Source organism: Engystomops pustulosus, chromosome 3, assembly GCF_040894005.1.
Source record: "Engystomops pustulosus chromosome 3, aEngPut4.maternal, whole genome shotgun sequence".
NCBI classification, from domain to species: domain Eukaryota; kingdom Metazoa; phylum Chordata; class Amphibia; order Anura; family Leptodactylidae; genus Engystomops; species Engystomops pustulosus.
In genome coordinates, this window is record NC_092413.1 from 29245397 (window position 1) to 29349348 (window position 103952).

Consider the following 103952-nt stretch of genomic DNA (forward strand, 5'->3'; position numbering starts at 1 on the left):
ATCCCCCCAAAAAAACGGACAGCACACGGATGACATCTGTATGTGGTTCGTTTTTTTTTCTCATATGTTGCTAGGCAATCAACTCAGCAGAGCAAAAAGTAGATTAGAAACCCATCCGTTTGTGGATGTGAAAAAGACGGATTACAGACGTGAAATAAAAACGGACACAGACATCACATGTCTGCATTTTTTTGCGGATGTGCAGCGCCCACACCAGTTGCACTAATTTTGTACACCATGATGGAAGCCCAACTAACCCTGTTATAGTCAGTGTATACCATCGGTCTCCATCATGACTTATCTGGCACTTCTGTAAGTGTGAATGTTTGCTATTTTTTAACCCATTATTATTTTTATTTTCTGTGGATCCTTGTGTTACTACATCTCCGTAAGACACTGAACATCACACAGATCACTGCAGTACGAGTCAATTTGTCTTGTCTATTTTCTTTGCTCCGTTTCCTGTTTCTGATCAACTATGTCTAAAAATAGATCTACTTTTTCACTCTTCTTGAAGGTCATGTAATAAGTATTTCCTTGTGTAGGCAAGAATTTGTTCCATAAGACAAAAGGGCAAACATTTGTAAAAGTGCAAAGCAAATCAGTCAGCGTTTAGCAGCCGGTTTGCACGAAGTGAAATGTGTTGTGTGGACTTCATAGGTCTCTTCTTCTGCAGATACATGGCTGCTCGCCCAGGTCCCATGTGTACTGTTACACCATCTTCCTGCGCACCGCCCAGCCTATTTGGGAGGAGAGTCCTAGATCCTAACAATAAGCTCAGTTTATAAAGTGGCAACACAATTTAAATACCTAGTGAAATGAATATTTGCTGAATTATGCAATCTTTTACATTAAAGGTGTTGGCCACTTCTTCGGTAAGTATAGGAACCTTATGGTGTCATCCATATTAGACTTATACAGATAAAGTTTCATGTTCAACACTGGGAGCAGCAGGTCACATGAGCCTCTGACACCAGGACTCGGGATTTACGGTTGTATCATGCTGTCTGTACACCCCTCCCACATCTGGTATATTCAGGGCTGGCGCCAGCACTCGTCGAGCCTGGGCAAGTGTCGGGGCCCAGACTGTACATAAGGAATCCATGGGGGTTAGTGGGGCTGTATCTAATGATCCATAGTGGGTGAGGGGGGATTAAATAAAAGAAACATGAGGGGGCTGTTTGGTATTGTAAACTAGGAAATATTTTAGGGAACAGGAGGCTGTTTCCGTTTCTGAATTTTTAATGCCACCACATGAGTTCACTGCAAAGGGGCTCTGTCGCCAAGGGGCCTACTGAAACCTTGGAGCCAACCCACCCTGAGTACATTGTACAGATTATTACATTTAGCCATTAAAAAATTGAATTTGTCCATCAGAAAAAAACAACCTCCTTGTGGATTTAAAATAATAAAAAAAAGTTATTTGGATATGAGGGGAGTAAAAGGACCTCACAATTATCCCGAAGACATTCTGCCTTATGAATGAGCAGGTGATTTATTCCCGGAGAGAGCGGCCACATTTTGCTTTCCTCGGTCTGTGCCCTACATATCTCCAGCCATTTGTTCCCAGCGCTGAGCACCAGTCACAATGTTCCCAGCAGCTGCTATGACATGGAGCTGCGATATGTCAGTGCCGGCTGTAGCTGGTTGTGAATTCTGAAACCCAAACCACTGTCCGATCAGTAAGGAATATACCAGACAAGTCAAGGCTGAATGTACTGTATACTGCACTGATGGACCCTATAGTTCACTTATACAGAAATGCACAGACTTGTTATTGCATGTGAGGATATTCATTCAGAAATCAGGAAATCAAAGATGTAGGTCAAGGCCATTTAGGAGACGTGTATTTGTGAGAGAATATATGTCTATATTGAACTATCAGAGCATGACATTTTTGCAATTTTTATCTAATGAAGAAGGCTGCATTTAAAGGGCATCTACCACCAGAAAGAAGTGCTGTATGCAAATGAGCCTGAGGGGCTCCAGGAGGCCCCTCAGGCTCCTTTGCATACAGTCCTTCATTCTGGTGGTAGATGCCATTGCTTATGAAGTGGCAATTCTAGAGCACCCATAAAAGCCCAAAATGTGTTGTTCTACCTGTAAAAGATGAAAGAATAAATTAATCTTTTATTCTTTACCTTCATACCCTCGTCAATAGGGGTGTATCTACATAGGACACCATCAGCAGTGAATAGTGATGAGTGGACCCGAACCGCAATATTCAGGTTCATACCAAACATTAATATTAATAATAATAATAATCTTTACTTATATAGCGCCATCATTTTCTGTAGTGCTTTACAGATTCTGGGGGACATATGCCAGCACCAATTGTGGGTGTTACCAGTTGGCAAGTAGACACATTTTAAATTGGTGCAAGCACAAATTGCAGTTGTTTGGATTCGGGTCTGTGTCCAGGAACCTATCTACCTATTGGAGCAGTGATAGTGTATAGAAAGAGGGATGTTATGTACTCCCCTATGGACGATGTACTATTACATCATGCTGTATGGTGATGGTGATCAGTTGCTGAGCGCTCTCCATACAGAGCAGGTGTAGACTGCATTATACAATGAACATGAGCCTCTCACAGCCGCAACTACATGGGGACTGATAACCCCTTAGATGTGGTGGTCAGTTATTATTTCAGCATCCAAGTGAATGAATAGCTACCTGCACCACTCTCCAGGATATTATAAGGGAATACAATTGGTTGTTATGGCTTCCAGGTTTACCATTACAGGATGTCCCCGGGTTACGTACAAGATAGGTTCTGTAGGTTTGTTCTTAAGTTGAATTTGTATGTAAGTCAGAACTGTATACTTTAGCATTGTAAGCCTCAGCCAAATTTTTTTTGGTTTCTGTGACAATTGGATTAGAAAAATGTTGGATTGTCATAAGAACCAGGATTAACAATAAAGCTTCACTGCAGACACCGGTGATAACTGTTATAGCTGTTTATTGTAGCCTAAGGCTAAAGTACAGTAAATTGCCAACATCCAGAGGTCCGTTTGTAACTAGGGGTCGTATGTAAGTCAGGTGTTCTTAAGTAGGGGACTGCCTGTATACATTCTATTAAAATATGTTAACATTTATGCCATAATAATAAGGCAGTAGTGGAAAAAAATGTATTTGCTTCAATCACATTTTTTTTAGGGGGTCGGAAAGTTCTCCTTATGGAGATGCTCCACATCGGAATTCTGGGAAAATATGCAAATATGTTTTCCATGGTGGGATATTGAAAACCACGCCTTTTTTTAACTACCTTGTGAGGCAACGCCCTTGACATCAAGCATGACCTTCAGGAAGCCTTATGACATGAAGCTAAAAGAGGTGTGGTTTTCCTCATCATATCATCAGTTTTGTGGAGCGATTTATTTAAAAGTGATGTATTTTTTGTTTTAAACATCGCGTAACCTTGACTTTTTAATCCTTGTTGCCCATGCCATGTACCACTCCCTCTAGGTCAGTGGTGTCGAACCTATGGCACGGGTGCCAGAGGTGGCACTCGGAGCCCTTTCTGCTGGCACTAAGGCCATCGTCCAAGGACAGAGTTCACCAAACACTGAATCTTCCTGCAGTCCCAGGTAACTTAAAGGAAACCTACCACTTTACAATTAGCCATATAACCCACAAATACCTTGCAACAACTCAGGATGAGCTGATGCCGGACCATATCTTGACTAGTAGCAGAAACCGCTGTATTTCTGGAAAAAGTGTTTGTAGCGGTATATTCTAATCCCCTTTCGGTGCACCGCGATATTGCTGTGCGCTCCATGCGTGTGACCTAAGCCGCGGTCGTTCACGCAGCCGCACTGGAAGCCGGCCACGATAAAAAGTTGTTTGTGCACATGCGCTAAAGGCTCTCTGGCATGACATAATAATGCGCTTGAACGGTTGCGCGCATGAAGTGCACAGCAATATCCTGGTGCGCCGAAGTGGGATTTGAATATACCGCTAAAAACACGGTTTCTGCTACTAGTCAAGATATTGTCCGGCATCAGCTCATCCTGAGTTGTTGCAAGGTATTTGTGGGTTATAAGGCTAATTTTAAAGTGGTAGGTTTCCTTTAAGAGATATTTTAAAGCAGCACTTTATTGGCTGTTTGGAACTGCGGGGAAAGTAAGAAGGGTTTGACAGAACTGCATTATCTTTGGAGGTCTTCCTGCAGGACCCACCGTTCCTCCTGTACACAGAGGCCCTGGAGAGAAGCTACAATGATAGTTTGAATTTGCCTTCCTTATGCCAACTGTATTGGTGGCTTCAGGTAGCCGATACAATTGAAAGATGTGGAAGAACAGGTAGCAAAAAGTTACTGTATAAAAATTCATGTTGGCACTTCACGGTAAATAAGTGGATTTTGGTTGTAGTTTGGGCACTCGGTCTGTAAAAGGTTCGCCATCACCACTGTTTAATACAATGTTAATACAAAACTCCCTAGAGAAGGGCAGTATGACTGTCACTTACATGTCACGCTGTTGCAAAAAAAACCCAAAAACAATAGCTCCATGGTATCCAACTAAAAATAATTCTATTCACTCGCAGGGTTTTTCGTCCTTGTCTTTGGCATAGAAAACCCCACAATCTTCCCAATTAGAAAGGTAACACAACAGACGCCAAGGTTTCTTTTAAATGTTTATTGTATAATATAAAACTACAAAAAGACTGCTCATTTCCATGTACATTTGCCCAATTGTTTTGCATTACAGCCCATACCTACAAGTGAATACAGTAATTTGATATCAGACGTGTCTGTCGTATTGCATAGAAAAGGCACAGCTGTAAGGTCTGTAGGAGGAAAATGCGGCCTTCATTTAGACAGTGAAAGTTTCATGCATTGCCCGATTCTTAAAAAAAAAATACATTTTCTGCAACGACACAAATTGAAAAAAAAATTTGCATAAAATGAAAGATTTGGTGCCCCAGTATCCAAAATAAACTTAATTTATCGAGATTTTTTTGTGAATCCAATCTTATAAATTTGATTGTGTATATATAATGGAATGAAGAGGGCCACACAGAATTAGAAGTAAGTGTTCCCTCGTCGTTGCGAGAAACAGTGCCACTCTTATCTATGGACTGTGTTTGGTATTGCAGCTTGAATGTTTTACTTGAAAGGAGCACAGTAAGAGATACAGCTATATTGCCAGTCTTGTGGAAAATGAAAAATGTCTCCAACAAAATGGCCGCCTGGCTTACATGTTGATTATGTGGGTCTGTCCTAAATCAACGTTTCCTATGTACCACAACTAGAAACTACTCAGCCATACATTACAATGAAAATTATATCCTCTCAGGTATGAAAATTATATCCTCTCAGGTATGAAAATTATATCCTCTCAGGTAAATGAAATCTATATCCTCTCAGGTATGAGCGGAATGAAAAATCTGATTGTAATTGAGTAAAACGTTTAAAATCTGCTTTCTTTTTATTGGAAACCTATGAAGTTTAGGTCTCTTCTGTGTAAATATTGTCTGGACAAATGCAAAGCCACTAGTATGGCTCTACTCATCATCTGACACATTGGGGGAGATTGGTCAGAAATTAAAACATAATCTGAGAACAAAACTGTTCAAGTTGCTCATGGCAGCCAATCAGAGCTCAGCTTTAAGTTTAAAAACTGCTGTGGAAAAATGCAAGCTGAGCTCTGATTTGTTGTTATGAGGAACTGAACAGTTTTGCTCTCATACACCTCTGATAAATCTCCCCCACCTGCAACAAGGTTTTATTTTTTCTTAGATTTGTTGAAAATTATAGTTGGTGCAGATTTAACAGTCACAACCCGGACAATGGTGCCTCATAACATCAATATTATAAATGTTTGGTTGAGGGACCCTCTGTTATAGCTACTATATTAGGGCCCAAAAGTTTCAAGTTTAATATTTCTGACTACTACAAGATTTGCATTTGGGTAGAATATTTCTCTGTACAAATTCTAAGGATATTTACTAAAATCCAATTAATAAAGCATTAATCAACAGAAATGGCACTAGAAATGGGAAAATTTACGATACAGCAACCAATCAGAACACAGCTTTAGTGCACAATACAAAATGAAAGCTGTGTGCTGATTGGTTTCTAAGAGGAAATAAAGTTTTTCTGCTAGACAGTTTCCTAAATATCCCTTTAAATGTCTCCTATAGCCGCTATACAATGCCAAGGCAGCCTGAGTGATCTGAGGCAGACTGGTTTGCTAGGGACGACCCCACATATATGCTGTGGCATTGCCAATGTTGGTCTGAATTACTAATAGGATTTTTCTTTACCATATTTAGGTGGAGAACTAAAAATTAAGACCTGGGTATGATTTTACTGTTGCTTAAGTTAGGTCCCATCAGTATCGGGAGGATGGAAGACATCTATTATTTGTAAAAATCTTATATTTAAAGGAAACCTACCATCAAAATCCATCCTGATAAAGCAGGGACACTTTCTCATAGATCCAGGCACCGTGACTGTGGTAATATTCTTATATTTTGAATCCATGGCCTCCATCCTTCTAAAATAAATGTTTGAAACTATGCTAATGAGCCTGAAGAGATTTAGGGGGTGTTACTAGAACCCCTCTGTGATGTAGCTTCACAGGCTGTTCTTGTGTGAGATTATAGCTAAAAACTCTGAAGGGTTCCTGGGGGTGTTATGAGAGCCCCTCTGTTTTATAGCTTCTGTAATACAGTGTAACAGCCATGAAGCCAGAGCCTGCAGGAGCTCTGGGCACACCCCCAGAGCTCTTTGGGTTCATTAGCATAATTTCAAAAGTTGACTTTTAAAGGAAGGTGGCGATGGATAACAAATATCAAAAGATTACCATAGTCACAGTGCCAGGATCTCTGAGTAAGTGTCCCTGGATTATTAGGCTGGTAAGTTTTCCTTAAAACTACTAAAACTAAAGTAACAGCAGTAAGCTTCTATGCAGCAGGAGAAAAAACATGGCTGCCTTCTTTTCCTTTCATAGCTTGTTTAACTCTTGTTCAATGGTTGTGTTGTATAGCAGGAGTGGTGTTTTTATAGTGGCCATGTTTTCAGACATCCCTTTAAATTTTTCAATTGTGAATACTGGAACACCAAACTGGATTTTTTTTTGTCATTTCTGCACCTATGCAAGGGTACGGCAAACTTTTTCCTATCCTTGCCTCACACCCACTTCTGAAATGGACATACATTCCTAAACAGAGTACATTCCTACCATACATTCTGTACATGTTACAATCCAGATGTTAGCTTCACAATAAAATAAATATATTTACAAAAAAAAAAAAAAAAACAAACAAAAAAAAATCCCAAAAAACAAAAAAACGGGTATAAATAACTTAGGGAAACATAACTTCAAAATCCTAGCCGATCGGCTCTGCTCAGTTCTTGTCCCGTCATTGCACATGGGTGTGTGTATAAGATCTTTCTTTTGCTGTTTTAACTCTTAAACTGTTTCTTTTTTCCAAAAATATTAATACATAAAACATAGGTTACAGTAAATTGCTCTTAAAGGACTGGATTAATTTATGTGGCATATAGGTTTTTTTTTATATATTGAAATAATAGATACTTTAAACGATTCATCAAATTTAATACAGAAAATATCAAACAAACCAGTAATAAAAAAAAATTAGGATTTGTTAAAAATCAGAAGAGTAGCCATTTTGTATTTATTTTTGTAGTTTTTACATGTATGTACCATAGAGTTAAAAGACGCAATTACGGCTGCGTGCTGACACTACTGGAAGTAAGTTAGAGTAACGCTCTTATTGAACGCTACAATAAATTTCTATTTAGTAAGCTCTAAACTACCCAGTCATGGAAAAAGGGGAAGTTTTTGATTTTCTTGTTGTTACTCTATTAGTGGTATTTTTCCCACTCGTAATGAGGGTGACCCAAAAGACAAAGTAAAGTAATGGAAAAATCCTTATACCATAGCTTAAAGTGGCTTTAAAACCTTTTTTTAAAGGTTTTGTAAAATTAATGAAAATTCATTTTTTTGTGAAGGTTTTACTATACCAGAGCCTGTATTTGTGAGTCATCTTTTCCCTTTTGGTCCATAGCTGTATCATGTAACCGGCAATTAATTATAAGTGGCACAATGCCTTACTGTATGTGTGGACAGGAAGTCAAAGGAACTAACTTCCTGTCTACACATGATGTTGCGTCCATTGGGGACTCAGTGTCACACACGTCTCATCACATGACCAGACTGCAAAGCAGGAGGGAGCTGACTGCTCATTAAACCAGCCACAGGTATCTGCACTTAAAGGGAATCTACCACAAGGATGAAGGATTGTAAAGCAAGCATACTTACATGCTGGTTTGTGCATCCTCTAGCAGAATCTGCCCTTCTTTTAGCTTCTAATGTCCTGTTATGTTTTTTTAGTTTTTAAAATTATGCAAATAAGCCTGAGGGGCTCAAGGCTCCATTAACATTTATGGAGCCCCTGAGGCTCATTGCTTAATTTTTAAAGCCTTTTTTCTTAAAAACAAGGATTTAAGAAGCTAAAAGAAGAGCAGATCATGCTAGATGGGACACCAGTATGTCAGTGTGCTTAGTTTACAACCCTTCATCCTGGTAGATGTCTTTTAAAGGGGTTGTCTGGAGATTGAAAAAAAAATTCTTTCTTTGTGGAACAGTGCCACAGTTAACCATGGGTAGTTCCTGGTATTGCAGCTAAGCTCCATTAATTTCTATATATACTGTCAGGATCCGTGCTCTGTAGTGATGCTATTTTTTAAATAAAGCTGCCACTTTTTTTAACCATTGAACAACCCCTTTTAGTACTTTTGTATAGGAGCAGTCAAAAAAACTTTTTTTGTGGGAGTCCTGTTTTGACTCTCTTCCGCATTTTGTTCAGTTAATGATATATAATAATAATTGCAAAAGAGACCATTCCTTAATTAAGTCTGAAAATAATAAATATTATAAATTAGCAATTTAAAAATGTATATTTGCTTTAAATTATTTAACATTATACAAAATGGCTACCTTCCCCGGGCCTCAGCAGGAAAAAAAAAATAGAATATTCTATGAATATTTCCACATTTCAGCATGGCATTGCCCGTCTGTAAACACATTTTAGAACTTAAAATATGTCTCTTATATAATAACTCAAACATGCTATAAAATAAATAAGCTTAAAAGAAATCTATACGTTTTTTTTACAGCAAATCATTTGAAGCGCCGAGTAAATTCACATTTCCCCTGCACAAACACACACACACATATATATATATAATGATCAAGCAAACTTTAATACAAGCCTTTCACAATCATAGAGCCCCTTCCTCCATTACCATATTGTAGACAAGTTGTCAGTGCGGTGCCTTAAAGTGCTTATCACAGACAAATCCGAGCTGATCAACGGCAAGAAGTGAGCAGAGACCGCGCTATACCGCCAGATGACATAAAACATAATTTAAGATTTCTTAAATAAATTAATATAAAAGTAATTTCTAAAGAAGCAAATACACATGTAAAATAGTAGGTTGCAATCTGTAGTTAACAGCTAAAAGTACCATACAGAAGGCAAAGAAATACTGCACAGAGTCTGGGGAGGGTCTAGTGATGGCAACACTCTGATAAAGTGTTTTTTTTTACATAAGACTCGAAAGGTGGCCATAAACATTAGGTTAAAGGGGTTGACCATTTCTCCTCAAATTTTATGTAAGGAGTGTGGGGGGTAGGTTATAAGGTAATTTACCAATATTCATCTATTAATAGTTCTGCTCCACCCACTTGATATGTGAAGTGAAGCCTCCGGTCTTTTACCTCATCAGCTGGACATTCCTGTCCATAAAATGGCCGAAGATGGAGGGTCATGTGATCTCTAAGTGTCCGTGAATAATCTCCCTTCCAGGACCTTATTCCTGTCTATAAAATGGCTGCAGATGGAGGGTTGTGTGATCTCTAACTGTCCATGAGCAATCTCCCTGCCAGGTCTTTGATCTTATATTCATGAATACTATCAGGTCCTGGAAGGGAGATTGTTTATGGACAGTTAGAGATCACATGACCCTCCATCTGCATCCATTTTATAGATGGGAATAAGGTCCTGGAAGGAAGATTATTTATGGACAATTACAGATCACATGACCCTCCATCGGCGACCAAGAATGTCTGGCTAATGAGTTAAAAGCCAGGATGAATACAAGATTAAGGTCCTGGCAGGAACATTGCTCATGGACAGTTAGAGATAGAGACCCTCCATCTGCAGCCATTTTATGGAGAGGAATCTCCGGCTGATGAGGTAAAAGACAGGAGACATCACTTCACATATCAAGAAAGCAGAGCAGAACTATTAATAGATGTATATTATTAAATTACCTCATATCACGCCCCTCCCCCCCCCATACTTAAACACACATTACAAAAACATGAGTTAAGTGGCCAACCGCTTTAATGTTGACCAATGCTTGTCGATTTCAGTGGAAGTAGTAGGCCAATTAATGACTCTCCTGCCCGATCTGTTATTCTCCTGGCAGATAAGTTGCCACCAAAGTTCTCTGGCATCAACTTTTTCCCACATTCCCTCTGAGAACACACAAACACTTGAGTAAACCAAGGATGTATGCAAGTGAAGGGTCGGGAGGAATATTCTTCAGGCAAACAATGGTTTAGAGAACAGCTCCCTAAAGTGTATGACCACCTTGAAATTGAAGCTTTAGCCAGAAGTTGCCCCAATAAAGATGGCTTCCAAACATTTTTGACTTGCCTCCACCTCAAGACCTACAAGAAGACACAGTTTTCCAAATTAAATAGAAAGGATAAATTAAAGAAACCCATGAGCATTTCATACACAAAGTAATGGTAAGAGTGAACACCTTTACAACAAACTGATATAAAAGGACTGAAACAGCAAAGATAACTGATGACGTCAATCTCTCAAACCCGTTACATATCGAAAGATTTGACGACTTCCTGCTTGTGGACAAAATTTGAAGGTTCTAATACACAACATTAAAAAAATAATTATTCAAAGTGACCCAAATAAAAGCAAGACATGTACTGTTATGGTAATAGTGTGTCACTAGGGGCGTAGACATAGCAACCAGTATGAGTTTTATGTTACATTTGACCACAAAGGTCCATTAGGTTCTTACAGCATTTTACTATTTGAATGTTCCACCATTCCCATAAGTAAGAGGAGTTTGGAAACACTTGATAGATTTGGTGGGAATATAAAGAAGTAAAGGTTTTTGATCGCGTAAGCCCATTTTCTCACTTTTTCGTGAATAAGGATAACAAACTGTACAAAAATTGCATACAAACCCAGGTATGGGTCATTTGTGGTTACAGAAGCACAATATCTATCAGATAAGTAAAATGGCATTTGTAGTTTCCTAGAATACAGTGGGTATCACGTCTCATTCTCTGCTTGGGTTTCAGTGTTGAATACGGGAAGAAGAATGTTGCCTACTAAATGTCCATGTCCCTTTTCCATGTAAAAATGTGGGTGAGTCATAATGAAGGGTTAATCAAAAGGAATATATGGGTTCTCTATAGAAGTGGACGGGTAGGTAATGGATCTTATGAGGTAGCTGGGAGGTGTTTATATGCAATTGAAACTAAACTGTTAGGGACTTATCAATGGAAGAATATGTTTTATCTGGGTTCTCCACAACTTCGATGTTAAGAAACAAATTCATCTGTTGAGAGAATTGCCCATTAGCGGTTAGCTTCAACTTTGGTACATGGAGACCTTCCCCAAAAAGTAAGATCTATATTGTTTCTACTCTTCAAACACATCTTAATCACGTAGAACCTCATCTGCTATGTCTTGGTCTATATGTTTCTCCTGACTTTACAATTGGGACAATATGTATGAATATGGGGCTCTAAACACAACATTTGTAGACTTCCCTAAAATGAAGATAATATGGTATTATTATATAGTCAAAACTGGGACATTTAAGCACTGCCCTAGGGGCACCCAACCAGATGGGGAAGGCCCCAAAAGACCACTTTTGTGATCAGGGTCATGGGAATGTCACAGTAGAATCAGAACTGCTGTTAAGTTGCTGTTTTGATTAAAGTAATATGGCGGCTATATGTGGGAGGGTTAAAATGAGAAGAGATTTAATATAACAAAGTGGGACTCACATCAAAACCGGCCATAGACATTGGGCGGCCACCTTAATGGGATGAAGTTTCATTCAAGTTTCCCCTCATCAAAGATAGTGGGGGCAGGTCGAAAGTCACAACAGGCCCATTAGCATTCTTGTCTATGGCCACTTTTGTATCCAAGCTCAACTATCATGAACATGTTTATATCCATAAAACACTGATAAGGAGTTGCCTGTTTCAAGATGAAAACATTATTTTAGATCAAGCTTTCTATATTACTAATATATTGATGAACTTGCCTTTGACAACCAAACTGATTGGCTGTTTGAAGAGACTCCAGCATTTGGTTGGGGGCCTCTTCGCTGGTTACCAAGCACAGGGCTATTCCCTGTACAGTGGTTGTGCTTAGTATTGCAAACAAAGCTGACATCATATGATTGATGAACGTGACATCACAAGCCAACGAAGCACAAGCAGTGGTGGATGACTGCTAGGGTTGCAGGATAGGTCATCAATATTTTAGCACCAGAATCCCCCTTTAAATAGGTAATACACGTTTTCAGAAAAGATACAGATCCTATCGTAATAACTTGGGTTGTGTCCCTGTTAACATATTTGTACACTTTGGATATGAATGGAAAGGCACATGTCTGGCAAATGTCTGATGGGAAAAATGTACACAACACATAGAGGACATGACTGTTGTTCAGGGTTAACAAGATCAAGGCAAACATTATACTGGAATACAGCTGGAATAAGCCATGTGTGAGGCTTTTGTTTAAGGTGGCATGGCAGACTATGGGCTGTAATAACCATTATGACCTGTCCCAAAGGCTTTTTCCATTGGTGGCCATGGTTTACCAATCTGGATACTTATATGTAGTATCAAAGGGGTTTTCTAGTTTAAAAAAATCCATATCTTGGCCAGAGTACAAAGAAAGAGTCAAGAGTGTCTGTCACTTTTGAGGGCCTGTAATGACCATTGCTTCGTGCCCTGGTGGGATTTCCTAGACGAAACCTTGTATCACTAAGCTGAACATGTCCAGTTATGTGATCCAAGACTTGGTCCACGAAATCCTACAAGTGTACCAAGTGAGTTTCTTGGACCGGACTTACTCATGGTCAACAGGCTTTACACAGACAGTCACCCCAAACTATTGCTTTGCATGGACACTGTGTAATACTTAATCTCTCCAGTGATGGAGCTTACTCTCAGGTTTCCCCTTCTGGTTGCTTCTGATCAGCATTGAGATAACTTTTGATCAGCTTATAGTCAAGGAGACCTAAGGAGACCTAAGGAGACCTAATGAGTAGGGTTTGTTCATAGTGGAGAACCCCTTTAATAGCATAACCATGACATGTTGACTTTCTCTCAATAATGTTCATTGTCCTTGTAACTTGACACTGACAACATTGATTTTGCCACCAAAACGGTTGTCAAGAGTGTATTGGTGGCATCGTTCTTAATTGCACAGCTGTAATTCGTTATTTTACCGAAAATGGGAAGATTTTGTGTTTTGTTCTTTTAAAAGGTGCCACATTCTAACAGTGCATTAATGCAATATTTTATTCTATAAAAGAATAAGGGATCTTGAGGAAAGGTTCGAGAAATTCATGGAAACCTGATGACCTAGTCAAGTATACAGAGAGGGGAGTTAGAAAATAATACTTTTAGCAAGGTATGTAGAATATTTGCCAATTGGTTGCCATTTTTGCACCGTAATGGTTAATAACCCAATTTCCTTTAAAATACATCTAGATACTACCCTACGTCTCAAAATTTATTCTCGACTGTAAAACCTAGAAATAAAAGATATGGACCAATATTGTACATTTCAATTGGGAAGGAAATTCATACGCAAATCCTATGAAAAATTACTTGTCTCAGCACATTTTTTTTTCTCTTTTTTTTCCTTTTCTAAAAAAAAACAATATAATAAATGACAGAATCTGTACAAAAATATAAAAAAAAACATTTGGGCAAGGGGGATCTAAGCAGCCAGGTAAATGCAATCCTTACTGAAAAAGCAGTAATTAATGCCTCTAATTTTTTTTCCTCCCAACCTAAAATGCCAAAAAGGGGTTTGATTACCTAAATAATAAAATTTTACCTCTTGCAATAAACCTTATTGAAAAAATAGACAGTTATGCACATGCAATTTACAGCGTTCCCCAACGTAATTCTTGTGCTTATACATTGACAACTTAAGTTAATATTTAAGTTGCCGGTTGATAGTTTGTATGAAATCTTCAGTGGACTGTGGTACGACCATCCCTGGAGAAGGACTTATAAAGGATCTCCAAAATGGACATACAGAAGGCACTCCAATACAGCGTAATGCAATATCTAAACAGGATCCTTTTTTGTTTTCCCAAAAAAGGCAAAAGTATGCATGCACAGTGCTGTGAAACTGTAGGGTAAGGAGTTGAGGAGTATGCAGAGTTCTTTTAGGAACCAACCAAAACCTCCATTATGTGATCTAATTCTGTAAGGTCCATCTTGAAAGGCTGATTTGGGGTTACTGGTTGGTTGCTATAAGGAGACAAAGTTTTGAGTAGTTCGTCAGGTGCCATTTTAGAGGCTGCTCCGTTATTGGATGTGCAAGGGTCAAAATCGTACATGGACGTATCAATGTCAGAAAAAAGGATGTCATCTAAAGTTAGGTCTGTAAGAAAGCCGGTGGAGGTTGTCAATTCGAAATTCCCTGGTAGAGAATCCATTAGTTTTGGCTCACTTGTTCTATTCTCTTGTGTTCCCTCAGGCTTAAGGGTTCCCGTTGCAACGGGTTCATCTTTTAGATGCACGGCTGCTTCTGCAGCCTCCTCTGTGGAGGTAGACGATGGACACAGCTCCTCGATTTCATCCAATGCTGAGGAGAAACTGTCTTTTACTGGCTGGACTAGAGGAGGTGGAGGCGGTGGTGGTAATTTGCTGCTAGAAATATTCTGCTGGACTGTTTGGGAAGTGCAATATGTGTCCTCCTCAAGCAGAGAGGCAGGAGTGAGGCAAGACTCTAGTGGTGTAGTGCTTATTAAGTCAGTGGGTTGAAGAGGCTGGGAGTTGAGATGGCTGAAAGCAGGCTGGGCCTCCTGGTACGTGTCGCCAAGAGGATCAGAAGACTGTGACGTGCTAATAAAAACAGGCTTCAAACTGCCTTCTTGTTTTAGCTCCTCCTGTATCCGTCTTAACATGTTATTAATTAAAACTGTTTTCTGTAAGCTTGGCTCCGTCAGCGGCCTGTGGTTGTAGAGTTTCATAAGGGAAATGTTGAAGATAGTCTGACGCTGTAAAGTGTAGGATACTTTCGAAGGCCCGTCTGTCGGAGACACCACTTTGCCTTCCAGCCCATCTTCATGCTCGTCAAACTTTCGCTTTCCCGGTTTAGCCAACATATATCTAAAAGACAAAAAAAAAATGAAGTAACATCAAGTTGTGACCACTGGCAAAGTGAGATTAACTTCTTTTAACAGTATATGAAACAGGAAATTTGGTAAAATCAAGAAACTTATAGAACAATCTAATTTTCATGTAGTCTATTTTTTAGTCTAGAAGTTAAATTTCTATGGATGAAATCAATGACCACTTCACATTCACACTGCCGTATGGGGGAAGTATATACGGCCGACGTATATACGGCCGATATACATCCTCCATAGACGGCAAAGGGCGCACGGCGGCACCGTACCGCTCCGTACCCGGAAAAAGATAGGACCTGTCCTATCATTTCCCGTAATACGGCGCTGTGCGCCATGTATCTCTAAGGGGAGGGGCGGGGGTGAGCTGCGCTCACCTCCTCCTCCTCTCCCCGTGCACTGCCGTTGCCCGGTACGGTACGGGCGGGCAACGGCAGTGTGAATGTAGCCTTAAACTGGAAATATACATTAGATGGATTTTAGCCAAATCTGCTAATTTTTTTGAGGGACCCGCCACTTATCTTATAAGAAGAAGAACTTTAGTCATTTTCTGTATTATGGAAGATGTACCTGAATGTTGGAGTTTTAAATTCCCAATTCTTTTATTCTCGGAAGTTAAACCATTTCCAGAAATTTCTGGTAGCAGCTTTTTCCTCACTTCATTCGGAGCACATGTACATGATTATAAGGTAGTAATGTTTTTGGCCAGCCTTACTTAGAGATAGCAAAACCCTGGTGTTTTATCATCTTATAATCTCAACAATGAAAAATTTCTGCCACAAAAGTCTTTTCTCATATTGACCAGAGTTTCAAAAACCTAACTTTTTGGATAGTCACATAAACAACAACAATAATAATAAGTGTCTACAACAAATCAGAAAATAGTCTGTCGTAGTCATATGCTTTATAATAAGCACTTTAGCTATTGTTATAGGGGTATATAGTAACCGATTACAACCACCAGGAATTTCCAGTGGTGCCCAATTGTATACAGTATAAACCTTGATTAAATCCTACTTCTGTGATGGGAATAGGATCACACTCTATTCCAAGGCCTGGGATATATTCCTCTCATAGTGAAAGCTTTAGCACTGACACTTCACTTGTCTGTCTCCTGAGAATTTTCAAAAAGATTAGCTGTAGAGATGGATCTCGTATTCTCAAATGATATGGCATCTGCTTCACAAAGAGACTAATATGAAGGAACTACAGACAGCAAATAGACATTTGTTATCCCTGTTTATTGGTTGAGCTGCACAACCACAAAAAAAAGGCAAAAACTGATAAAATTCTGCAAATTACATAAATAATACAAAATGCTGAGTCGTACACCTCGTTCATTGCCACTGTGGCCTTGATTAATTTGGTGTTGGTTTTTATCTATCCACCCAGTCAAAGTATAAGACCCCTGGACTGGAAGTTTATATCTCTAGGGGTCTCTTAGGTTATTTGTGAACTGAATCATAAAAATACCCCATCTCAAATAATTGCCTTCAAATCAAGTGTCTTCTGAAGAACCTTTGGGTCCCATCACGCTAGAGGATTATCTGGTATTACAAAAACAGCCAATCCAACCCTACATATAACAAAAAACTAAAAATTTGCAATAAGTGTAGGTTGGGTGTTATAAAGTTAGGTTTGATATGCTGTATGCCACATGATCTTCCCTGGACCAACTTTATTGCTTTTTTAAACAAGGTACAGCTATGACCAAAGCTGGGTACAGACAGGGGTGCACCCTCCATGAGGCTGAGCTTCTCACCTCAGGCAGCACCTACAGGAGAAAAGGGAGAAGCATCAGGAGCACAGTCAGCCACTACAAAGCAAGACGAGCCACTTAAAAGAAACAAAAGTGTCTCTTAGTCATTGCCTTGCCTACACTAGCATCTCTTTACACCTGATATCTGCATGGGCAAGAGATACTGCATGATCTAGGGGGCTCCTTTCTATATATTCGCCTCAGATACCATGGAGGCTATGCTCACCCCTAGGTAGAGGAGGCAAAAAATGGTACAACAAACACAGATCCATGTGTCTTAGTGTCAGTGGCGTAAAGCTGATGGGCCCCAGTGCAAAGTCTGTGCCAGGGCCCCGACTATAATGTATGTTGTATAATGTATGTTTTATAGTACTAGTCTTCTCATATGGGAAAGTGACACCTTATGGGCCCCAAAGCCTCTTGGGCCCGGTTGCGACCGCACCCTCTGCACTCCCTCAAGTTACGCCCGTGCTTAGTGTATATGTTTTTAATTTATGGCCACATAATGTCTAGGCACTGCCCAAATCTAGCAGTATAGCCTAAACATACAACGGTGGCACAGATACTATTGTAGACAAGAGCATTAATCAATTCTGTAGTGAAGAAAGAACGGATCAGTTTCACACAGTGGAGCATGCACAAATATCTGGCAAGTAATAGGTTAATCAGAAACTTTCAGTAAAATTGGGACTTGTATCTTCAGTAGACATAATAGTCTCCATCAAGGTCACATTCAGTCTTAGTCAGCACAGTCTGTTTTCTAGCTCTCGTGAACAACAGCTCCGACATTATGTCTTGAAAGAAGACATTGCGGTTATAATTCTTCATAGCGGCCATGTTCATAGAATGTAAATCTAGAATTGTGCTAAAAGTCACAATATATACAAGTAACATGTGCAGGGGGTGCCAGATACAGGATTTGTGGCGCACGTTCTTCATGAATTTGGCGTTCCCTGCACTGCTCCCGACAGAGCGCACCACATTTTTTGGTGCACCTTTGACATAGGGTGTGTGACACATTTCTTTCGGACTTTACATGTTAAAAGTCCAACAGAAAACTGGCGCACTGAGCTTAGTAAATGTGACCCATTGGGGCAGATTTACTTACCCGGTCCATTCGCGATCCAGGGTGCGTTCTCTGCGGTGGGTTCGGGTCTTCCGGCAATTCACTAAGGCAGTTCCTCCAACGTCCACCAGGTATCGCTGTTGCGCTGAAGTCCGCCGAGGTCCGCCGAAGTTCACGATGCGTTGCTGGGTTCAGGTAAGCGCGTGTCCAGCCGACGGGTTTTCGTTCGGCCAGGCCCCCCAATTTCCGTCGCGTAAACGCCAGCGCCGATGCGCCACAATCCGATCGCGTGCGCCAAAATCCCGGGGCAATTCAGGGAAAATCGGCGCAAATCGGAAATATTCGGGTAACCCGCCGTGAATACGCGATTCGGCCCCTTATTAAATGACCCCCATTATCTTTTAGAGCCGTTTTCTATCATTTTGATACCTATTCCTAGATTACTAGGTTTATGACTTCCAACTTTCTCATCAATTAGCCAACCTTAGTAGCCTCCAGCATTAGAAATACACAATGAAGGGAGACAGAAGCAGACTCTAAAATGTTAATGACCAATGTAACCAATGTAACCAATCTGTTTACATTAACAACCAAATGCAAAACTTACTGTATAATCAGCAGTAGGTGAAGGGTTATCCAAAGAAAGAAATATCTTTTTACTGCTTGACCAAGATAAGCAGGATTCACACTTACACCTAGGGTGAGCTGAAGATGTCACTGACCCTAAATGTCTACTACTTACAAAGAAAAGAGAACTCCATTGTATTGAAAAGTAAATACAAATTTTTTGAGTAGAAAACAAACTTCAAAAAATTAAAGGTAAAAATAAATGATATTTTTTATTTTATTTCACACTTGAAAGTGTTCGTGGGGAATAGGTTGTCAGCAACCGAAACACATATTGAAGATCCAGATAAAGTGATACATATTTGTGTACAATGGTGATGATAGATGGCTCACAGTTGTTTGTAACTGTATTTATCCAGGAGGACTGTGCTAATGTATTTGCTACTATTTTATGGGAGTCTACCACCTCCACCAAGTGTTAAAATCTACTGGCAGCTTGTTGTAGAGAAAGGCACTGTGATTTTCAATATAACTTTATTATTTCTGTCTATTCTGCCATTTCCAAGATATTCCCAGTTTAATCCATATGCTAATGAGGCAGTTGGTACACCAAGGTCATGCCCCTTCGCTATTCTTGCGGTGTTGCCCCATGCTTCACACAAAACTTAACTCCTGCTTTTCTGATGGAAAGGTCCTCCAGGCGTTAATACCAGTGCTCCAGGTGCTTAGGACATCTCCTGGGTGCACCGACTGCCTCATTAGCATAAGGACTAAAAAGGGAATTTCTCAGAAACGTTATGATGGACAGAATTTAAAAAGGTAGGTTGGAAATCCTAGTGCATGTCACTACAACATGTTCCCAACAGATTTTAATCCTTGAGGAGATGGTAGACTTACTTTAAGGACTATTATTCCAGGAGTACAACAATCCTCATTCCTTGATGGTGCAGTAGACCATTAGCCCCTATGAAGAAGGTATTGATATAAAGGCCCTCTGTGTACAGTGCCACAGTATAGGTCAGTGCAGTAAAACTTGAAGTATAATGAGACATCAATGAATTTCTGTTCATTTTGTTAAAGCAAATTAAAAAACAGGAAAACAATTCATGTGAATATAATCACATCATAAAACGACACATCGGTCCGCAGTCACCCCATTGTAACTGTCAGGCAGAAAGGTCAAGTGCTTTGCTGATGTTCAGCAGAATATGAAGCGATTCCAGGCCTATCCTAGTGTTTAATAACGACCAATCACAGGCCATTTTACATTAAAACAAATATGACTTCTCCTCCGTTTCTCCAGGATTCGCTCACTAACCCCCCCCCCCTTATATTGTTTACTTGCCCTATGAATTTTCAGAAGATGGTCATTTACCAGTTGCAGTGAAGCATGTCCTCCGCTTGCAGTCTTATGACTAATAAATAAAGATTTCCAGTGTGTAAAGGTTAGGATCCTAATAAAATTGGAGCAGAGATTCTCTAACCAAAGAGCAAAGTACCAAGACCTGGCGCAAAGCAGATTTAATTTTCCATTAAGCATAAAATGAATTTCCATCTTTCCGTTCTTACAATACACAGCTCCAAATATCCTTGATGAATATATATTTCAAGGATATATTTTTATCTTGAAGTTCAATTCACCACTGTAGATTCTAAGCACCTTAGCTCCTCCTAGTGGTGGCTCCAAGTAGAAAGATTTTTTATCTTTTGAAAGGGTTTTTCTGGGATTTTTATACTATTGACCTATTCCTAGAGGAGTGAGGGTCACACGTACATCAATTAGCCATCTTAGTTCCCTTCGTAAACAATATTACTCATTTGGGGAAGCCGAAAGCATTTGATGTTAGGCAAGATAAGCAATAGTCACAATTACAAAAGCAGACTCTAAAATATTAATATCATTTTTATCAAATTTGACAACCCCTATTGCGTTAACTTGTTAACCTGTGATTAAGAGCCGGAGAAGCTGAGGAGCTCTGCACAGTATAGGGCCACTTTCTGGGTATTGGGATTGTGCATGAAGCCTATTAAGACTGCCATGGACCCTGGGCTGTATGGAATCAGACCCTACATATGGTGCTAGAATCAGCTTCTTGGGAAAAAGAGGATGTGTGTTTGCGTGGGTTTCCTCTGGGTCCTCAGATTTCCTCCCACACTCCAAAACATACTGGGAAGTTGATTAGATTGTGAGCCCCAATGGGGACAGGGACCAATTTGGCAAGCTCTGTGCAACGCTGCGTAATCTGTGTGCACTGTATAAAATAAAAAGGAAGAAAAAGGATGTGTCCCTTCTACCTGTTTTCAATCTTTGGTTTCAAGACCTTTGGAGGACCTTCAAAGCTTCTGAAATGGCTCATGTGTACATGTGTATTGAGAGAAGATACGGATATACAAGGTCCTTCTACAATATTTGGTGGGGTGTTTGGGAGCCCCAGGGCCCCTTAGAAGACTTGGGCCCCGGCCTACTGCCCAAACCTCCTATATTACAATCCACTACTGCTGGCAGGGGTTAATTTGTCTCCTTTTTATCCCATGCTAGGCACATACCAGGTAACCATATATTTTTTACACCTACGCCACAATATACATCACTATAACGGTGTTCAATTCTGCATGACATGTTGTATATAAAATGCTATGCATTACTAATAGCGCACTCCTGACATAGCTATGTGGCATAAATCATACTTTGAAGGGAGGAAAGCAATGAGGATCTCAACAATTAACCTCTAAGGGTAGAAACCAGAATATTCCCTCCCCCCATCCACTCCTATGATCCATTACAGCAAGACACTTATAAGAAATGGCAGGAAGCATATGGAAAAACATATAGAAAAATCTAAATAAATGTTTAAAAATTTTCACATAAAATACCAGCAAATTTTGATTATTGAATCCTTCATTCCTTGCACCTACAATCGGGTTTATAGACTGTTTTTTTTTCTCAAAGAAGGCATAAAAAATTTGCATTAGGGTCCAACAAGAACATAGGATCCATTGGTAGCCACAAATTAAGCTTTTACGGGTCCATAAGCTCTTGTATTTTGCCATATTTGCAACACTTTGAAGAATATTGGGATCCATGGAATACTAGAACGTCCTGGAATCGATGAGGTTAACATGTACTTCCTTCTATTCCAGGTTTATGTAGTATGGGGCCTAATGCAATTACCACACATCAGTGTCACAATGCACTTACCCCTGATGTGAACAGCACAGCCTGATCAATACACTATTCCCCAGTTTGCCTACAGTTGCTGGGGAATAATAATCCCGATATTAATTCTCACCTATGTATACAATAAATGGATTCATAAATCTATGTAACAAGATGCAGACTGATACAATGGGTCGGCTGGAGGGCCTCGCCGATACGTAATGTAAAGAATTCTCCAGTACGGTGACACAGATTATGTAGAGAGTAGAAAGGGTTAAACTGAAGCAAAAGCAGCTGACTAGACAATCCCGGGAGGTGCTTATATCTACTAGCTCTCTGCACGCACAATCTACCTGTACTAGAGCAAACGGCGAGCCTGAATGCATCATAGTGCTATATAGGAGAAGCCATGTAGAATAATAATAATAATAATCCCTTACTTATATAACGTGCACAGATTACGCAGCGCTGCACAGAGCTTGCCAAATCGGTCCCTGTCCCCAATCTACCTGTATGTTTTGGAGTGTGGGAGGAAACCGGAGGACCCGGAGGAAACCCATGCAAACACGGAGAGAACATACACACTCTTGTACACTGTAGAAACCAATATATATCCCTCCACACAGACTAATATACAGAAAGAGTTATAAATAATCAAACATTGAGTGTCAACAGCTCTACTGCAGGTCTAGGTGTCTCCATGGCAACAGACTACAAGCAAATTCTCTGTAGTCTAGTTATGCTGTCCCCAAATTTTTGCTCACACACGTTCACAAAACATATGACCTTGTAGGTAAAGGCCTCTATGTCATTTGCACTGTAGACAGAGAAGTCTTAGATTTATTGGCAAAGAAAAAAATTTCAAGAAACTGCATAAAGTAAAAATGTACGTGCGACATGTCAGGGCAGTGGGCTTCTTTCTAGACTAACTTTGACTCTTCTCATCTTCCCTCCCTGATCTGCTTTTCCCTATGTAAGGTTTCATTCACATCAAATTTTTCTCCCTATGTTGTAAGGATTCCCCATATATCCTTACAATGGAGGGCTAGGGCATATCCCATACAGTGCAATATGTTGTCCTGTTCCTTCCCTTTGACAATGGGTGGAGTGACCTTCGGCAGCAGGCAGTGACTGGCTGGTGCCGATGTTTAGGGTGTATCCTTAGGGATTTATCTGTTATTTTATCCTTATATGGACAGTGACATCTCTGGAAATCTCCCTGTGTATTTGCCCAGCAGATCCTGGGGAGAGATGCAACATGTTGCATCAGCTCCCCATTGAGTCCAATGGCCAGGAGAGGGCGTCCTGTCTGCTCAGACTGAGATGTGAAGAGACCGAGATGTCAATCAAAAGAAGGAGGTGTGGTTCACTGGCAACTTAATGAAGACATGACTCTTCTACTCAGAATATGACTCATCTATATTCATTTGCATACCAGAAAAACGGCTGAAATTAAGGTACAGTGCCTTAGTGGCAGATTTGAGGTGATATGGAAAGGACTTTTAACCTTTTACCAGCAGTTTTAACTTGCATGTGGGGTAAAATTTTGGTGACAGGTCTTCTTTAAAGTCAACCGGTATGTGGTAGTGTTAACAAAAATATATAAAGAACAGTTAATAAATTGATAGAAATTTTTTAGGGAGCTGTGGGAATTCTGGGTAGGGGGGATTGTGGTGGCACTACTAAAACTGACCCCCTGCATTCTATGATCTCATACAGTTGCACATCCCTGATGATTCTTGTATCATTGCTATTTCTTTCAAGAGATCTCCATCTAGAAGAAATACTTTCTATGTTACCTTTATAATTAATGACTATGCTTAAACCCCACTCTGATTTTTTTTTCTCCGGACCCTGAATGAACATACTGTGCTTACGGAGTGAAGTGTTCCAGGGCTGTTGTTTAATAAGCAGGGCTGGCGCTTTAAATGCGAGCACAAGAGCCTATTCATAAGCACATATGGGCAAAAGGTCAATTTTTTTTTCAACTTTGCTAAAAAACTTTCATGAAATTGTCATCCTTTTAACAAAACTGGGGTTTTCTCTTCATGTATAGATATAGAGAGTTTTTATGTCAAAAATATAATAAGCTGCAAAAGTGCACAAACAGAAGCGGAATTCTGTTACTGTAATTACATAGATTGTAGTTTTCTTATTTGCTATAATTTACATTATTACACCCTGAAAATAGGAAGGAGACCATGACAAGGGGTTTGCAAACGGCTTATGTTTGCAGGGGGGCTGGGTGATGGACCCCCACCATTCTGATATAAAGGACCTATCCATAAAGGGGAACTTTAACAGGTTAACATAAGATCCTAATAGTGTCAGTTAAAGTTTGCCGTTCACCGCTACCCACTTGCATATCAGTGGACATATGAACCAATGATATGGGAGTGGTTATGAAGGAGGGGACATCACAGGAAGTCCTGAGTCCTGCTGCAAAGGAATCACCTGACCTGCTGCTTCCTGGTGGCGAACAGCAAACATTAACAGGGTAAATATAATATGGGTGACTCAATTAGGGTCTCATACTGTTAAAGTTATCTATAAGTGGCCATTCGCTTTGAAATAAGTCATCAATATATTGAACTCCCTGCGTATTGTGGGCATGAGACAAAGACCATCCATAAGGCATCGGCCCACATGAGCTAGAATGTTATATCATCTCATCGTTATAAGAAACTGCTTTGGCTAGGGGAGAGGCCATGGACATGGGTCGGGAAGGTATTCATTCTCCTTATGGAGACTGCCATAGCGAGTCACCTTCTCAGGTATACAAAGTTCTGGTTATTTGGAACAATTATTTTTGTTTTACTTTGAAGCGACATAATGGGATGGTACCTTCACATCCAGCGTATATATGTACACGCTTAGTGTATATGTTGGGAAAGCACCCGACGTATACGGTTAGCGTATACAGGCAAAGTTGTGGCCTCCAACAGTCCACTAAACATTCTATACATCACAAAATGCAGGATGGAAAGACGGCTTTTCATCCTGCAGCCTCGGCCTGAGCGACGTATGCGCTTAGCAGTGGCAATAAACAGCTATGGGGAGTGGATGTAGGATTTTGCATCCCTCCTCACAGCCTCGCTGAGCGTAAATGTCACGAAGGAAGGACCTGGTGAGGTCACTGTCCAAATTAGGTCATTCACATCACTGGGGGAACACCCCGTTCATCAGCAGCACCCGGTGACTGTCTCCTCCCTCTGCATTCAGGGGGTGAGAGGGGGTCCCCAGGCGACGTATCCCACTGTATAGGCATACATTGTAAGAACACTTCCTGACCTGTCCACCTGTACTTACAACATATGGCAAATAACGTGATGTGAATCCAGCCTAAGGTGCATCTAGAACAGTATTTTAAAGTAAATCTAGAAGTTATAATGTTTACAGATATTCAAATTAGCACCCTTGTTGCATCAATTTTGCTTTGTTCATATATATATTTTGCAGTCACTTTGTTCTTCCACAGGTAAAATAAGACCCTCCCTTACATCACATTAGAATATCATTGATTTCTATAGAAGACCCTTTAACAGAACTTGGAAACTATGGGATCAGCAAATAACAAAGATCTACTGCCAACCAACTAAGAACAGCAAGTTCCGTCTCAGACCCACTCAAATTGCTGATGGATCCCCTGTCCTTGTAGGAAATCTAGGAAAAGTACAAGGTCTTCCTCTGAAGGAGCAGCGAGGCGGCTATCAGCTTACAGCACTGCAGCACTATTCTCCATTGGGACGACTACTGTGATCACTTCTATTCCCAGAACAGACCATTAGGATCTCGTTGACAAATTTAATTCCCAAAATGCTAAAATTTCACGCTTTTGCTATTAAGATGACTTATTAACTGTGTCTTTTTCTCATTAGGCCCACATGCTTATACTAAATATCACCGCATGGTCTACCATGTAATAATATATGCAATAAAGTCCTCAATTAATAAAAATTTTAGTATCTGGACTGGAATATTAGTATCAGGCCTCTAGATATATATATATTTATATCTGGCCGGTGAAACCATTAACAGCCGAAATAAAAACATTGATTAGTTTATGACAATGACACCTGTCAAGATGCTGAATATATTTGGCTGGAGAATTAGGAAATACAAGTTAAAAAATCTGAAAAACTGAGACAAGGACCAAACTATTTCCTAAAAATGGCTGATCTTTTTGGGTGTTGCAGGTATAAAGTGCAAAGGAGCTACAAAAAAAAAAACGATCTAAGGAAAGATGGCCGCAGAACCAGAGACGACATGGTCTTCCAATGGCTTAACCCATCTGCTCCGATCCAACAGAAGAGCTTCAGAAGCCTGAACTGCTAACAAAATAGCCAATGTTGGCTTTGATAGAAAGGTACGAGAACCCATGGGCATGCTAGCTCACTGTGTATGGCTCTGTGAAGAGTCCCCATGCTAACCCCTGCCCTCCACTCCATGCTCCTACAATGGGCACATAAGCTTCACTATTGGGAAGTCTGGTCCGATTAATCCATTTAATTTCATATTGAGTGCAATATACACTCACCGGCCACTTTATTAGGTACACCTGTCCAACTGCTCGTTAACACTTAATTTCTAATCAGCCAATCACATGGCGGCAACTCAGTGCATTTAGGCATGTAGACATGGTCAAGACAACCTCCTGCAGTTCAAACCGAGCATCAGTATGGGGAAGAAAGGTGATTTGAGTGCCTTTGAACGTGGCATGGTTGTTGGTGCCAGAAGGGCTGGTCTGAGTATTTCAGAAACTGCTGATCTACTGGGATTTTCACGCACAACCATCTCTAGGGTTTACAGAGAATGGTCCGAAAAAGAAAAAACATGCAGTGAGTGGCAGTTCTGTGGGCGGAAATGCCTTGTTGATGCCAGAGGTCAGAGGAGAATGGGCAGACTGGTTCGAGCTGATAGAAAGGCAACAGTGACTCAAATCACCACCCGTTACAACCAAGGTAGGCAGAAGAGCATCTCTGAACGCACAGTACGTCGAACTTTGAGGCAGATGGGCTACAGCAGCAGAAGACCACACCGGGTGCCACTCCTTTCAGCTAAGAACAGGAAACTGAGGCTACAATTTGCACAAGCTCATCGAAATTGGACAGTAGAAGATTGGAAAAACGTTGCCTGGTCTGATGAGTCTCGATTTCTGCTGCGACATTCGGATGGTAGGGTCAGAATTTGGCGTCAACAACATGAAAGCATGGATCCATCCTGCCTTTTATCAACGGTTCAGGCTGGTGGTGGTGGTGTCATGGTGTGGGGAATATTTTCTTTGCACTCTTTGGGCCCCTTGGTACCAATTGAGCATCGTTGCAACGCCACAGCCTACCTGAGTATTGTTGCTGACCATGTCCATCCCTTTATGACCACAATGTACCCAACATCTGATGGCTACTTTCAGCAGGATAATGCACCATGTCATAAAGCTGGAATCATCTCAGACTGGTTTCTTGAACATGACAATGAGTTCACTGTACTCAAATGGCCTCCACAGTCACCAGATCTCAATCCAATAGAGCATCTTTGGGATGTGGTGGAACGGGAGATTCGCATCATGGATGTGCAGCCGACAAATCTGCGGCAACTGTGTGATGCCATCCTGTCAATATGGACCAAAACTCTGAGGAATGCTTCCAGCACCTTGTTGAATTTATGCCACGAAGAATTGAGGCAGTTCTGAAGGTAAAAGGGGGTCCAACCCGTTACTAGCATGGTGTACCTAATAAAGTGGCCGGTGAGTGTAGATGTGCGTCTTGTACTTAGGCATAAAGGATAACTGGATGCCCTTCGAGAAGAAGACAAGCTGGTAGAGATTATGTAAATTCACTGGCCAATGATCTACTAAGAATCCTTGTGTCCTCTCATTCATTTGGGTGTTAATTTGCCATGTACCTACCCAAATATTGTACAAGCCAAGAACCCCCCCCCCCCTTCCTTTGGATAAAGTGCCCAGACACACTGCAGAAATAGATCAAAAAAGGTTTGAGGAACATGACAAACAGTTCAAGATGATATCTGGCTCTGAATTGCCGAGGTCTCGAACGGATCAAACATCTGAAGAACGTGTTGTAAAAACAAGTCCGTTCCGAGGAGACTCCACCCTGCAACTTACTAAATATTATACGTATAAACTTAAATTTTCGGAATATGTTAACAATGTAGTATACAACAAATTTGGTGTTACTGACACTGATCTTTTTTCCTCTTCTCACATGGATCTGAAATAGGAACCTGCAAATATATGGAAATGCATCACAGTTGGATCTGTCTGCACATCATCCTATACTCTATAATAAAAAAACTAATAAATATATATGACACTATTTTTTCTTAGTGTAGAATAGCTTGTTGACCTGTTGGGGGAGGTGTATGAGTTTAGGTGAACGTGTGAGACGTAGTAGTTGGCTCTTCTACACAACTACTAAAAAATTTGGATATCCTTTACATGGACTAGGTCCTCAGTATCAGATTTATCGGGGTGCGTCCATCAACGCCCCCACAGATGAGAAGCTGATACGCAGAAGACAGGAACAAGTAGCAGACAGCTCCGTTCTCAGTCTAGTGGCCAGACCAGGTTACTACAAAACATTTCTTAATGATATATATATATAGATGCTAAGCTGTAGAGTCTGCTCAGCCACTACACGGAGAACAGAGCTGTCTAATTCCTGTTCTATTCTGCTGCTGGATGTTGTACTCCCTTTGATATGATATTAAGAACCTATTCTAAGATTCTTATTAATACTTGTATCCCTTTGAATTTTATCAGTACATAAAAATGTTATCATTTGAGCAGAAATGTAAATCTGACCTCATTACACCAACAAACCAACCAATTGTCTCTCAGATTTGTGACACCTTTAACATCTGCAGGCAGCGGTGCCATTGTCTGCTCTATCCTTGTATAACATCCTCCCTACGGCAAATACTACCGAATCCAGCAGAGGGCGTATCTCATTATACAGAATACATAGGTAGCAGGAGAGGAGACCCCTCTGTGTGCACAGAAGGAGAAGAAGATCATTCTAACCTGGTGCTAAAGAGAAAATAACACTTTAGATCCTGGTCCGAGACTAAAGAGGAAAAAATTCCTATTTAAATAATAAGAAGCTCATTTGGCGGAATGGATATTCCTCGATTCTATAAAGAACTTTTTAGGAATTCAGTCTAATTATCAGAATTTAAAGCAGCGCCACATGTTTGCTGGTAGCTGGGTCCCAGCAGTAACATCCATGCTAATTGGAAGGCAAGACAAGACCTTCTTTAACAAATAAGCAATGTAATTATAAAGGGAGTTAATAGCATAGAGCCGGCTAATGTGTTCCAGCGATATTTTGAAACTGTAATCCGATACTACTGTTTCCATCGTCGCTTCCCTCTCCCTTGTTGCATGCTGTACTATTTGGAGCCCAGAGGGCAGAGCCAGCTCTCGCTGTTTATTAATGTTCAGACACTGGGTTTGACGGCGATGTGCACTGCACTCCACCCACGCCAGGCTATCCACGTGGCCCCGGCCTGTCTGGAGGGAACAATTTTTAAAGGGTTAATAAGATTGTCCTGTGACCTTAAAGGAAACAGTAAATAAATGTAATGAAGTTTGTAAATTGTTGCAGATTTTCTATATCCAAGTGTCCTATCCAGAAGTTGCAGGCTTCCAGACCATGCACCTGCACCCGAACCGGGCAGAGGCGGACGCTGCAGGCCCCCAAACCAGGTATTGGGCTATGTTGCAGGCCCCAAGGCTAGGCATTATTGGACGCAACATGCCCCCTGATCAAACAGTGGTGGATGGCGCAGGCGCCTAGACCAGGCAATGGTGGATGCCGCAGGCGCCCAGACCAGGTAGTGGCGGATGTCGCAGGCGCCCAGACCAGGTAGTGGCGGATGCCGCAAGCGCCCAGACCAGGTAGTGGCGGATGCCGCAAGCGCCCAGACTAGGTAGTGGTGCATGTCGCAGGCGCCCAGACCAGGTAGTGGCAGATGTCGCAGGCGCCCAGACCAGGCAGTGGCAGATGCTGCAGGTCCCAAGACTGGGGCATCAGCCGAAGATGCTGCAGCCTCCCAGAACTGGTAGTAGAGGACACTGAAGGCAACTGAACGTGGCAGTGGTGGACACTGCACTGCATCCAGACCAGGCATTGGGCGATTTCACAGGCACCCAGACCAGGCAGTAGCAAACGGCACAGGCTCCCTGATCCAGCAGTTGCAGACGCCGCAACTATCAGTGATCTGTACACACACAGACATGCAGAGAGGATGCCCAGGTATGATTATGCACAGTGCTGCGACAGGATACTGATTGTATCGGCTCACCCTGTCACAGTACAGAAAACTGTAAGCCCCATTGCGAATATGCAGATGTGCACCGTGTGCGGCACCAAGCAGACAAGTCCTTCCTGTAGCAACTGTGCTGCTAGAGGTCATGTGATAATACTGAGCTTCAGGCCGCGAGCTGCAGCCTCTTCATGTTCCTCACTGCTGCAGCTTGCGGCCAGATGGAAGGTCACGTGACCAGAGCTCAGTAATTCATTATAGGTCTCTGATGTCTGTTCGGCACTGAGCGATACTGCACATGGTGCCATCGGTGATCCTGTACTGTCCCACAGTGATAGAGGATTTATCCACATTGGACTTTAATCAGGAAGCAAAATTGCTTGTACAAGTATCTATGATGGTTGTACAGACGATAATGCGACCTCTGGTCCCATCCCATTACTTTATTTAAAAATGTATATATTTTTTCCATAGGGGGCAGTATTAGGCTTTATTCATGTCTATTAGTTCTAAGGTTTTAACAGAGCAAATGTTGCTGCTCAAAGGGTCATATTTTTCTGTGAATTTAAGATACAACATTTTTACAGATTTTTACAGAATCTGGCAGAAGTTTTGACCATACAAAGACGCAGACTGAGTTAGGTATGGGCCCTGGAGATCTATGTGTATACCCTTGTGGGTGTAGTTAGTAGAAGTTAGGAGAACTCTTCACCCTATCTAGCATAACCCATCCCTCTACTGTAGCAGCTTTTGTTTTAATACTACAGAGGGCGGGGCTGTGCTCTGTTCAGTCACACCCCAGTGCACCAGAGTGATTCAAGTCCAGCTACAATCCTGAAATACTTATACATTTTCCCCAAACTTACTGCTACTAAAAACAAACAAAAAGGTATGAGTACACAGGTCTCCAGATATTTTTGACCAGGCCATGGGCTTAAAGTAATATGAAATGCTATCATTTGGTAGAATTTATTAATTTGTGGAATGGGAGTATGGGGAGTATGTTCTTTGTTTTTGCTTGCTTTAAACTTCATAGTTAAAGGAGTTTTCTAGGAACCTGGAAAAAATATGGAGTCAGGTGTCAGGTGTAACCCAAAAAAGTATACTAAACCCTTCTTCAGTTCTTGGTTTAAGCATTGCAGCAGTATTTCGCATCAAAATTTCCAGAAGCAGAGAATATAACGCATCACAGGTGACAACAAGACCCAACATGATCTATTGACTTTTATGAGATTTGTCACGTTTTCATCATGGGGCCCAAAAATTTAGACTAGACTGTATTCATTTCTCTTTGGCACATGATCAGATCTCAATATCTGAGTGCTAACTACATAAAATTTTAAAGCCTTATAGATTATTGTATAAAGACAGTGTTGTTTGGATGACCGGAGCGGGGGATTTTATGTATGCACCCCCTATGGCTACAGGTGTAACTGCATCCTGAGGTACGCCCCCGCTCCTTGCCTTTGAATAGGGTCTTCAATCTGACCACATGTTTGCAAATAGAAGGTGGATTTCTACAAGGTCTATTTATTTATAGTTTTTTTTGTTGGGGGGGGGGGGGGGGGTAACATATACTACAGCTCTACACACAGAATGAATTAACTCACCTCACGCCCTTTCCCTAGTGACACCCGCAATCTTATTTCCTCATCTTAGAGACACAAGCATATACACTGAGGCCATTTTTAAAGGAGTAAACCGGAAAACCCCCCATGGAGGACCCAGCAAACACAAGGAGACCATGTCTAGGACTTGGCTGAGGTTCACACACTGAAATGTTCACACATGGAACAAAAATTGGCAAGTAACAATGTCACGAAGATTGGATTCCTCATTTGGAAGACTCGTTTTCCATGATCTGCAATTGGAAGGCCATCTTTACTATAAAGGGTTCAACAAGACATATCCCCTTGAAAGTCTTGGCCATTTTACCTCATGTATTTTATAATGTGTGTGTCGATGTGAGGGGGGTCGGTTATGAGGTAATATTCCAATATACATCTATTAATAGTTCTGTTCTGCTTTTTTCACATGTAAAGTGAAGCCTCCGATCTTTTACCTCATCAGCCGGACATTCCTGTCCATAAAATGGCCGCACATGAAGGGTCATGTGATCTCTGTCTGTCCATGAAAAATCGCACACATTTACTAAGTTTTCTGTCAGACTTTGTCTGTTCTTTTCAGTGCAATCTCTCTGCCAGGACCTTAATCTTATATTCATGAATACTATAATAAGGTCCTGCCAGGGTGATTGTTCATGAACAGATAGAGATCACATGACCCTCCACCTGCGGCCATTTTATGGACAGGAATGTCTGGGAATGAGGTAAAATAAGCAGGAGGCTTTACTTTACATATCAATAAAGCAGAGCAAAACTATTAATAGATGAATATTGGTAAATTACCTCACATCCTACCCCCACACTTACACACCCATTACAAAAAGCATGAGGTAAAGTGGCCAACCCCTTTAAGTATAGCTTATTTGCTCCTAAATGCAAAGCTCGACCTGATTGATATTACACTATTAAAGGGACAGAGGGGAATCTCCCATCTAGACTCGGTCTTATAGAAATTGTAATACCACATCTGGTTTTCCAAAATCCTTGGATAACATCATGAAGCTTAGTAAAGTACAGACAAAAAAACTTCCAAAGACTTAGCAGCAAGGACTGGAGCTCTTCTAAGAAGTGAATGCTAACTTGTAGAAAAGACTCCCTCGCTCGGGAGGCAGACATAGATAAGCACATGTCCTGTCACACAGTTTACAAGACGGTAGTGGGTGTTTTTGTAAAACAGGGAATCGCATGAATAACAAAGTCTGCTTGCTATCCTGTTACACACTTGCAGCCCACGGTCTAACATTTGTAACAGAATGAGCACCCAAATACCTAAAAAAACTGATGAAAACAACGTAATAATTGTAGATATTAAGTAACTGGAAAAATGCTAAATTAGGGCAAAATTAATACCAGACAGAAAGAAAATACAGCAAAAGTAAAGTGGAAGTTACACAAGTTGTAAGTAGCAAAATCTAATTTGAAATCTAATATATAAAAGTCCCACAATCAGTGGTTGTTTTACCCATATTTATATGGTAGCCCTAGAGATCAGGGGACCCTACACACAGGGCTGTAACTTGAGGGGGCGCAGAGGTTGCAGTTGCACCAGGGCCCAAGAGGTTTAGGGGGCCCTTATGGTGTCACTTTCCCATATGAGAAGACTAGTACTATGAACCATACATTATAGTCGGGGGCCTGGCACACAGTTTGCACTGGGGCCCATCAGCTTCTAGTTATGCCACTGCCCACACACTGTTAATATTCTCCAGGGAGAAGCAGGATGATGACCTGTGCCCTAACAATATGCCTCAAACTGAATCAGTGTCAGCACCTTGGGAAGATATGGGTCTTCCAGTTCCCTCAAAGGTCCCTTTAATCAGCACCTCAGGATGCAAATAAAGGTCTTGAGATAGCTCAGAGAGGTTTCTTCCATGGCACCTTTTTATTGGTATAATTGCGATCTAGCCAGATTGCATTCTAATTACTGATGCATGTCAGTGGGTGTCATGACTTTCCATGGCTTTGTGCACCTCTCTTTCTTCATGTGTTCAATACTGTTTCCATCTGTTAATGTTTACAATGTAATTTATGAATATCTATGATCTGATTTCTTTGCCAGTGTGGTTTGGATGGGTTGTTACCGACACCTGGTGAGAATTTATGCAACATATGACTTACTGAGGGACCCCATCAAGCATATGTGGAATCTTACCTATAGAATAATATGGTAAAAAAAATTATTTACAATAAAGAAAAAGAATTTAGTAAAATAATAGATACAGGTGAAATTAGTGTCATTCTAGATCATATCTGTGTAGTACCATATATACTCGAGTATAAGCCTAGTTTTTCAGCACAAAAAATGTGCTGAAAACCCAAACTCGGCTTAAACTCGAGTAAAAAAAATATCTCAAAACTCACCTTACCGGCTTCCCCCGCTGCTGGCTATATACTGGGGCTGGGGGCTGGCTATATACTGGGACTGGGGGCTGGCTATATACTGTGGGATATGGGCTGGCAGGCTATATACTAGGGAGGCTGTGACCAATGCATTTCCCACCCTCGGCTTATACTCGAGTCAATAGGTTTTCCCAGGTTTTTGTGGTAAAATTAGGGGCCTCGGCTTATACTTGGGTCGGCTTATACTCAAATATATACTGTATATGTCAGCATAATCTTTTATTTCGTCTGAACATAACAATGTTTTTTTTCGGATGGAGCCCAATGGATACTTTTAATTATTCGCCAGGTGCTTTCCCCTTCCTTTACGCCAAATGTAAAGCTCAGTAGCAGCGTACAGAGTGAAATACTATGGTTGTAATTTTATTCCGGCTCGGAATCAAGTGCTGCTGTGTGTTTTGGCAGAGATTTCTGTATATGTCTTATTTGGGATTTTTAGTCTCACATAGTACGGTTCTCCAATGAATTGGGTAAAACAAGTCATCTTTAGGGAAAAAAAAGCTACATAAGGGCTGTAAACCAGGATCAACATTCTGATATAGACAAGGTAAACAGCTGTTTTCAGAGATGTGCAGCAGTGAATTTCTATTTTTGTTAACAGATCATTTGGTTTGCATAATTTTCTGCCAAAATATCAGACAGAGTCGTCTAAGGTCACTACCGGTGTCTCTTCGTAACGAATGCAAAACCACTGAAAATAATACCGTGCATTATAATTGTACTATGGGAATCTGAAAGATTTCAGTATTATATCAAAAGGAAATATTGCCCCCAAATCATCCTCATATCTCCTTATAATCCTATGTATCTATATGATGGCATTCCTCTGTTATTCCTCCTACAAATCTGTGCATAATTTGCCAAGCGGGTGTTACTAGTTTGGGGGGAGGGGGTGACCTCAGCTTTGATTAGACTTTTTCTCCCCCTTCTCCAATGAGCAGTTACTAAAATACATTTTAAGGAGGAAAAACAGAGGAATTGCACAATACAGAGTTATGTGAATTGCTATTTCGTCAGGGATGCAATTATTAGAGATAACAATTATGTTGTTTATTTTCTTATAATGCTTATTCCTCAGACAATGGGATGAATATTATTAAAAATTGGAAATTCGTTCGTCCGTGGGCGCCCTAAAAATCCATATAAGATAGTGGCAGTTCCTCAATCCCATCTTCAATCTACTATCTTCTATGAAGGACCATATTATATTAAAATCATTACAGATCTATAAATTACTGTAAGTAGGTAAATATATAACGCTACCAGACTGGTAACAGTGGGCATCCCCTTTCTGGTAGCACATCTGCCCGGGCCGTGTGAAAATTCCCTGCGGCGTGGCAACACTCTCCCTATTGTTCATTAAAGGGGTTTTCCATTTTGTGTAAATAGAAATAAATCACTTCATGAATAAAAAGTCCGCTTCATTTCTTTAATTCCCCAAGACCTCTGCTTGCTTAGAAGTTAGTCCTCATGATGTCTCACTTTACAAGGTGGTTATTTAACCTTTGACACCGATGACCTCTCCTTAGATTAGTAGGAGTACAATTCTTGACGAAGTGTTGTAGCATTGTCCCATTGATTAGGGTGGCCAATAAAGGGGTTTCTGGGTTAAAAAAATAGATTTTTTTCTAGCCAAAGATCAGTATCAAACAAACATGTGCCACCATTGACCATCTGTTCTCAGCAGACAATAAATAGATAATGGAACAGGAAGCAGACAGTGACATTCTCTGTTTAGTGGTCAGTTCTAGTAACTGCAGATTCACTCCCATTCAATTGAATGATAGCTGAGGTGCAGTGATTTGCATGGCCACAATACAAAGAATGGAGCTGTCTCCTCCTGTATATTGGCTGCAGATATCAGCTGGTCTCTGGGGGGTACCAGATGTTAGACTCCCACTAATTTCATATTGATGACCTTTGGAAATGAAAGCCTATCTTTAGCCCAGATAAGGTCCATTAAGGGAGTATAGAGAGGACTCACGGGTTGCTACTGCCATAGTGGCTTGGATCGTCACTCTGCATGTTGTCATTCGCTGCAATGTGTAACAGTGTGCCAGTGGCACACTGTTAGAGATTGAAAGCAAATTCTCCATATACTGCAATACTGTAATACAATACTGTATTGCATTATATGGTAGGAACAATCAAACTCTCTAGGGTTAAAGTACCCTAGGAGGTCTAAAGATTGTAACCAAAAAAATAAAAATTAAATAACCAAAACAAAAAAAAACTACTGATATAAAAATAACCAAATAAAATAATGAACATGTTAATGTCTCAAAAGTCCTGATCTATCAAAATATAAAAAGTTATTCCCATTGTTGAACCCTGTAATGGAAAATAGCGTCTGAGGTAAAACTGTTCTAGTTGTCCATGGACCAATCAGAGGTGAGCTATAGTTTTATAAACATCTGTGGGAAAATGAAAGCTGAGCTCTGATTGGTAAGAAACGAGAACAATTTTTTTACTCAATCAGAGCCCAGCTTTCATTTTCCCACAGCAGCTTATAAAATGAAATGTGAGCTCTGATTGGTTGATAGGAGCAACTAGAGCAGTTTTGATAAATGAGGCCCTATGTATATATTTATATTATCTGCTACATAAATACTTCTGCCCACTTCATTATTGGCTAAAATTGGCCTGCGGTCTACCTATCACAATGAATAAAATTATACTTTTTTAAGTACATTCTCATTTAAGAGCAACTTTAATGCCACAAAAACAAATTTTTGCACTTCCAGATGAACGCTGCAAAGTCCGCAGAAGAGACGGAGGAAAGTGGGCGAAAGAGGAAGGAAGTTTTCTGACTAGCCGGAAGATTTTCTCTGCAAATAGTGACCAGACGCTAGGGGAGACAGCTGCTTAAAGCATTAGCAGGCACAAAGAGCGACTCTAATGTATGCCCCAATGTAAATGAGAGAGCTGCTAATATCACTCTATCACCTATGTATGTAACGGTTTCCAAAGCTGCTCGTAACGGGACGTATGATCGGGGGAGGGAATGCCGAGATTACTCAATGAGCAGGACATGATGGCAATAATCAGCAAATAATCTGTATAAATCCTTAGTCCATTGGATACCCCAAGCACAGGAGCAACACTACTAGGATAGTATAGAGAAGAACAACTGGTATATACAGTAGGTCCAGTAGATGTCTCATGTTCCTCTTTGACAAACCTCATATAGTCAGCATAAAACTGAGCCATATACTTGCCAAAAATGCTGAATTGGCAGGAATTGTCCTGGATGGTCAGAAACAATACTAGTAAATTGGGTGCGGAGGGGTTTGTGTTGACCTTGGGGGATCTTGAGTGGTCCTAAAGGCAAGTATTTTATAAGTTTCAGTAAAATCTGTCTGGAGACCAATATGGCTGCTTCATAGCTCTGCAATTCTCTATGCACAGGGCCAAGTCTCCATGTATTTCTATAGGCTCATATATACGATGTAGTTTACACATCGATTAGATCGGTCTATATTGTGGTCCCTGGCATTTAAGTGGACCTCACGCGCCAAAGACACAAAGGGGGGATTTAATATTCGCTTTACGTCAGCGCTGGGGTCCTGGGTTTAAGTCCAATCCAAGTCAACATCTGCAAAGAGTTTGTATGTTCCCTCCGTGTTTTCGTGGGTTTCCCCCGGGTCCTCTGGTTTCCTCCCACACTCCAAAACATACTGGTAGGTTTATTAGATTGTGAGCCCGATTGGGGACAGGGACTGATTTGGCAAACTCTGTGCAGCGCTGCATAATCCGTGTGCGCTATATAAATAAAGGAATTATTTATATTATTTACGCCACGTCTATTATTTGTTGGTGCCACAATTTAACTTCATTTTGGACAGTCAGAACTTTTTTTTTCTTTTTGTCATTCTATTTGGGAGCAGCTTTTCAATCCCAATACTTTCCCTGCACTTTTAGTTTCCCAAAACTTTTTTGGCACATTTTTTGGTGTATAATTAGACCAACCCAAAGCAAGTCTACCCCATCATGCAAGTGTTTGGAGATTTCTGATGCTCATTTGATCTTCTTACAGTGCACCATATTCATAAAGGTTGTGCACCGTAACATACATCACAGTGTAACTAATTGATAAAATCGGACATCAAAAAAGAATGAATAGCCCCCAAGGGCTCCAAATTATGGAAAGTAGACAATCCTTAAGCAATCATTGTTGTGTGTTTGTAGCTTTACTAATAAACAGCAGCAATGTCAGACAGCTACCTAGCAGGGGTGGATTAAGATTACCATGGGCTCTGGGCTGTAAGAATATTATAGCCCCTTCAAGTCTGGAATCACTTCCTACATATGGTACTAAAATCAGCTTCTTGTGGAATGAGGGGTGTGTCACTTCTTCCTTCAATCTACATTTTCAGGACCTTTGAAGGACCTTCAAATAGCTTCTGTGCATGTGTATTGAGAGCAGGAACAGATGTGAGAGCATTTAATTGGTGAAGACCCTCAGTAGAAAATTTGGTGGCTTATTTAGGTGTCCATGAGCCCCCTTGAATGCTTTGGGCCCCGGGCTACCGCCCAAACCACCAATATTATAATCCACTATTGCTATTTAGCTATCTCATACAACTGGATGACCAACCCAATTGCAGCTTTCATTTCATCTTGTTACTTTTAATCAAATATTGTCAAAAACAAAACAAAAAATGCAATCAAAATGTAGATAAATATCAAGAAATAGCAAAAACAATTTTGGAATTTTACAGTAACGCTTTCAGATTTTAGGTTACAGAGCATGGCATAGCATGATTTACTACAGAAAGCTTATAGACTATAATTATAACGCTGAAGTCATGCTATATTTAGCCTAAGTGCATTAACAATCACTTCCTGTAGAACAGGTGATGTCGCTTTAAATGCCTCGTACTTGACTGTGCCATGTACATGCTCCACCAGAATAACCCTTCCATTATTCATAGCATCACTGCATATTGTACACTGTAGAAGCTACCGGGGTTATATGCTGTGTCACTGTCCCTTATATACTATATCTATCTATCTATCTATCTATCTATCTATCTATCTATCTATCTATCTATCTATCTATCTATCTATCTAATAGTTTACACTACATATTCATACACAGTATTGTAAGAGGATAGGTCACAATGGACATGCATGCTAGTGGCTAACCTTATGTAATATATAGAACCAGCACTGAGCTTGATGACATCTGGGTAAGCAGCCCAAGGGTTAAAATCGAGGGTTTTCTACATCAATACGGCCTGGTTATTACAGTGGCATATGGTATAACGCTGCAGTCTCATTGCAATCCATTGAAAGACCTGAGTACTTCTAGAATGCATCCTGCAGTTGTATCATTATGGATCCCGGGATTGTAAGAAGTCAATAAGGGAGGGGCATCTATTGTTTGCTTTGTGCAATAATAACAACACTTCTGGATTTTTTGGTGATTGTGAAATTCTGAACATACCACATCACATGTATATAGGGAATGACATGTGATCCCACTGACAAATGTATATTCCAGTCTGTATTGCAATCCCAAATCCTAAACTGCATCACATACATGAGACATCCAGACATGAGACAGAAGTACAAAATATCTTATCTTATATAATATAATAATATTAACACAGATGCTTGTGGTGCTCTGCAAAATCATGGATTCTCCTTTAACAAGAATAAAAATTTGAACAAATCTTAAAGAGGACTTGTCACAGAGTATTAAATGGGTTTTCTGGGATTATTTTATTTTTTTTACATGTGTTTTTGATGTAAAAACAATAAAGGGCTTATACTCACCTTTCCCAGTGCTCCTGTCCAGCGCAGTGACATCCATCACTGCCACCTTCTGCCTTGATGCACCATTTTCAGCTGCTACAGCCTGCAACTGCTGCTGTAGCGGTGCACACCTTACTGATGTGACATAGCCACTGGCCCCTCTATACACAAAGAAGGCGCTAGTAGTGGCTGAGCTGAGAGGGTCTAAGGTCTATTATTTTTACACACACCTTAAGACATATATAAAGCATTTTGTAATCCTGGAAAACCCCTTTAAATACTAAACTGACAAATGAGAGGTAACTAAAGATTAGCAGATCCAAAGTGTTGGTTCTTCCTGACCTGGACATATTGCCAGACAGACTGCCATACAGCCAATCCACTAAATTAACACCCTATAGACATATACATGACTATGATTGGCCAGGAGGGTACCCCCAGAGGGAAATGTTATTGCCCTATTTGCTAGTATGATCTATTTAACACATAAGGAGAGATTTATCAAGCTGCCTAAGAGTAAGAATGTGCTTAGTTGCTCATGGCAACCAATTACAGCTCATCTTTCATTTTACCAGTGCTCATGAATATTTTGAAGGGGAGCTGTAATTGGTTACCATGGGCAAGTAAGCACATTCTTACTCATAGGCAGCCTGATAAATCTCCCCCATAAACTTCCGAAGACCAAATATTTACAATAGGTGGATTAAAAAAACCCACCAAATTGATTTTATAAAATAGGATGACAACGCCCTATGGCCCTTTAGATCATGTTCACACGCTGCGTTTAAATTGTAGTTAGAAACGCAAGTCAGTGAAGAGGAGTTTCTCCACATCTCAGATGAATTATGACCTAAACGCTTGCGGCTAGGAACAAGAAACACAAGTTTTGCCATGTTCTTCTGGTCGCTCATTTCCAATTGCAAACATTTAGTTGTAAATACATGTGCGTGCCGGAGAAGCCTCTCTCCACTTGGGTTTAATTGTGTTTCTAAACGCAATCCAAACATAGTCAATGGGGCACATTTACTTACCCGTCCTGTTGACGCCGCTGATCCGGAATGTCCGACGAGGATTCGGGTCTGCCACGATTCACTAAGATCGTGCGTCCAATTTCCTGCATGTGTCGCTTCCCCCGCTGAGGTCCGCTGGAGATCACCATCTTCTTCCCGGTGTATGTGAGTGCTGTTCTTGCGACACCATTTCGTTTTTAAATTCCGCGGTTTGTCCGAATCAGTCGAGTTGTCCAACGTCCACGCCCCCCGATTTGTGTCGCATCCAAGCCGGCGCGGATGCGGCACAATCCGATCGCATGTGCCAAAAACCCGGGGCAATTCAGGGCAAAACGGTAAAAAGTCGGGAAACCCGACGAAAATGTGGCGTTCGGACTCTTAGTTAATGTGCCCCAATGTGTTAGCAGTCAGTTACATGTCTCCTCGTCACCTTAAATGCCCGGGAGCCCTTATTACTCGCAGTCCAAACCTTAATGCTACTGGAGGTGGTTATTTTGCTTGTTTTCACATATATTCCTAAGGAATTCCCGCTTCCATAAATTCACATTCAGAAATATTGCTTTCCCACATAGCAAAGTAACCCCAAAAGTCATCAATTTAGTATAATAAACGTCTAGAAGTGTGCTGCAGAATATTGGTACGACCCAGAAAATGGCAGTCCTGACTGTCTGCAGGGGAAGGGTACACTTTTAAAAAGCTCAAATGTTCTCCAAAATGTACGTGCAGCCAAGCGCTAAATACAAAGTCGCCTTGTTCTCGCCTTATACAAAAATTCCTAAAGAAGAAAGAACTATTGATATTTCCTATTTTTATTTGGCTGAAGCAGGAATTGGCAGATGTGTACAGCGATCTTAAAAGCTTTGGAAAAAAAAAGGGGCTAAAATATTTTTTATTCTCGTGTGTGCGCCATGGCGGTGTATGCAGAGCGCTTCACACTAGGCGAAACACAGCGGGGAAAATGTTGTCTCTTGTGGTCTGTGAGGTCTCGAGATTCTTAACTCCTATGGTCGGGACTGTCTCATGCTGGATTTTGGAACTTGTAAGTTAAATAATGTTCTGTACCACTTTGTACAGCGTCACACAAAACCTATGCACATCTATCTAATTATCTATCTATGTAATTATCTATCTGTCTGTCTATATTTCTGTCTATGGGGGAGATTTATCAGAAATCTGTGCGGTAAAACTGTTCTAGTTGCCCATGGAAACCAATCAGAGCTCAGCTCTAATTTTATAAATGATGTGGGAAAATGAAAGCAGAGCTCTCATTGGTTGCCATGGGCAAGTAGAACAATTCTGCTCTTAGACACTTCTGATAAATCTCCCCCTATATGTCTATCTATCTATCTATCTATCTATCTATCTATCTATCTATCTATCTATCTATCTATCTATCTATCGATCTATCTATCTATCTATCTATCAGTACCTACAGAAGAGGCAGCACTCCAAAAATAGAATGAAAAATTGTTGAAGTTTATTCCATATCTGGATGCAACATACATATAGGTGTTAAACCTCTATCTATCTATCTATCTATCTATCTATCTATCTATCTATCTATCTATCTATCTATCTCATATCTATCTCATATCTATCTCATATCTATCTCATATCTATCTCATATATATCTATATATCTATCTATCTGTCTGTCTATTTTAAGGATTGATTGCACATTTGGGACTCCCTCCATTCCCTTTTATTGGAGCTCAGAGCCGGAATTCTTGCCTATGTTTTGGAGCCCCCATTCATCCATGTATAGATAACCACTCACAGTGACCCCCACTATCGCCTGTGGAGATGGGACCTATATGGCATTATCCTCTTGATATGCCATAAAATTACAAGATGGCATTACCCATTTGAAAATAGTTCACAATAACTTACTGATAGGTGCTGTATAATTGCAGTCTCGATTATCAGATGGTCAAGTATAAAAGCCAAAAAGAAAGAACTAAATAAATTAGGCTGTGATTGACTGCTATGGGGGCGACAGGGCTAGATATCTCTTAGATAGTTTTCATAAATCTGTCTAAATGTCTACCACACATAAAACACATTCTGCCACTGGAATAATGATTTTATATTAATGATGTTGCTTCTCTTATTTGTTGATAGTCCCAAAGTTTTTTCCTTTTGCACCTGTTCCGACAGAGTGTTGGCACTAGGGGCATTGAGAGGGGTCATAAAAGATGCGGAGCGTATATGTAGCAAATTTTCTTTAGTGTCCACTCCTGTAAATACCCCCCACCAAAAACAACTGTACTTATGATGTTCCCCAAATGTGGCCTTACATGTAATAATGCAACCTACACTTGACACCTATGGCCTCTACTAATTACGACCTGCACTGAATAATGCCCACTTAACGCCCCCCTTTCTAATCATGACCACTGAAAGGAGCCCCCACCTAATAATACCCACACTAAATAATCCCCTCCCAACTAAAAAATATACCCAAACTGAATAGTGCCCCTAAACTAAATAAGTAATGTCCCCAAATAAATTGTAAAAACTCAGTCCAAAACAACACCAAAGTTGGGTGCAAAAAATCAGACCTTGCACCACATATAGATAAATTCCCCCCAATGTCTTTCAAGGAACATGCAGTCTTATGAGTCCTTCCCTTGGGTGTCACGGTTATGTTGGTTCATTTTGCGTTTTTGCCCTCCATTGTAAGGATACGTTAGGTATGTTCGTTTGGTGGGTTTCTGACATTTCCTTACAACGGAAGGTAAACATGTATCCCACTGTATGCAATTACAGAGGGATATGTCCCGAAACTCAGCCCCCCCAGTGATGTCACTATCCTTCTATGGGGGGACCACTAGGGTCCTCCCTTCTGCTGAGTGACATTTACACTCAGCGGAGGCCGGGGAGGGATGCAAAACTTTGCATCCATCCCCCAATTTCTCCACTAAGCAACTAAATTGCTCAGCAAGAGGGAGCATGATGGAAAGATGCAGCTATATGACACATACTGTGCAGATGGTGGCAGAAAGGATGCCTAGATATGGATATGCTCAATGTACAAGTTGGCGCAGGCTATCACATAAACATGATGTGAACCTAGCCTTAGTAAAACCTACTCTTTACAGAAGAATAGGCTATCTTGTAAGCCTGGAAGGTCAAAAGGCATCAGCTTGGTGTCGAAATTTCCTTCGGTGTGAAACGGGCTGTAAAAGAAAAGTGTGTAGGATTCATCAGTAGGGAGTCACACACTCAATTTTATGACATCCACCTCACTATTTACAATGGCCTCCTGAAGGTTTTGAAAGTTGGCAAGTATTCAGATAAATAAGGACGGAGACATGACCTCTCCAATCAGCTGATTGACCCTAATAGCATATCCATTTGGGAAGAGGGAGATAGTTGGCTCCCACTAATCTCAGGGGAAACCAAAGGATAAAATTCAACCCAACTTCTTTGCAAATGGGAACCTTGGGGACATCCAGTCTGACACCTTAGCCACAAAAGTGTTGACAGATCGTATTTTAGAAGCCTGGATAAGTCAACAAATATCTCTACAGACAGATATAAACTCACAAAATTAAAGTTAAAGTCATGATACTTTTAGGACCTGATTAAATTTAAAGGAAACATATCATGAAGATTCTACTATCAACGGTAGATCTGATGGTAGATGCCTCCTTCCTGCCTCTGTCCTAATCTGTAATTTAATAATCCTGGAACCTAACTTGTTAAAAAACTTTATGCAATATGTTAATTAACTGCAGAAGCTACTGGGGCGTGTACTAGCCTGGCCGGGCACTCGAAGATAAGGCTACTCCACGCCCCAGTAGCCTCTGCAGTTAATTCACATATTACTAAAAGAAAGTTTTTTAACAAGTTAGGTTCCAGGGTTATTAAATTACAGATTTGGGTGGAGGCAGACAGGAGTAATCTACAATCAGATCTACTTCTGATCTACCTACTTCATGGTAGGTTTAACCGATTCTTCCAGAGACCCCATCAACAAACGACACCGATTTAACTAATAATGAAAAAATTCTTATAGACTGTTTCCCTCTCATGAATACCTTATTAGTTTTAGTTCAATGGAAAATATGACTAATATTTTTGTAAGACCTGATTCATGGTGAGTCACTCGGCGAGATAAAAGTTCATTAGTAAAATATTATGTATTCAAATTCGATGGAAGGATCACAAAACACCACGCGCCTCCTATGTGAGTGATATATGACGACATATGAACCATATCTACAGACGCTGCCAGAGAAGCCGGTATGAACCTTCAGGAAGAAAATACAACGCATCCAATCCCGGCCGACCTACACACTTACTGACTGAAAGAAAGTATGAGCAGAAAAATAAAAACTGAATGTACACACACACACACAAAAAATACAGTCTGCCCTACTTCCTGCAGGTGATGGAGAATTCCGTCAGAGACAACACGTGCCGCATTCTCGACATCTGTGTGTCAAGCTGGTGGCAGAAAGTAGACTGTGGTAAAATGTTATCCTTATAGATCTTGGGTAGGTTGCTTCTACTGCAAGCCACCGCTCATCCAGACCAGTAGCTGTCTACAACCTGGGGCCTTCTTGAAAAAAAAACTATTGCCCCCTATTTACTATAAGTTAGTATGAATTTAAAGAGACATTCTGAAAATTTGGCCAAATTGATCATGTTAAATAATAAATCTAGTTCATAAACCACCAATCTAAAAGGTTAAGCTACGTCCCAGTTGGTATAGATTGTGCTAACATTTCATATTAAAATTTGTGAACAATTTTGTCACAAACACGCTTTGTCCCCTTTCACATAAGCCACTCCCCTTTCCAAAAACCAACACCTCCTTGTAAAACTATATTGAAAACGAGAGGGACACATTGTGGGCCACAAAATTCACGATGAGAGGGGGGTTACTGGGAGTTATGTTTTCTGGACAATTCGAGCAACATCTATGAATTGATAAATAGATTCACTCATCTCTAGTACAGTAATGAGTTTATTAATCTCCTTTACATGGTTGATAATATTTGCGGTGCATGTATATTTTCTGGATCCCTTTTCAACTTCGTCTGCTCCTGGTGCCACATTGCTCATGCCTGTTCATGGACCATAGGCTACATTCAAACTAACGTTTGGGTGACATATATACGGCGTTTATGCATCCCCCATAAACAGCAATGGGCACATGGTGCGGTACGGGAGAGGTACGGAAACGCACACGTAGCGTTCCGTAGCCGGGAGAAAGATAGGACATGTCCTATCTTCCGGCGGAGTACGGCGCTGTGCGCCATATATGACTGTGGAGAGGGGCAGGGGTGAGCGTCTCTATATCTCTCTATATATTTTTTTTGCTTACTGATATCTAATCTAATGACATGCTAATCTGCTAGTGACATAAAGCCATTTCTATTTCTCAATAATACAAGAGAATGAGAACACAATATGCAGGGGCATAACTAGGAGAGGAAGGGCCCCATAGCAGACTTCTGAATGGGGCCACCTACCTCTTCAGAAAATATGCACATCCTCCATTCTTTAGTGTGTTGTGTCAGATGCTGTGGCCCCCTGACACTGCGGGCCCCATAGCAGCTGCTACCACTGTAGTCACACCCCTGATAATATGGATTAGGTACATAACTTGAGAGGATGAAGAAGGTGTGGTCACACCCATCCCTAGACTTGTGAGGGATCCCTCCATATGAGAAGAATGGTATAGACAAGGTGCCCTTGTAAAGAATTTTCATTAAAGGATTTTTCCATAAGTGACATTTATCCACTATCAATGAGATTAAGGAAAAAAAAGTATGATCACAAGGATGACTGCTGGGACTGGCAGAATGAGGTACCACAAACCCCCTTATCTGCTGGGTGATGCCATCTTTCCATATCGGCTCATTGCAATCTGTGGAGCACAGGCCGACCAGTTGTGCTCCATTGCAGTCTATGAGTCTTCTGGCACAGACAAGGACGGGCTGACTCCAGAAGTTGGCAATGCAAGGCAGATCTACCAATCTGCAGTCGGACAACCGCAATTATAAATGTATCCTATTTTTCAAAGTACAGGGGATAATTGTCCATTTCGGGAAACCTCTGACTGTGCACAAACATAAAAAACAACCCCCACCCCCCCTACCTCAGTCCATAAAATAGTTTGACCAGGAGGTGGTTCTACCATACAATGAAACTTTATGGAAGCCAACTGATCCTAGTGCCGATCCCTCCCATAAATGACAATAAAAACTGGCACAGATCGACACATGTCTTCTACACTTATTTTAACAGCAATTTATAAAATAAAAACTTTTTTTTTAAGACAAATTTGTTAGTCCTGTTTAGATTATATGGGTGACTGGAAGAAGAGAAGAGGGTAGAATGTAGTTAAATGGACACTTAGCTGCCCCATGCTGCAAACAGAAAGGTGAATGTGTTTGATTACACTTGCTTTGTAATACTCTGTAATAGGAGAATACTGTAATCCAATGAGACAATGGCGTACACCGGGGATAGCAGTGAGTCAAAAATAAAAGGTGTTCACACTGAGATGCAGGGAAGGGTTAAAACATGTAAAAAAAAAAAGTTAAACAAATGTAAAAATTAAAGAGAACCTCTGCCTTTTTTAGTAAATAGTAAAAACATTTTTCTAACTCAAAATTGTGTAATTTTTACCTAGAAATGTATTAATGTATTAATTAGTAACAAGGTGTTATCTGCCGGGGGTGCGTGTCCCTGCAAAACATGACACTATCAGCACTGATTGGACAGTATTACACTTCCCAGGGGCACACCCCCAACTGGTAACACCCACTTGGCTAACTGCTCATAAGATTCTAGGAAGAACAGAAGAGGAAAATTACTACATTATAAGAGACACATCCAAGAGGCAACAGGTCATTTTTCCTTACACTACCATATCTCAAAGTATGATATTCAATAATTCAATTTGTTGATCTCCTAGCTACCTACCCCCCCCCCCCACATTATTAGAAATAAGAGGGAGTATGCCATTGGTGTCACTGTCCATATAAGGACAGTGCCATCACTGGGGAAACACCCCTAACATCGTCAGCAGCCAATCACCGGCTGCTGCCATTGATCACTCCTCCCCTTGCATTCAGTGGGCAAGAGGAGTCAGTGGGTGACATATTCTACTGTATAAGCATACATCTGTGTCATATCTTGTAAGGACACATCGGGAACCTACCAGACGTGTCCTTACAACGTATAGCAAAGAAACGAGGCGTGAAGCCAACCTTAGGTAAAAATTCGACCTCTAGTTGATTCCCTTTAAATTGGGTAGTGCTTGAAAAATACCTATTGGGGTTTCTGCACAAGTCCTGGATTGTCATGTTGAAAAAATCCATGTAAATCGGCACCAAAATTTTTTGTTTTCATACGGATTTCTGTTATATATGCTGGGATTTTGATGTAGATTTGCATGTGGATTTTCACCTGTGAAATTTACATCTATGAAATCCCCATCAATACAAAGGATTAATTGTGGATATAATGCAGATTTTCTCTTGGTCATAGTAAAAAAAAAATGCACACAAAATCCTACAGCAGAAAATTGTCACAATGTCGCCTGTAATAATAAAAAATGACCTGAAGATGTAACTATCCTGCTGTAATGCAGTAACACTGAAGTGTATCCGGCCTGTGGCTGATGAAAGAGATGGCATTTTAGTTATGTAGTAGGTAGAAATTCTTCAATCTAGTAACTCTGAGCAAATCTCCCTCAAGGCAATTAAAACTAGTCAGACCTGCTGTGGCAAGCTTGTGTCGCACTAGAGAAAAAGAGAGCGATAGCGAAATAAAAAGAGAGCGAGAGAGAGAAAAGTACCAGTCACAGTTTTCCAGCATCCACCCACAGTGATCTGCATAGGTTACCTCCAGACATGGGCGTCCCTATATCGCTTCAGCTTGCTGAACGAGAAAGAGACGCTTAAGACAACGCAAACTCATTGGATTATATATAAAGTCCGAATGAGGACCCCATCGGTCTATATAAGCACCCCGCCAGAACGGGAAAACAGAGCATTCAATGGAATATTGCAGATATAAAAGAGATCTGTCACCTCTTTTTTTTAGTAAATACAGTGTATAACCAATAATGTACAAAAAAAATTATAAATCTGATAGGTGGATGGTAGCAGATGTGAGCCCATCTCTGCACACTTTAACAGCAGCCAAAACTGTACAGGCACGCCCCTTCTATAGGACGAGAGAATGGTAATGCCTAGTGGTTAATTTATTCATACATTTCTAAGAGTAATAACAGAGAAACAGTACAAAGAGAATCTGTCAATATAATTTACGTAACATTAACATTTTCATAACATTATATAACATAACAGTCCACACATACACCCTGGCAGGTACTTCATCCTCTTTCCCTTCGGCAGCGCAGGGAGGGGGGATGATGGACATGTGGGGAGACATGAGTGGAGTGACACACTGCCTCGTATGAATAACACATACCCTTTGAGACTGTCTGCTCTATTTGGTTTACAAAGTTAATTTTCTGGGGATAGGAACTATGTATTTCTTAGCTAAAAACACAATTTAGTATAGAGAGGGCAAAAGTTAGTTTAGTGCCAATCCTGCTGGAAAGGGAGGATTCAGGGTAAGGCCTGTTAGAGTGCTGATTGGGATCTTGAACCTGGAGGCATTCAGTAGACACCCCAAAAAGCACTTTCAGCCTCATTTGCATATATATTTTTAAGAATCTCTCAACATATACGATTAAATGAATGGCACTTATGTATCAAAGCCCTGGTGCAAAGGTGTACATTCCAGAGAGGAAACGTCAGCTAAACAAAAACCAAATGAATACGTCCGAAGACCACGGGTGAAACCTGCAGCTATTGTTGACATGATTTGTGGGGCTCATTAGTGAAAACAGGACCTCAATTCTACAGATTGGTGGGGGTCTCGTTTTTGTGATAGGTGGCGGTCCACGCATTTGGACCCTCTCGAATCAGCTTTCATCCCCTATCTTACTTCAAAACTTGGTAAGACCCCTCTAAGGGTCCATTCACGCGCGGTATGCCCGCCGTGCAAGCTCTATCTTTTTGTGGTGCGCGGACAGGATCGGTGCCCCACATGTGTGGCACCGTATCTGCACCGCACCGCTATTGCCGTCTATGGGGACGTACATGCGGCCGCATATACGTCCCCGCAGACGGCCATGTGAATGAACCCTAAAGCAGGATCTGGGTACATAAAAAGACAAAAAATTATCTGTAGATTTTCTGTGTTTTCAACCAATTACAGGATTTGACTTACAAAATATTGAGCCAATCACTTCTGTATAAACATACCTGTACCCTATTGTGCTAAACCTATTTACTCTGCCCCTTTTTGCCAGGCATAAAGATCCCTTATAGATCTGGAGCCTGTGCCTGCTGCAGTGTACAGTATATCAAATCTATGTCAATACTCCATGGCTGCTGCTGCTTTTCCTAAGATTCCCGATGCAGCATTGATTTACTCCATTAAAATCCCTTTTTCTGAAATTTTTTTTTACAACTGACAGTGAATGCAAAATTACCGACCAGAATGTAATGCCAACATAATGCAATATTCGCATGTGACAAACTCATCCAAACGTGTTTCCACATTCCCATGGAACCTGCACAGTAAATTCTGACAATTTTTTTCCTGCATTTGTAAGATTTTGATCATTTTCAGACTCTAGGCATGCACACGTTCACTGAAAAAAGATACAGCCAGGGGCCAGTGCAAAAAAAAAAAACTATGAATAATGATAAAAGATATGCAAACGTGACCAGATGAAAAATCCAAAGGACTGATAGATCTGCTATGGCTGAGAGATGGAAATGCATGGGAAATGACAAAAGAATAGAGAGAAGTGTCTAGAAGCCGATGATAGTCAAAAAATGTCTGTCATATAGCTTGATGTAGTGACATCAGTATATACGGTATATCGTAAAGATACAGCATACAGTACATCACCTTGACAGTGAATGGAACAAAAACCATAGTGGTTTGACCATGGAACCTCTTGATCTCCCCCCAGCAAAAAAACCCTACCTAGGTGTACCTAGACACCAATGATGGAGTTGGGATATTTTCAAAGGGGCTTAGCTGTAATACTACACTCCACCTGTGGACGGGTGTGGAGCTGTTTTTGAAAGACAGTAGTCATGTTTTTCTAAGGGTTGGGTGTTCATACTTTTTAGATAGACTTATGGTCATTCAGTGATGTCTCCCTGATACACATGGACACTCGACCAAGTAGCGTATGTGTCCTGAAAAACAGGAGAAAGCTGTTATCTCCTGATAAGAAAAGGATCCACCAGATCAACAGTCTGATATTTTCTTCTAGAACATCTACCATGTAAGAAGGACTCCATGACTACCAGATAGTTGGCCAAACTCCAAAGTTTTTGATGTGTTCATCCAACTGTTTAATATATGTGGTCTCCCTAACTGATCCCTAAGTGTAGATATTGGACATTTCTCATGTGTAATGACACCTTTTCTTCTCTTACCTGATCACTTAAAATTTATGGGGAAATGGGTGTAGATTTTGTTTTCGTGGAACAATGTAAATATATATCTTTGGCCACACTGTTGAGCTGGCCTACCAGAGTGCCAGAGGATTCTCTGGTGGGCCCAGGCTCTAACCCAGTCAGAAGCTCCAGAAGACAACCCAGTTTGGAGACTAAAAGGGTCAATTTCCTAGTGGTTGAGGAAGAGTACGCCTTAAGAATAATTTAATCTGTTGGACCTAATGTTACCTAATTCTAACAATGTTTGGCTGTATTTCACATCTACGAGCAAACACCTCAGTCTTCATCAGTCCATCCCTCAAAATCAGAACTTTGGATCAAATTTAAAACAGTAGTGCCTCCTAAGATTGCAGGATCGGTAAACGGAACCTGTAATCTATTAACTGTCCAGGGAATAAGTCACAGGGAATTCAGATGTCTTGCTGCAATCCACATTGCTTCATATACTGTAGTAATATATAAGGATCTGCAATAAATATAATTCATGCTCCGTACGTAAAGGTTCACCAAAGGACAGACAATTATATTGTTAATGTAGACTTATGATCCAGTTCTATTTTGGGGTATCTGCCATCTCCCTGAAATTCTGAACCTGAGTACAGATAGCAGGGAGAGAACACAGTGTACTTACTGGAAGGAGACGTATGAGCCCTCCTCCTCCTTGTGCCGGCTGTCTGCTCCTTATTGCTAGTGCAGCTACATTAGTGGGAACATGGAATGCATGGGCTCCTAAAATGACCACCTAGGACACTACAGAACCTCACCAATTATTACAGTAAAAGGGACGGCCTGCATCTCCAGTAATAAACACGTGACACACTCATGAATCAGTTATTTGTTCTTCCACGCATGAATCACCTGTAAACTAGCCAAGAAAGTCATCTTTACATCCTGGACTGTATGAAATGTAACTAACACATGGGTATGGACCCATATATGTATTGCTTATACCAAAGAACATGGGGAGCAGTATGGCTAATAATACAAAAATCACTAAGAAGACTGTCCATGTAAAATTACAATGTCCATTTTACGCAAATTTCTTGTTACCAAAATTTCTTGAGCTCTATAATATGGTGTTATACCATGGAGTCTTAGCTCAGAATAGAATGTTTTATTCTCAGAGGGTGACAACTCTGATAAGCACTGAACTGCTGCTTTCCCACATTTGCTTATTTTTTACCGTTCTTTGCCCCTCCAGGAAAATCCTTAGAGATCTATCTAGAGGTCTATCATGTGCTTGGTGAACATGCTGCACATAAGAGGTGCCTATTGTCATACCCCCCAACAGTCTAATGATCTTTTGCGAGACAATCCCTCTTTCCTATCTGGGAATGCCAACAAACCAGGAAGGACCAGGAGCCCAATTTCATACAATTTTTTTCAAGCTGAGCAGAGTTGGCAACCATGGCTCCATTTTTAAAATGGAGAACATTGAAGCTCTGCCACCTGGGACCATCCTCTACACATCCATTCTATAAACCCTTTTTGGGCAGGGCAAGCCAAGCCAAATTTGCCAGTCTTGTTACTTGTAAGTGACGGCTTCCAGTGATAACGGGTAGATTAGGGTGAGAGCCCAATTGTGGGAAGATGATCTGAGCTGTGGTCATGTGATGATATAATGTTGGTTTCTAGCAGGTTGGGTGATATTTATATTGATATCTTCAATTATTTCCAAGTGATAACACCATGTAGTATGTGTCTCATAAATATTCCTGAGGAACATATAAAATACTACCTAAAATAGTTTTCCTTGTCCCATCCTGGAAAACGTATTTGCATATTTCCCTGAATTCCCTACTGAAGCATCAATAGCTATACGACTCCGCATGCGGTCTTAATTGGCAAAATCTCTATAAGGAGAACTCTTACTTTTCTGACCCCACTTCCTTAAGTATGATAAAGAAGATGTGTCCTCTTGGATAATAAGAATGAGCTGAAGTCATTCCCATATCTAGAACGGTCCATAATGGAAAGTGATCTTTGGCCTTAGAAATGATTTGGTAGTTGTGGCGGTGCATCTACTGTCCAGCCAGTTCTCAAGAAGGATTCACGTACGGCAGGAATCTTTGTCATCTGAATCTGGCCTTCAGAAAACCCTGCACTTGGTGCTGAAACAACACCATCCTGCTATCACAGCTGTCGCGCTACACAATTTTCTACGTCGAAGAAAACCATGTCCTATACATAGACTCTACAGTTTACATCACGTACAATGCAGCTGTCATGGACATCTATTTCTTGTTCTCAACTGTCCGAGCAATTGGGGACCATCGTTAGTTGCCACCAGTGTGACCCCCAAATGCCGTTATTACAGTATGGAGAACAGCAGCAATGGCGTCACAGCATCAAGTACAGAATGATAACCACACTGGTCACCAGTCCAGTATTCATTTCGTATTATGTATTAGATAGAAGCAATCTGTCTATAACACTGGGAGATGTGCAGTAAAATGAAATTCTAGATAATCTGGCAAGCAACGTGTTACAGGCAGCCCAGAGCGAGAGCACCGAGCTCAGGATACTGCACATAATGCAGGCAGCCGCTCTACATATAAATGGACCTTGCCCCTTTTCTTCTGGCTCCGGAGAAGTGCAGCTTGCGATCTTTGGACTCGGTAATGAGCCAGTTTTCTCCACTACGCTCTCTTTATTGCCAAGTACTGTTGCAACTGGAGCCATCTCCTCTTGTGTCCAGCTCACAGAAAACAGAGCGTCGGAGCTGCAAAGAATCACTGCAGCCATTATTTATCCTCTGCCATACAATGTTCCCATGCACGTCCACTACTGACACCCAGACTACTCCGAAATGGAATTACTGCGTATTAGAAACATGTAAACCATCAAATCCATTTAAAGTGGCATTGTCAACCCTGATATAGATCAAATAACCCTTATTAATAATAATAAAACTGCGAAGCTTCAAAATCAGTGGCATGGAATGGCTGATAACAGAGAGCAATAGGTTGCATTAGCACAGGAAAGCATTGGAATAATTTGATCTGTGAATAATTTTGTGTCTCAGCTGATCCTAAATGCCTGGTTATCCCTAGAAGGTCCTCTGATGGATTAATCACTATCTTAGTGTTGTAGTGTTTACATGGTATCAGATGGAGTTAACCTAGGCTGCGTTTTGTGATGTCCAAAAGTCACAAGAAAATAACATGATTTTAAAATCCACCATATGACAATTTTCCATGGGAATGGAGAAATCTTTCATGAAATCCACAGTGAATGTGATGTGGAGCTACCGCATAATTTTGGGGGGGGGGGGGGGGGCATAAAAAAATAAACATGTACTGACCTCTTCTGTCCCTCCCGCTGTCCTACGCCTTGGTCTCTGCGTGCTGTGCCCCTATTAAATCGGCACGGAAGCTGCGCTCAGGCACACAGACCCAACCCCTGTCCCAGCTCTGTATAAGGCGCTGGGAATGTAGTTGGACGGGCATGCCCGGCTGGCCCAAAGCTGTCTGGGCGCAGCTTCCGTGCCCCTTTAAACAAACAGGGGTATGGCACGGAGAGACCAGGGCACAGGACATCGAGAGAGATGGACGAGGTACATGTTTATTTTTATAATGCAGCCCCCCTTTCTTTTATGTCTACTGGACAACCCCTTTAATGTCCGTTTTTTTATGCCCAATTTACTTACGTGTGGCATTCGTTTTTTTTACGTATCCTTATAAACTATAGTCTATGGGGGACATTTATCATTTTTCCCCTTGTCTTTGCACCTATTTTGCACTTTGTTGGAATGTTACACCTCAATACTTCGTGTGTTGTTGCTCCCTATTTGTCATTACATTGCGCCTCTTTACAGATGTTCGCTGCCCAATTTATTATACTATTGCTATGTATTACTATGTGTGCAAATAATAGCGCAATAACACGCCAGTCCTGGTCATGCTTAGGAAAGGAAATGGCATGATTGGTGCAAAAAATTGCGCCTTTATAAAATTTGCGCCTATTATGACCTGCATTAAACCTGCATTTGAAAAAGAGCCAAAACGACAAAGATAAATGAGGTGCAAAAAATAGACTCACCACAGGCACAAAAAGAGGGCAGAGTAGGGGGAAGATAAATGACCCCCCTATGAGTGATCAGTGAAAAAATGCCTGCCCGTGGGCACTGATCCATAAAAAACGTAAGCATTTGGCACAAATGTACGCGATTTGCTTAAAAGACAGGCAACACAAGGCTGATTTTGGGTGCATCTTCCCTTAACTTGTGTACCTAGAGGTAGGAGGAAATCTAATAGAGATAATAAAAGATATATACACATGGACGTATGTAAACCTGGACAGATGCCAGGGCCTATGGCAATTTGGGGAGGAAAATCATCTACCAAATCTATCTTCAAACATGATCCAAGAGATCATCCAAAGACTCTCAATCTATGGTGGAACTACAAATACAAGCATGTCATTGCAGCCTGTGCCCAGTCTGATTTACAGACCCTGATGAAAGAATATGATGTAATAGCCCAGAAAAAGGCGGTGACATCATTCCAACTGCAAAAAAGGAATCCTGGCAACCTCGGACAGACTAAACAGTATTCTGCCAAGAGTCATGCCAGCGATGATATGAAAATCAGCAGATATTCCACTTAAAGGAAACCTACCACTTAGTATGGCAGGGGTAAGCTGTAAGTACCGAGCACCAGCTCAGGGTGAGCTGGTGCCGGTACTTACTTTCGTTAGTGTTAAAACCGCGGTATCGCGGTTTTAACACTTTTTAAACTTTAGGGCAGAAGGGGCTTCGGCGCTGCGCGCGACCGTGCGCGCGCAACATCTCCGCTATTTCCTATGGAGGCGCGCGCACGATCGTGCGCACGCAGCGCCGAAGTGTCTTCTGCCCTAAAGTTTAAAAAGTGTTAAAACCGCGATACCGCGGTTTTAACACTAACGAAAGTAAGTACCGGCACCAGCTCACCCTGAGCTGGTGCTCGGTACTTACAGCTTACCCCTGCCATACTAAGTGGTAGGTTTCCTTTAACCCAAAGTGCGGTGTAGTGGTGACTCCAGCATCGGGTCAGGCTCGACGTGATTTACTATAGTCTAAGACAAACTATGAGAAAGTAATTAAAATCCTTTTCATTTCATTTAGGAGATTTATCTAAACGACTTGCATCCACGAGATGTTCCAGAATTATCAAAGCCAACCAAAGGCCATGACACAAAAACACACACGTTTTCTCCTTCCAACCATCCACAAGATGTCTTCGTGTTCCGATTACCTGTCCATTTGTATTCATTTACTGACCATTTTAGGTCACTAGGAAGGTTTCCGAAAGTGATAAAGCAAAATTATAATATGGTAATATCGGAAATTTGCAAAAAAAGGGGTTTATCTAATCAATATTCTACTATCAGGACCACCAGAAGGCTGAAGAGAAGAATGTAGGTCTTCCATAGCTACTCTGAGATGCCAACTTCCTAAATTGGTTTTTAAGTGAAAACTCATGCTCCAGTCAAAGCTCACAGGATGAGTGGATCCTAGAAGTTGGTATCTCAGGAAAGCTCTAGGATAGGGACACCTTTTTTTATGGGAAAACCCCTTAAAATGTATGCTACCCTGAAGTTATCAGCTTACATTCTACAAGACAATGGATGGGGGAGGAGAGTAAAGTAGAAACAAGGGTTCTTATGGTTCGAATATGAATCACTTTTACGTCCGAGTAAATTAGTGAGAACGAGACCCTTGTTCTCTTCATAGGTTGGACCCCCACCAAACAGGAAGTAAACAATGAAACTTCCTGTTGAATGACAGCAAGCAGAGATGTAGAAAACCATTACGAATCGATTCAAACAGTAAATTAGGAAATTGTACAACTAGTCAACATTCAATCAATAGCATTCATTTGCTAAAACTGGACAACCCCTTTAAAATGTGATATGTTTTATTTCTGGAACCTTTCAGCGTAGCCTCGTCCTATGTGTTATAGTATTCTACATTGTCTAGAGTCTTATGAGACTCTATGAATGATGCATATGTTCGCTGCTACGTTGTGAGTTCCCCATTCTAATGATGAAGGTTTTTCTGTGCCAAGCCAGCTGTTTTTGAAGTACTTTTCAACTTTTTCACAAGCCGAAAAAATATGGCATTACTGAATGTTCACGAGCGGCAGCGCTCGCAGAGACTGATATAAAACATCCACCCTATGTGAAATATGGACTGACAGCTGGACAACCTCAAAGGGAGAGTTTTTTTTTTTTTTGCTAAGAAATGTTTCCAAAATTATATTTGCAGTCATTAAGCGAAACATTTACCCAGAAATACAAAAATACTGCGGCGGTTTCTGCCATTCATTGGCCAAGGTGGCAAACTCTGAGGGAGGTGACACATTATTAGGCTCGCTTCCCATGAGCGTATTTCGTCTGCGATGGTCAGCCATATTTCCTGGACTGAACACGGATTTACTCTTGCATAATAATCTATGATGTTCTGAGTCGCTGCCTATCCCCGGGACTGTGGTACCAGACAGTTATCATACAGTACAAACGACATGATTAGATCGTCCTAATCAAGACGCATCCAAATCATCCACGTCATTTCATCTGGATACTACCACTATGAGTTTTTGTACTCTGTAATGTAATATTATATTTGTATATGTCCTCTATGATTTGTAAAGCAGTAGGATGATGCCACACATGGCGTTTTGAACCCGTTTTTGGTCCGCTTTTAAGCAGTCCATCCAAAGACACATGCGTTTTTGACCAGTTTTAATTAAAATAATCGGTAAAACCTGTCAAAAACGGATGCGTTTTCAAAAATGTATGCATTTTTTTTACGGCATGCATAAAAAGGGACCAGAAACGGGTTCAAAACGCCATGTGTGGTATCACCCTTACACATGCACGCTCAGCTTGCTCCAGAATACATTTGTTTTAAAGGGGACTAAGCAGATGACAATGGTGATAATTATTATTATTATAATCTAACTCTAAAGGTAGCATTAGGATTAGGTGTGTTTTAAATTGAACATCTCAGAATCTGATATGAGGTGAAAGGCACAAGGCACCTGTAAGTTTTTTTGGACCAGAAGATTCATCTGTTACTAATGTGTATGACCATCATTACTTATATCTGATCCTGGAACCGGTATGTGTTACCCAATAAATAATATATAAGGCTTTTTGAAAACGTAATTAATAATCGTATCCAAAGCATTTTGTGCAAACACTGGTCTGAGACCTTAAATCCTTTCTAAAAACGTAGCGAAACGTTTATGAAATTTACCCCAAAAGTAATTCCATAGACATTCTACAAGCATCAGGAACCTTCCAAAAACTTCTGGTTTCTGATGTGTATTTATGCAGCGATTTTGATTCAGCAGGGGACAGGGAACAATATCTGTATTGCATCCCATGCCGAAATCCCCACCATAGTGTGTGTAAGGTATTAGCCAATGTATGACGCAATGGGGCACATTTATTTACACAGATAATTACCGAGATAATGCACTGTGCCGCGATTTGCTAATATCATGCGCCTGATATCCTGCATGTGTTGCTTCCCCGCTCAGGTCCGACGAGTTCACCTTCATCTTTTTAGTGGTGCATGTAAGTGCTTTGGGCTTGTGAAACAATTTGAAAGTTAAATCCTGCGCTCAGTCCAAATCAGTCAGAACGTCCGATGGCATGCCCCCTAATTTGTGTTGCACGGAAAAAAGTGTTGCATGCACCAAAATCCCAGCTCTGACACTTCTTAAATACCTGTGCAAGTTATGTAATCCCCGAAAAAGGTGAATTCCGACGAAAGTGAGAAGCATGACCCTTAGTAAATGAGCCCCAATATGCGTGAGTGCCGTAGGAGAACTGTATGAGAGGGATGTATGAGAGGATTACAATACTGGCTATGTATGCTATAAAGCAACTTCCCTGGAAAAATGTAAAAATTTTAAAAAAAAGCTGTAAATGAAATTTAGAACCCAACATCGGAGGAGAGCGCGAGTAGTGGGTGTAACGGGTGTAAATATTATTTAAGACACATTATAAAATCTTTATACCGATCATTATGTAAGTTATAAAAATCAACAAAACACTTCCCGCTTTATGGAGGAAAGAAATCAAGACCTTAGAGGGAATTAAAATCTGCTAAATCCCCTACATGTTTCTTGGGTTAGGAAAACAAAATGCAAAAAACGCAAACAACAACAGCTTAAACGCGTCTATGAATTTTAAGGCAGATTGGTAATATTGATATAAAATTTGCAAATTTAGACCTGTATGTAAAACAGGTCACTGATAGGATGGTCTGTGCACATGCTCATTTGGGTCACAGATATTTCTCCCAATCCCCTCATTACAGACATGCTAAGTGGGACCGAGCATGCATGTGTTCTGAAAGAAAAGGAGTAAATATGTCGCTGCCAGACACTATCTTTATTACAAACTAAAGAATCAGACATGTAGTAGTTCAACTACCCCATCCTACCCCATTGACACTCTTTTACACAATAGTTGGTGGATACTTATCTAAAACATTTGCCCACCTGGGCCATCAACGGGCAAATTTAACAATAAAGGTATAAACAAAAACTTCTGGACCCCAGCATCCAAATTTAGTACAGGATCCCCTTCTTCAATATGTCATGAATACTTTATTTAGGTGATCTAAATTAACAGGGCCTTAGTGCTACCACTAGCTCTGCACTCTCTATAGCTACATAGCGAGTGGCGTCCTGGTATCAGTAGTGGATTATAATATAGGCGGTTTGGGCGGTAGCTGGGACCCAAGCCTTATACTGAGAAGGACCTTCACCCATGAAATCCTCTTATATCTGTTCCTGCTCCTCCAAAGGTCCTTAAACCGTTATCATTTTCATACAGTCCAGGGCCCATGGCATCTTACTCCACCTCTGCCTGATATAGGCACATACTGCTCAGTTTGACAGGCATTTTTTATTGGCTTTGAGCTAGTTTTTTTTGGTGGTCGTTATGGCCACGTGTGCCATATTTATTATATGTTGGCACCACAATTTAACTTCTTTTCTGACACATGCAACTTTTGTTTTTTGTCGCTCAGTTTGTTGTGCAGCTTTTCAATCCCGACAATTTTCTGCCACTTCTAGCTTCCAAAAACTACCAACTTCGAAACCCCTTTGTGAATGTGGTTTGACATTTCTGACACTCATTTGTTCATTTTACAGTGTGCCAAATATTATTAAGGCCGTGCACCACAATGTAAAATGTCTGTCGAAAAAAAACAGTCCTGTGCCAGCCCCCTGTGCCAGTTTTCTGTCAGATTTTGCATGTTCTTTTTAGTGCAAACTGCTTGCACATTTATTTAAGAAGTGTTTATTCCTGACACAACACAAATTTCTGCCTTCAAAGGGGCGTTCTGGTGCAGAGTCGGACAGTGCACCTGACAAAAGTGTAGTGCACACTCTGTTAAAGGTGCCCCACAAAAAAGTTGGAGCAGTGCAGGGGGCGCCAGATTCATGAAGAGTGTCCACCACAAATTATGAATCTGGGGCACACTCCACAGACAAACTGGACATACTAAAGTTAATAATAATTCTTTATTTATATAGCGCACACAGATTAAACAGCGCTGCACAGAGCGTGCCAAATCCGTTCCTGTTCCCATTGGGTTTCACAATCTAATCAACCTAGTATGTTTTTTGGAGTGTGGGAGGAAACCGGAGGACCCGGGGGAAACCATGCAAACACGGAGAGAATATACAAACTCTTTGCAGATGTTGACATGGATGGGACTTGAACCCAGAACCCCAGCGCTTTTCAGAGTTTTTGATAGATGTGGACCACACGGCCAAAAATAATAAATTGCCCACTCTATAACCAAGCATTGGAAATTCATTTCATTTCTCTTTGGCTCATAAGGACCTGTTGGGTGTAAAATGTTGATCACCTATCTCTGCGTTAGGCCACCTAGTGACACCATGTACATTAATTTTGTGGCCCGTGGTCCATGCACAGCCACCACACAATGCACAGATTCTAGACACGGGCCATTCTCAGAAGATAAAAGTTGACTATTTTGTTCAATGCTTCCTGCCAAAACAGTGATCAGTCACAGATTTTCCACCCATTGTGATCACCTGACACTTCGGGGAGACCCATTTTGATGGATTAGATAATATACCTAATCTGCCAGTTTGGTCCCATTCATGGTTGCATTACTCAAATGAAACAACCGATATTCGAATGACGGCCACACTCCGGCTCTATTTCAGTTTACTCTAAAATTACGGTCCTATGTAATATATTGCTGCTATATTTGTGAAAATGAAATATATTGCAAACTTAGAGCACATCTCATACCTACTTCCAATAACCATTTATAAAAACTTTACAACTTCTTCACTTTCAGGAGACCTTGTAGATAAACTAAACCAATGAAATCCATCAATGTATGAAGACGTTCCAAAGACTTTCTATCAATCACTGGACTAAAATATTATGGGCATCCTATAAGTAATCCCTCGTCACATTGTGCCGTAATTACATGCAAAGTTTGTGGGAGGAGAATATTTACATAAAGCATAAAACAGAAAATAATACACAAAAAAATTCAGAATAAAATGTAACTTCAGAACGTGGAAATGTAAAATGTATCAAAACAGAACATACTGTGGGAAAACTCAACTCTCTCAAGTTAAACAACATTCCCACCTGTTTTATGGTCTTCAAACATGTAGCCACTTAGGTGATGGCAAAGTCTTCTGACATATAACTATCAAGCTAGATTTTTATAGTTATGAAATACTTGAAATCCTGGGAAGAAGGCATAAGAAAATGCAGTAATACGGAGCCATACTACTGAATCCTACACGCTGGTGATTGTCTGGAGAATCCTAACTGGAGACAAAAGGTCCAGGAACACATTGTGGATTTCTGGCCATCTGTCTACAGCTGCAGATACCCAGGGCTTGTCCGCCCGAGCCTCCAAACATGAAAACACACCACTACAAGGATGGCTTTCCCTGTACAGATCCAAGGAAGGGTATTCCCTCATCTAAAAAAACTGTAAAAAATGTAGGACTAGCGTAATATACAGTATTTAGCTAGCGACGGTGTATGCTTTATTAACCCTTGTGTCCACTACAGCTGCAAAGTGCATAGCTGACACTGCATTAACCCCTAATGTCTGCAAAACACAAAATATTATAAAAAAGATCAGCTTCTACCTACTGAACCAAACAAGACAGCGTAATAACCAGGTAGGGAAAGAGAAAACTAAGTTTCCAAGCAGTTACAACTGAGTGTAGTAGCCGGACCCAGAAATTATTAAGAGCCAACCCTGTCCTCTAACTCAAGGGAAGTGCCTAAAGTAGCACGGGATAGCTGACACGGTCACACAGCTACCACCGGCGGTGTCATCTGACATTTTCCTATGTCTTGTCTGTCAACGACAACTGCAAAAATCCTCTCGCTTGGTTCAATGAGAATTGTCTCCCTTAGGAATGTGGCACCCATAGAGCAGGTCATCTGGACTGGCAATGGGAAAGGTGATTAGAAATAGATAGGTGACTGATCCAGGTCGTGGCTAAGAGATGACAATATTTGATTCTTAATCTTATTTTGTCTGGACGAGATATTAGACATAATATAAATAGATATATTGTATGACACAAGACTTGCAGAAGAGCTGTCACCTATCAATGTCCAACACTTGTAACAACTCAAAGCTGAAATGTAGCAATTGTGACAAGTGATGGAACTTTTACCAATCTCTTGCTTTTCCCCCCTCCCTAAGACTGTGCCGGTTGCCAGAGGGCACCCGCTAGAGTTGACCCACCTCCCTCCATGTATGAAATGACTGGAACTTACCACATGCAGTTGCACCTGAGGTCTAAAGCATCAGGGTGGCCACCGTCACCTAATCCAGCACCAGATCCATAGGTCCTTGGTGCTGCCAGATTATGAAGCCAGTGCTTTTTGCATGATACAATGGAGGAGGTGGGGAGAGAGCGGAGAAGAAGCCACTGGCTGTGAAGCTGCCTGTGCTCCCAGCACTTGCCATGAAACAATATGACGTGAAGTAAAAGCTCTTGCAAGCTCCTTGCCCTGTCAAAGCTCCTCCTATGTCCCTGGCAGAACTCCCTCCTCATAGCTCTCTCTTGTCACCCTCCCTTCTTGTGTTGTCTCCCTTCCCTTCCCCCCTCCTCTCCCTCCTCCTCCCCTCCCTCAGCCTCTGATCTGCAGCTCCAGACTACAAGGCTAGAAAGTAGCAGCTCCCAGCCACAGCCTAGCACATGCCCCACTTGGAGGAATGGCCAATGGCTGAGGGGAGGCCTCTCACATATCACTTACATGTGTCTTTGTCCCAAGAGATGAAGATATGTTAATGCAAATCTGCTGCAAGGCAGTGTGTGAGTGCTGCATACAGCGGAGCACCCTCCATGCTGACCTGTCAAATCTCACTCTCCCTCATCTGCTGCAATATATCAGGGGAGGGTGGGGGGAAAGGGAGACCTACAAAAGAAAAAAAAAATAGAGAGGTTTATTTTTGCTTCAGCAACTTCTCCGGCATCCACTACTGCTGTTATTTTAGGAGAAGGCAGCTTCATTTTTGTTGCATTATTCATGGGTAAGGTGCAGTTCTTCGCCCAATACACTGTGTCCTCATTATACCCCATCACTGTCATGGGCTCGGAGAGCAGAGTGGGGGTGGGGGGGGGATAAAATAGACATTTTAATGAGAAATTTGGGAAGGTTGGGGGTGTATTTCTTCATTTAAATCCCAGCGCTGGGTGAAAAAGTGTCTGTCACTGCTGGTGTGACTATAATACGGGGGGCCAGGTGTGTTAGGAGTCTGCACTGTTTGGTGTATTGCAGAGGTGACCTTTAAGGAGATGTACTGTGTCTCAGATTGTAATATGAAGTTTTTCTGCTGAAGAATTTTTCAAGTATCCCTCAAGTGTCCGTATTATAGTCCCCTGAGATGGAGGTGTAAAAACTACTTTACTCATTGTTAAAGGACATCTACCACCAGGATGAAGAATTGTAAACCAAGCACACTTACATGCTGGTGTGTGACCCCTCTAGCAGGATCTGCTCTTCTTATGCGCTAGTTTTATAAAAAAAAGTCTTTGTAAAATTATGCAAATTAGCCCGAGGGGCTCCAGGCTCCATAAGTGTTGATGGAACCTTGAGCCCTTCAGGCTCATTTGCATCATTTTTAAAGCCCCTAAAAACAAGGGCATAGGAAGCTTAATGAAGAGCAGATCCTGCCAGAGGGGGCACACACTAGTATGACTGTGTGCTTGGTTTACAATCCTTCATCCTGGTGGTAGATGTCCTTTAAATCGAAAGCAACCGTGCACTTGCTGGATTTACCAGACCGACCTGAACTCACTGGACCGAACAGACGTGCTACGTTCGATACAGTGATTCTACGTCCTGTCAGGGAAATCCCACAAGTGCACGAAGTGAGTCACAGCAGTAATGTCATTTCAATGTCACGTGGCCGCTACAGCCTATAACTGGTCTCAGTAGTGGTCAGCTGAAGCTGTGATAATCATGTGCTGTAAATGTAACCTCACCACTGTATATATATCTACCTCAAATGACCCCTTGGTTATTCCTCGGATAAATTGTCACTTACGTAAGGTGGTCCAATAATCCTAAGAACAAGGACACACCATCAATGGTGTTTTTGACTTCAAAAAACAACCTGTATAAGTTGTTTTGTTGCCTCCACACTAAGGTACACAAAAGTTCCGAAAAAAATATCCGACATCTGACAAATGTAATTAACCCTTTCATATTGATTCATATGGATCAGAAGTGCACTCTTACCCTCCTCTCAGTCGGTCCTGGGTCTCCATATATTTCCTGAGTTTCCATTTCTCCATTGGCCGTCATATAAGGGTCAACGTCTATCAGTAGCTGAGTGACTGGACGGATGTATGGGGGAATGTGATACAACAATTTGCGGCCGGATCACAGCCCCCCTAGACGTATAGCGGACCCGGTCATGAGACCACACAGTGACCGCATTGGGCGGCTGATGTGCATAATATGGGACATGTCCTATAATATACAGTAATACGCTCGGCTCCCCCCTCGCCCCTCTCCTGCCCGGCTGTATGCATGGAGCCTAAATATATGCCAAAAACACAGCAACTGATGCCGGATGATAAATTTGTTAGCCTCTGAGTGAACAACCCCCTACTTCAGTATTTGTATTGACCTGAAAAAAGGGGCGCACACCTCAGAAACGCATTGTTGCGGCAAAAAATAAAACACCAATTCTTTTTACTCCTGATGGACTGCAGACCACTGAACCTCAGTATTTGGCCTCTTTTCCAACCGTTCTCCATAGAGCTTCAGTGTTGTCACATCAGTGAGATTCTGTCCTTCTTGCTAGCAAGTGGTTTAGTGGTTAGCATTACAGCCTTGCAGCGCTGGGGCCCTGGGTTAAAGTCCCAGGGTCAACATCAGCAAAGAGTTTGTATGTTCTCTCCGTGTTTGCGTGGGTTTCCTCCCACACTACAAAACATACTGGCATGTAGATTACATTGTGAGCAAAGTAATGTGAGAACCTTAGTTTGAACACACTGGGGGTCATTTATTAAGGGCCCGATTCGCGTTTTCCCGACGTGTTACCCGAATATTTCCGATTTGCGCCGATTGTACCTGAATTGCCCCGGGATTTTGGCGCACGCGATTGGATTGTGGCGCATCGGCGCTGGCATGCACGCGACTGAAATCGGGGGGCGTGGCCGAACGAAAACCCGACGGATTCGGAAAAACCGCCGCATTTAATAACCAAAAATGTGTCGCTTGGGAAGCGCTTACCTTCACCTGGTCCAGCTCGGTGTATTCCGGCACGTTCCGATGCTTTTCAGCGCAGCAGCGCCACCTGGTGGACGGCGGAGGAACTACCTTCATAAATCCCGTCCGGACCCGAATCCTGTTCAGAGAACGCGCCACTGGATCGCGAATGGGCCGGGTAAGTAAATCTGCCCCACTGTATTGGTGATACATATTCTACAAATATAATAGGAACAAACATTTCCCATATCTAAAGATTAAAGGGGTATTCTCATCAGGGCATTTACATTTAATTAAATTCATTTGCCTTATGTAAACATTTCTTCAATTGGATGTTAATAAAAAAATTGTTCCTGTGTGAAGATAATTTCTCATTAATGTAGTCATGTTGTCCCTTAGAAACGAGATAGCTTCCTCGGATACGACCACATCACACTCTGGCAGCGGTGGCCAGACTTGCGCTATAGGGTCCTGCCTGACCACCAGGATTCAGCGATCATTACCACAGGACGGCTGTGCGACATGCAGTAACTCCAGGACATTTCATATACAAAAACATTTTGTTTCTTTGTGCAATCCCTCCAGCAGAGGTGGTCGTATCCGAGGAAGCCATCTCGTTTCTAAGGGACCATATGACTACATTAAAGAGAAATTATCTTCACACAGGAACATTTTTTTAATAACATCCAATTGAAGAAATGTTTATATATGGAAGATTAATGAAACTGAATGTGAATGCCCAGACGAGAATACCCCTTTAAGTCTACTTTATTACTGAGGGAATTAGCAATCAGCAAACCGCTTGCCCTGAGCATCAGTAGTGGATAATAATGGAGGTGGATCGTGTGGTACCCCAGGGTCCAAACCAAATTTTATACTGAGAAGGATTTTCATCCATGCAATCCTCATATACCTGTTCCTGTTCTCAATACACATGTACACTTCAGGACCTTTGAAGGTCCTTCTAAATTCCTCAAACTACAAACCGGAAGAAGGGACTGAGAAGCTTGATTCTAGTATCAAATGTAGGGGTGATAATATTCATGCAACCCAAGGCCCATGGTAACCTTGATCCACTGACCTACGTGTATGTTAACTCAAAAAACATTTTAGAAAGTTTTTAAAATTTACCACTACAGAAAAATGTAAAGGAGGATTTGTGCCCCAAAAACAAGTCAATTTCTAGGGGTTTGCACACAGGCATTTCTGATGTAGAATATCCACTGTAGACATTCCTCACCCAAGTGTTCCCTGCATCCTGAACTTATGTTCTCAAAGGACTGAAATTCTGCATGATTTCTGCCAGGCATTTTGTTGCAGAAAATATGCAGCCAATTACAGTTGTGAAGTGAATCAACTGAACTTGCTATAGATTTGAATGGAAATCCATATCGAATCAGAAAATTAATGTGCTATGAATTTCGAAATCTGCATTGCATGTCAAATTCCATAGTAAAATTGAAATCAGTAGTGCGTCAATTGCATGCTGCAGAATTTCATTGCTTGCAATGCAAAGTTTAAAATTTGGTATAAAAAAGTAAAACCAACAAAAATTTGTTGTATTTTTTTTATCTGCGCCAGTGAAAATTTGATAGCACTTTAGTCCCATGGGAACATACTCTAAGGCCTAGTGTAAAAACACATATTTCTGGTGCATGAAAAAGCATTGGGCATATTTCCTTTTATATTGTGTTTTTTTAATGTGCATTTTTTGCTGTGCTTAAGCAGTTCTGTAGAGAGATCTATGAGAAAGACTGGTAAATAAATGCCTTATCGAGCGCATGCTGCAGTTAGGAAAAACTGACCACAAACACTGCAAAACAAGCATAAAAGAATCACATTTAATGCAACTTCCAGTCTGTGGGGCAGATTTAACAAGCAGTCTGAAAGTCAGAATATTTCCAATTGCCCATGGCAACCAATCACAGCTCCCCTTTAAAATATTCATGAACACTGGTGAAATGAAAGCTGAGCTGTGATTGGTTGCCATGGGCAACTGGAAATATTCTGACTTTCAGACTGCTTGATAAAACTGCCCCTGTATGTGAATAGACTCTTCCAGCACAGGTAAGATACTACTATAATAAGATACTAGCGACGCTTTGGTGTATATTGTTTATTTGTATATACACATTACTATGCTGGTAAAATAACAAGCTTCTATCCATGTCCATATATATTAATATGTTAATGTAGCCACTCAAGGATGACCATAGGCTAGCCCCTCAAAGATGTTGTCCCAACTTCTGAGGTTATCCCTAATCAGAATGGTTGAGGGTGTGAAACTGGGACACCCACCAATCATGAGACCCCCAGCAATGAGGAGAATGGGGAATCAGTTCCCACTAAGGCCCCTTTCACACTTGCGTTTTTCACACACGTTTTCTGCGCGTGCTTTTGACGCGCAGAACTTGCATTGCACTCTGACCCATTGTAACCAATGGGTCTTTTCAGACTTGCATTTTTTTTCACGCACACGTTTAAATATCAGCATGCTCTACTTTTGCAAGTCACGCGCGTGAAAAACGCACCATACAAGTCTATGGAGATGCATCAAAAACGCATTGCACTCTGAGGCACTTGCAAGTGCAATGCGTTTTTCACGCATCAATTGCCATAGAAAAGATAGAGCTCAGCCCTGAGTCCATTTCATGCGCATTATCTGCGCGTGAAAAGCGCATTGAAATTGCATTGAAAACGCGCGTGAAAAACTGAGACACTGAACAAACTCTGACTGAAAACTGATTGCACTCTGATGCAAAATGTGCGTTTTTCACTGACCAAACCCTGATCGCACCCTGATGAAACTCTGACGTGATCTGCAACACAAGTGTGGAAGGGGCCTTAGTAGTACCGTTTAATATTCCATGCAATTTACTGAAAAGCTGGATACAAAAATACCAAAGGAGGTGCAATTGACAAAAAAATGCACTTGCACCTTTTTCTTACAGGTTTGTTTTCAGGGCTTTCATTATTGGGTCCAAATGACACCTCCCATATTGCATTTACATAGTTTTTGTAATAAAATCCAATCTTAGAAAAAAAAAAGAAAACTGTTCTCCATGTCATCATACACTTTTTATACTTTAATGTATGGAGGTGTGTAAGGTGTCTTTTGTTTCACTGGATTGATACCACTTTAAGGCTGCATTCAAACAGCCGTATGGGGGACGTATATACGGCTGACATATATACGTCGGATATACTTCCCCCATAGACGGCAATGGACGCACGGTGCCGTATGGGAGCCATACAAGTGCGGCACCATACTGTTCCATGGCGCTGTGCCCCATGTTTCTCTATGGAGAGGGGTGGGGGTGAGCGGCGCTCTCCCCGGCGCTGACGTGTGACCGTGCTAAGTGCTACGGTATGGCGGGCACACGTCAGTGTGAATGTAGCCTTTGGAGCTATACAACCTTTTGAACACTTGTTATTAAAATTTTTATTTATGTTGAAATTGTCCAAAAGCAGACATTTTTTCCATTACAGTGTTCACCACATTGAGTAATTATTTTTCTATTTTATTAGATCAGACAACTTGAGGCGCACAGATGTCCAACATGTTTTTAACTTTGTTTTTAGGGTTTATATTATACGAGCTGTGGCCCCCAGCATTGCCAGGGATAGATAATAACTGCTCTTAGCTATAACAAAATAGAATGCATCAACAATGGGCCACATTTATGATTTTTGTGCGCCTAAGTGTAGTAGTTGCGCGAGAATCATCACAAGCTACAACCATCTGTGATAAGTTAATTTCCTGCGTCTCAATAATCACTTTACTTTAACACAGTTAAGATACAATTTTGGCGCAGTTTCGGCGCAATGTTAGATAACACTCACAGCAGAGCCCACGTGTGTGACACCCAGCACCCAGTGATCTCCTCAGCAGTGGCTTCTCCTGGAGGGGATCCCCCAGTGCTGGTCTCCTGCTGCACCCCTGTAATTCTGGCTAGTATCCTCCTCAGACACCAATGTGGTCATCCTGCTACACAGGGGACACTTGTCAGTAGTATCTCAAAATTCTGCAAAGTTCTCTTGTCTCTTGCTCTGAGCTGAGGATTCTGCAGAATGTTTTGTAAATAGAAGGTGATAAACTGTAAATAGAGTCTGCTTGTCCTGTCTGCAGAGTATCTCATGTCTGTATTATCTGTTCTAGTGTCTGCATGGTCTGGCTGAGCTCTGCTGCTGGGAATGAGCTGCCCTGCACAGGGGCTCAGTGTTACTTATCAGTTAACGCCACCTTCGGGCTGGAGTGTTTTTGCGCCCGTTTTTGCGCCTAGATGAAAAGTCGCGAGTGCTGAATATCGTTAGGCACAACAAAACATCTGGATTGGTAAGATAGATGAGGGAAACATGGTTGTTTTTGCTGCGTGGCTAGTTTGGCGTTTAATTGCAAAATGGCTAAAAACGGTGCGCCGGTATGAAGAGGCGCAAAAACAACAGAAAAAACGAGTGATACATGTGGCCCAATATCTATACCTCCATCTATCTATCTATCTATCTATCTATCTATCTATCTATCTATCTATCTATCTATCTATCTATCATCTATCTATCATCTATCTCTCTCATATCTATCTATCTATTTGAAAATGTCGCATTTGATGGAATAAAAGGATCCACTCTTTGTTTCTTTCTGTCGTCTCTCTCTATGTCTGTCTCACTCTCTATGTCTCACTCTCTTTGTCTGTCTGTCTCTCTCTATCTATGTCTCACTCTCTTTGTCTGTTTCTCTCTGTCTGTCTGTCTCTCTCTCTCTATCTATGTCTCACTCTCTTTGTCTCGCTTTTTACTGTTTATTTACATTTATATCAGTTCTAGGGAAAGTTCCTGTATAAAAAATTTGTTCAACTATTTTTCAGACCCTCTGTGGTACTTTAACCCTAAGTTGTCTGATTGATCATACCATATTCTACCATACTAGAGTATGGCAGTATATGGGGACTTTCCCACATCATCTGTTACAATGTGCCATCCTAAAATCAGTCAGCCTCTGATCTTTGTATGACTGGAGGCTATCATGGAGACAGATCGCAGCTCCTTGATGAGGTCACCGGGGGTGACGATCTAAGTCAATATGGCCGCATATTTTAATTTTCTAGCGTCAATAAAATGTTTAACACCCGCAATTGTTATCGGTGGGTGTTTGCTGCAATATGCAGCAAACACACACCATGTATGGAGAGGGTTCATCCCACGAGCCCTCTCCAAACACCCGCAGCCGATGTGTGACCAAGTAATACATCACTCGTCATTAAGGGGTTAATAAGCTGTGGCAAAATAAAAGCTGAGCTGTGATTGGTTGCTATCTGCCACAGCAGCCAGCAGTGTAAAACTCCCTGCCTTCTTGACTTTATACAACCAATTTACATCTCACTTCAAACTTGATTTTCTGGATGATGCCCCCACACTGGTCCATGAAAGAAATGAAAACTAACTGTTTGACAACATACAGATAGTGGTTTATTACGCCATTTGCTGATGACAGGTTCCCTTTAAGGGGTTAACATCCGAAATCAATGCCAGCACCAATCTTATGTGTTGAAGAAGAATGTCAGCTGTATAATACAGCAGTCACCTGCCCTATACAGTATGGGCTGAATCCTTTCCATATGGGCTTAGCCTTAAAATTTCAGCAAAAGTGTATCGCAGTCAGTCAAAGAAGGTGAAGGGTGTGTATTACAGATACATGCGGTCTGTTTGCTATCATGTACAAACCCAGAGGCGAACAGAAACGTATGGTCCAATTTAAGGCAATGTCTGTGTACTGTACCACAAAGTTCATGGGTTATTGGGATTAAAGTGACTGTCAATTAATAAGCTCAAAAATAATAATAATAATAAAAATGGTCTATGGGTTGTTTAATTTCAGCAGACGTTACGTTACTTGCTATAAGGAAAGAGCTGTGACCTGTGACTACATCTCAGCCATAGTGCTTACAGGGAGTCTCAGCCACACCTCCTGTCTCATTATTGGTTCAGGCTGCTGCTTCCTCCCTCCCCCTTTAAGCTTTGCCTCTTCTTATTGGCTGCAGTGTATAAATCCAAGTACAGCACAGGCATCTTATCTCTCTGCAGTCTTCCATCCTGGCTTTGGCTCACAGTAACTGATGCAAAAAGCTGACGAAATAACGGAAATGTGAACTTGTCCTAATTATAAATTACAGGATAGTTAACCACAGGAGAGAAATGATTATCATGTAATTGCTCCACAAGCCAAATACAGACAGTCCCCGGGTTACATACAAGATAGGGTCTGTAGGTTTGTTCTTAAGTTGAATTTGTATGTAAGTCGGAACTGTATATTTTATCATTGTAATCCCAGCCAGAATTTTTTTGGTCTCTGTGACAATTGGAATTTAAAAATGTTGGGTTGTCATAAGAATCAATATTAACACTAAAGCTTCATTACAGACACCTTTGATGACATTTATAGCTGTTTATTGTAGCCTAGGACTAAAGTACAATGAATTACCAACATCCAGAGGTTCGTTTGTAACTAGGGGTCGTATGTAAGTCGAGTGTTCTTAAGTAGGGGACCGCCTGTAGCCTCATCCAAGGGTAGTCTGGAAGGGGGATAGGGAATAAATAATGGGCCAGTAGTTCCTTCTATATCCTAATACCCAAATTAGGGGCTTTATTTTGATTTCTGCTCTGGGTTCCTTCTTCTTGTAGCCAGGATTCTATATCATTATCATAGGCAGGTACAGAGCAGATAGTTACTGACCAAGTCAGCTCGACATCGCTGATGTTTTAGCAGCAACAGTGTCCAAGGTGATGTCAGGAAGGAATTCATCAGGGACAGCCACCCTCAGCTAAGAACACCAGAAGTGGCAAATGCAGAGATCTCCGTTTTATGGCATTTCTGAATTTACTTTCAATTTGGAAATAAAAAAAGGAAACCTCAAGGAACCAACATTGATAAAATGACATCAAAATACATAGCAATAATCCACATAGACTTTGAACTCCTTGTATATCAACTTTTGTTATGTTTATTTTATAATAGGATAATAGGATGCGGTTAAACTGCACCTCTTTACCTAGTAAAGGGCTGGACTGGATGATATTTCTGTGAACCAGATTGCAATTGTACTAATGCTGTTAAAGTTTATTAATAATCATCATCTATTATATCAGAACCCGGGAAGAACAGCTCCATTTTCTGTTTAGTGGTCAAGTTGAGTTACTGCAGTCAGTAGCCACTTTTCAGAAAATGCAGCTGTTCTTTTGACTTTGGCTTGTATCTTGAGTCCCTAACTAAACAAACATGAGCGATAATAGTAATAATAGGCACATCCTAATACTCTGGTGTCAAACTCAAGGCCTGCGGGCAGAATAAGGAAAGGTGAGTACGGATTATTTATTTTTATTCAACAAAGATGGGCCATAAGAGGGGGAACAGAGAGGGGGACATTAAAAGGAAGGGGAGCATAAACGGGAAGCACAATACGAGGGGGAGCACAATTTAAAGGGGAGCAGAGAGGGGAGTATAATAAGGAAGGGGAGCAGAAAAGTGGGGCACAATAAGAGGGGGGGGCAGATAAGGAGCATAATAAGGAAAAGGAGCAGAGAAATGGAGACCAATGAAAGGAGAGGGGAGCAAAGACTGGTTCATAATAAGAGGGGGGTCATAAAAAGGGACCACAATAGGAGGGAAGGGGGAATGGGGTATTGTACAAGGTGAGAATATTCGTTGTAAGAGCCATTATTCTAGGTAATATACTGTGTGGGCTTACTAGGGGGCAGGGCAAGGGGCATGGACCCAAAAGCCACATCCAAGCAACAGGTAGTACTTCTGGACTGCAATGAATTCCATCACAGTTTTCCTACTACAGCTGGTGTATAACACACTGCCACAGCTAAAAAATGCTAAGCAAGCCCTCCCATCCACGCTCCTATTCCTGTCCCCAAAGCAGGCGCTGTGAGTTGGCTACTGGGCAGAAGGCGCTGTGACTTGGCTCCTGGGCAGCAGGCGCTGTGACTTGGCTCCTGGGGAGCAGTACATGTGACTTGGCTACTGGAGAGCAGTACATGTGTCTTGGCTACTGGGGAGCAGTACATGTGTCTTGGCTAGCAGGGAGCAGTACATGTGTCTTGGCTACTGGGGAGCAAGCGCGGTGACTGGACTACTAGGGAGCAAGCGCGGTGACTGGACTACTAGGAGGCAGGCACTGTGACTTGGCTACTGGGCTGCAGGCGCTGTGAATTGGCTACTGGGCTGCAAGCACTGTGAGTTTGCTACTGGGAGCAAGCAGTGTGACTTATCTATTGGAAAGCAGGCACTGTGACTTCAGCTTTCTGGTCACCCCCAAAGAGCTATTAATGATGGTAATATTGTAATTAAACAGTTGAGGAGAAGATACATTTATACAGTAGTAAAATGCCAGTTGGCCCTTCTAAGGCAAACACAAGACCGAAGTAGCAAAAATACTAGTAGGTTTCCTGTCAGTTACCACTGAGAACACCAAAGCACTATAGAAATTATGTAAATTGATTTGCCCTAGAGGAACTATGCCCCTAGTAGCCAGCGGTGACAGTGATGTCCCCAAGGAGCCAGTAGTCACAGAAATACCTCTGGTGATAACCCCAATGGCATAAGGAAATGCAGACGAGGTGTGATGACATCAGACGTTCGCCTGCGCGGATCATCTCTGGTCATAGGCTTCTGCAGCCTTTGACCTGAAGCAGGAGGATACGTCATCAGAAATCGCATGTAGCGCTAGGTGGTGAACAGCAGCGCACACAAGTTCTATCTCCGATAGGAGCTACACGCTGGAGATAAGAGTCACATGCAGGAGGTAGGAGTGGTGTCTCAGTTTCTAAAACCATCAGAATACACATATTTCCCATGATCTTGGGTGACTCCCTGTAAAAGGGTTGTTTGACCCCCTAAAGGGGTCAATACTAACAAGTTGAGAACCGCTGCTCCAGAAGTTTCAATTACCATTACCTAAGGGTGCGGCCACACAAGGGGGCACATTTACTTACCCGATCCTGCATAAGAGCGTGCGCCCAATATCCTGCATGTGTGGTTTCCCTGCTCAGGTCCGCCGGAGTTCACCTTCTTCTTCCTGGTGCATGTAAGTGCATTGTCTTGCGACACAATTTGAATCTTAAATCCTGCGTTCATTCCAAATCAGTGGGATCGTTCGATGGCATGTCACCCGATTTCTGTCACACAAACCCCTTGCATTTGTGAAGTCAAAAAGGTGCTTTAACTTTTTTGGGCCAAAAAGTTCGGCAAAACCAATTATAAGAAAACCCCTATGTGATTTCCTTATACACAATGGGGCAGATTTACTTACCCGGCGCGCGTTCTCTGCGGGTTCTCTGCGGTGGATTTCCGTCGCGTGCATGCCAGCGCCGATGCACCACAATCCGATCGCGTGCGCCAAAATCCTGGGCAATTCAGGGGAAATCGGCGCAAATCGGAAATATTCGGGTAACACGTCGGGAAAACGCGAATCGGGCCCTTAGTAAAAGACCCCCAATGTCACAAGCGACATCATGCGATATGCTCAGCAATTTCAGTCTTTCCTGTATTGTTGAATGTTCGCCCTACTGCATCGTCCATTTCGGTTTGTGAGATCAGGATCCCTATTTTGGGGGACTGTGGGGATTTGTTCTCATGATTGGTTTTGTCCCCCAATAGGTTGATTGATACCCCCCATACTGTTGATATAGGAAGACAATCAGAGTTGGTACAGCATGGATAAACCAGGGGAACTTACTCATAGATCCAGGTACCGTGACTGTGGTAATTTTGACTTTCTTCCTTCTAAAATCAACTTCAAAAATTATTCTAATGAGGCAGTAATGTTACCGAAGCCTCTCAGTGCTGCAGATTCACAAGCTAGTATACTGGCTTGCTATACTGTATGCCATATATTATGTAGCTGTTGAAAACACTCTCCTAAGCACAATATAATATAGACTCATATTAGAGCACACACAAGGATAGATATTAGCAGAATGTATCAGTGTAGAAGATTATATCATTCCAGTGAATAGTAATAAAGAAACTATTCAATGAGACTTGAAGGTTCTGCAAAGTACTGTTGTACAATCCTCCACTGATACATTTACTTCCTGTAAGGATAACAAAATGTAAACGTGCCACACATTGAATGTGCGGAGACACACGCACCCTCTGGTGTGTGCATACATATGTAAATGGAGCAGAAGGAGCTGAGAGTGACAAAAGCCAGTTCCTTGTAACGCACAACAGAGTAAACCCGCTGAGTGGAGCAACCACAAATATGATAAGTATTTGAGCTATTCAACAACTTGAGACTGGTCAACAAGTTGGACGAAAGCGCAGCGGTGCCTCCGCTAGAGCTGCATTTCCAAGCTTCTAGCAGCTGGGATATCTCTTTACATTTTCCTCTGTGGATTTTTTTTTTTTTTTTTTTTAATGCAGGTATTTTCTAGAGCAAATTACTGTAATTCAGGAAGGCACAGATACATTTTTTAACCCAAACCCCTAGAGCGCAGTCCCCTTTTATCCCAAACCATCACCACCTATGAAAAACACAGAGACATTGGGGTACATCTACTTACCTGTCCGGAGTAGTTCACAGAAAGTGCATTGGCCGATGATAATGCACTGTGCGCGATTCACTAAGATCGTGTGCTCATGTGTCGCTTCCCCGCTCAGGTCCGCTGGAGTTCACCTTCTTCTTCCTGGTGCATGTAAGTGCTTGGTCTTACGACACAATTTGAAAGTTAAATCCTGCGCTCAGTCCGAATCAGTCGGCACATCCCCCAATTTCTGTCGTATGAAGGTCAGCGCAGCTGCGCCACAATCCGATCACATGCAACACAATCCCCTGTTAAATATCTGTCACAGCCGTGCAAAACCCGAAAATGTCAGGAAGTCTGACAAAAGTGCATCCACGGACCCTTAATAATAAATAAGCCCCATTGTTTTAACGTTAATATGGGGATTGACGTGAGGGTCAGCCACAGCTTTATTATTAAATAAACAATCAAATTCTTAAATATTGTAATATTTTTGTTATTTTTTAAAGTTATTAATTAACAATTTAACACATTTGTCAACAAGAACAGTCAGTGCAAAAACCACCTACCTGTATGCCGGCCAGCCAATGGGCATGTAGGCCGACTACCCCTACCTATCCCCCAGCTGTGACAACGCATATTGGGCCACATTTATGGGAAATATGGGAAACTGCACTAAAAGTGCTCTGCTCGCGTATAATGCTCGGGGCTACAGATTCATTAAGAACGCGCACCAGAAATCATGAATCTGTCGCTTCCTTGCACTGGCCCGACAGAGTTCACCAACTTTAGCATAGGGCGTGCGACAGACTTTGCATGTTAAATCTGGCGCACGGTCCGAGTGAGCTCCGGAACACCCCCTAATTTGTGTCACATGGGGCCTAGTGCAGCTGTACCACAAAACGGTTGCATGCAACACAATAGTGGTGCGGACACTTCTTAAATACCTGTGCAAGCCATTTACATCTAAAAGAATATCCAAAGTCTGGCGCAAAGCCCTTAGTAAATGTGCCCCAATGTGTTACTGAAAAAGAACCCATCAAACAAAGGAAGGGAGGGTGGGAAAACGCAATCGAGAAGAGAGGGTAGGAGAAGGCTGCAGCCAGTATTTAGCTATGCTCAATATGTAGTGGCCATGCTATACCACTAACTCCTACCTGCTTTCAATCTGTGGTTTTAGGACCTTTGGAGGACCTTCAATGATCCTAAAATGAGTATTGTGCACATGTATATTAAGAGCAGAAATGGATATACAAGGAGTTTATAGTTGAAGGTCCTTCTCAGTATAAAATGTGGTGTGCGGTTCAGGTGGCCCTGGACCCCATAGTAGCCTTGGGCCCCAGGCTACCACCCATACCGCTTAGATTATAATCCACTACTGTTTGATGTTCCCCCGCTGAGGTGAAACTACACCAGGTCCGACCAGGTGTAGTTTTGCTTAAAAATCTGCGAACGGGGGTTTGCAGGTTTCTATAAAGTACGCAGGCACGGGGCAGGAACACCCCCTGGTCACCATCTCCGCCAGCACCCACACCCATCTACAACTCCTCCAGGCCCACATGGCGCTGAGGTGGAGTAGTTGCTATTATAATTGCATATTATTTCACTGCGCCAGAATTTCCGATTATATCAGCCCTCATATGCCAAAAACTAGTGTAGAACTGTTGATAAATCTCCCCCAATGATCTTTTTTCTTCACTATCTGACACTAACTGTCTAGATACGGCACCAGTCCACCTAGGCTGCCCCCCAATTACTCACAAAGGAGCCAAAGTGGTGTTTATACATCAAAGGACCACACACTCCTAGACTTCATCTTTAATTTAAAAAAAAATGGAAGGACACAAAAAGCTGCATTAGCCAGAAAATACATGAATTATGGAGCAAGAACAGTAGGAAATACCGTTAAATGAAGGGATCAGGGAACTCTTACTGGATGTTGTGAATTTATCTAAATTTCTGGGGTAGAGCATTCCAGAGCTCTAGTGCACCATAAAAAGAAGTCTGGGAATGGGGGAGGTGGAGTAAATAGTAGTCTTAAATTCCTGGTAGTTCTGCTGAGCAGAATGGGAGAGCGGAGCCTGCGCAGCTGGGCGTAGAGCGGGCATGACAGGCTTGGCAGGGAGGGACATATAATACATGGGTGGAATTCTATTGGGGGAGGAGAATAACAGTGTTAGGGATAGGGGGAACTTAAAATGGGGGGTGGAGTTAGAGGTTATTTAGGCAGTGGCAGGAAGAGTTGGCCTCATTCTGGCCAGAAAAAATTGTCCCACCCACCCTCCCTTTAGTTTGTTTTGTTTAGGGAACACATGTGTGTTTTTGGGGAGTTGGGATACAAGTAGAAATAAGATTCTTGTAAGGGTCTTAGGTTAGGGAGTGAGGAGGCATGTTTTTGTAAGGTGGCGGGTTCTTGGCAACAGCCAGTGGTACACTTAAAGTGTGGTTACGAAAAAGATAGCCACGAAGTATCAGTAAGGTGAGGTTATTGATGTGAGGTTGGTGGTTTTTCCCCTTGGGATCGGTATCAAGGTGGAATGTTGGTTTTCATTGTCTCCGAGTTGGTTTGGTCTAGGGCCACATCTTCGTTCGCCATTTTGCTAGGAGGTTGGCGGCAAAGTGGAGCTGGGGGTGTGGTTCTCGTGCGCTGAGCGTGCATTTTTATGGTTTATGGAGACAATGAGGTAAAACGGTGGTTTTGGTTACGTTTTTTATCCTATGCCAATTAGGGTTGTTGCCAAGAACTTTGCCGTCAATTTTTTATGTTGATGTATTTTATTATTATGTTAACAAATGTTTCCTGTTTTTCAGATTGACATCCATTTGCAATAAAGCTGTGACCATTCACCTTTCCAACTAATAAATGTGTCTGTTTTTATTTGTAGCTAGGTGGTGGTCAGGCTAGGGGGGTATTGTGGGTCTTTCCCTGTGTGCCGAACTCGGCCATTGCCTGGTCATGTACATAGTGTCCTATCTGCAGGCAGCATGTTATAGAGCAGGAGGAGCTGAGCAGATTGTACATAGTGTCCTATATGCAAGCAGCATGTTATAGAGCAGGAGGAGCTAAGCAGATTGTACATAGTGTCCTATCTGCAGGCAGCATGTTATAGAGCAGGAGGAGCTAAGCAGATTGTACATAGTGTCCTATCTGCAGGCAGCATGTTATAAAGAAGGAGGAGCTGAGCAGATTGTGCATAGTGTCCTATCTGCAGTCAGCATGCTATAGAGCAGGAGGAGCCGAGCAGATTGTATATATTGTCCTATCTGCAGGCAGCATGTCGTAGAGACGAGCAGATTTTATATATTATCCTATCTGCAGGCAGCATGTTGTAGAGCCGAGCAGATTGTATATATTGTCCTATCTGCATGCAGCATGTCGTAGAGACGAGCAGATTTTATATATTATCCTATCTGCAGGCAGCATGTTGTAGAGCAGAGAAGATTGTATATGGTATCCTATCTTCAGGCAGCATTTTATAGAACATGAGGTGCTGAGCAGATTGCACATAGTGTCCTATCTGCAAGCATTATAGTATAGAGAAGGAGGAGCTGAGCAGATTGTATCTAGTGTCCTATCTGCAGGCAGAATGTTATAGAGCAGGAGGAGCTGAGCAGATTGTACCTAGGTTTCCTATCTGTAGGCAGCATGTTATAGAGCAGGAGGAGCTGAGAATCCTGTACATATTGGGGGTCATTTACTAAGGGCCCGATTCGCGTTTTCCCGACGTGTTACCCAAATATTTCCGATTTGCGCCGATTGTACCTGAATTGCCCTGGGTTTTTGGCGCACGCGATCGGATTGTGGCGCATCGGCGCCGGCATGCGCGCGACGGAAATCGGGGGGCGTGGCCGAACGAAAACCCGACGTATTCGGAAAAACCGCCGCATTTAAAAACCCGAAAAGTGTCGCTTGCGAAGCGCTTACCTTCACCTGGTCCGAGGTGGTGCATTCCGGCGCGTTCAGAAGATTTTCAGCGCAGCAGCGCCACCTGGTGGACGGCGGAGGAACTGCCTTCATAAATCCCGGCCGGACCCGAATCCACCGCAGAGAACGCGCCGCTGGATCGCGAATGGGCCGGGTAAGTAAATGTGCCCCATTGTCCTATATGTAGCTCGTCTTGTCTTTATGTCATTACACTTATATAAATGAACTGTATATGAGTTGTATAACTCATTTGCAAAACTTTACTAGCTAGTTATTATGGCAATCACGTTAATATCCGCTATGTTATAAAAGAGTCTTGCCTAGACAGATCTTCCTGAGTAATACAAGGGTGTCCTTTGTTTGAGGCTCTCAAACATGTTTCATTAAAACCTATAGCAGTATAATTTATTTCTGAGCTCCGGGCTGTTGTATTGAAGTCACTGCCATAACTTTTGTGAACGTCACTGAATCACTGAAGACCAGGATTATTCTACAGCCAATGTCCATACAATGATGGATATAATACAGAATGTAGGTTTGTATCTCTGCTCTGATGTCACATTCCATCTGCTGTATAGGGGACTGCCTCAACATGATACACAGACTGCATGTAGATTCCTACCACCTAGAAGTCACGAAGAACAGTGGCGTAACTAGGAAAGGCAGGGCCCCATAGCGGATTTCTGAATGGGCCCCACTTACCCCTTAAAAATATACATACAGTATATACACTACCATGTATACACATGCATCATATACATAGACATACAGCATATACACATCACATATGCAAACACATTTAGAGCATATACACATCACAAATACATACATATAGCATATTCACACCCAATACCCCAGATGTCGGGGCCCTCTGACACTGTGGGCCCAATAGCAGCTGCTATGGCTGCTACCCCTGTAGTTACGCCCCTGACGAACAAGTAAGAATACAATGCAAGAAATGTGTACTTAACAGAACTTAAATTCTTTCTCTTAGCAAATTACTGCACTTCGGTCTAGCGCTTTGGACATCGTGCACCATAAGGCAGTCTCCAGTTTATATTGGTCTCTTGCTGCTATATTGGTCTCTATTGTGCTTCTTGCTGTGTACTCTGACCGTTGCTTTGTTACTTGACTTTTCTTTGTCTTGCCATTATGTACCTTGCGGCCATCTTGGTTTTCACCTGATTTTCTTGTTTTGTTCTTGTGTTTGTTTGTCATCTGTTCTGCACAAATATCTGTGCCATTATGTGCCACATGTGTTTTCTGTTGTGCTTATTGCTGTGCACTCTGACTTTGTTATTGGACTACTCTTTGCTTCACGATTCTGTACCTTGCCTCCATCCTGGTTTTGCTTGTGTTTGTCTCTCTGTTAGTTTGTTATCTGTTATGTGCACATACCCAGAGGAAGGACTGTTGTCCAACTGCCACATATGGTGAAGCGCAGGCCCTGGCAAGTAGGCAGGCACAGAGTTTCTGGGTAAGCTCAGGTCCTGTCCTCCCTCTTACTTTTTCTTCATTTAGTACTTGGCTACATATATTTAATCCTATGAATGAGGGTGTGGCGGTGAGATGAGTGTTTTTTTTGTCATAAGTTGATTTGATCATAGTCTTAGTTAAATTATAAAAGACAAGTGAAATATACATTGTAATAACATTATGGTGAGCTATGTCCTTTTAAGCCCATATTCTTCCCTACACCAAAGTTTGATCAAGGTTGTTTCAGTAATGAGTTTTTTTTCACTTTACCTTGCAGCGGTGCTTCCTTAAAGGGAACCTACCACCACGAATCTACCTATAAAGATAGATCGGGTGGTAGGTGGATCAATAGGACATGAGGATGGCCCTTTTAAGGGCTTATCCTCATGTCCCCGCACTTTTTTGATAAGTTTTATTATCCCTATATGCAAATTTTTTTATGCGGCTACTGGGGCGTGGAGTAGCCGCAGCTGAGGTCACACGGGCTACTCCACGCCCCAGTAGCCTCTTTTCTCCTCCTACCAAAAATCTTCGGCGCGCAGCTCCTCGTAGCTGCGAGCCCTCGTCTGATGAATATGCTGTCTGCGCATGCGCAGAACAGCAGGCCCGGGCCTGTGCAGCTCCGGCTTCGGAGCAGTTACTGCGCAGGCGCGGGCCTGCTGTTCTGCGCATGCGCAGACAGCAGATTCGTCTGACGAGGGTCGCACAGCTGCAAGGAGCTGTGCACTGAAGATTTTCAGTATGAGGAGAAAAGAGGCTACTGGGGCGTGGAGTAGCCGCGCCGTGTAACCTCAGCTGCGGCTACTCCACGCCCCAGTAGCCGCATAAAAAATTTGCATATCGGAATAATAAAACTTATCAAAAAAGTGCGGGAACGTGAGGATTAGCCCTTAAAAGGGGAGGGGGAGATACTTGTTTGCCCAGTCCTATCTGAGTGTGCACATGTCCATTAATTTTGGTTTATGTTGTGCTGATTTTCTCATTACAAATAATATTCTAGCTAATTATAAGTGTATGTATTACCCCATTCTTATATCAGTTTTACTAACGTGCACTGTTGACGGTAGTGAAAAGTGCAAGGCGTACATTCAGACAGCGCTGGTTTACACTTAGACCCATCCAGGATCACAGCCTGTACGACACCATGTGAAAGGTTACGTGAGTGTTATACAATATCAGGGCTTGAAACCAATACACAGGAGCAATTCCACTTTTACCTTTTTGAATGTGTACATTAGAGGGAGAGGCTGAGACTTGCTGCTTGTCTTCCAATGATGTCTTACTTGCCCTTGAAAAGCAATTCCCTAGTACATGCTTATTGCATTATCTTGCAGGTTGGGGGAAATGTAAACTCCCTGCAAATTGTTCAGCGCACTGCAGTCAACCAAATCTGATATCTAGCAAGTAAGCGGGACATTTTTAATAACAGCTAAAAAATACACTAACATATACAGGTCAGAAGATGACCTTATAAAATCCTCAAGCTCCAGATCTTAGCACCTAGAGGTCACAGTATAGGGACAATGCACACAGTGATATCACTGTACAGGGATAACACGTAATGGCGTCAAAGTAAAGGAATAATGCACACAGTGATGTCACAGTACAGACAGTCCCCGGGTTACGTACAAGATAGGTTCCAAAGGTTTGTTCTTATGTTGAATTTGAATGTAAGTCGAAACTGTATATTTTATCATTGTAGTTCCAGACAATTTTTTTTTTTGCTGCAGTGACAATTGGAGTATTAAAATGTTTTGCTGTAATGGGACCAAGGATTAACAATAAAGCTTCATTACAGACACCTTACAGCTGATCATTGCAGCCTGGGACTGAAATAAAGCATCCAGAGAGGTCACCAGAGGTCACAGTGGGCAGAGGGGTCCGTCTTTAACTAGGGGTCATCTGTAAGTCGGGTGTCCTTAAATAGGGGACCACCTGTACAACATGGAGTTGTCAGTACAGGGATAATACACACAGTGATGTTGGTGTACAGAAATAACACACAATGTAGAGACACAGTCACAGTGATTTCACAGGGATAATGGAGACAGGGATGTCAGAATATAGATATAATACACACAGTGATATCACAGTATAAGCATAATACATACAGTGATATCACAGTATAAGGATAATACACACAGTGATATCACAGTATAAGGATAATGCACACAGTGATGTCACAGTATTAGGATAATGCACACAGTGATGTCACAGTAAAGGAATAATGCACATAATGTTATCACAATACTTGGATAATGCACACAGTGATGTCACAGTACAAGGATAATGCCCATGTGATGTTACAGAAGTGGGATAATACTGTACACAATTTATTGTGACAGTACAGTCACAGAGATTTCACAGAGATAATTGAGACATTAATTATCATTATTAGACATTACAGGGATAATGCACACAGTGAAGTCAGAGTACAGGGATAATGCACACAGTGATGTCAGAGTACAGGGATAATACACACAGTGATGCCATAGCATAAAATACAGGGATAATACACAAATTAACATCACAGTACAGAGATAATACACACAGCGAAGTCACAGTACTGACATAACATATTAATAATAATAATTCTTTATTTATATAGCACACACAGATTATGCAGCGCTGCACAAAGCTTACCAAATCAGTCCCTGTCCCCATTGGGGCTCACAATCTAATCAACCTACCAGTATGTTTTGGAGTGTGGGAGGAAACCAGAGGACCCGGAGCAAACCCATGCAAACACGGAGAGAACATACAAACTCTTTGCAGATATTAAAAAAAAAGATTACACAAGACATTGCTTTTCCAGTCCCATGGGCATTGAGCAGAAGACTTCAATGGTTAATAACTCTGTGCTTCCATGAAAAAACTGGGCACGTGCAGACTACATTGAAAAAAGTATAGTCTCCTGCAGCTGACCCCCATCACTATTAGCCCTCTGTAATTTTACTCATTTTTCCTATTCTGGTATTTATGATTTACTGTGATATCAATGTTGTTTTTTTCAGATATAACCTGTAACCTTATACATTGCAGCCCCTGTTGTACAGTGCTGATACCTCTCTATATGTGTTCCCAGTTACATATGATCATTATGTAATGTAACATATAACGCTGTGTCCTATATAACATTTAGAGTGTCCCTATTGCTTTTCCTCCCTGTCCTGTATGTTACCTCATGTATGTAATAAGCCTTTCAGTCCAGCGCTCTCCCCTCCATGTTTTTCATCCCCACTCTCCCTCACAATGCTACTTCTTTTTCCTTCTGTCTGTGAATGCTCTTTGTGCTGTCCTTCCAGCCGTTGACTTTCCACATCTTTTCCCATCCCCCTTCTTTCTACACCTCTAATTCCTAACGCCCATCTGCCTTCCTCAAGACTTTTTGTTTACTTTTAAGCCTTGGCCCCAAAAAGAGGAATTTGAAGTCGATTCAGTACATGAGATTTTGGATATTTCAGAACAAGTTGAGGACACATAACAGGCTGTGTTACAATATGTATGGAATTATATAATGTTACACTGCCGACTACTGATTTTATGTTATGTAAACTGATATGCTAAGAAACAACTTGAAAACTCCTTTAATACGGTAAAGAAGTGTGGGAAGCGGAAAGTATCATTCCTGTGTCATGTTTTCTGTAATTATTGATAATAAAGCTACACAATACAATTGGGCGGATCCACTGATCCCGTTTAGGATTCAAGGGCCAATTTATCATGGGTCGACGCTAACTTCGCCCGTGTGTGATGCTTGCAAATTAACGCCCCTAGCTATAAGCCATGGCTGCGATTGGCCAATCAAAGCCATAATAATAATTCCTTTATTTATATAGCACACACAGATTACACAGCGCTGCACAGAGCTTGGCAAATCAGTTCCTGTCCCCAATGGGGCTCACAATCTAATCAATCTATAAGTATGTTTTGGGATATGGGAGAAAACCAGAGGACCCGGAGGAAACCCACACAAACACGAAGAGAACATACAAACTCTTTGCGGATGTTGACCCTGGGACTTGAACCCAGGTCCCCAGTGCTGCAAGGCTGTAGTGCTGACCACTAAGCCACCATCCCACCTGCCTTCGAGTTAGGTAGGTAACCTGTCACAGCGTTTTGCGACCCTAAACCATCCACAGATCCTTATGGATTGGTAGTTTAGCTAAACAAATCACCCTGTATTATAAGTGCCCTGGAAGAAAATCCTTTCTTCTTACCTCGGTCCGGAGCTCTTGGTGTTTGAGGAGTCACCCAGTGAAGCCTACGTAGTACAGCCCAGCTTCATGGCACGACTTTTATGCTTGGTGCATGAATAGAATGGGGTTGTATTTTGTCGATAGGTGTTGGAAGCACCAGAGCTGCGTTTTATACGACTTATCGGGATCTTCTCTGAACTTTTTTTTTTTTATAGAATCCATGGACTAAAGCTTTATGGCAAATCAGGACACTAAATCACAGCTCCATATGTTTAGTATCCCAATCCCTGACAAGTTCCCGTTAACCCCCATCCCTCTCCCACTTAACTTTGGACTAATCATGTATAGTATCTATTCTCATCGGTAGACAATACAATTTTGTAGGATAGTAAGCCATGCAAAAGTGCCCCTCGAATAGGGACCCTTGAGGCTTTAAAGGAAACCTACCACCACGGATCTACCTATTAAGGTAGATACGGTGGTAGAAGCATCCTTTACTCCACTCTATCTTTTATAATCTCTAATCTGGGAATATGCAGATATTCTAAAGAGGCTACTGGGGCGTGAAGTAGCCGGAGCTGAGGCTACACAGAGCGGCTCCTCCATGCCCCAGTAGCCTCTTTGATCCTCCTACCAGATAGCTTCAGCACGCGGAGCTGTGCACACTCGTCTGCGAAACCGGAGTTCTGCGTATGCGCAGAATGCAGGCCGGCTGTGCAATCTGGGCTCCGAAGCCAGAGCTACCGCGCATGCGTGGACCTCCGGTTTCACGGACGAGTGTGCTCAGCTCCTCATATCTGCGCGCTGAAGCTATCTGGTGGGAGGATCAAAGAGGCTACTGGGGCGTGGAGTATCTACGCGGCGTAGCCTCAGCTCCGGCTACTCCAGCCCCAGTAGCCTCTTTAGAAAATTTGCATATTCCCTGATTAAAGATTATAAAAGATAGAGGGGAGTAAAGGATTAGCCCTAAAAAGGGCTATCCTTACATATGTTAGATGCACCTACCACCGGATCTACCTTACCCTACCGCCATGGTAACTTCGGGTCTCACGAAGACCCGAAGCTACTTCGGGTTAACCCATTCGTTCAGCACATTGTAATGTATGAGGAGTAAAATCCCCATATACTGCCATACTGTAGTATGGCAGTATATGGTAGGATCGATCAGACAACCTAGGGTTAAAATACCCTAGGGAGTCTGAAAAATAGTAAAAATAAAAATAAAAAAAAAGTAAAAAAAAAAAATTATAATAAAAAAACCTAAAAATTCAAATCACCCCCCTTTCCCTAGAACTGATATAAATCTAAATAAACAGTAAAAATCATAATCACATTAGGTATCGCCGCGTCCGAAAATGCCCGATCTATCAAAATATGATAACGGTTTTTCACTGCTTTTAACCCCGTTACGGAAAATCGCGTCCAAAGTCAAAACTGCCACTTTTTTGCCATTTAAAAAAAAATTTAAAATTCTATAAAAAGTGATCAAAAGGTCGTACAGTCCTAAAAATAATATAACTGAAAACATCATCAAAAGTCGCAAAAGATGACACCACCATCAACTCCATACAACAAAGTATGAAAAAGTTATAAGCACAAGAAGACGGCAAAATAAAAAAAAAAATTTTGTACATGAGGTTTTAATTTTTGTAAATGTATGAAAACATTATAAAACCTATACAAATTTGGTATCCCTGTAATCGTATTGACCCAAAGAATAAATTAGATACGTCTTTTGTGGCGTGAAGTGAAAGCCGTAATATCCAAGCCCACAAGAATACGACACAAATGCGTTTTTTCACCATTTTCACTGCATTTGGAATTTTTTTCCCGCTTCCCAGTACATGGCATGGAATATTCAATGCAATCACTATGAAGTGCAATTTGTTACGCAAAAAACAAGCCATCACATAGCTTTTTACGTGTAAAAATAAAAAAGTTATCGATTTTTGAAGGTGGGGAGTGAAAAATGGAAATGAAAAAACGGGAAAGGGCCCGGTCCTTAACCGGTTAACATAGGGCGTGCAACACTATGGGGCTTATTTAATAAGGGTTCTGCGGCCGTATTTTCGTCGGGTTTCCCGACTTTTCGGGGATCGCGCCGGGGATTGTGTTGCACGCGATCAGATTGTGACGCAATCGTGCCGGCTTTCACGCGACACAAATCAGGCGGCGGGCCGTTGGACGATCCGACTGATTCGGACAACGTGCGGGATTTAACATTTAAAATTGTGTCGCAAGCCATGCACTTACATACACCGGGAAGAAGATGGTGAACTCCGGCGGACCTCAGCGGGGAAGCGACACATGCATGATATCGGGCGCACGATCTTAGTGAATTGCGGCAGAGTGCATCCTCAACTGACATTCCGGATCAGGGACCGGGTAAGTAAATGTGCCGCAATTTGTGTCGCATGGAAGCCAGCGCAGCTGCGCCACTACGGTTGCGTGTGCCACAATCACAGCGCAGACACTTCTTAAATACCTGTGCAAGCCGTTTTAGCCATTAAGAACGTGCACAGTCTGACAAAAGTGCACCGCGCGACACTTAGTAAATGTGTCCCATTGTGTCTGATATATCTATAATTTCTTTTTCCTCTCTTTATATACGTTCACCTGTGTTTTCTTTTGTTGTGATTCATAGTATTCATTCTATAGATTCCTGTGACTGTAATACAAGGAGAAATACACCATTGATTTCACCTTCTTTCATTGATTCTCTATAAGATTGTTATGTCTTCTGACAAGAACAATGATGGAAATCGTATGGTAGGTTCACATGCAGAGTATATAATATGCTGTGTAACTAGCATGGAATATTGTGCTGTGTCCATGTGAACATGGCCCTGTATAGCTTTAAAGGGATTGCGGAATACTTAAAGGACTAGAATGTTATTGTAACTACTTTAAAAGGGATTTATGGGACTAACATATTCATGACTAATCGTTGGAATATTCATCAATATCATATATTGTATAACATATACCATATCCATGAAAGTATAAGCCCCCTTCCACAGTCAGTTTTTTTAAAGAAGGACCATAGCTCCAATAAAGACAACTTATGGTTCACAGGCCATCACGGTGGCTCAGTGGTTAGCATTACAGCCTTGCAACGCAGGGTCCTGGATTCAAGTTCCAGGGTCAATATCTGCAAAGAGTTTGTATGTTCTCTCTGTATTTGCATGGGTTTCCTCCGGGTCTTTCGGTTTCCTCCCACACTACAAAACATACAGGTAGGTTTATTAGATTGTGAGCCCCATTGGGGGCAGGGACCGATTTGGCAAGTTCTGTGTAATCTGTGTGCGCTATATAAATAAAGAAATTATTATTATTACAGGTCGGTGATGTAATGTTCATGAGACACTTTTTGAACTTCCTTTAAAATGAATAGTGCTGAGCTGTAATACCAAGTTCTGCCACTATGCACTGTATGGCATTGTGCAATGAAGAGGTCTCATTACTCATCAGAACAGGAGAGTCAGGAGTCCAACCCAGCAATTTAATATTGATGACCTAGTTTCTGAATAGGTCAAGTTTTAGTCAAGTAAATTTAGCTCAAGTTATCTTCACCGATGGTCAGACTTTAAGAGACTTCTACTTATACTAGAATCTCCAATTCTACTATCACTCCTACACTTTCGGAAAGGCTTCCCCCTAGCCTATGAACATTAGGTTTTATATTTTTATGATTTTCTTCTATAATTTTAGCAATAAGGGAGCGGGGGGATCACAATATTGGAGCAACAAATAGTGAAGAGGGGGCATTATACTGTGAGGGGCACAATAATGGGACAGTAGGCAGTGCAGTTTTCTGAGGGGGGGGGGAGCCATTATCTAAATTAGAGGTGGGCAATTAATTTTTCCATAGGGCCACATGATAAATTGTAATGGTTTTAGAGGGCTAGACTAATATACTTCACTTACACGTAATGCCACCTCTTTTTTCACCATTTCTAATGCCCCCATTCATAATGTTCCCTTTCATGACTTGTCATTACTCCCCCCATCTTCAATTACGCCCCCCCCCCCCTTTCATAATGCCCCCGTTTATAACTCTCCTTCTCATTATACCCAATTTATGGTGCCCCCTCTCCTTATGCTCTCCTCCATTTTACCCCAGTTTATAGTGCCCTCTCCTTATGCCCCCTTTTGTAATGCCCCCTCCATTATTCCCCCTTTTAAAGTGCCCTGTCTTCTTATTTGTCCTTTTCTAAAGCCACCTCTATTATGCCCCCATTTATAATGCCCATCTTCTTTTTTCCATTTTCATAATGCCCCTCTATTATACCCCCTTTTATTATGCCCTTTTTTAAAATTGCCCCCCCTCCATTATTCTCCTATTTATAGTGCCCCATCTGGGCTCCAGTGGCATCTTCTGTCCTGCAGTAAGGCACCAGTGATGTAGTGGCGTCATTGCGCTGCCGGCGCTGGGACTGGTGCTGTGCATAGTGTCAGAACAGGGAGTGTATTACAAGCAATCACATATGGCAGCATGTGTACAGGCTGAGTATTTGTGACTACCCGCCCACGGGATGCAACCGGGATCATGGCTGGTGGTCACGCGGGCCAGTCAAAAATACAGGCTACACAGTGCTCGACTAAATGGAGGTCACAACAGGGGGCAATATACAATTCAGAGAACATTATGCAGTGGGGACCACTGGAAGGCCGCTTTACAAAGTGGGAGGCAATATACAGTACACACCGTCATTATATAGTGTGAGAGGGGTCATACTTAACTCACAGGGCTACAGGATGGGTTGCACAGTAGGTGTCATAGGAAGGGGGACATTACACAGTGGTAGAGAGGACCAGTAAGGGGGCATTTAACAGTATGTGGGGCAATAGGAAAGAGGAATTGGACCATATCTGGATGACAGGGGCGCATTATACCATGTGGGGGCCGTTGTACAATGCCACAAAGGAGTGATAATGTTGGTCATCTCAGTGGGATTATGTGGTGTGTGGGCACCTTCGGGGATATTATACTGTATGGGGACAGCAAAGGACAGGGTTAGAGGTGCTGCTTGAGATATGGAAATATATCCCTCCTTTTCCTTCCGAAAGCTATGAGCTATGTTTTCAGTGTCATCTAGAATAATTCTGCTGCAGAATGAATGCGCCTACTGTAAAATTTGGTGCTAAGTATCCACCACTTCCTTGAGGCAGATAAAAGTCAAATTCTCTATGAGAATTGTACAGAAACTTGATTGACGCGTCTCAGCCATAAAGGTTGTAGTCATGAGGCCAGAATGAGTAGAGTACATGTAGTAGTGCTGCATTGTTTCTGCCGCATTCTTTGTGTATCTTTAATAGCTGTGATGATTAGATCTATCTGGTTTTGTCTCCTTTTGAGTATTTACGGGGTGTAATTCTCCAGCGCGTTTATAGAAGAAAAGGTGCGTTGGAGCAGCTTCACTAGAGACGAGCGAGTATCTGATTTGTAGTCAGCCGGTGCTGATTTCATCCGTTGTGGTCCTCTCCCGACAGGGAGCATTTAACAGTCAGTCATAGCGGCCCCGCGAATGTTGCCACATTGCCAAACGCTCAGGCAGCGATCCCAGCTAAGCTCTCAGCCTTCTTTCTCTGTACAGCGCTAACAGGCAACCTACAGCTGTGAAAAGCTATTGAGACAAGCTCGTGTCTGAGAAGCCTTAGTCACGCTGGTAGTCAAGAAAGGACAAGATCATTGTACCAGGCCGGATTAAGTGCTACAGTCAAGCTATCACATCATTACCACTCGATTTATTACTAGGTGATAGTAAACCAGGTAATTCTAAGATCATGAATCTAAAGTTAAAGGGGCAATTCAGTAAAATAAAATAATGTATGAAAGGGAATAAATGAATGAGACCGAAGACTCATGACCAAGGCGAGGGCTGACTCGGAACCAAAGAAGGAAGAAATTGACCTGCCTGACCAACCCACTTCTCTAATAAAAAAATACTACTCCAACCGCCCTAATAACTCCACCCATCATTTCTTCCCTCCCAGCCCAGCCTGTCATGGACGCACTACACCTAGCTCCACTGGCTACGTGCTAACAGTTTCAGCTGTAGGTTTCACCATAAACCCACTTTAATAATAGTACATGAAAATAAATCAAATCAAAATCAAAAATCTATGACTGTTCCGAAGTAGAAGGTAGGTTGTTTTTGTGATAGGTCCCACTACAGTCTTGCAGTCATACGGCTGGTAGACTGGTACTGTAAGGTAGTACTGTATGAAGCTGTAAATGCAAATAGTACTAAGACTGGCACTACATTAAAGCAGTCTATTAGTGGCAACATGCAGTTCTTTAAAGCGCCCTAAAAAGGGCAATTTTTTCACATTTCCACTTATCATAGAAGCATCTTCTCTCTAGCTAACTGTCCTAAAAAAGGCAATTGTTAATTTTTACTAAGTTCCTGCCTGTCTGACTGAGCCTATCTTGATCAGTAGCCTCTACCTAGCTATGTCTCCTCTCTTCCTGTAATGGGACATGTGACCATGCCTCCTATACAGCAGCGTCACATGTTGAGTGGAAACATTGGGGCACATTTACTTACCCGGTCCGTTCGCGATCCAGCGGCGCGTTCTCTGCACTGGATTCGGGTCCGGCCGGGATTCATCAAAGCAGTTCCTCTGACGTCCACCAGGTGGCGCTGCTGCGCTGAAGTCCGCTGGAATGCCTCGAAATACACCGGCCTATCCAAGATGAAGGTGAGTGAAATTTTCGCGACACAAATTTTTTTTTAAATGCGGCGGTTTTTCCGAATACGTCGGGTTTTCGTTCGGCCACGCCCCCCGATTTCCGTCGCGTGCATACCGGCGCCGATGCGCCAAATTCCGATCGCGTGCGCCAAAAACCCGGGGCAATTCAGGTACAATCGGCGCAAATCGGAAATTTTCGGGTAACACGTCGGGAAAACGCGAATCGGGCCCTTAGTAAATGACCCCCATTGGGTTTGCTCTTCCTTAAAGGGCAGCTGTGGTTGCTAGTTAGCTGGTTGATTGGCTGCTCAGCACTTTTTTGACTGCCACTTTTTGGAAAATTCTAAAATGAAAACTTATAGTAGGGCTGCTGTTGGGCTTCAGGGTTGTGAGGGCCGAATCCACCATGTTTGGTAAACACTATTTGCCTTTTTTTTGCTGCTTCTTTCTCCTGTAAAGTATGCAAATATGTTTTCCAAGCTGGAAAATGGAAAACAATGCCTCCTTTTGCTACCTTGAAATGCAGCCCACTTAACACCAAGTATGACCTACAAGAAGCTTGATCAAATGATGTGGGGTGAAATGATTAAGCCAAACCAGTATATCTATTCCAGAAGGAACAGATTCCCAACTGTAGACTGTAGCTGTACTGAAGACCCCCAACCAGGTAGAAACAGTACTGTCTACAGTTAGGAATCTGTTCCTTCTGAATTAGATTGTTCTGGTTTGGCTTAATCCCACATCATGTTATTAGGCTTCTTGTAGGCAGGGGTGTACCAAGCCTGTCTGCTGCCTGAGGCGAGCCATAGAGAGACGTCCCCCCCCCCCCGCCCATATATGTAATATTTCAGGGAGTGTCAGGACCAGATCCATCATATTGGTTTGGTGTGAAAATAAAGCAATGCAAAAATGCATACAGAGTACCGCCCTGTAGTATTTAATGCATACAGCATGCCGCCATGTAGTATAAAATGCATACAGAGTACCGCCCTGTAGTATTTAATGCATACAGCATGCCGCCATGTAGTATAAAATGCATACAGAGTACCGCCCTGTACTATTTAATGCATACAGCATGCCGCCATGTAGTATAAAATGCATACAGCATACCACCATGTAGTATAAAATGCATACAGCATACCGCCATGTAGTATTAAATGCATAGAGCGTACCACCATGTAGTATAAAATGCATACAGAATATTGCCATGTGGTATAAAATACATACAGCGTCCCCCCATGTAGTATAAAATGCATACAGCACCCCCCCCCATGTAGTATAAAATACATACATCATATTGCTATGTAGTGTAAAATGCATACAGCGTATACGGCATGTAGTAAAAAATACATACAGAATATTGCCATGTAGTGTAAAATACATACAGCGTACCACCATGTAGTATAAAATGTATACAGCATATCGCCATGTAGTATAACATGCATACAGAATATCGCCATGTACTATATAATGCATACAGCATATCGCCATGTAGTATAACATGCATACAGAATATCGCCATGTACTATATAATGCATACAGCATATCGCCATGTACTATATAATGCATACAGCATATCGCCATGTAGTATATAATGCATACAGCATATCGCCATGTAGTATAAAATACATACAGCATATCGCCACATAGTATAAAATGCATGTAGCGTATCGCCATGTAGAATAAACCGCATACAACGTGCCACCATGTAGTATAAAATGCATACGGAATACATATATACACATATAAACACGTACATATACACATACACATCACATACATATACACATACAAATCACATACATATACACATACAAATCACATACATATACACATTACATACACAAATCACATACATATACACATTACATACACAAATCACATACATGTACACAAACATATACACATACATATATACATTACATACACAAATCACATACATGTACACAAACATATACACATACATATATACATTACATACACACATGACATACATATACACATACATATACACACATACATGGACACATCACATACATATACACATATATATATATATATATATATATATATATATATATATATATATATATATATACATTACATACACACATCACATACATATAAACAGATAAACTTACTTTATTTTATTTTATTTTCCAGGAAGGTTCTCCAGGCGCGGGGGAGGGGGGGGGCTTGGGCGTACAAGGGGGGGGGGGGGTCCGAGCGGAGGAGGGGGGGAGCGGAGCGGAGGAGGCCGGGAGCGGAGCAGAGTGGAGGAGAGGGGGAGGACTGAGCGGAGGAGGGGGGGAGGACTGAGCGGGGGAGGACTGAGCGGAGGAGGGGGGGAGGACAGAGCGGAGCATAGCGGAGGAAGCGAAGATGAAAGGGACAGAAGGAGCGGAGCAGAGTGGAGGAGAATGGAGAAAAGTGGAGGAGAAGGGGGAGCCGAGCGGAGGAGGGGGGGAGCCGAACGGAGGAGGCCGGGAGCGGAGCAGAGTGGAGGAGAGGGGGAGGACGGAGCGGAGGAGGGGGGGGGGACGGAGCGGAGCATAGCGGAGGAAGCGAAGATGAAAGGGACAGAAGGAGCGGAGCAGAGTGGAGGAGAAGGGGGAGCCGAGCGGAGGAGGGGGGGAGCGGAGCGGAGGAGGCCAGGAGCGGAGCAGAGTGGAGGAGAGGGGGAGGACGAAGCGGAGGGGGGGGGGGGGAGGACGGAGCGGAGCATAGCGGAGGAAGCGGAGATGAAAGGGACAGAAGGAGCGGAGCAGAGTGGAGGAGAAGGGGGAGCCGAGCGGAGGAGGGGGAGAGCGGATATGAACGGGACAGAGGGAGCGGAACGGAGCAGAGTGGAGGAAGCGGAGATGAAAGGACAGAAGGAGCGGAGCAGAGTGGAGGAGAAGGGGGAGCCGAGCGGAGGAGGGGGAGAGCGGATATGAACGGGACAGAGGGAGCGGAACGGAGCAGAGTGTAGGAGAGGGGGGGAGCGGAGCGGAACAGAGCAGAGGGGGTGTCAGCCTGGGATGGTGGTCAGGTGGACGGCAGGACAGGCCGGCGGGCGGCAGCAAGGTCCGGTTGGCGGCAGCACGGGTGGGGGTTCCAGCGGCAGCATAGGCAGACTGGCGGGTGGTAGCATGGACGGCCGGGCGCACAATGCCGCCCCTCGTCCAGCAGGTGGCGCGCCGCCTGAGGCGAGATTCTCAACTCGCCTCATGGCAGGTGCGCCCCTGCTTGTAGGTCATACTTGGTATTAAGGGGGCTGCCTTTCAAGGTAGCAAAAAGAGGCATTGTTTTCCATTTCCCACCTAGGAAAACATATTTGCATAATTTTCTTGTGGGCTCTGTTTTTACAACTTTAACTGTGCTCTCTAAATGACACCTCAAATTCTTTGGTTTGCTATGATCACAGCGATACCAAATTTATATGGGTTTTATTTAGTTTTAATAGATTTTTAAAAAAACAAACCTTTTGTACATAAAAAAAATCTGGTGTACGGAGGTAGCATTTTCTCAGGTATCTTTGGCACTCCCATTCATTGGGGCTTATTTACTAAGGTCCCGGGGGCGCATTTTCATTGAGTTTTCCATCATTTTCGGGGATCGCGCCGGAGATTGTGTCGCACGCGATCGTTTTGTGTCGCAATCGCCCCAGCTTTCACATGACACAAATCGGGGGCGGGCCATCGGACGATCAGACGGATTCGGACAACGTGCAGAATTTAACATTTAAATTGTGTCACAATACCAAGCACTTACGTGCACCGGGAAGAAGAAGGTGAACTCCGGCAGACCTGAGCAGGGAAGCGACAGATGCAGGATAACAGAGCATCGCAGGCAGAAATTTCATACTACCGCTTCATCCATTAGTAATACTGGGGCCTCCATTCTCTCAGTCAGACCCTCACGGATCAGCTTGTTATCCCCTATCCACAGGATAGCTTAATTATCCTAACTATAATGTAGAACCCAATGTAGAACCAACCCCAACTCACCAAAGGCTATTGCCTATATTGTGCAGTGTTAGTCCAAACCTGATCTTGGTGTATTGGTTTTATTTGACGATTCTGGCTAAGTAGGAATAGTGTTACGTGTATCTAAGGTGTCCATATAAGACTATCCAAAGGCCCTTTACTGGGCACAGTATAGCACATGTGTTTTTTTTCTGGAGTGTTACTTTAAGATTTTAACTCCTCACCACACACAGTTAAGGCTACACTCACATGATCACAAACTTGTGGCCTTACATAGACGGAAATGGCCACACGGAGCGATACGGTGCCACCCACATGCGGCACTGTACTACTCCATATGCATGGAAAAGATAAGACATGTCCTATCTTTCCCCATGTTGCAGCCTGCATGTCGTGCATTTCTATGGATTGGGGAGAGGTCACCCCTCCTCCTCTCCATGGCGCCAAACATATGCCCGCCTGGCTACGGCCCATTCATGTGAGTGTAACCTAAGCTGAAGTCCGCTTATCACCTGCAACGAGAAACCGAAATCCCGATCATCAGACCACAAAGTGCGTGGGTGACGGAGATGTGGTACACTTATATCACACTTATATCTCCTATCATAGCTGTGGGAGGCATCAATCTGGCTTCCTACCAGTAGTAGTACTGGCGTCATTGAGGCCTACCAGTATCCTGCCAGTAGTAGTGTTGGTGTGTGTGAGGCCATGGTTTACCCCTGTGGTAATAGCAGGGTCTTTAAGTTATCATTTAGTACATTAGAGCGTCATTTGGCAGAATTCTGGTAATGGAGCACTGCCTTGAAATTTCTATGTATTTCCTTGTCCATATGAGAAGGCTGCGGCCTGGCTTTGTAATTTGAACATCCAGTTTGCTTCTAATTTAGCCTTTCATGCTGCGGCCTACCCCTGATTAAATAGAGTATTTTGTGGTCTGGCTCGGTTTTGGATTTTGACTCAGTGGTAAGTACAGTAAATAACATATTGGGGCAAATTTACTTACCCGGCCCATTCGCGATCCAGCGGCGCGTTCTCTGCTCTGAATTCGGGTCCGGCCGGGATTCATGAAGGCAGTTCCTCCGCCGTCCACCAGGTGGCGCTGCTGCGCTGAAAATCATCTCCACGCGCCGGAATGCACCACCTCGGACCAGGTGAAGGTAAGCGGTCACCAAGCGACACTTTTTCGGGTTTTAAATGCGGCGGTTTTTCCGAATACGTCGGGTTTTCGTTCGGCCACGCCCCCCGATTTCCGTCGCGCGCATGCCGGCGCCGATGCGCCACAATCCGATCGCGTGCGACACAATCCCGGGGCAATTCAGGTACAATCGGCGCAAATCGGAAATATTCGGGTAACACGTCGGGAAAACGCGATTCGGGCCCTTAGTAAATGACCCCCATTATCTTGTAGTTCGTATAGAATAATATGCATCAAATGAACACTATTACATGACCTGTTATATACGGTTATATAGTCCCCCAATGAAAACCTATGGTACAGTGCAGGCTACTCTGTGCTTATCTGTCACTGATATTTGGTGCTATGTAACAGGACCTTGAGGCTGCTAACATGCAATGTATATTTCACCCGGTTTTACCATTAAGAAAAGCACAAGGCCCCTTTCACATGAACGGATGCTTTTTTCAGTCATTTCCGTGCCATATTCGTCCGTATTAACATGACGTTTTTTTAACTGTAGGTGCACATATGTCACCGTATCCGAATGCAGGGTTATAACTACAATGGTAGCAGCCATAGCAGCAGGGGACCCCGGAATCTGATCTGACACTGAAGAATGTAGAATGTGCACCATTAGATACATATTGGGGCAGATTTACCTACTCAGTCCTGCCGCGATCCCGCGGTGCGTTGTCCGACCAGGATTTGGGTCTGCCCCGATTCACTAAGATCGTGCACCCTTCGTGCGAGTTCCTGTATCCGGTGCTTCTGCGCCGAGCTCTACCGGAGTTCACCTTCTTCTTCCCAGTGCTTGTAAGTGCATGTCTTGCGGCACAATTCTAAATGTTAAATTCCGTGCGCTGTCTGAATCCGTCGGGTTGTCCGACGACACGTCCCCCAATTTCTGTCCTTTGCAAGCCGGCGCCGATGCGCCAAAATCTGATCGCGTGTGCCAAAATCCCGAGGCATAAAACAGAAATCTAATGAAAATGCGTCCGACGGATGCACATTGTACAGCATAACAGGGCTTATTTACTAAGGGTCCGCGGATCGCATTTCTGTTGGACTTCCCGACATTTTCGGGATGTGCGCCGCTGTGACAGGAATTTAGCAGGGGATTGTGTCGCACGCGATTGGATTTTGGCGCAGCTGTGCTGGCTTTCATGCGACTGAAATCGGGGGCGGGCCGAACTGACTGATTCCCACTGAGTGCGGGATTTAAGATTCAATTTGTGTCGCAGGAAGAAGAAGGTTGAACTCCGGCTGAAGCGACGGATGCAGGATATCAGGTGCAAGATCTTCGTGAATCGTGGCATCGTGCATTCCGGTTGGACAATTACCTTTCGGGGATCGCGCAGGAGAGGTATGTAAACGTGGCCCAATATGTATATAACATACGTCTAATGTATATATACTGTATATGTTTGTGAGTATTTGTGATGTGTATATGGGGCACTGAATGGGGCACATTTCCTTACCTGTCCGAGTCGTGATCCCCGAGGTGCATTCCCCGATGATGATGCACTGTGCTGCGATCTGTGTAGATCCTGCGCCCGATATCCTGCATGTGTCGCTTCCCTGTATGTAAGTGCTTGGCTTGCGACAGAAATTTGAATGTTAAATCTCGCGCTTAGTCCGAATCCGTCGGATCGTGCGACGGCCTGCCCCCCGATTTGTGTCACGTGAAAGCTGGCACGCTTGCGTCACAATCCGATCGCGTGCGAAAATGCGGCCGCGGTGTGTGTATATCTGCTGTACGACTGTATATTGCACTGTATGTATTTGTATATGTGATGTCTATATGCTTTATATGTGTGTAAGATTGTATAAATGTGTGTGTATGAGTGAAGAACTGTAATTTGGTAGGTATAGAAATGTGTGTATGTATATATATTTTTAAGCGGAAAGGGGGCCCCATTCAGAAGTCTGCTATGGGGCCCTGCCTCTCCTAGTTATGCCCCTGTCCTTATAAAACATAAAAATGATCTATTCATAGCGGATTTATGATTTGTTGCATGTCATTTATCTGCCGTGGTATAAAACCGAATCAGAATCCGGCTGTTTCTGCTGCTTGTGGAATGGCTGTGGGATTGAGTATAGTTCATTCCACAGACATTTGGTTTTGTGTGCAGATAGCCTTGAACGTACACGTGAATTAGCCGATTTCCGGCTGTGAATAAAGGACGTTCACTTACAGTTTTCACAGCCAATTTTTTTTCTTCTTGGATCCAACAGTCCATTTTTATTTTTTACAGTATCAAGGTTTATTAAAAGTGAAAAAAAGAACAGACATTGTAAACAACCATAACGCACATTGCATAAAAGTGTGGCATACAGATGAAAGCTTAACGCTGCTGCTAACAATGTATGAAGAGAGCTCACTCGTCATACAGACCTGGGGTTTCCTGCATATTGCAGAAAACACCCACTGCTTACACCCCTGATCGGTAGCACCAATCACGTGTGTTAACCCTTTGATTGCCGCCAGCTCCTTGTGATGTCATCAAGGAATGGGGTGATCAGTTGCAACAACAGCCTCGGGTCTTTGTAAGACCCTAGGCTGTTTGGTTTTTTTCAGATTTGTCATGCAGAAACCATTTGTAATGCCATATACTGAAATACTACTGTATCATGGAAAGAATCTAGGGTAAAAGTACCCTATAGCAGTGGTCCCCACTGGACCGGCTGTAAACATAAATTTTCTCCATGGATCACTGTGGAGGGGGGGGGGGTGCGGTCTGGTGTCATAGTTTTATAGCCAAAAATCTATGTTTGCATGCCCCACCATAACTCCCAGCATGCCAAGTTTAATTTGTTCCATTTCCTGAAAAAGCACCTCCCACTTATATTGTCCCCTTTCCTGTAGCATGCTCCCTCCCTCTGCTTCAAATGTCCCCTTTCCCAGCCGAACACAAAAGTGAAAAAAAAAATACTCACCTTACTCATTCCCCTGCAGCAATCTTCTCTTCCTTCACTTCTCTTCTGCATTAATGCATGGTTCTATTGTCAGTAGATACAATGTGATGACATAATGAATAGAGATGAGCGAACATACTCGTCCGAGCTTGATGCTTAGCATACTCGAAACTGCTCGTTGCTCGGACGAATACTTCGCCCACTCAAGAAAATGGCATCTCCCGCCGTTTTACTTTTTGGCGGCCAGAAACAGAGCCAATCACAAGCCAAGAGACTCTGCACTCCACCCAGCATGACGTGGTACCCTTACACGTCGATAGCAGTGGTTGGCTGGCCAGATCAGGTGACCCTGGAATAGACTAGCCCCTGCCTGCGCTGCTCGTATCATTCTGTGTCTGGATGCCGCTAGGGAGAGAGCTGCTGCTGGTCAGGGAAAGTGTTAGGGTGTTATATTAGCTTACTGTTAGGTAGGAGTGAGTCTACAAGAACCCAACAGCCCTTCTTAGGGCTACAATAACGTTATACTTTTTTTTTTTTTATTTGCTTGTGGCTGGGCTTGCTGGCACTAGTAGTGCAGCTAGTACCATATTGTGAGGAATTTGCAGGGGGACTTGCTACCGTTGTGTTTAGCTCTTAGTGACACACATATCCACCTCAAACACAGAAGTGGGACAATTTATTAGGGGTTTGAGTAGAATTAGGCAGAGTCTGCTGATTTTTTTTTTTTTTAGCTGTATTTCATTTTATAGCTCAAACTCATCTTGCAAAGCAGTGTGCTCTCATTGTAGGCTACAAAATAGCCATAGGAGAACCCCAACGGCTTACTTAGGCCTACAATAGCGTTATATTTTCCTTTTTTTTGTTTGCTTGTGGCTGGGCTTGCTGGCACTAGTAGTGCAGCTAGTACCATACTGTGAGGAATTTGCAGGGAGACCTGCGACTGTTGTGTTTAGCTCTTAGTGACACGCATATCCACCTCAAACACCGAAGTGGGACAATTTATTAGGGGTTTGAGTAGAATTAGGCAGAGTCTGCTGATTTTTTTTTTTTTTAGCTGTATTTCATTTTATAGCTCAAACTCATCTTGCAAAGCACAAAATCCAGTTGTGTGCTGTCAGTGTAGGTTAGAAACTAGCCATAGCAATAGGATAGCATCGTTTTGTTAAAAAAAATAAAAAACTAAAAAAAAATAAACACAAATTTTTTTTTTTTTCAAGTTTACACTTTAATTTGGAAAATGTTTAACCCGAGGGCTAGGGGTAGAGGACGAGGGCGTGGACGTGGGCGTCCAACTACTGCAGGGGTCAGAGGCCGTGGTCCTGGGTGGGGTGAGACACCACCTGCTGATGGGGGAGCAGGGGAACGCCGCAGAGGTACACTCCCTAGGTTCATCATGTCTCAAGTTACTGGGACTCGTGGTAGAGCACTGTTGAGGCCAGAACAGTGCGAAGAGGTGATGTCGTGGATTGCGGACAATGCTTCTGGCCATTTGTCCACCAGTCAGTCTTCCACGCACTTCGGCACTCCTCCAGCTCCTCCACCTCAGCCTCCTTCCCCCCAGTCTGCCCCCTCCCACCAAAATTTGGCATTTGAACCGGCATACTCTGAGGAACTGTTTTCTGGACCCTTCCCACAGTCACAAACTACTTGTCCTGCTGCTGCTGAGCTATTTTCCGATGCCCAGGTTTTCCACCAGTCGCAGTCTGTGGGTGATGATGACATTATTCACGTAGTGGAAGAAGTGTGTAAAGAGGTGTCGGACGATGAGGAGACACGGTTGTCAGACAGTGGTGAAGTTGTTGTCAGGGCAGGAAGTCCGAGGGGGGAGCAGACTGAGGGATTGGAGGATGATGAGGTGACAGACCCAAGCTGGGTTGATAGGCCGGGTGAACACAGTGCTTCTGAGACGGAGGCGAGTCCTATAGCAGAACAGGTTGGAAGAGGCAGTGGTGGGGCCAGATGGAGAGGCAGGGCCAGAGCTGGTGCATCAGCGCCAAATGTTGCCCGTAGTCAAGCTCCCGTGGCGAGGGCTAGATTTTCAGAAGTCTGGAGGTTCTTTAAAGAAACACCGGATGACCGACGGACTGTGGTGTGCAACCTTTGCCAAACCAGGATCAGCAGGGGTTCCACCACTACTAGCTTAACTACCACCAGTATGCGCAGGCATCTGAATGCTAAACACCCCACTCAATGGCACCAAGCCCGTTCACCTCCGGCCGGGCACACCACTGCTCCTTCCCCTGTGTCATCTGCTAGTCAGCCCCCTGCCCAGGACCCCGGCCCAAACACCTCCCGTGCGAAAACCCCATCTTCGCCTCCACGATCCTCCACAGCATCCACCAGCGTTCAGCTCTCCATACCCCAGACGCTGTAGCGCAAAAGGAGGTATAGCGCAACCCACCCCCACGCCCAAGCCCTCAACGTCCACATCTCCAAGTTGCTTAGCCTGGAGATGCTGCCCTATAGGCTGGTAGAGACCGAGGCCTTTCGAAACCTCATGACGGCGGCCGCCCCTCGGTATTCAGTCCCCAGCCGCCACTACTTTTCCCGATGTGCCGTCCCGGCACAAGCACGTGTCAGAGAACATCCTCCATGCCCTGACCAACGCCGTTTCTGACAAGGTCCACCTGACTACGGACACGTGGACGAGTACTGCCGGGCAGGGCCACTATATATCGCTGACGGCACATTGGGTTAACTTGGTGGAGGCTGGGACCGA

General features: G+C 42.4%; 1 protein-coding gene across 1 annotated transcript; it reads right to left on the reverse strand.

Moving 5' to 3' along the window:
• Positions 1–4658: 4658 nt before the first annotated feature.
• Positions 4659–63662, reverse strand: SERTAD2 (SERTA domain containing 2). Its single transcript, XM_072140399.1, has 2 exons — positions 63401–63662; positions 4659–15447 (listed from the first exon to the last, which is right to left on the reverse strand). The coding sequence occupies exon 2, from the start codon at positions 15441–15443 to the stop codon at positions 14499–14501; it is 945 nt and encodes a 314-aa protein (XP_071996500.1). The 5' UTR covers positions 15444–15447; positions 63401–63662; the 3' UTR covers positions 4659–14498.
• Between the last annotated feature and the right edge of the window lie 40290 nt (positions 63663–103952).

Excerpts from the sequence above, each read along its gene's own strand:
- SERTAD2 (XM_072140399.1), bottom strand. The coding sequence starts at position 15,443 with ATGTTGGCTAAACCGGGAAAGCGAAAGTTTGACGAGCATGAAGATGGG.